The sequence below is a fragment of the Macaca mulatta genome, chromosome 2 (assembly GCF_049350105.2).
Source record: "Macaca mulatta isolate MMU2019108-1 chromosome 2, T2T-MMU8v2.0, whole genome shotgun sequence".
Taxonomy (NCBI): domain Eukaryota; kingdom Metazoa; phylum Chordata; class Mammalia; order Primates; family Cercopithecidae; genus Macaca; species Macaca mulatta.
In genome coordinates, this window is record NC_133407.1 from 198,292,421 (window position 1) to 198,436,599 (window position 144,179).

The window sequence follows — 144,179 nt, forward strand, 5'->3', positions numbered from 1 at the left end:
CAGTCTTAGATAGCTCCTTATAGCCATGCAAGAATGGACTAATATGTGTTCATTAAGGATATTCGCCTGTGGGTTTTTTATTTTTTTAATTTGTGTGTGTATGTGTGTGTGTGTGTGTGTGTGTCTTTGCCTGGTTTTGGTATCAGGATAATGCATGCCTCACAGAATGAGTTAAGGAGAGTTCTCTCCTCTTCAATTTTTCTTGGAATAGTTTCAGGAAGATTGGTATTAGTTCTCCTTTGAATATTTGGTAGAATTTGACTGTGAATCCATCTGGTCCTGGACTTTTCTTTGTTGGGATACTTTTTATTACTGATTCAATCTCACTACTCATTATAATCTGTTCAAGTTTTCTATTTCTTCATAATTTAATCTTAGGAGATTGAATGTTTCCAGGATTGTATCTATTTTCTCTAGGGTTTTTAGAGTATGAGCACATAATTGTTTATAATCGTACCTGATGGTATTTTTTATTTCTGTGGGATCAGTTATAATGTCTTATTTCTTTCATTTCTGATGTTGTTTATAGAGTCATTGCTCTTTGTTTTGGTTAGTCTAGCTACTGGTTTATCCATTTAGTTTATATTTTTGAAGAACCAACTTTTTGTTTCATTGATATTTTGCATTAATTTTTTAACCTTGTTTTATTTAGTTCTAGTCTAATTTTATTATTTCTTTTCTTCCACTAATGTTAGGTTTAGCTTGTTTTTGCCTTTCTAGCTCCTTGGGATGCACTGTTAGATTGTTCTTTTGTAATCCTTTTACTTTTTTGATGTAGTCAGTTATTATTATAAATTTCCATCTTGGCGTTGTTTCTGTTGTATTCCTCAGGTTTTGGTATGTGGTGTTTCAATTTTTATTAGTATCAAAACATTTAAAAAATATTCATCACTGACCTAATGGTCATTCAGGATCATGTTTTTTTTCCATTTATTTGTATAGTTTCCAACATTCCTCTTGGTATTGATTTCTAGTTTTATTCCATTGTGGTTTGAAAAGATACTTGATATAATTTCATTTTTTAAAAGTTTTTTGAGTTTTTTTTTGTACCTAACATATGGTCTATCCTGTAGAATGTTTTATGTGCTGAGGAAAATAATATATAGTCTTCATTTGTTTGGTAGAATCTTCCATAACTGTTAAGTCCATTTACTTTAAAGTCTAATTTAAATCTAATATTTGTTTGTTGATTTTCTGTCTAGATGATCTGCCTACTGCTGAGAATGGAATATTGAAGTCCCTTACTATTGTGGCACTGCAGTCTATTTCACTCATTAGATATGGGAATATTTACTTTATAAATCTGGGTGCTCCATTATTAGGTACGTATATACTTAGAATTACTATATCCTCTTGCTGGATTGACCCATTTGTCATTATATAATAAAGTTTTTGTTTTTCATTATTTTTGAGGTAAAGTCTTTTTTTTATCTAAACATAGCTACTGTGGCTCATTTTTGGTTGCTGTTTGTGTGAAACATCTTTTTGCATCTTTTTGCCTTTAGTCTGTGTATTTACTAGTAAGTAAATTTCTGAATTTCTTGTAAGCAGCATATAGTTTTATTGTGCTGTTTATTTAATCCAGCCATTCTGGATCTTTTAAGCAGATAACTTAATATATTTATATTCAAGGCTATTATTGATATGTGACGCTTTGTTGTCCTGTCATATTGTTAATTGTTTTCTGGTTGTTTTTATGTTCTTTATTCCTTCCCTTTTCTCCTATTGATTGCTGTAATAGTTTGTTGGGTAACTGAAGTGATATTAATTGAGTTCTTTATCTTCCTTTATTGTGTTATTGTTTTGCTAGTGAGTTTTATATTTTTGTATATTTTTATAATAGTAAATGCTGTCTTTTCATTCCCAGGTTTAGGACTCCCTTGAGGATTTCTCTTAGCTGTGGTATAGTGCAAATGAATTTTCTCCACATTTGCTTGGCTAGAAAATACTTAATTTTTTCTTTTATGAAGGAGAATTTTATAAAATAGTATTCTCGGCTGCCAGGGTTTTTTTTTCAATACTTTAAATATATTATTCCTTTCTCTTCTTGGCTGTAAAATTTCTGTTGAGAAGTTTGCTGTTAGTCTAATGGGGTTTCCTTTATAGGTGTCTGGATGTTTTTCTCTTGCTGTTATTAGAATTCATCCTATCTTTAGCTTTAGACAGTCTAAGAAAATGTGCTTTGGGGGAGACATTTTTGCATTACATCTTCCTAGAGATCACTGAGCTTGCTGTGTTTGAAAGTTAATTTCTTTTCTTTTTTTTTTTTTTTGCTAGACTTGGACTTTTTTTTTTTTTTTTTTTTTTTTTACTTTTTTGCTAAACTTTTCATCTATTTTGTTAAATAGAGTTTCTAATCCTTTCTTTGTCTCTTTGCACTCCAGGATGCTGACAATTTTAAATATTCAATCTTTTTGTTTTCTCACAAATGGCATTAAGACTTTGCTCACTCTTTTCTGTTCTTTTTCCCTTTATTCTATTCTGCCTGGATTATTTGAAAAGACCTGTCTTGAAGTTCTCAGATTTTTCCTTCTGTCAGATCTAGTCTATTGTTGATGGTTTCAAATAGATTCTGTATTTCTTTCAATGAATTCTTCATTTTCAGAATTTCTGTCTGGTTCCTTTTTTAAAAAAATCTCTTTGATAAATTTTTCAGTCATATCCTAAATTGTTTTTAAGAATTCTTTTGTATCTCATTGAGCTTCTTTAAATTCAGATTTTGAGCTCTTTATCTGGGATTTGAGAAATTTCTTTTTGATTAAGATCTATTAATGGAGAATTATTGCATTCCTTTGGAGATGTCATATTTCCTTGCTTTTTCATGTTTCCTGTGTCCTTATTTTAACGTGTGTGCATTTGCTTCTTTTATTTTTGAATTTACATTTGTACAAGAGGACTTTTTCCTGAAGATATATCTGTGGTGTCAGTTGTATAGGACACTTGGCTTCAGTTCTGGGTATATGCAGTTTTGTCATCTCTGTATGATATATTTATTTATAAATAGTGTCATTAATATTTGTAAAATCCTCAGTGTCTTAGGGCACAGTTATTAATGGAGATTGGGGTAAAGTTTTACTTGGGACAAGAATGTCAGGTGGGCCAGTCTTCTGGCCTCAGGGGTAGCAGTGGTGGGCTGAGTATGCCTGTCCTTGGGCCCCAGAAAGGTGTATGTTGGCTTTGTTCTTATTGGGTCCAGAGGGTCAGTTCTTGAGTCTCACCATGGCTTTCTTAGATGCTGGTGGTGGCAGCAGTGGCCCAGCAGGTGAACAGACTCTTGGGTCCCTGGGTAGATAGTGTGGTGTGGGCTATGGCAATAGCAGTGATGGGATGTCTCCCTGGATCCCAGTGGTACTGGCTGGTGTTGGTGGTGGGTGCAATACAGGGTTGACACCCACATCCCCAGACAAACTGCTCTCAGGCACTCCTGCTGTCTGTGGCAGCAGAGCTGCTGCACCACAGGATTCCACAGAAGCTCAGGCATGGAGGCCAAACCATATGTGGGGTTGCAGTTGACACTTCTATCCCAGACAGGTAGACCTCTGGTTCACCTGCCTCCAACCTCTGGCAGCTGCAGAAATACATATTCAAAGGGAGCGGACGGGTCCTGTTCTCTACACAAAAGTCTGAGCACAGAGGCTGCTCTGCCTGTGGAGGGGATTTCACTCTCTGCAAAACAAGCACTTTGGTTTCCTTCATCCCCAGGGCTACCTTTTAGTTGTGCTGCACCATCCTTTCCCCAGGGAGTGGTACTCCCTGTGGGCTAGAGTCCTGGAGACCCTGTAGCATCTTCGGGTCTAGTTAGCATTGTGCCACCCACTGCAGCTCTCCAGGCGGACACTGCAGCATGTTAATGGGAGCTCCCAGGATATAAAAATATGGGGGCTCTGGTTCCCAGGGCTAGCTGTAGTCCTCTGATGGCTATGCTCCCAAAATATTGCCCTGCTGCAGCCTCTCAGGTCTCAATGCGTGGATAATTGATCTGGTGTGAGTTATCTGTCTGGTGTGGTAAACTTGCAGTGTCTCCAAATCACCACCAACACCAGTGTCAGGGTTTGTGAGAGTAGAAGAGCTTCCGCATGGTTCGGACTGCAGTAGTATGAAGCTGATACATACATCACTGACGCCCTCTTGCTTACCCTTTTCGGGCAATACTGAGCCCCTTCAGCTCTCAGCCAATGTCAGTCAAGTTGGCTGCTAGCTTCCTTCTCCTTCTGCGCCTCAGGTGTTTCCCGTGAGTTCTCCATTGGACTCTGATGTCATTTCCCAGATAATTCATTTGAGGTATGATTACATGTTTATTATTTTTGTTATTCTTTCTGAAGAGGGTGGATATCTGATGTCTCTAGTTAGTCATCTTGAACCAGGATCCATATTTCTTATGTAGGATTCCATATTTCTTATGTACGATTCCATATTTCTTATGTACAATTACATATTTCTTATGTAAAATATTTAAACCAGAATTACATATTTTTTATGTAAAATATGTAAAAGTGCATTGTAATTTCCTTATTAAGTTTACAGCACTAATTTTTTTTTTGAGATGGAGTCTCGGTCTGTCACCCAGGTTGGAGTGTAGTGGCACAATCTCAGCTCACTGCAATCTCTGCCTCCTGGGTTCAAGTGATACTCCTGCCTTAGCCTCCTGAGTAGTTGGGACTACAGGCGTGTGCCACCACGCTTGGCTAATTTTTTGTATTTTTAGTAGAGACGGGGTGTCACCGTGTTAGCCAGGATGGTCTCCATCTCCTGACCTGGTGATCCACCTGCCTCGGCCTCCCAAAGTGCTGGAATTACAGGCGTGAGCCACCATGCCCGGCCAGCGCTAATTCTTTACGTTGAAGAATCTGATTTGTTATGAAGACAGGGTGCCATTTATTAAATGTGCTATTGAGAAATAATAATCAGGTCCCAAATGTATATATTCAAATATTTTGAAAGTATAATAAAATTTTATTTAAATCCTCAAAATGGTTTTATATCTTTGCATCAATTATTTGATGTTATAATGAAATAAATTATCTTAAGTTCCATAAGTCTGCTAACTTTTCGTATTTAAGAAAAGTTAATGCAAGCTGAGAATTCTTTCCCCAAACAAAAAACATAGAAAGATAAACATGTTGTTTCTGATAACTAATTTAATGTGACATATCTTATGATAAAATTGACTTAAGTAAATATTTAGTTTTTATTGTATTTAGCTAATGTTGCATAACTAGAAAATGCCTTTATAATCCAAGAATATCTTAGTGGATTCTAGGTAAGCAGAAACCTGAAAAGTTCACATTGCGTTCTGCAGCATTGTTCGTTTGTTTGCTTGTTTTAAGTTGTTCCCAGTAAATAAATAGAATGTTTAACTTTCGGAGCATACTAATGTCCTGTTACAACACATTTGGGATGAGATACCCACTATGGCTAAATTAAGAGCTGACCTAAACCTTTTCCCAAGGTTGAGGCTAACCGTTTGGGAAGAGTGATTTCACTGTGTAACATTTGCAGATCTAATTATCTCCTTATTCTAGCCAATGCCAGTGGTAAGAACCTCTACAAGAGCTATTTTTTCTTTCAGAGGCAGACTATAAAAGTTTTAGACTCATAAGGGCTGGTATTTCCTATCGTAAGGAAAACACTGAGAAAATTTGAATAATTCAAAGTGAATAGTTGAAGAACAAATTCTTCTTTTGCCTGAATTATAGCAACAGTTAATATAATAATAATTATAGGAGACAAATAAAATTCTTCAGTTTTTTTCCTAGCTACTTAGAGAATTTAGACAAAATTTATTTTCTGCAATTAAATTACTCAAACAGCATGTAGACCAAGATTTGTCTTCTATTATCCTAATTCAAAATATCTGTCACTAAGACAATTCAGTTTATTAGGGACAAAAGATCCTGATTTAACATTTAGACAACAACTGATTTGAGTTTAAACCTTGTTTGTCTAATATATCATTTGTTTATTTAATTTTCCACTCTTCTATATAAGAGCTTTCTGAAAGTTCTAGTTTCTATGAATAAAATATTTTAGGGAAAAGTAAGTATTTGCGTAAGGACCTACTTTCCGCCAGGCGCGGTGGCTCACACCTGTAATTCCAGCACTTTGGGGGGCTGAGGCGGGCGGATCACGAGGTCAGGAGATCGAGACCATCCTGGCTAACGCGGTGAAACCCCCTGTACTAAAAATACAAAAATTAGCCGGGCGTGTGGCGGCGCCTGTGGTCCCAGCTCCTCGGGAGGCTGAGGCAGGAGAATGGCGCGAACCCGGGGGGCGGAGCTTGCAGTGAGCCAAGATGGCGCCGCTCACTCCAGCCTGGGCCACAGAGCCAGACTCCGTCTCAAAAAAAAAAAAAAATGAACCTACTTTCTTCAGGCTGCTTTATGCAAAATGCTGCTGAGTACTGTGAAAAGCCTGTGAAGTACTCTGAGCTCTGCTACCTTTACTATTCAAATACATATTATTACATAGTGCAAATCAAGTGGTTTTTAGATCACAGACTGCATTTCAGGCTGAAGACTGAAGATGGAAAATGTAGTATTAGACACTTATGGGTAGAAGTGGTATTATTTAATTTTCTCTCCCTCCTCCAACTCTCCCTTTCCTCCAAGAGTCATACAAGTCCTTCTAGAACTATGTCTCTGTTATCTCCTTGATAATTATTTGCTTTTGCAATTATTTATTGATTATTTTGTTCTTCATCCATAGAACTTCAACAAATATATTCAGAATGATGGAATTATATTTAACTTCTGGCAGTTACCTCTTCCCCAGTACAATGTAAGCTCCATTATATAGGAGCTTTTTTTCCTTTTTTTTTTTTGACAGAGTCTCGCTCGGTCGCCCAGGCTGGAGTGCAGTGGCATGATCTCGGCTCACTGCAAGCTTATACAGGAGCTTTTAATAAAATTTGCTTCACTTTAAATTAGCTTAACAAATCATTAAGCATCTACTAGGTACCAGGTATTAAGGCATGCAGCATGTCTTTATAATCACAACAATGTGCTAGTATAGGAATTTTAAAAACCATTCACTAAATGAGTAAATTTAACTGCGGTCATTAATATAGCAAATATCTTTGTACTATATATTAAATATTTATATTAGCTAACATTAATGCCATTTAAAAATTACTGGATTTTTCAGTGTGGCGACGACAATGGTAAATTGAATTGGTCAAAATGTTTCAGCCCACAAGGTCACACTCTCGTCCCTTTCCCATTGTGAACTTACCCAAGTTAGCACTTCTTATCTCACATGGAAACAGGTGGGACACAGACTTTTATGGAGCCATAAAAATTTGAGTTGCTCCTCAAAGTTCCCCAGCATGTATGGATCCATGTGTATGGATCCATGTGTATGGCCTTTAGTCCTCCTTGGGGACAGGAAGACCTCAAATCCAACCCAAATATCATTCTCTTTGAAACAGCTAAATCCAAGTAAAACTGGAAGGAGGGAGGGAGAGGCTCTGCCCTCATAAGCAAGGCTCTGCATCAGCTTTGTTTTTATGGTTTTTATTTGCTGCTTACTCATTGCTCCATCAAATGAATATGTAACATTTGGTCCACCAAAAATCACTATATTAAATATTAACATCTTCATCACTGAGAGCATTTATTTTAACTTTGGGAGCTCAACATCCACAATCACGTTGCATTTTAGCTGGAGCTATGAAACATGCTGTACTATATCATAATAACATTTCCTTCTCCACCGGCCCAGGTAAGAATAAAATAAGAGACAAAGTAACCTTTGGGCAGCTGTTTCAATTCCACCTGTCCTCACTTAGCCTTAGACTTTTTATTAGAAGGTAGGGCAATGAGGGTTGCTTATTTCTCTACTTCCTCATATACAACGTGGACAAGAGCTTTGGTAGCAAAATCATAGGGGAATCTTATAAACTTGAATCACCCAGGAGGGCCTGTATCTTTCGTCACTAATAACAGACATCCATGTCTCTTAGCATTCTATCCTTATGGCTAGAATTTCCAAGATCTGTGATAGATTTGAGACATTAGTCTACTTAAAGGCTGGCAAGTCAGCCTGTTCCAATTTCATCAGTGCTGACAAAGGACATTAAACACCTGGTCAGAGTTAAAGGGGTTTATATGTCTTGGCAGAATAGGTAAAATGTGTATCTGCATACTTCTATAAGTTTTGCTTGTCCCCATGTCCATGCAGGTGACACAAAGATCTTAAAACACCTACTATGTTCTAGAAACACTGTGATGAGAATATACTTCTGTAATTAATGAGATTTAAAGACAAGCTACCCATGATTGTTTTAAGCTTAATTTTATATACATTTGTACTTTATCTGTGGAGTAAACGTTACACATTTTCATGAATTAATGCAGGTTTAATCATCATGTTAGTGTTTTGGCTGTTTCTGTATGTACTAAAAAATATTTATGATGTGGTTATAGAGAGGTGGTTCACTCTCACTGGCCCTAATTCACAATTGAAGTAATATTTTAGTGTGCAGAATGGAGCAACTAAAGAAAATGCATCTTTTTCAAAACCCATCATTAGTAAAGTTTAGTCCTGTCTGAGCTTGTTGCTGGTTATACTGTATTCTTCTCACACCTCTTATGTAGGATGAAATGAAAATATTGCCTCAGGTACAGAGAAATAAATGAGTGTAGGAAGAAAAAGTTCTTATTTTTATAAAATAAAATATTTACCATGGCACCTGTACGTTACATGGAATCTTGTCGCTAATAGGATCTATACATCTCCTTCAGCTCATAGGCACTAGAGTGATGAAATTTTTATGAATCATAGTATAATTGGATAATTCATCTTTTTGTCTTTGTGTGTATTATACAGACAAAAATGAACTCTTACTAATGCTTTAATGATTCTTTGGCAGATCCTGGGAAAATGCTTTGATTAAGTGAACTCTCAAATAATCATAACTGTGGCAAAGTTGCTACTAATATTGACCTTAGGAATCACGTATGTTTGCAGTAAATCTAACATAGGCTGCAGAACTGAAAACCAAATATAGCAAATATTCTATATATTAAAGATTATATATAATCAATTAACAATTGTTTTTGTTTTTAATATAAAAGTGATGGTAGATGTCTGCAAAATAAATTATAATCTGCCAAAATTAATTTAAAAACAGTACTGAAATGGTGATTAGGTTTCTATATCTTTGCATAATTGTATGACTACATTTTTGAGAAAAAATGGAACAATTTATACAGAAAACAATGAACATAAAATGTATAATAATTTTAATTAAAATTATTAACTAGGTTTTATATGTATAATTATGACATTTATTATAATTATGAGGAACACTTTTAAAATTGTCTATATTGAGGTGTACAACATGGTGTTTTGATATACATATATACACAGTAAAATAATTACTTCAGTCAAGTAAATTATGCTTTTCATCACCTTTCATAGTTACCTTTTTCTTTCCATGTATGTTTGTAGTAAGAGCTTCTAAAATCTACCATATTAGCAAAATTTAAGTGTATAACATAACCATAGTACTCATGCTGTTTGTTAGATATCTAGACATTCATTCTACATAACTAAAACTTTGTACTATTGTACTTCTCCCCATTTTTTTTTGCCCTTCTCTGTTCCTGGTACTCACCACTGACCATTTCTTTATCCATTCTTCTGTCAGTAAACACTTAAGTTGTTTTCATATCTTGGTTAACGTTTTTTTGTTTGTTTGGTTTGGGGAAGTTTTAAAGATAGGTTTATTATTTGAGGTTTTTTTTATCATTTATATGTTTATTTTTATTTCAATAGCTTTTGGGGTACAAGTGATTTTTGGTTACATAGATGAATTCTGTAGTGAAGAATTCTGAGATTTTAGTGCACCCATCACATGAGCAGTGTATGTTGTACCCACTATGTAATCTCCCTCCCTCCCAACCTCCCTCACCAAGTCCCCACAGTCGATTATATCATTCTGTATATCTTTGTGTCCCCATAGCTTAGCTCCCACTTATACACAGGAACATACAGTATTTGGTTTTCCATTCCTGGGTTACCTCACTTGGAATAATGGCTTCCAGCTTCATCCAAGTTGTTACGAAAGACATTATTTCATTTATTTCTATCGCTGAGTAGTATTTCATTTTATATATATATATATAAATATTAGTCGATAGGCGCTTAGGTTGATTTTCATATCTTTGCAATTGTGAAATGTGTTGCTATAAACGTGTGTGCACGTGTCTTTTTATATAATGACTTATTTTCCTTTGGATTGCTGGATCGTATGGTAGATCTACTTTTATTTCTTTAAGGAGCCTCCATACTGTTTCCATAGAGGTTGTACTGATTGACATTCCTACCAGCAGTGTAAAAGTGCTCCCTATTTATCACATTCTTGCCAATATCTATTGCTTTTTGACTTTTTTTTTTTTTTTTGAGACCGAGTCTTGCTCTGTCGCCCAGGCTGGAATGCAGTGGCCGGATCTCAGCTCACTGCAAGCTCCGCCTCCCGGGTTCCCGCCATTCTCCTGCCTCAACCTCCGAGTAGCTGGGACTACAGGCGCCCGCCACCGGCTAGTTTTTTGTATTTTTTTAGTAGAGATGGGGTTTCACCGTGTTAGCCAGGAAGGTCTCGATCTCTTGACCTCCTGATCCGCCCGTCTCGGCATCCCAAAGTGCTGGGATTACAGGCTTGAGCCACCGCGCCGGCCGGACTTTTTAATTATGGCCATTTGTGCGGGAGTAAAGTGGTATCTCATTGTGGTTTTAATTTGCATTTCCTTGATAATTTAGTGATGTGTAGCTTTTTTTTTTTTTTTTTATGTTTAGTGGCCAATTAAACATCTTCTTTTGAGAAATATCTATTCATGTCCTTTGCCCACTTTTGATGGAATTATTTGGTTTTCTCTTGCTGATTTGTTTGAGTTCCTTGTAGATTCTGAAAACTATTCTTGGTATGGTTTGACTGTGTCTTCACCCAAATCTTATCTTGAATTGTAGTACCTGTAATCCAGACTTGTGGTGGCAGGGACAGAGTAGGAGGTAATTGAATCATAGGGGCAGTTACCCCCATGATGCTGTTCTCAGGATAGTGAGTGAGTTCTCATGAGATCTGATGGTTTTATAAGGGGTATTTTCCTTTTTGCTAGTCTCTTCTCCTTCCTGCCATCATGTGAAGAAAGAGATGTTTGCTTCCCCTTCCACCATGATTGTAAGTTTCCTGAGTACTCTGAAGCCAGGTGTAACTGAGAGTCAATTAAACTTCTTTCCTTTATAAATTACTCAGTCTCAGGCAGTTCTTTAGGACAGTGTGAGAATGGATTAATACAAGTTTTTTGTTAGATGCATAGTGTGCAAATATTTTCTCACATTCTGTGGGTTGTCTGTTCATTTTGCTGATTATTTCTATTGCTCTGCAGAAGCCTTTTTGTTTAATTGGGTCACATTGATTTTTTTTTTGTTCTTGTTGCCTTTGTTTTTGGGGCCATAGACTTGAATTATTTGCCTATGCCAATGGCCAGAAGAGATTTTCCAGTGTTATCTTCCAGAATTTTTATGGTTTCAGGTCTTAGATTTAAGTATTTGATCCATCTTGAGTTGACTTGTGTATATGGTGAGAGATGAGAATCCAGTTTCATTCTTCTACGTGTGGTTTGGCAGTTTTCCCAGCACCATTTCTTGAATAGGATGTCCTTTCCCAATTTATGCTTCCGCATACTTTGTCAAAGATTAATTGGCTGTAATTATTTGACTTTATTTCTGGGTTCTCTGTCCTATTCCATTACTATAAATGCCGATTTTTGTACCAGCACCATGCTTTTTTGGTAACTATAGCCTTATAGTATAATTTGAAGCCTGGTAATGTGATGGCACCAGATGTGGGTTTTTTTTTTTTCTTCTTCTTTCTTAGTATTTCTTTCGCTGTTTGGGCTCTTTTTCAATTCCATATGAAATGTCACATTTTTTTTCTAGTTCTGTAAAACTTGAGGATAGTATTTCCATGGGAATTGCATTGAATCAGTAGTTTGCTTTGGGTGATATGGTCATTTTCACCAAACAGATTCTTCCTATACATAAGTATGACATATGTTTCCATTTGTTTGTGTCATCTGTGATTATTCCAGCAGTGTTTTGTAGTTTTCCTTGTAGAGATCATTCACCTCCTTGGTTAAGTGAATTTCTAGGTGACCTTTTTCTTTTTACAACTGTTGTAAAAGGGATTGAGTTATTGATTAGTAGCAGTGCCACTAATTTGTATACATTGGTTTTGTAACCTGTGGCTTTATTGAATTCTTTTATCAGATCTAGGGGGCTTTGGGATGAGTCTTCAGGGTTTTCTAGATATACACTCATAGCATTGGCACACAGTGATAATTTGATTTCCTCTTTTTCAGTTGGGATCTCCTTTATTTCTTTCTCTTGCCTGATTGCTCTGAATGGGACTTCCAGTACCATGTTGAATAGAAGTAGTGGAAGTGGACATCCTTGTCTTGTTCCAGTCCTCAGAGAATTTTATTTTTTTTACAAATTGTTCTATTTGTTTTCCTCAAAACAGTGTAGTCATAACAATAATGCAAGAGCATAGAAACCTAATCACCACTTTATTGATAACTCGTTTTTACTGTTCTTAAAATGTACTTTGGCAGATTGTAATTTATTTCGCAGACATCTACTACCAACTTTTATGTTAAAAACACAAAACCAATTGTTAATATGTATATTTAATATATGGAGGAGACAAATATTCAAACCATAGCATTCTGTCCTGGCTGACATACAAAATACATTAATTCCATCTCAATAGTCCCAAAAGTCTTAACCTATTTTAGCATCAACTCAAAAGTCCAAACTCCGAAGTCATATCTAAATCTAAAGCACAATTCATCCTATGGTAAATTTTCCTCTATGAGCCTGTGAAATCAAAATACATAAGATGCTTCCAAATTACAGTGATGGAGCAAGCATAGGATCATCATTGCCATTTGAAAAAGAAAACATAGACAAGAAAAAAAGAAGTAACTTGTCCCAGGTAAGTAAAAACCTCAACAGGAAGAACAACATTAAGTCTGAAGGCTCCAAAATAATTTTCCTTGACTGCATGTCCTATCTGCTAGACACAGTGAAGAAGGTGATGGCCCCCTAAGGCCTCAGGCATTCCTGTCGCTATGAGTTTGTTGAGCTCAGCTCACACAGCAGCTCTCACTAGTTGAAACCTCCTGCCAGAAGCTTTCCCAGGCTGCAGTTAAGCTGGTAACTCGAATTTCTGGGTTACTGGGGGCAGCTTTACTCCCGTAGCCCAAATGGCACAGAGAAATCTCTAATAGAGGTTTTGTGGTGGAGTCACCCCTGTGGCAAGTCTCTGCCTGGATACCCAGGCTGTCTGATATGTTCTTACAAATCTAGGTGGAGGCAGTCATGCTTCCACAGCTCTTACATTCTGCATGCCAGAGCAGCAGGTTGGGCCATGCTTTGCCCATTTGAGCTACATGTGGAGTGCCAGGCAGTGTAGTGCCAAAATTTGGAAAGCTGAGGCCACAGGTTTCCCTTAGGTCCCATGTGCACATTGTGCCTTTCACCAATAGCAATTCAGCACTCAAGGCAAAGGGCTCTAGAGTATAATGAGAGGGACAACCCTGAAGATCTCTAAAATGCTTTCAGGGTCTTTTTCTTATTGTGTTGATGAGTGGCAGCTGGTTTGCTTCTATACATACAAGCTTCCTTATCAAAGTTTCTCTTGCTCACCAACTCTTGGTATTCTCTCCCACACAGCGTTTTTTATTCTGTACATGGATGGCAGTGTTTCAAATTTTTACATTCTATTTCTATTTTAATTTTAAACTTCATCTTTGATATGGTTTGGCTCTGTGTCCGCACTCAAATCTCATGTCAAACTAATTCCCAGTGTTGAAGGAGTGGCCTGGTGGGAGGTCACTGGATCATGGGAAGGTGGATTTTCCCCTTCCTCTTCTTGTAATAGTGAGTGACTTCTCACAAGGTCTCGTTGTTTGAGAGTGTGTAGCATTCTTGCCTGCCCCCCCACCACCCCCACACCTCCTTGAACTATGTGAAGGCATGCTTTTTTTCCCCTTTGCCTTCCATTGTGATTGTAAGTTTCCTGAGACCCACTAGTCATGCTTCCTGTTAAGGCTGCAGAACCGTGGGTCAGTTAAACATCTTTTCTTCATAAATTTCAGTCTCAGGTAGTTCTTTATAGCAATGTGAAAATGAACTAATACAATCTTTAAATCACTTTTCTCTTCTCAAATTTTACTATATGCAAATAATTAGCCACAGTTTTTCAATGCTTTGCAGCTTAAAAATTTATTTTGTTAGATATCCTAGTTCATCACTCTTGAATTTTGTCTTCCATGAAGGCCTTAGGTGTGGACACAATTCCTTCATGTTATTGGCCGCTTTACAACAAGAATGGACTTTACTTAGTTTCCAATATGCTCCTCCTAATTTCTGTTGGAGACCACATCAGAATTGCCTTTATTCTCCATATTTGTACCAACTTTGGATCACAGACCACTAATCTCTAAGAAGTTTCCGGGTTTTCCAACAACTCTGCTCTTCTTCTTGCTTCTCATTGGAATATCTGTAACGCTCTGTTCATGACAATACAGAATTTTTCTAGCATTAACTTCAAAACTGCTCCAATCTTTATCCCTTAATTTGTTCCAAAGCCCCTTCCACAGTTTTAGATATTCATTATAGCAACACTGACATTTTTATTACCATTTTACTTTCCTACTCCATTTGTGCTGCTGTACTAGAATACCTGAGACTGAGTAACTCATAATGAACAAAATGTATTGGCTCAGTTTTGGAGGCAGGCAAGTCCAATATCTGGTTGCCAGCCTCTAGCAAGGGCCTACTTGCTGCATCATCCCATGACAAAATACAAAAGGGCAAGAGAGAGCAAGAGGGGACTGAACTCACCCTTTTATAATGACACCAATCCCACTGATGAGAGTGGAGCTTCCGTGTGGCCTAATCAATTCTTAAAGTTCCTACTTCATAATTCTAATACAATGCAATTAAATTTCAACATGAGTTTGGGAGGGGGCAAACATTCAAACTGGAACACATACCCAGAAGTGGGATTGCTGGATAGTATGATAAGCCTATTTTCTATCCTTTAAGGAATCTCCATACTGTTTTCATAATGACTGTACAATTTGCATTCTCACCAACACTGTGTGAGGGTTCCCTTTTTGCTAAATCATTGCCAACACTTGTTATCTTTTCTCTTTTTGGTAATAGCCATTCTAACACGTGTAAGATACTTATCTCATTGTGGTTATATTTTGCATTTCTCTGATGACTAGGAATGGTGAGCATTTTTTTGTATATCTGTTGATCATTGATATGTCTTTTTTTGAAAAATGTCTATTTTTTTGTCATTTTAAAATCAGGTTATCTGTTTACTTGTTTTTGAGTTGTTTGACTTTTTATATATTTTAGATATTAACCTCTTATCAGATGTATGATTTGCAAATACTTTCTCATTTTCCATAGGTTGTTTCTTTGTTCTGTTGATTGTGACTTTTGTTGTGATGAAGCTTTGTACTTTGATGTAAGATTATTTGTCTTTTTTTTTTTTTTGCTTATGTTGTCTGTGCTTTTGGGATCATATCTAAATTTCATTGACCAGACTAATGTCATAGAGTTTCCCCCCATGTTTTCTTCTAGTAAGTTTACACTTTTACGTGTTACTTCTAACTCTATAATTCACTCTAAGTTTATTTTTTGTATGTGTTGTGAGATAAGGGTCTAATTTTATTCTTGTGCACGTGGATATCCAGTTTTCTTAACATCATTTGCTAAATGCTGTCTTTTCTCCATTGCACTCTTGGCACTTTTGTTGAAAAATAGTTGACTGTTGTTATGGTTTGAATGTGTCCACAAAATTCATATGTCAGAAACTTAATCTCTAATATGACATTGTTTAGATGGGGCAACTTTTAAGAGGTGATTATTACCATTATTCTAGGAGTGGATTTACTATCGTGATAGTGGGTTTGCTATAAAGGTGAGTTTGGCCCTGTCTTGTTCTTTTGAGTGTCCTCTCTCAATATGTTGTGACTTCCACCATGGTATGATGGAGCAACAAGACTCTCACCAGATGTGGTCCTTTGATTATAAATTTTCCAGTCCTTAAATTTCTACTCATTATAAATTACCCAATATATAGTATTCTATTATAGCAGCCTAAAACACACTACGATATCCACAATTGTACAGGAACATTTCTGGGTTCTCTATTTTGTTTCATTGGTTCTCTATATCTGCTTTTATGCCAATAACGTGTGGTTTTGATTACTAGAGGTTTGTAATATATTTTAAAGTTAGGTAGTGTGATGCCTCTAGCATTGTTCTTTTTACTGTAGATTTATTTGGTTATTTGGTGTTCTCTGTGACTCCACACAAATTTTAGAATTTTTTTCTATTTCTATAAAAATGCATTGGAATTGTGACAAGGATTGCATTGTATGTGTGTCTGCATTTTTTTTAGTAGGACATTTTAACAATATCTCTTCTTCTAATCCATGAGCACTGAATATCTCCCCAAATATTTATGTCTTCTTCAAATTTTTTCATCAGTGTTTTATAATTTTCAGTGTACAGCTCTTTCAACTCCTTGGTTAAATTGATACCTAAGTATTTTATTTCATTTTTTTTTTTTTTTTTTTTTTTTTTTAGACAGAGTCTTGCTCTGTCACCCAGGCTGGAGTGCAGTAGCACGATCTTGGCTCACTGCAACCTCCGCCACCCAGGTTAGCTGAAGTGCAGTGGCAGGATCTCGGCTCACTGCAACCTCTGCCTCCAGAGTTCAAGCAATTCTCTACCTTAGTCTCCCAAATAGCTGGGGTTACAGGCATCCACCACCACATCCAGCTAATTTCTTTGTATTTTTAGTAGACATGGGGTTTTACCGTCGTGGCCAGCCTGGTCTTGAATTCCTGACCTCATGAGCCACCTGCCTCAGCCTCCCAAAGTGCAAGGATTACAGGTGTACACCACCGTGCCCGGCCTTTATTTTATCTTTGTAGCTATTTTAAGTAGGATGATTTCTTTATTTCTAATTCACATAGCTCTTTGCTGGTGTATAACAATGCTACTGATTTTTGTTTGTTGATTTTGGACCCTACAAGTTTACTGACCTCTTCTATTAGTTCTAACTGTTCTTTGGTGGAGTTTTTGGCATTTTCTATATGCAAGGGGATGTCATCTGAAGAAAAACAACCTTTTCCTTTTCAATTTGGTTGCTTTTTATTTGTTTTTATTCATGAATTGCTCTGCCCAGGATATCCATTACTATGTTGAATGGAAATGGTGAGAGTAGGCATCCTCATTCCCCCGGCCCCAATCTTCCCAGTATAGCTTTCAGCATTGCACATTTGAGTGCGATGTTAGCTGTGGGCTTGTCAGTTATGGAATTATTGTGTTTAGGTACATTCCTTTTATACCTAATTTGTTGAGAGTTTTATCACAAAAAGATGATGAATTTTGTCAAATTCTTTTGCTGCATCTATTAAGATGATCATATGGTTTTTGTCCTTCATTCTGTTAATGTGGTGTATCGCATTTTTAGATTTGCCTTTGTTAAGTCACCCTTGAATCCATGGGGTAAACCACACTTGATTTTGGTGCATGATTATTTTAATATGTCATTAAATTTAGTTTGCTAGTATTCTGTTGACAGTTTTTGCATCTGTGTTATCACAGGCATTGGCCTGTAACTTTCTGATCTCAGAGTGCCCCTAAGTTGACTTTGGTATCCGTAGGTAGTTCTGGCTTTGTAAAATGAATCTGCAAGTATTTTCTTTTCTTCCGTTTTGGAAGAGTTTGAGGTTTGAAATCAAAGATGCCATCAGGTCTTGGGAATCACTCTCATCTTAGATGGGAGAGTTTTCATTACTGATACTATCTCCTTATTCATTATTAGTCTTTTCAGACCTTCTCCTGTATGATTCAGTCTGGGTAGGTTGTAAATTTCTAGAAATTTATCAATTTCTTCTAGGTTATCCAATATATTGTCACACACTTGTTCATAGTAGTCTCCTACGATTTCTTTATTTCCGTGTAGGAGTTCTAATGTTTTTATTTTATTTGTGGTTTATTTGAGTCTTTTCTCTTTTGGGGGGTGAAGCTAAATTTCTTTGTTGTTTATCTTTCAAGAAACACCATTTTAGTTTTGCTGAGCTTTCTATTGTTTTCTTGTCTCTATTTCATCTATGTCTTCTCTGATCCTTATTATTTATTTCTTCTACTAACTTTAGGTTTAGGTTATTCTTTTTTAAAATTTCTTGAAATGTAATGTTAGGTTTTTTATTTGAGATCTTTCTTCTTATTTGATGTAAGCATTTATTACTACGAACTTCTCTCTTAGAATGAATTATGCTGCATCCCATAAGTTTTGGTATGTTGTATGTTCATTTTAATTTATCTCAAAATATTGTTGAAATTTCCCTTCAGTTTCTTCTTTGACCTATTGGTCATTTCACAGCATGTTGTTATTTTTTAAATTAAAAACCTGTTTCTTATTAAAAGAATTGTTTTGTGGCCTAACATAAGGTCTTTTTTGAAAAATGTTCCACGTGTGCTTAAGAAGAATGTGCATTCTGCTACTGTTGGATGAAAAGTTCTGTATGTATGTTAAATATATTTAAAGTGTAATTTATGTATAATGTTTCCTTATCAATTATCTGTGTGGAAGGTTCATACATCGCTAAAAGGGTAGTACTGAAGTCCCATTCTATTATTGTGTTATGGTCTATTTTCCCTTTGGTTCTATTAATATTTGCTATACATATTTAGGTGCTCAGATGCTTTGGGCATGTATTGGCAATTGCCATATTCTCTTGATCAATTGATTCCTTTATTGATACAGAATTATCTAATTTAATTTATAGCTTTTGACTTAAATTTTACTTTACATATTATACATATATTTGTTCCTGCTCTTTTTGGTTTACATTTGCATGGAATAGCATTTCTATCCTTTTATTTTGAATCTCCATGTATCCTTATAGGTGATGAGTCTCTAGCAGTTAACATATACTAGGATCTTTTAAAAAAATCCATTTATCTACTCTCTGATTGGAGAATTTACCCATTTATAGTCAAGATAATTATTGATAGATAAGAACTTATTAATGCATTTGTTATTTTCTTCCTGGTTATTTTGTAGATCCTTTATTCCTCTCTTGTTGTCTTCTTTTGAGATTAATTTTTGTCTAATGGAATTCTATGATTTTTACTTTTTATCTTTTGTGCATATACTATAGGTTTTTGCTTTGTGGTTACCATGAGGCACATAAAACATGTTATACTTAAAACAGGGGGCTTTACACCAATAACAACTTAACTTTCATTGCATGAAATAATCAACACTTTTACTCCATCCTTTTCTCCAACATTTTATGTTTTTGATGTCATAATTTTCATCTTTTTATATTTTGTATCTCTTAACAAATTATTGTACTTACTATTATTTTTAATAGTGTTGCCTTTTTACCTTCTCACTAAAGATATAAGTGATTTAACACCATCATGACAATATTAAATTATTCTAAATTTGACTTCTTACTTATTTTTACCAGTGAATTTTATACTTATTGATGAAAGTAACAATAGTCATACTTAACTGACAATAAAAATTAATAAAGTGCAGACAAAGAAAACTGTAGCTCTGTTAAATAGATTTTAAATGTCTATGTGATGCTAAATGAAGTAGAATATGTAACTACTTTTCTTACCCATGTTTGAGAAGTTGATAACTAAAATGATCTTCATTTATGGTATTACAATATATAATAATTTAGAATGGTCTCAAGAAGTCTCAACTAATATATTGATTGATTTTTCTTAACCCAACATAATTTTCTTTAGGGGAATATGCCGGTATTAGTTTAAAAATGAGGTGAGACTTATCTAGTAAATATTAAAATGAAAATAAATAAAATAGAGACTAGAAAAATAGTAGAAATATCAATGTGACTGAGTGTTGGAAAAATAATAAAATTTGTAAATCTGCTTTTTAGAATAACCAAGAAAATTGGAAAGTGGACTCAAATAAATAAAATTATAAATGAAACAGAGAGACACTATTATTATTACCACAGAAATTTTTTAAAATCGTGAGAGATTACTATAAACAATTATATACCAAGAAACCGGATAATTTAGAAGAAAAGGATAAATGTCTAGAAACATATAACCTGCCAAGAATGAATCATGAAGTAACAGAAAAATCTGTCAGACCAATAATGAGTAAGGATATTTAATCAGTAATCTAAAACTCCCCAAAAATGAGAAGCAAAGGACCACATCACTTCAAGGGTGAACTGTATCAAGCATTAAAAGAAGAATGGATGTGAATCTGTCTCAGTATCTTCCAAATAATTGAAAAGTGGGGAGCACTGTCAAACTCATTATACAAGGCCAGCATTACTCTTAAACCAAACTCGGGTAAGAAGACTACAAGAAAAGATAACATGGGGCAATGCCCGTCATGAACATAAAGGCAAAAATCCTCAATAAAATACTATCAAACCTAGTTCAACAGTGTATTGTGAAGATCAGATGCTACAATCAAGTGAGAGTTATTCCTGGTATGCAAGGTAGGTTTAACATGTACAGATCAATAAATGTAATACACTACACTGAGAGAATATAGGAGAGAAATCATGTGATTATCTCAATACATGTAGAAAAATGATTTGACATAATTCAACAATGTTTCATGATGAAAACTCCTAACAAATTAGATGTAGACTTAATGTAGGTCAACTCAATAAAAGCCATATGTGACGAGCCCACAGCCAATGTGATTCTCAGTGGTGAAATGATGAACGCTTTCTTTTAAAATTAGGAACAGGACAAGAGTGCTCACTCTCACCACTTCTGTTCTGCAAAGTGGTGAAAGTCTTAGCAAGAGCAATTAGTTAATAAAAAGACATAAAAGGTATCCAAATCAGATAAGTAAAATTGTCTCTGTCTGCAGACAATATGATTTTTTATATAGAAAACCCTAAACAGCCCTCCAAAAAACTGTTATAACTAAAAAAGAAATTTAGTAAAGGTTCAGAATACAAAATTAATATACAAAAATTAGTTGCATTTGTACACACTAACAATAAATTATCAGAAAAAAGAAAACAATTCCACTTATAATAGCATTACAAATAACAAAATAGTTAAGAATAAATTTAACCAAGAAAGTGAAAAATTTGCATACTAAAAACCGCCAAACACTGATAAAATAGCTAACCCCTGCAGTACCATGATGAAAGCCAGATTGAACATTTTCCTACAAGAGTGACCAGATATTTCACTCTAAGGGACAAAACATGAATTTTTCTGTGTATGTACGGGAGATAGACCATCAACCTCACTCCTCCCAAAAGTATGGAAAACATTTTTGGTTCTTAAAAATTGAGTGGAGAAGAGACTGAGTTCTCACATTAAATTTTTGGAACATAAATATGCCTTTCCTAGGGACAAATAAATGCCTGATGTCTCTGGCTTTTATGACCTAGAGATGTTTCCCATGTCTTCTTTTGAAAGGTAAATACTTAGGGAGATTGCTTTGCAGCCTATGGCACTTGGGGAGCTTTATCTAGGGAACTAAGTATAGGTTATAACCATTTGGCTTACTTGACGAGATAATTAATGAGATCAGGAGTTCGAGACCAGACTGGTCACCATGGCAAAATCCTATCTCTACTAAAAATACAAAGATTTCTGGGCGTGTTGGTGCATGCCTTTAGTCCCAGCTACTCAGGAGGCTGAGGTAGGAGAATTGCTTGAACCTGGAAGGTGGAGGTTGCAGTCAGCCAAGATCCTGCCACTGCACCCCAGCCTGGGCGACAGAGCAAGACTTCATCTCAAAAAATAAAAAAAAAAAAGCTTAATATATTTAACTCCATGACATTAATGCCACAAAGAGAAGGTGAGTTTCGAATTAAAACAAAGCAAAATATTATATGGTTTGGCTCTGTGTCCCCACCCAGATCTCGTCTTGAATTGTAATCCCCACATGTCAAGGGAGAGGCCCAGTGGGAGGTAACTGGATCATGGGGGCAGATTCCCCCATACTGTTCTTGGAATTGTGAGTGAGCTCTCATGAAAGCTGATGGTTTTATAAGGAACTCTTTCCACTTCACTTCCTCCTTGCTCTCCTGCCACTTTGTGAAGAAGGTGCCTCCTTCTCCTTCCACGATGATTGTAAGTTTCCTGAGGCCTCCCCAGCCATGAGGATCCTTGAGTCAATTAAATCTCTTTCCTTTATAAATTACCCAGTCTCAGGTAGTATCTTTACAGCTATGTGAGAACAAACTAATACAATCTGTGTTATACTTTTCTTTGCTCCTAACTAATTGCTTGTGCCTTTATCTGAAACACATGTCTCTGTATTAGTCTGTTTTCACACAGTTGATAAAGACATACCCAAGGCTGTGAAAAAAAAGAGGTTTAATGGACTTACAGGTCCACATGGCTGGGGAGGCCTCACAATCATGGTAGAAAGCAAGGAGGAACAAGTCACATCTTTTATTTTATTTTATTTATTTTGTTTTGTTTTGTTTTATTATATTTTATTTTTAAGTTCCAGGATACATGGGCAGGACATGCAGATTTGTTACATAGGTATACATATGCCATGGTGGTTTGTGGCACCTATCAACCTTTCATCTAGATTTTCAGCCCTGCATGAATTCGGTTTTTGTCCTAAGAGCAAGTCACATCTACATGGATGACTGCAGGCAAAAAGAGAACTTCTGCAGGGCAACTCCGCTTTACAGAAGCACCAGATCTCTTGAGACTTGTTCACTATTATGAGAACAGCACAGTAAAGACCTGCTCCCATGACTCAATTTCCTCCTACTGGGTCCCTCCCACAACACATGCAAAGTCAAGATGAGATTCTGATGGGGACACAGCCAAGCCATATCAGTCTCCTAGGCTACTGAATTTTTCAGTTTTCAAAGAAAAGCTATAAAGTTTTTATGTTTTCTGGAAAATTGGTGTTAAAACGAATTTGAAAATTTTTACTTACTGGACTTTCTTACTTTATAACCCATGACTGGACACTTCTTATAAGAGTTAAAAGAAAAATAGAAGTGGAAGTTAACAATATGGTAAAGTATATTATGATATCATAAAACAGTATATCATATTTTATTAAAAACGGGTAATAAATTAATATGCTATGATTGCAGCAATATTTGTATCATGTTAGAAATGTCAACATGAATTCATCATTTTTTTTTTCAGGGATAACCTTTTGTAACTCATTTCAGGTTGCATTTGCTTAGCTGTCACAAGAAACAACCTGAAATACAACCTTAACGCCAAGATTTCAGCCTCTAATTCTCTAATGCTATTCTTCACTAACAGGAATCAGGATTTTCAGTGGAATGACTGGTTCCATGTTTAGGACAAACAAACTCAAGGTGAGCCTTGTCATAAAGAGACTATTTTTTTCATAAGTGTTGAAGGTTGTATTAAGTAGGATCGGATAGAACTTTCAACTTACAGGGGAGCAAACTAGTGGCCAAGAGGGAGAAATTGAAGATTAAAACAAAATAAAAATCTTGCTTTTGAGTTAGGTGTAGTTGGTAATGTCAGGACAATGCTTTCTCTGACAACTGCCAGAGAACTGTTCAGAAGGAATATGACAATTGAAAGCTGTTATTTTTCCCTGTATCCATTTACTGGTCCTGGGTGTGGCTGCAGATGTGGGCACACACCAGGCCATGAGCTCCTGCTGGGCCAAAAGCTAAATCACAGAAACTTTAGTGGTGGCAAAGGTTGCTAAAGTAACAAGATTGGAGACTTGGGGGCCTTGAACATATGGCTTGTTTTCTGAATTCTGAGTAAGTTAAGTGGCCCACAGCTCACAGTACTTAGAAACGGAGGCCCATCCATCTAGGGTAAGGAAACAGAACAGAAGAGGCTGTAGAAGATGACAGTAAAGGAAGTGGTGAAGTGACACTGGGGATATACAGCTATTTTTTACATGTGAACACTTATCGTTTACAAGTGACTAGAGCTAGTCAAAGCTTGAGAAGTCAGGAATTGTGCTTAAAAAAAAATAAATAAATAACATATGCTAATGAGGGACAGGAAACCATGAGACATTTTGCTTTTCATACGGGGCGAAGGTGACATGTTGGAGTCTTTACAAACATATCTGTCATTTACCTCAAGGCATTTGTCAAAACTTGAAGCTGTGTGCAGTTAAATATTAAAAAGTGAGCTAAAAACTTCTAACAGGCAGAATTCAACACATCCTGTAATCTTGCAGTGATGAGGTGACAAAGATCCCTATTTAAAAGCCCCAGAAAGAAGCAACACCTTAGGAACAGCAGTAAGCCAGAAGTTTCCAGTCTTACCAAAATAGAACTCAGTCATAACTTATAACTAGATCTAAAGAGAGGAATTTCATAATGATAAAGAGTTTAATTCAAAAGGAAGATATCGGAATGCTAAACCTGTTTGTTATGTGAATATTATGTTATCTACAAAGTGTCAGAAAACCATAAAGGTATGAGACAGTCCCCAGTGGAGTATCCTAGGGCTTAAAATATTTAAGCAGAATGAGTAGTTAGAATGAAATGTCATGTATTTCTAAAGGATGGGCTAATGTGTTACAGTGTTTCAAATTTTGAGTCAGTTTTTGTTTTGGCAGCCAGAACAACAACAAAAAAGTAGGTGGTGAAGATAATCTTAAACAAGCAATTTAGAAGATGATAGTGAGAAAACAATTATATGGGTGACTATGTCTTTTATAAAATCAAATGTAAACACAACTACAAAATTAGTTTGGTAAATTAAGAAGTAAATGTTTATTGAGACTTCAGAGGAATAAGTTCAACCATGGGAAGGGCAGATGAGAGAGTTTGAAAGTGTAAAAAGAGTGGAAATTTCAGCTGTGGAGTTGTGGGATGTTCTTGATGGGAATGCTAGTTGGAACTGAAAGTGTGAACAAAGGAGTGTCATCGTGTCAGTGAGAAAGCCAGAACTGGGAAGCTAAAATAATGTTTGGGAGCAAAATATGGGGGAAGGATTGGGGTAGATACTCCAAATACATACAAGCCTGAAGTCAAGAAAGGAAATAGAATGAAAAGCAAGAAGAGGTAGCTACGATTCTGGAGTTGAGGGGAAACAAAGAATGAAGCACATTTTTGTTACACCTTAATAAGCAGTTATTTGAGGCAAGGGTAAGCAACTATAAGCTCATGAACAAGGAGATTGGTAACTGTCGAAGCCATGGTGAAAGTTTTCTAAGGTGACTGTTCATTGAGAAAATCAGCATGCTTATATATTCAAAGAATTATTGCACAGAGAATGTGAGTTGACATGGATACCTGAACATCAGAAAAGTTATTATGGCCCCCCTCTTACAATGGAGCTATATGATCGCCATTCTAACTGGCATGAGATGGTATCTCACTGTGGTTTTCATTTGCATTTCTCTAATGATTAGTGATGATGAGCTTTTTTTCATGTGCTTATTGGCTGCATAAATGTCTTCTTTTGAGAAGTGTCTGTTCATGTCCTTCGCCCATTTTTGATGGTGTTGTTTGTTTTCTCTTGTAAATTTTGTTAAGTTCTTTGTAGATTCTGGACATTAGCCTTTTGTCAGATGGACAGATTGCAAAAATTTTCTCCCATTCTGTAGGTTGCCTGTTCACTCTGATGATAGTTTCTTTTGCTGTGTAGAAGCTCTTTAGTTTAATTAGATCCCATTTGTAAATTTTGGCTTTTGTTTCCATTGCCTTTGGTGTTTTAGTCATGAAGTCTTTGCCCATACCTATGTTCTGAATGGTATTCTTCTAGGGTCAGCAAACAAACACAGGAACAGAAAACCAAACACTGCATGTTCTCACTCATAAGTGGGAGTTGAACAATGAGAACACATGGACACAAGGAGCGGAACATCACATACAGGGGCCTGTCAGGGGTTGGGAGGCTAGGGGAGGAATAGCATTAGGAAAAATGTCTAATGTAGATGACAGGTTGATGGGTGTAGCAAACCACCATGGCATGTGTATACCTATGTAACAAACCTGCATGTTCTGCACACGTATCCCAGAACTCAAAGTATAATAATAATAATAAAAGAATGGAGTTATATGGAGAATGGAAGACAAATGGGCCAATTGAGTCAGTGAATGCCCTATACTAGCCAAAGTCCAATGGGTCCAATCGTTCTCTGGGCCACTTTGGTGTATATTTACCAGTTCCTGAAAACGTAATTGGGGTTGACATATTGGTGCATGTACACAGACACACACACACACACACACACACACACACACACACACACACACACACACATATAATGGCCTGTATCATCGTATATGTATATTTATATATAAACACACACATTAATCTAATTTTACCAAGAAAAGTAGTAAGGCAAAGATAAGTTACATAATTTTGCATAGTTAATAAGTGACAGATCTGAGGTTTGAATGAAGTTGTCAGGTTTTGGTGTCTGCGTGGTTACCTCTTATGACGCTGCCTTTTCTAAGAAATGAAATGAAGTGGCTGCTTTGAGGTTCACCGAATTATGTAGTATGCATTGACCTTAAACCAGAAACATCCATTTCATCTCAATTCTAACATGTATTTTATAGCAAAATAAATACATAATATCACAAAGCAAGTCATTCTGCTTTATAAAATTGCAACAATTTTTTTCATCATTCAACATAGTCTGATTCTGGTAAGTTTATTGTGCTGCTGATTTGAGTGCTAACGGCCTCTTGAAGAAAATTAGCTTTTGCAAAATAGTAAGTTTTAAAGTAGTCACATTGCAAACCCTTCCAGCAGAAAGGAGTAAAACTTCTATTACACGTCTTTTGTAATTTTTCTTTGGATCTGTTCTTCTAGAAAAAGATAAAATTAAGCCAATCGTTTTGATTGCATTGGAGGTCACAGAAAAGATTCCTTTCCTTATGGGAAATGGTCTACAAAGACAGCACCCAATAGAATCCAATTAGATGGTTAGAAAGGTTGGACTGAGTTTGCATGGCTACCCCTGTACTTGCCACATTGCATCCCTGATGAAAGGAAACAATTGTATGGCTCGTTCAACATTACGCTCAAAACTGAAATAAGTAATCACCAGTTTGCACCATCTAGTCTGTCTAAGGCAAAACATTTTAGCTGAAGTCAAAAAAGGGAAAAAACCCTTTTCAAAGACTCCTATATAGCAGAAGGAATTGAGGACATCCCTTGCTCCCTTGATTTCCTACTTAAGATTGGAAAAGGAACTCCATTTGCTTTTTGGTTATCGCTTTTCTGCAATAGATTTTGAATAATGTAAATCAATTACCTCATTCCTGTTCACATCATTCAATTTTATTCCAGTCGTCCCCAACTGGTAAAGAGAAAAATATAACTTTTCCAAAGCCCTTCAGTGTTATGGGCTCATTTATTTATTTAATAAATATTAATTAACCAGTGATGATGTGTCAAGCATGACTAAACTCAGCATTAGAGATAAAAAACGGAATATAAATAGTACCAGTTCTATTGAACATCCAGGCCAGTAGGAGAGACAGAACTGTAAACAAATACAAACACATTGAAATAATGTGTATGAAATATATTAAAACAAAAAATTATATAAAAAGTAATTTAATAAGATTGCACAAAGATCAGAGGCAGCACAGAGGAGGAAATGATTATTTCTCTTTGTACTTTTTCTGCCATCTTCAAACTTTTGGAGTAGAAAGATAAAACATTTACAGACCTAAACGTTAAATATAAAATTAGTTTACTGCCAACCTCAAAAGTGTTGTACAAAGTAACTAGTAATATTATTGGCTAAATTTGAATATGGGTTGGTCATTATATTAATATTTTACTCTTTCCATCATTGTCACAAGGCTTAGTTTCACATTTTTAGTTATGCATTATATTCCAACAAATACATGATATATTATTTTGTCATACATTTTTAGAGAATGTACTTTTTTCTACAACTTCCAGTGACTTTTCAGGATTATTGTCTAACAATTTTATTACTTCCTGAATAAAACATTTGAAGTGTTGGAATTGTTCTATAAACTACTAAATTACCAAATGTTTAAGCAACATTGTCTGTAGATGCAATCTCTAGTTATGTTGGCTAAGAGGCCATCTATAAAGTGATTTTTTAAATCACTTATTGTCCAAAACTTGAATTCATATCATTTTATTTTATTTTATTATTTTATTTTTTGAGACAGAGTTACACTCTGTCACCCAGGCTAGAGTGCAATAGCGTAATCTCAGCTCACTGCAACCTCCACCTCCTGGGTTCAGGTGATTCTCCTGCTTCAGTCTCCTTAGTAGCTGGGACTACATGTGTGTGCCACCATGCCCAGCTAATTTTTGTATTGTTTAGTAGAGATGAGGTTTCACCATGTTGACCAGGCTAGTCTTGAACTCCTGACCTGAAGTGATCCACCTGCCTTGGCCTCCCTAAATGCTGGGACTACAGGCATAAGCCACCATGCCCAACCTGCTTTCATGTAATTTTACAACTAAGGTAGTTAAAAAAAAGAAAAAAAAAAAAAAAGAAGGAGAGGATGTAATAGACATCTATGTTGTGTTTACTCAATGTATTATTCCATTCTCATGCTGCTATGAAGAACTACCTGAAACTGGCTAATTTATGAAGAAAAGAAGCTTAACTGAGTCACAGTTCTGCAGGCTTAACAGGGAGCATGACTGAGAGGCCTCAGGAAACTTACAGTCATGGCAGAAGGTGTAGGGGAAACAAGCACATCTTCCCATGGCAGAGCAGGAGAGAGAGAAAGAAGGGGGAAGTGCCACACAGTTTTAAGCCATCAAATCTTGTGAGAACTCGCTCACTATCACAAGAACAGCAAGGGGTAAATCCACCAATACGATCCAGTCACCCTCACCAGTTCCCTCCCCTGATACATAAGGATTAAAATGTGACATAAGATTGAGTGGGGACACAGAGACACACCATAAATCTCAATATCATGTCCTTAGGGAATACCAATTGGGAAATAGCCACCCCCTTTCCTTTGAGGGAACTGCTGCTTCTTCACTACAACTTTATATTTCGGATTCATCCTTTTTCAGAAAATCCTGACTGGCCTGGCGTTGCCCATCATCGTGCTTCTGTTCTTCCGGCTGTCTAAAAGCATCCTGCTTTCAGCTCCGTCTCTTCACGTCACGGTATTTTGTATTAAGTTCCTCACTGTACTTCCACTTAACTTTTCTCCTTTCTGGTTCTCTACTTCACACATTATAATTTAAAATAGACAAAGAAAGAGACTTATCCTTGCTCACTTCTATCTAGCTAGGCTGAAAAAGTGACCTGGAAATTGTTAGTGACCAATAATTTTATACAATATTATTGAATGGATGAATCAGTACAAGAATAGAAAAGTGATAAAGACACAGTCAAATTCTTTCACCTAGAGTTTTACAAGCTCAGTTCACAGGGAAATCCCCTCTCTCAGGTCCTGGAGTTAGGACAACGTAGTCTCAGAGACACCAGTTTCCATGCCTCTAAGGAAAAATCCGAATGAATGAAGGTGACCCACTTTAAGAAGCAGAGATGAGATGGAAAAAGATGGTAAGAGTCTTTGCCAGGGAAAGCCCTGGTTTATACTCAGTGAGGCTCCCAGAAGAGCCCTGGTTCCTTCAAGATTTCCTTCAAATCTGAGTTACCTTGACACCCTTCCAATAAATGACGTTTCAGTAAAACCTACAGCTGAAAATCTAATTTCCATGCCCGACAATACAGGGTAGAAGAGGAAAACAGTTTGACCCATGGAGCAGCTCTAGACAGAAATACAAACTACTCTAATAAAACATAGTATTTTTCACTTTAGTAGCACTTTAATAAAATATAAGATTTTGCACTTAGGTAGCACTTTCCACTTACCAGCACTTTCACATAGAGCAGATCACCTGAGATTTGTAATACCTTTGTGAGGATTTCCAGGTATTTATAGCCCTATTATCCAGGAAAAAAAAGTAGTGATGTTTAGACAATATGTATTAATATTTTAATTATAATAAGATATAGGGTTTATTGAATGCTTGTAATATGCCAAAACTTGTACTGAGCACACTACGTCAATTATCTCCTTAATAAATATACATTTTATCAACATCCTTCTTTAAAATTCAAGCAAGTTGTGGCATAGACGAGCACTTGCTTTGCATTGCTGGGACGTTACTTTTGCTGAAACAGCATTCTGCAGGCATTTAGACCTGTCAGGCTGTTTCGTAATATAACTAGCATTTTATTTTTTACTTTTTATTTTTTTTAAAGACAAGGTCTTACCCTGTTGCCCAGGCTAGAATCAAGTGGCCTGATCAAAGCTCACTGTCTCCTTGAACTGCTGGGCTCAAGTGATTCCTCCACCTCAGTATCCTAAGTAGCTAGGTCTACAGGTACATGCTACTGTGACCAGCTAATTTGTAAATTTCTGGTAGAGGTGAAGTCTTGGTACGTTTTCCAGGATGATCCTGAACTTCTGGCCCCAAGCGATCTTCCCTCCTTGACCTCCAAGTGTTGGGATTACAGGAATGAACCACAGTGCCCAGCCTGACCAGCATTTTCTAATCTTGGTATTTCTTATACCTTTGGTGGTTTCCATCCACATTCCTCTGTGGAAAAATGTTCCCCATTTTATAATGTCCACTTAAAATTTGAATTTCTCTCTTTATGCGTATTCTCATCTTTCAGTGGAAATTAAATTCTTTAATACATTTATTTCTGATCTGATGACCCAACAAATCTTGATCTTGTTGTGAGAGAACTGTTCTCTGCTCAAATTACTTGTAAAATGTTGGGTTAGGAAAACTTTAATATACATTTCTTCTGACAAACCTTCCAGAGCCTTTTATATAACAATGTGTATGTCTCTGAGAAGAGAATATGCTTTCCATTGCCTTAAATTATTTAACTTTTTCCTGTCACCTCTTAACATCTCCAAGGATCCCTTATGGCAGAATACTGTTAGCAAGAAATAGCATTATTTGGCACTGTAAAGTTTAATTATGTTGCTACAATCCACAAATCTGTATTTCTTCCTTTACTTGATTGTTTATTCTTGAGGGCAAAAAGTGTAAACGTGCTTACTTTTAAGAGCTTGGGAAAGTTTTATAGAATATGGTAGTTACATTTTTTGTTCTCTTTTGTTTTTTAGAGAGGACAGGGTCTCACTTTGTCGCCCAGGCTGGAGTGCAGTGGTATGGTCTTGGCTCACTGCAAGCTCTGCCTCCTGGGCTCAGGTGATCCTTCCACTGTAGTTGTTTTTTTAAATGTTAGTTAAGCTTAATGTAATTTTTTTCCATACACTTATGGTTTTGCAGAAGATAAGAAGACTATTTTTATTAGTCAATATGTTATATTAAATACTTTTTATATACATGCCACATATCGTAACAATCTTATATTGTACCACAGAGATATTAAACATTACACTAAGCCTACCATTTTTACTTAAAATGTTAAATAATCAGTAGGATAGCTGGCTTCTTTTTTAAAATTGTTTAAATATAGGAGATATTCTTTGTTTTCTGGAATGTCGATTAATGTGGGATGATAGGTAGCTTCTTAAAGTATCTTCATTTCTTGATATCCTTACAAATATTTTATGGTTTATTCATTAAGAACATTTTCTCATTTACACAATAATATTCTTATTTCAATATTAAAAAAGACTGAACTAGAGAATTTTTCTAAATCCATAAGTAGCATAGAGGGAGATATAAGGTGTATAAGCAGATAAACTGAACGTAAAAAGATCTCAGAATTGTTTTTGTTTGCCAGATCTCTAGTTTGCAACTTTTTCTATCTTCTAAATCGTGGTTCTAACAGGAGATATTTTTGTTGTTGTTTTTTTTACATTTGTCAATGTTTAGAAACTTTCTTCTATTTTTTTAAACTGGGGAAGATGTGTATCCAGCAGTACTGGTACGTGTATCTAGTGCATAGAGGCCAGAGATGCTTTGCTCAAAATAGTATTCCCTATTGTGTATGACCCTTCTATTGGCTGTCTTCCTTCTCCATGTCACCACTTCATGGCTTTGTTGTGCTTCCGGAATCACTTCTCATATAAGCAAATTATGCCCATATTCTCCTCCTGGAGTTTCCTTTTGAAAAATTCAAACTAAGACATCTGTTTAATATTTGTAAACATCTTAAATGCACAGGACAGCCCCCCTGTTTCCGACCAAAGGACTTTTTTAGTTGAAAATGTCAGTACTGCCTGGGATAATAAATCAGGCTGTAAAAAATTGTGGCTTATCAATTATCATAAATATATGCATATACTAAAATAAATATTTTGCGTAATTTTTCCAATTTTTATTTTTGTTATTCTTGTTGTTCAGAAATGCTTTGAAAAATGATGTTCAACTTAATTTCAAGGTGACACATACATGGGATATTAGAGAAACTCAGTAATAGCAGCCATGGGAAATTTACCAAGAAGTTTTTTAAGCCCACGTTTGAGGAGCTCTCACACAGATCTCTTTTGAGACACTGAGAAAGACTGTAGCAGTGTGTTCATATGGTATTATTATTATTTTTATTTTACTATTGCAACAATAAGATTCTTGGCAGCAGTCAGTGGGGCCTGTTATCACACCTCTCCTGACTTCTCCTTTGTCATACTGACCTTCATGTTGGTGAGTATGAAATGACCATATTTGCCATCTTTTAAAATTTGTGATTTGTTGTGATTTATTTAATTAAATATTCAATCTGACACCTCGTGGAGAAGCTGTCACACCTTTCTAGTATCCTTCTCCGCCCTAAACTTACACTGGAGCTCGACTGGGGCTTTGCTGGATGGTTCTTGGAAATGTCTATGGCTTCCACCTAAGCGTTTCCCTTCCTTAGGGTTTTCTCTTGCTGCATGAATATACACCGCCCATGAACATATGCAAAGACAGAGAAGGCTGGAGATGCTGGGAAATTGTGACCCCCAGGAACAAGCCTCAGTGGTATACACTCCAGCGTTTGTCTCTTGACGTGGCATCCCGAGGTGCGGTCTAAAATGCCTTTCAGAGGGCCCCACAGCAAGAGTGAGCCCCAGTTGCTCAGAGTGGTACTCCCTATTGTGTGTGACCCTTCTGTTGGCTGTCTTCCTTCTCCATGTCACCACTTCATGATTTTGTTGTGCTTCTGGAATCACTTCTCATATGAGCAAATCGTGCTCATATTCTCCTCCTGGAATTTGCTTTTGGAAAACTCAAACGAAGACATCTGTTTAATATTTGCAAATTTGGACTTTTTTCACTAGAAGAGCCCTTATATTGTGTAACTTCTCAGTCCCATACAACCTGTAATTTTCGTTCAACGTGGACACTTATTTTGGGAAAAAAAAAAACCCTTAGCTAGCCTTGAAATCTCCTACCCACTCCAGGACAACAGGGTAAACGGTGGGATCACTGTTATACACTGACCTAATTTTCCTGAAAAAAAAAATAATGCTGGCTTTTAAAAATATAAAGAGACAACATGTCTAGAGAAAAACGTTTCGTTTTACATTAAGAAGAATACTTTAAAACTCTACCCCCATCTTTTCTCAGTAACAGAGCTTAAGCATTGAGGAAGTGAACTTTAATGTCATTTGGCCTGATTCATTCAAACACTATGCCGGGAAACCTTCTGTTAAATGAGAGAAGTTAGGTCAAGGAACCAAACAAAAGCAGTAAGTAAACATCAATTTGGTTTACATGCCCATAAAAAAGAGCAAGACTGCTGTAAAGGAAAGGAAGTCAGAATTGGATGGGGATGTCTTCAATGGCTCAAAGGACTGGTGATGGGATGTGTGAAGCCTTTCTTTTCTGGGTCAGCAGTCTGAATCCAGGCCGGGTGAGTAGAACCCAAAAAAGTCATTATTATTTCGCAGCTGATTTACACACTCTTTGGAATGAGCCTTGTCTCCCTCCAGGTTTGGAAGACTCGTGTCTGTAGCCAAGCCTTCCCCCTCATCCAGAGCAGTGACTGCCCCTGTTCTTCGAGCCTTGACAGAAAGGCCAGGGATTAAATGAACATTGAAACCGGACTGCACTCACTGTGGCCAGCTAAGGAGCGTCAGTGCACTGGCCATACAGGATTGATAGCAAAGTAGCGTTTTCTCTTTTCTGTTCTTGCACTGTATAGATTTAAGGGGAATTTCAGAATATCAGATGTCAGTTTGCTATTTGTCCAGGTCATTTAAAACATTTTGAAAAGAAAAGGATTTCAAAGGAGCTTATCAAAAGTTGCGTTTGGCATGGAGTTCCGCGTGACATGCTTCAACGTAAGAGTAAAATGCCGTGGCCAAGTTATAACTCCTGGATGCGTAAGTTCATCATCGCAGCACTCACAAAGCCCACACCGGAACAGTTTTCTTTCAGGCACTTAGGTGAAAGGTGAGCAATGTTTGATTTCCTTCTGCTTTCATGATAAGTAATAGAGTGGTCATTTTCTAACAGTAAATTAAGAAGTAACAAATGGATTTCAATTTTCACAATTTCACTCAGGGTATCTTTTGAAGTGTGTATTATTAGTTTGTACTAATGCAAAACTACCAGCTGAAACTAATCTTCCTAATGAGGTTCATTCGTCCTTTGACAAGGCAATAGTTTCCTCAAGAAAAACTTAACTAATAGTGTGGCCGGTACCTTATAATTAATTTTCTTCCCCAATCCTTGCAAGCATGAAAACAAACAGTAAATTTTTCATTTGTTCATCAGTTTCGCACAACTGTTTAGCAGAGATATGCTTGATTAATGGATTTAATTTGTTCCTTTCTTCTGTAGTCGGTTTTCATATTACCTCGGTTATCAGAGGATAGGACCATAATGTGGGCATTCTCATCGCGGTCCACTCCATCAGTGTCAGCGCTGGCTTCTAGCTCCGGGTCCGCATCTTTAACCTTTGTCGTCCTGCAGAATCTTTCATCAATCTGTGTTACAGTCACCTTGGGAAGAAAAGGCAGAAGCACTCAGTCAGCACTTACAGGTAGTAAAGTGTGTCATTATTTCTAACAAAATGCTGGCAGCCGTGCACCTTTCATTTCCAACCGAAATATGATTTGTGAGATCAGCAACCCAACTGTTAAAAGAGACAAATGGAAGGTACCGGTCTGGTCACTACAAGGCCCTCTGTAAAAACCAATACAAAATGCCTAATGCTTTCCTGCATGCTGAGCGCTTTAAATGACTGGGGCTAGTTTTGCAAATTGAATATTATTGTCAGATAATGAAAGTACCTATGTAGAGGTCAAATAGCATCATAAAGTATAATGGCAGTTTTCATAATACTGACCGTTTCATAGTAGGGCACAAATCTCCATGGTTCAAATCTGTAGTTCACTTGACTTTTCAGTGTGACATAAAAAGTCATAAACTCTGACTTGAGGGGTTTTCATTCTTCTTTTTAACTCAAGTGTAATGTAGACTTGTAGAAAAATGTAAATGCTTAAGAAATTTTAAAAGATGCCTTTCTTTAGTACGTTTTTGACTCTCACATAAAATGTAAAACTAAAACATATATTTAGATATTTTTATGCATAAAATGTATAATATTTGTGACAGGAGTTACCTTCTTGTATAGAAAGATAATGACCTAGAGTACAATGTTTACAGAAAACGTGTTCTAAATACACACTGTTCGTTTAAAGAAAATTTCAGTAATTTAGTTTGGATACTGAGTTCCATGACCTTTCTTTTTATATAATTGAGAATCTGTTAAAAATAGTTAAAATGGATTTTATTATTTGTCATAACATACTTGTCAGTATTATTCAATATTTCTATTATAGTATTATGTGCAAAAACTTGAAATTAATACTTCATTGAATATCTCTGGAACAATACATATAAAAATGATTTTTTGACATTTATTCCAGAGAATATTTTTTTAGCCTTCTTTGGAAGATAAAAATACAAGCCAAAATAATACGCCTGATATTTAAGAAAACTTTTCCAATTTATGTGTAACTGGGCTAGACTTGAACTGATGTACTGGCAAGATTTAGGTTCTACTACCAACTTTGTCATTTACTGTTTTTGAGTTATTGGACTAGTCCTTCATTTTTGTGACAATAATACCATATTCATAAACCTCTTATTTATGCAAATGTGAGGCTCTGTTACATTACTTCAAAATGGACCAACAATTTTAGTGCCTACCCACTGTGGACTAATTTTATCAGTATTCCTTATTTTGGCATGCAACGTTCTCAGCAATCTAACCATTCAGCCACCTATCCCACACGTACATTTCATATGTACAATATACTTACGAAACCCTCCAGTCATCCTGAACTTCTTACTAGTCTCTCTACTCCTTGTGTATGATTATGCCTCTGTCCCTGTGGTGTACCCTCTTCCTGGCTAGTGCCTTCTCACCCTCCCTCCCTACATCTCTGTTCAATAAACTTATACCTATCTTTATCGTTCAGATCATTTCCCCTTACATCCTGAAGTCTTTACAAGTTATCCTTGTTAGTATTAATTTCTTCCTTCTTTGTGGCCTCATAGTACACTGTTTTTCATTCTTCTAATGTACAAACCACAGTAGAATTAGAAAAATAGTTGGGGCATATATGTCTGTCTCTACATGAATTGTCAGGAGTACCTATTTTCCTTTTTCTTTTTCTTTTCTTTTCTTTTCTTTTTTTTTTTTGAGACAGTCTCCCTCTGTCAATCAGGTTGAAGTACAGTGGCTCCATCTCCGCTCACTGCAGCCTTGACCTCCTGGGCTCAAGGGATCCTTCCATCTCTCAGCCTCCCGAGTAGCTGGGACTACAGGCACATGCCACCACACCTGGCTAATTTTTTGTGTTTTTTGCAGAGGTAGGTGGGGTTTCACCTTATTGCCCCAGCTGGTCTCGACTCCTGGGCTCAAGCAATCCACCTGCCTTGGCCTGCCAAAGTGCTGGGAATACATGTGTGGGCCACCTTGCCCAGCCTAGACTACATGTTTTTCTAATTTCATTTTTGTCTTTGCCCTGTCCCATAGGCAGAACAAAAATGCTTGGACCAAACTAGAGCTCACTAAAAATACACTGAGTGCATAGATGAATAACTTGATCATAAATTGTAAATAATGTTTATTGCTTTCAAATTACAAAAACATTTTGCCAGGTATTAACATGAAAACTACTGTGAAAGGTATTCCACATAAAACATGAGGCAGCTCACCTCAGAATTTAGTTCACAATGTCTTACCCATTACATGCAATTTAATATGTTTAATTTTTGGAACTAAGATAAATCCTTCCTTAGGACATCTACATTTAAAAATAAACATGCTTCCAAAATGATAGTTTATTTAAGGAAAACACTATAGGTATAAAAGCTTGCTCTTATTTTATATTTTCACAGACAATATTTAAAGAAGTAGATTCATGAAGCAAAATATTACATAGCTTCATAAATTTACACACAGCCTTGAATTTCTTAAATTATTTTATTCCATAAACGTTCTTATTCTTTTTTTTTTTTTTTTTTTTGAGACTGAGTCTGGCTCTGTCGCCCAGGCTGGAGTGCAGTGGCCGGATCTCAGCTCACTGCAAGCTCCGCCTCCCGGGTTCCCGCCATTCTCCTGCCTCAGCCTCCGGAGTAGCTGGGACCACAGGCGCCCCCACCTCTCCCGGCTAGTTTTTTGTATTTTTTAGTAGAGACGGGGTTTCACCGTGTTCGCCAGGATGGTCTCCATCTCCTGACCTTGTGATCCGCCCGTCTCGGCCTCCCAAAGTGCTGGGATTACAGGCGTGAGCCACCGCGCCCGGCTAAACGTTCTTATTCTTATCCCTCAGGTGAATGCTGCCAGGATCCATCAATACATATTTTGAAAATTGTAAAATTGGTTCATGCTGCCCACATACAAGAGAGAAAGAGGAGGGAAACAATCAGCAAAGCAAGTTTTATATTAGTTTTAACTTAAGCTGCTGCTGCAGTTAGGAACTTTGATAACGGATAAGAAAAAGAACTTTAAGGAAAGTTATTAGTTATTGGAGAAAGTTTTTAATAAAAACTATTTGATTTAAATCACAGGTCTAGGAAGTTCCTCCCACTGTGGGTCTGCGCACATATAAGGGGAGACATCTCAGGTCTCTGTTATAATCTCAAGGATTGTTCTTTATCCCTGAGCAGTTAATGGAAACAAAAGAGGTTACAAAAATAAAGTCTAAATATGCTTGACTCAAGAAAACCTGAGGCTACCCTTTGAAATTTCCTGCCTCTCTGTTGTATCTGCATAGGCATCAACAGTGTTCTGACCATTCGTCCGAGGATTGTCTCATGCGGCCTCAGTCACCCGTATTTACTTTGTCCAAGAGTTACTGCTGACCATCTGTCAGCATTTCACCCTTTTCTATAGTCCCCTTCCAATTTACAGAAAAGATAACTACTTTTATTATTATCATTATTTAAAATTGTGTTTACTCAGCCTTAATGAAAACTATTAAAACAGTACAATGTGCAGTTTATATTAGAATCTGCTAGGCCAACTTGAGTTTAGATCAATCCACACTGCACTACGTTCCTGGTGTCTTCTGACACTGACACTCACTGTTCATCCTTCTTCGACAAGTCCTCTCAACAAAAGCAGACACAGATCTACCAAAGCAATGAAGACTGTGAGAGCACAACGTAGGATAAAATGAAACTGAATGAAAGGATACTCCAAGGCAAAATAAAGAAAAATGAAATCTGTTTCCAATATAGACAATCACTTGTGTTAAAATATAACATACTTGATTCATTCAAGCCACAATTTCTTAAATGTAATTGATTTATAAGTATGATTTAGACTGTCTATAGTAACAAGATCTGGCAAATAGTAACTTTTCATATTAGGGACTAAACATAATTTTTCTTAATTTTTATTTTATTCTCGACAGACATAATTGTTGTAATTATTTAGTAAAAGTTGAGTTTATAAAATGTTAAAACCATTGTTCTCATACAAATATAAAATATGCATATGTCAACTTTGAGCTCTGATTACTGAGGGAACCAGAAAGAGTCTAAAATTAGTAAAATAAAGATTTGAATCACAGAGATTTATATCCTCTACCACAGGGGTCCCTAACCCCTGGGCCGTGGACTGCACAACAGGAGGTGAAAAGTGTGGGTGAGTGAGCGAAGCTTCATCTGAATTTACAGCCGCTCCCCATCACTCATATTACCACCTGAGCTCTGCCTCCTGTCAGATCAGCAGTGGCATCAGATTCTCATAGGAGCACAAACCCTGTTGTGAACTGCACATGGGAGGGAGCTAGGTTGCACACAGCTTATGAAAATCTAATGCCTCATGATTTGTCTCTGTCTCCGATGGGACCTTCTGGTTATAGGAAAACAAGCTCAGGGTTCACACTAATTCTCATTATGGTGAGTTGTATCATTATTTCATTATATATTACAGTGTAATAATAATAGAAATAAAGTCCACAATAAATGTAACATGCTTGAATTATCCTGAAACCATCACCCCTGTCCCCTGTCTCTGGAAACATTGCCTTCTACAAAACTGGTGACTGGTGCCAAAAACATTGGGGACTGCTGCTCTACCAGTTGAAATGTATTTCCATCAGCATTGAATTTGAACGATTTCATTGCTCTGACCATGAAGAATGTGCGTAACTCTCAGTTTTCTGCAAGTTAACTTCTATTAATAGCTTAGTCAAGGACATTAAAAGGTACACACCCCAATAGCATCGGATGATCCCCAGAGTCTCTTAGGCAACAACTGGCATGCCACTGAAAGAAAACCCAGAAATCTCTTTTGCCCATGTCCAAGATTTTCTGTTTTTCCTATTTTTATATTCAAAAAATTTCCTCAATTGTTTTTGCATATTAAATTAATCACAGTGCTGTATTCACATTTCTATACAAATTTTAGATTATCTCATATTCTTTTTCTTTCTCCAAGCACATTTATCCTTATAGCTTCCTTTTCTTATTAGTCCATGCCAGAGTATTGCAATATCTTAGAAATGCACATATTCCTGCAAGAAAATGTGAAGAATTAAAAAAAAAAAATCACTCAATCTCAGAAATTTACCGTATATTGAGCCTTTCATGACCAAGAACAAATTTGAAAAGAATGACATTGTTTCATTCTCAAACTCTAGGCAGAGAGAGAGAGGCATAGTTGCAAAGACAGAGATGAAGGCATGGTGTAGGAGAACACAAATAATTTAGACCTCTGAATTCTCAAAGGATTTGTGCCCTCACTTTGGGAATCAGTTATATTATAGGTAGTTATCAAAGTCTTAAATGAAGACATATTAATGTGCAGTTTACACTACAGAATCTGAACATTTGTTTGATGTCTAGGTTTTAATGGATGAGAGTAAGAAATTTTTTTTTAAATCTAATTTTTCACATCTTAGAGACTATCCATGATTAATGCAATAGTAATTTGATTATTAAGCCTGGTATAAGAAAGGCAACACGTTTTAGGAGAAAAGAAAGTTTGTTTTATAGTGTGATTACTTGACTATAAATTCAGGTATGTCCTTGAGGCCATATTAGCATGGGAATGTGTTTGCCATATTACTGGTTGTCTGGAAACTGATGAAACAACAAAATCAGAGTAATAGTAGGGCTTTGTAAAACAGCCTTGGAGATACAGCTATGCTCATTTGCTAAGATATATAAATCTGGGACAGAACAGGAAATTTGTATGAGATAAACCATGGGTTGTTAGGCTTTCAGTTGTCACCTAAAACTAGTGTGGATGCTACTGACAATAGAGTGTACTTAAATCCTGCCTATATGTAAAATGGAATGGATTTAATGAGCTACAGAGAAGTCCAGTTCCTTTTCTGACTTTATTAAAAGTTTATAATTTGTAAGCTTTAGCAAATAGCAGAAATAAAGCATAAGTCTAATTGTAAGTAAATTACAAAGGAATATTAGGAGCCCCTTACTGCAGATTCTGACCCCCTGGTGTAAACTGAGTATTAGTATCTAGCTGTCTTATTTATTGGATATACCAACTGCTGTATGTATTTAAAATTTTGATCTATCATATTTCACAATCCAGTAACTGAAAGGGAGTAATGAGTGATAAGAAGTAAAAAGAAGAAAGGATGGTATAATAGACAGTCCAGAGATACTCTCCAAATCTTCTTATACATTATGGTCATTCAAAATGCTATTTATGTAAAATTTTCATTATCTTAGGGTGTGTGTAGATTTAGGAGATGTAGTACTTATTAGCACCATAATTAATAATCAATGGATATTTTCATATGATATAAAACATCCACATCTTCTTTAAAATTATGACAAATTTACCAGATATCTGAGTGACACTAGGGTATCTTCTGTTTAATTCCAGGATCTCTTTTGAAAACATTGATCATAATAAATAGGTATGTTATGTGAACATATATCACTGAAATTTTTATTGCTGTGTTACAATGTTGAACATAAGACATAACCCTCAAAGATGTAAGACAAAAACTTTGTGATTTTGTAAATAGAGAGTTTGCTACTATCTATTCTAAAAGGAGTGATTAAACAGTAAACAAAGGGTTAAACAAATGACACTGGCTTTGAGGATAAAGTATAATTCACAAATTAGTAAAGCTCATAAATGAACTTAACAATTAATCTTGAGAGCATCAAAAATGTCCCTGTTATTTCTGGGGAACAGGGGGAGTAACAGGCATTACCTCTAAATTGCTCTGTCAAAAAGATTAGTTGAAAAAATTTTGTTAATGCCAAAATTAATGAGAATTATTATTTGGCCCCAAAATTAACTCTCATAAATCTTGAGAAAGGCTTTTAATTTCTGTATTTTTATTTTATGGAGACAATCTCTCAATTACATTATTGTTGTTAATAAAGTAGCATAAATACACAGTAGCATAAAATGTGTTTGATCGATGCTAATTTTGAATGCTTATAAAGAAAACACGAGACAGTCACTAGAAAAATTGTGAAGAGCAAATAAATTGAATTATTCCTGACTCTGACTTCACAAATTCAAATGTTGCTGCTGCAAAGAAACTTTTTGTAGATTACTTAAGGTAATAAAGTAAATAGTTACGTTTTGGAGATGACAAATAAGAAGAGGATCTTTCTGCTAAAGAACAACAGCAACAATAATAGATTCAAAATGCTTTGCATTGAAAACAAATGAGAAATAAAGATGATATGATTTAAAGAAATGTGTTTTATACCCCACAACCTGTCCCAATCATCATAAAGACATTGATTTAAATAAAATTGTTCATATGAGAAAAACGGCTTTATGAAATATTAGTGGAAAACTATAATTTGAAATCGATACGTCAGAGAACATTATCCAAAATTTGTAAATAAGACAAGAAAAGTAGTACATTCTTCAATGTTATATGAATTGAAAAGCCACAAAAAATTGTCTAAGGAATGTATTTAAACTCACTATTTAATATTAATTAAGGGCTCTAGAAATAGTGAAGTTACTTGTGAACTTGTAGACATTTGTATGGTAGAATTGCAAAATAATTTCCATGCAGTGTAACAAATAAACCAGAGAATTATGACATTTTTGGATATCAACCAGTTTTTATCTAATATGGCAATCTTATCCTAACTTTGACCATAAATATCCTAGCTTCTGGGATGATCTTTGAACTGGTTGTAACATTTTACTACTTCTTTGACACATGTTTATTTGTATTTTCATCAGTCATAATTTTCTTTTAAAAATTTTGTTAATTATAATTTTATATATCAAATATATAACCAAATTAATAACTTAAATATCATAAGAAATATTAGCACCTCTCAAGTTTACCTACATAGGTTGACAAAAAATATTTGGATATTTTAACTGGAAAATTTAAGAAATCACCTACTATTGAGCAACCTGAAATATTAGTGGAAAACTAATATAGGAAATTTTACTTTTAAAAAAATAGAATAACTGATTAGCAACAGTGCTTTAGAAATAAAATTTTTAAAAATTGTCTAAACTGCTTTTTATTTTATTAGAATTACATGAATTTTCACATAATGACTTTCATGGATGCCCTTGGGGGGAAACTAATAAATATAAAAAGTACCTTAAAAGTTGGCAAAATAATAAGCTCAATATGAAATATTCGATGTGTGCAGAGTGTGGAAAGAATATTGTCCCTAGATTGAGGCCTACCATAAATACCAATACAACCTCAGGAAAGCAATTTGAAACTCTTAAAATAAATCTATAAAGTGAGGAGAATTGATTAAATTTACCTTGGAGGAAATTTCTAGAAATTGAATTGTTTTCCAGTTTATGATTTAACTATTTTATTTTCCACCTAAGATATCTAAGGATAGCTCAACGGAAGACAAAATTTTATCATTATATTGAACACTAACACTAAACAACTACACTATCACTAAAATCTGGGAGAAACTTTCACTAACAAGGCCAAAATGTACTCAAATAAATGCACCATGCTGACCCTCCAGATACACCATAATTAAGTTTGCTGGGCCTCTCCTGTAAATTTGAGGTATTTCCTGAGATTGTAAATTCGAATACCCGCCAGAAGCCGCAGACAACAGAAACATACAAATCAGACTTTATTCTCATTCATAGAGAAAGTTGGGCTTACATAGCAAGTGAGTACATGGCTTGTCTAAAGTAACTCAAAATGTAAACACAAGCAAAAACAAAAACAAAAAATTAGCTTAAAGGACTATGCAAACCCGATCAAACATATCTGTGAAGGGAAGAAAGTCCTGGTCTACACCACCAAGAAATGTGCCAGTTAACTGCTGAGAACCACCATCTATGAGCCACTGTTTGTTCTTCCACCTTTTTACACAACCATAACATTTTTCCCCATCACTTTTAGATAGTGGTTCCCAGAAATACTATACAGATCTGGGGCAGAAATGGACAGGTCTTGGAAGTTTACACAGGACATGCGGATTGAGTAGTACAGAGAATACATGTGGGGAAAATTGTGGGAAGCTCTTCCCTGGGTATTCTTGCTTATTATTCATATTCAATCTCCTTCTGTCTCTCTTTAATAGGATAAATTCAGAGTGTTTAAGATGACCAGAAAGTGGAAACGACGCATTCCTTAATCATCCAGCCACACAATGTTGAATGATTGCTGCTATTTTGAAATTGGGTGATGAGTTATACATGTCTACAAGTCTTCCAGGGTAATCACTTAAGGAGTACCTTCTGACATCAAAATATACACAGAGGAGAAACAAGGAATCCCTCCTTGTTTATAGATAAAAATATGACTAGAACTGGTATTTCTGGTTGAAGTATTAGTATATTGAAAATAAATAAAAGTGAGAACTCTTACAAGATTATTTATTAGAAAAGGAGAAAATAATGATTCAAGTTGGAGGAGAATAATCTCTTGAAAGGACTGGCTACAAGAAAAATTTGGAAAGCATTTACTTTGTGTAGTCAGATAGTATTAAGGCTTGGATTCACATAAGGGAGACAATAGAAGAGATGGAAGACAATTGAATTGGGGAAAGTGTTGGTAAAAAGAGATGGAAATAAAAATGAAGATAGATGAAATAAGGAAGAAAAAGAAAGCTACAAATGAATAGCATAATTATTATTTACCCTAGAAAAATTAAAACATAGAAATGTCATTAAAAGTCAAAAATGGAGAAAAATAAGAAGTGAAAGTGATAAAAAGATGATAGAGATGTAGGAAAGAGAACAGATGCAAAGTTCAAAATATTAGTTTTCCTGCAGAAGAAAGTTGAACAAACTCAATAATCAAATATATAATAAAAAGGCAGTTTTTAATTTTTTAATTATTGTTGTGAAAAAATGACAAATTATAAAAATAGAAGGGGATTTTCAATACAACATAGAATTAAGTGATCACATATAAAAACTATCTAGTGAAAATATGAATTTTGAGCATAAATAAAATATAAATCTGTTAGAATCAATGTTAAAAAAAGAGGTAATATGTAAAAAAAAGAAGGAAATAAGATAAAAAGTGATGAGGCTGGTTTCAGACCTAAACACATATTAGAAGCCAAAAAACAGCAGAAATGTCAGAGGTTTGAGTAGTATAACAATGTATTCCCAAGTATTCTATTCATCTGATCCTTTGCTTATGATGATAAAAGGTAAGCCTAGGTATCCAAAAACATATTCTACATCAGTCAGAGTCTCAGCAGGATGACATGTTTAGAAAGCCACACCTCTTAACTCCAAAGGTTGCCCACTTGATGTAAGGATTTAGTTTTTCTTGGGAAATATTTATTTAGAATTATGAAAAGGATATATAGTTATTTAGAAAGGGTGTAACTTATTTACTAGACTAGAACTTATAAGAGTGCACTTCAAATAGCACAGAATATTCTGGGATGAAAAGGGTCTCGGTTCATCAAGTATGAGGTATTTTGGATCCTTTTACAACACACTTTAAAAAATTTCTCCTATCATCTGGCAGATAACAGCAGAAATTCCTATCCTTTTTCAAACACAAAAACTAAATAGAAAGTAAAATCTAAAACAATGACAAGAAAATAAATTATTTCATAACTTGTCATATCTGCATGATAGGGTTATTAATTGAGACTTTTATGAGAAACAAAAATCTCCCTTCTCCCTTCTCTTGCACACTGCACCTTTTAATGTACAAATACATGACTACTAAATGGAAAAATTTCCATGATGAGATCATATTGATAAAAGTAATAAATGAAGATCTTCGGGCAATAAATCAAACACAGTTTAAATGCCAAAAGATTTTGAAGGAAATCAACATCATCAGGATACATGGCCGCATAATCAGAAACATGCCACAAAGAAAGTGTCAATTTCCTGGTCTCAAACAAGCATGACTATGAGATACACTCTTGTGGATAATAGGTCTGAGATATTAAGAACATTTGATGCTATATGGATGCTCCACTGCTACCATCCAGGTCCAAGCTGGCATAAGTTATGCTGACAAAACACAGCACAGAAAGAGATCTGGGTGTTGCACCAGAGAACACCTCAGCTGGCCCAGCTATGCTTCATCCATCTCCAGGGATGTGGTATACATTAATATTACAGAGTACAACGGAGTACAGTGCACACAGGCATGAAGTCAGTCGGTATTTATCACTTTCAGGTTCTACTGGCTAACAAGGAATCCAAATATTTTCCTAACTTAGAATAAGGCACTAGACAAAAAGATCTGTTATCCAGACATTTTGGAATCATCATACTAAAAGGTTCTCGGAGCAGCTACAAGTCCTGTTCTGCGACTCCCTTGGGTTCAGCTAGAAATAATAATTCAAAAAAAGACCAGAAACTTATAATTGATTGATTACTAAGGCATAGGAAATCCTACTCTATTAGTTAAAAATTATAATTTTGAAGACTATTTAATAATAGAAATATTTTCATGTTATAAATTTGTTTGAGAAAATATGTAATCCTACAGTTGTATGTATTATGTATTTTCTCTTCATGTGTTTCTAAATATTTTACTAGTTGCCCTTTTCATAAGTTGAGACATTTCTTGTAATAATTCATGCCTTTGCTTATTTTACACAATTGATAAACTAAGCATTTAAAAATTTTATAATAAACCACATAACATAAAATATGTGGTAATGAAAATTGAGCTCTCAGAATACATATTAAGCTTGGAGTCTACAATAGTATTGACCTATTTAATTAATTTAGTGAATTAAACACAACTACACAATTCAGTTAAGAATGAAAAGGCAGTCCTCTAGCTGTCTGATCATTTCATGTTCATGCTAACTAATTATTTCAGCCAACTTACATTAAATTGTCTTTGTAAAATAATCTGCTAAGGACCTTCAAAATTATAGTTCTAAATAGTTTATTAATTGATCCATACTTCTTAATAACCAAATATGCACAAAAGCAAATAGAAGAAAATAAGTGAATTGCTTAGTTTGCCACATCTTCATGTGAATTAGTAAAGCTCCGTGTTTGGTATAATTTGTGTGTAAATGATCTGTGGGTTTTAGTTAACTGCAGTTCGATATTGTTCAATTATACTTGAAATATAACACAGACTTTGCACCAATAACTATGTTGTATCCTAGTCATGATTAGTAATGTGTTCATTATATGCTAATCTGGGTAGAAAACATTTTGCAAATTGCTTTCAATTTAGAAGAAGCACATTCAATACATTTTAGGAGAAAAATGATATAATGAAAACAGAGAGCACCCAGGAGAAGTAAGGAAAATGGCAGATACTCTGCATTTTATTTCAAAAGGAATAGTTGAGGAGTATGAACTGTTTAACTTAGAATTAAGAAGACACAGAAGAAAATATAGCTGTACTCAAAACATACGACGAGCTGTCGAATGTAAGAAAGAGTATGCTTGCTCAGTATTGTGTTAAGATTAGACATTACATGAATGTTGGTTATGTTCAAGAGATCTATTGTACAACATGGTGACTATAGTTAATAACAGTGTACTCTTTCATGAAAATTGCTAAGAAAGTAGATTTTAAGTGTTATGACCACAAAAAGAAGTATGTAAAGTAATGCATGTGTTAATTAGCTTGATTTAGCCATTCTTGGTGTGTATCTAAATAACACTGTATACATATTTCAAAACATCATGTTGTACATTATAAATATATATAGTTTTTACCTGTCAATTAAAAATGAATAAGTCAGCAAAACCAGAACAAAACAAAGGCATATTTTAAATCAACATAGGCAAGAAGTTTATATGTTCTCTTCATCATTGTTGTGGTCTTCACTGTGAAGCTGGAAGCTCAAACTCACTGGATACATGAAATTTAAGTTAGTAATCTGCCTCTCCAAGATATAATGTATGAAATTATTACACTTGTTCAAGAGAAAGATGTTAAGATTCCTTTGGTTCTAGATTTTATGAGAATTTGTTGGTCATGTAAATAAGTACTACCTAATATATCTGAAGTGAAGCCTGAGTGATGGATTTTCACAATTAACTACTCTATTGTAGGATGTGAAGTCATATAAACTATTTCATAAGTTCTCAAAGAACCGTGCTAACAGAAATAATTAAAAGGAAGTATGATCAAGACCCTTACTGTCAAAGTCAGACAGAGTTCGATCTAATTTAATCCCCCCAAAATTTATAAAATCACTTACCAGCAAAGTCTTAGAATTGAGCTAGGTAGACTCAGGCATCACCACACTCAAGTGATCAAATCATATTTTTAGACACCTTCCTTTTTGGTACATTCGTCACCTCTCTCTTTTTCTCCATCTCTCACAGCAGTTATTTCATCTGTTGTGCTTCATTTTCTGCAAGTTCACGTCTGTGCTGAGACATATGTCCACAAGCATATCCAGGCACACCTAATTGTTAAACTTCCTGATCTTGGAAAGTATAAAGATCTACTTTCTCTTGCATTTAGGGGGATTCTAAAATAAGTATTTCCATTGACCCATTTATGTATTTGTTTATTTATTTTTAATTAATTATTTAATTAATAATAATATTATTATTATTATTGAGAGAGTTTCGTTCTTGTTGCCCAGGCTGGGGTGCAATGGCGCAATCTCAGCTCACTGCAACCGCCACTTCCCAGGTTCAAGCGATTTTCCTGCCTCAGCCTCCAAAGTAACTGGGATTACAGGCATGCGCCACCATGCCCAGCTAATTTTGTATTTTTAGTAGAGATGGGGTTTCTCCGTGTTGGTCAGGCTGGTCTCGAACTCCTGATTTCAGGTGATCTGCCCACCTCAGCATCCCAAAGTGTTGGGATTACAGGCGTGAGCCACTGCGCTTTTATTATATTTACTTTTGAATGTATTTCGGGAAACATCTCTGTTGTTCACAGACTGAGCCTACAACAAATCAATACTATTGTGGTGCTTGAGGCTTGGAAGAACTGAACAGAAAAATCACTTGAAGTGAGAAATAGTTCTGAAAATGATAACAAATATCTAGTACATATACAATTAGTAATTTAAAGTGCATTTCAGTCGGCTTACCCACACAAACCACTGCCCCTCTTGCTTAATTTTTCAGTCAATCTTTTTACCCCTAAACATATTACTAGACCCAAATTCTAGCTATGAAATGGTGATGGCATCTTTGTATAAATAGAAAACAATTTAATGGAATCCTGAGCTATTAACCAAGTGTGAAATCTTTATGTGCATTTGCTTTGTGGGGCTTTTAATATACATAGTTTGTCAATATATTTAGCCAATGATCATAAAGTAAATTAATATTCAGTTATTTTCTCATATAAAACACATTTTTTGAATACCAGTTACATGTCAGACAGTGTCACAGGAATAGATAAAACATGATTTCTAACCTGGCAGAATTAAATTATAATGAAAACCAATAACCAAATATGTTATTAGAATAAAATATAAACACACACGTGTGTATGTGTGTATGTACACCGATTTATTTTTAAAATGTTAGTAAGGCCTTCAGGGAGCCTAGCAAAGGAAGCTGGCAGTACTGACTGGAGGGTGTGGGGCACGTCTCCAAACTGGCCTTATCGGGTGTGGAGGAGTTATTCTGAGGGACAAATATAAGAGGCTCCACATAAAGGAAGTGACATGAAGCAAAGTGTGAAGGGTATGAGAAATGCCAAAGCTTTTGTCCAGACGGTAAAGCAATGTGGCAGTGGTATGGGCACGTGCACAAGAAGGCAGGAGGCAATCGGCGCTTATTAGTGTTTGGGGGAACTATGTAAACATTTGGGCTTTATTGCTTTTTTGTGAATGAACAGCGTTTTAATTTGCATAAATACCTCAAGAACAGAATGCCAAGACTTGCTTTTTCTGTGCATTTTTCACATTTTGAGATTATTTGTTTTTCTTTCTCATCCCAACTGCTAATAAACTGCTACTTTCTGCTTGAAACTTGCCTTTGTTAGGTGTAAAGGAAAATAATCACAGTAATAAAATCTAAGGTTTCATTTGTTTTTTTGTTTTTAATTAATAAAAAAAATTAATCTAGCTCTCTTTTTATCAGGTAGACTCCAGTAAAGAAATCTGAACCATTCCAGTTATTTTAACAGAGAACATTTAATAAGCAATTTTGTATAAATAGCTATTGGTAGAGTGAAATGCTAAATTAGAAATTGTATATAAAAATTATTAAGTAGAATTATTTAGTAATTCTATTGGGAAATTATTATACAAATAGAAATAACACAGAGGTAGTAACTACACAAAGTAGCCACCATTGTCAACACTTACAGACCAACAGGAACAGGTTAGGATAACCAGAATCTAGAAATACGGAGATTCTGCTCTCTGCAGCACCAGCTCCGACTTTCAAAACACATGCTGGGCGTGTATCTCTGATGTTGTTTCATGTTCTAAGAGTTTGGGATGCAAATGAGAAACGGTGGCCGAATGGTATTAGTAGCATCCACTTCTGTTATCAGGGTGAATGACTTTTGCTGAGGCAATGCAAAACACGAAGAAGCAAAAGTAACTTTGCCCTTCATGGACTGTCTGGTTTCCTTTAGTTTCTAATATCTGCAAAACATAACGAAGAATCCCCCAGCAAAGCAATGTGTGTTTGCAGAGTTCCAGCCACAGTACCCCAGAGTATAGAAGTGTGGGTTTGAAGCTGAGAGACACCCTAATGACTAGTTTACTCGCCAGCTGGTTGAATATTGATCGCAGTTTGCAGATAAAAGAGAAATTTCAGTCCATACAGGAGAGGAACTTTTGAAGCCTATTATATATAAGATAAACTAGAGATGACACTAGAGCTTCTACTAATTCTGTATTTTAGCTGTGTATGTTTACCTCCCTACTCATTATTCTTGTAGTGGCATTCACTTTAGATGGATGATATCAAGCTTACTTCAAGGAGCTTAGAGAATAGAGAAGGTAAAACTATAAAGTGCTAAAAATTTTACTGGAAAGACTTTCCCATTTAGTACGAATACTAAATTCACGGTTTTAACACTAAAGTAATACTATAAATGAAAAAGTAAAGAAAAAAACCACTCATCTATACTTGTATATAAGGAGTTTATAATTATTAGTTAAATATAAGCCTTAGAATCATTCTACTAACAATATATACAAATTTTATAATTATATAGTTAATATATCCTTAATTCTTATTTTTCCATAGAGAAATTCAGCACAAGAGGAATACAAACAATTGTAATATTGTAAAAAAACAAAATAAATTGAAAGCATAACTAAAACTGTGGCAAATTAGAATAGTTTCACATTTTCTATTAGTCATCAGATTTCTGAAGTTATACATAATGTAAAATGCATAAACATATGTAATCAGCGATATGATAACCAAGTATTAACTCCCATGAATAATCTATGGTCTAGAATTTTAGTAAAAATAATACATGCCTCAGAATCAGATTATATTAACACATCTCTGTGTGCATGTACTAATAACCCAACTTCCTGCTCCATTTCTCCCTTATTTGTGTAGTCATGGCATTTTGTGGCTCTGAGAGATGATAATAGTGTTTGAAATTATTTTGTGCATTTTTCTATTTCCTTTAATCTTGTTCATATGATTTGCTTTGGTCACTAGGATGGTGAGAAGCCATAACCAATGCATCCTGATTCAAAGATTATAGAGATACTGTGGATTTTCAACAGTTCTCTTGCTCCTGTGCACTCTATCACCAAAAAAAAAAAAAAAAAAAAAAGCCTCAGTTCAGTTGAAAACCTAGGAGGAAGAGACTTAAACCCTATCTATAGCTTAGAGTAGAGCTACAGCAATATATCTGGACCTGAAGATGCTGATAGGTGCTGGAAGTGAGAGACTGAACATACAAATGGACAACAGCCATATCACATATAAAAATAAAACTCTCCCCACAACCTGTATGTAGCAACCAGCCAAAGAAGCCAAGCTACAATCTTTGTAGCAATCAGCCCCCAACATCCAGGGCTTGATCAATAACTAACACTTTCTTTAATTTTTGCCCCCATTTCCAGCTTATGACCAACAAAAAGAAAGCAAATATGCTCCCCTAACCAACTATATATGATGCTCCATTTCTAGTTAGCCTGCCTCCAATTCCCTTGCCAACAGGCTCCAATCAAGGCATACCTGAGTGTTCCCCATTTTTTTGTTTGTTTGTTTGTTTTGTTTTGTTTTGAGATGGAATCTCGCTCTGTCGCCCAGGCTAGAGTGCAGTGGCGCGATCTCGGCTCACTGAAACCTCTAGGCCTCCTGGGTTAAAGCGATTCTCCTGCCTCAGCCTCCGGAGTAGCTGGGACTACAGGTGTGTGCCACCATGCCCAGCTAATTTTTTGTGTTTTTGGTAGAGACGGGGTTTCACTGTGTTAGCCAGGATCACCTCGATCTCCTGACCTCATGATCCACCTGCCTCGGCCTCCCAAACTGCTGGGATTATAGACGTGAGCCACGGGGCCCACCCATTTCCCCCTTTTTTATACTGTAAAGCTTTCCTATTCCTTTGCCTGTAAATTTCTGTAAATGCAGTTGATAGTGGCTGACTCTCTTGCTATAGCAAGCTCTGAATAAGTAGCATTTGTTTGTTCTCATTCAGGTGGTCTTTGTTTATATCCACATAAATGAGAAATAAACATACACCAGAAAGTTTTTGAGATTGTGTCTTTTCAGCATATATTAGGGAATGCTGACTATTATAGTAACAGCTGACTACAAAAGAGATTACCTAAAGGAGAGCAGGGAACATTTGGCCATAATGATTTTAGGTGATTTCACTGGACACATAGTTTTCATAAATCCGGTAATATTCTATTCCATGTCCCATTCAAGAGAAATAAATTTTCAGAGAGATTTTATAAGCCAAAATATTGCCATATCTTGCCAGACTTCTTCTAGTGTCATCCCCTCCACCTGTCTTCCATCTAACCATGAAACTAAAAGGCAAGGAAAAAATATCTAGGTGTCATTCATCGATTTTGTATTTGTTTTTGCCTCCCATCTGACCCCCCGACTATAGCAATGGTATTCAGCATTATATATAAACTTGTTAGACATGCAAATTCTCCATTCTACCTTGGACAGGCTTCTGAATCAGAAACTCTAGGGTGTAGTCCAGCAATACCTACTTTTACAAGACCACCTGGTGATTAAGAAACAGGCTAAAGTTAGAGAACTACTGAGTTATGTATACTATCAACCAAAAATCATTGTGCTTTAAGGTAGTAATTGCTAACTTCTTCAGAGAAATGTGGCTGGCTTCTATAGGAAAGATAAGGGAATAACAGCATATACTAATTTCCAGGTGATCCTTCATCTCCCAAAGTCTGCCTATGTATTTCTAATTAAAAACACGTTCTCTCAGTTGTTTTCAACTGGGGCACTATTGACATTTGACGTGTAGCATTTCTCTGTTGTATGTGACTACTTTTTGCAATGTGGTGGGATTAGAATATTTGGCTGCCATTTGTTAAATATCAGTAGCATTCTCTAGTCATTGTGCCATCTAAAAATCTTCCTCAGATACTTTCAGTACTCTGCACTTGTGTAGTGCTATAAAACACTGGTTGAGCTGAGACACAGGTCTTCTCCTGAGCTTGGATGAAAAATTATAGCATCAGATCTCCTTGTTTTTAGGGCTTACGACTCAAACTAGAACTAATTAATTGGATCTTCTGGGTTTAACACACTATTGCCGATTTCATCATCTCAACACTTCTGTTTGGGTGCCATGCACAATTATGAACTGCCATTTCTATTCTTCACAAATTGAAATCAATCATTTTTCTACACAAACTTCTACTTTACTCTGGCAGATTACTTACTGTCCGAATATACTCATCCTATTTTGACTCTGCTCATATCCTACTCTGTGTCTATGCTTATATTCTCAGTGCCAAGGGTGCCCTTTTCTGATCCTTCCCTGGTATTTAAATATTATGCATCCTTAAATATCTAACTTAACCTCCATGTTTACAATGGTAACTTGTCTAATTTTTCTTGCTCTCTCTTGTCTCCTGGTATTTGAACCTTGATAAAATCATTCTATGTACTACATAATGTTCAACTTTCTGACATATAATACCATCAGGGCACATATTTCAATAGATCTTTGTTACAGAAGCTTTCCATTTTAAATAAATCTGTATTTGTACAGCCACTATTCTGTTTAGAATATCTAGTTGGAGCACTATTACCATAATCAAGGAATATTTAATGGAAGATACAAATGAGAGGCCTTGACAAACTCATTTGTGAGAGAGAGGAGTAAGAAAATAATGGAAGATAAATCCAAAATATGGGTGACTTTGAGGATAGTGGTGCCTCTGTCAGTCGGGGTTCTCCAGAGAAAGAAAACCAGTAGGAGATAATATATATAACATATATTAAATATATATTAAATATATATGTATATATGATATGGCTTGTGTGTGTGTGTGTGTATGTAGAGACAGAGAGAAAGATTTAATATAAGAAATTGGGACCAAGTGTGGTGGCTCACACTGGCAATCCTAGAACTTTGGGAAGTCAAGGCAAGAGGATGAGTTAGACCCAGGAATTCAAGACCAGCCTCAGCAACATATTGGGACCCCATAACTACAAAAAATATTGAAAAAATTATGAACCATATATAGTGGTGCATGCCTGTGGTCCCAGCTACTCTGGAGGCTGAGGTGGGAGGATTTCTTGAGCTTGGGAGGTCAAGGCTACAGTGAGCCATGACTGCATCACTGCACTCCAGCCTACGTGACATAGCAAGACCCTGTCTTGAAAGAAAGAAAGAACATAAATAAATAAATAAGCTCATATTATTAAGCAGGTTGAGAAATCCCAAGAAGACATGCAGTAAGCAAGCTGGAGACCCAAGAGTGGTAGTGGTGGTATAATCCCAGTCTGAGTCTGAATTCCTGATAAGGAGGGATGATGGTGTAAGTTGCAGTCTAAGGGCAGGAGTCTGAAGTCCCAGCTCACGCAATAAGTCAGGTGACATTTCTTCCTACTCTATGAAGTTTCTCAATTGACTGGATGAGTCTCATGCACATTAGGGAGGATAATATGCTTTACTCATTTTAATTTAAATGTTAAGCTCATGCAGAAACACCCTCATGCACACATATGGAATAATGTTTGACCAAATATCCGGGCACTTTGTGATCCACACATGTAGACACATAAAATTAACCATCGCAGTGCCATTAACCAAAATAGTATATCTAGGAGAAATTGCAACCCTCCAAAAGAAAATAGTGAGCCAGCATGTTAATAAGAAATCCATGTAAAATTCCATGGTATGGAGTAAGAAATGTTAGCATTGGACTCGGGGATTAAAAATGGTGAAATGGAGCATAGATGAGAAATGTGGCAGTGGGCAGGCAAGACAGTTGACAAAACTTAGAGGGAGGAAATAGAAGAGTGACAAGCCATCACAGAATATGAAAACAAAACGGAAAATGATTCATTAAAAAGCCATAATACAGTAGATTCTCATTCATGTATTCCATATTTGCAAATTCACGTGCTCCCTAAAATTTATCTGTAACCCCAAAATTAATAGTTGTGACACTTTCATGATCATTCACGGACATGTGAAAGCAGCAAGAAATTTGAGTTGCCCACGTGCATGTTTCCAGCTTAGGCTGAAAGTGACCCTCACCTTCTTGTTTCAGTTCCCATACTGTAAACAAGAGTCCTTATGTGGTCTACTTGGTGACGCATTCTTCATGTTTTTGTGCTTTTGTTGGGGTGATTTCACGATTTATAATGGTTCTCAAGGTTAGTGCTTAAGTGTTGTGTAGTGTTCAGTGCATGGTGCCTAGGATGAGCCTTATGGAGAAAATATGTATTTTACATAAGCTTATTTAGGCCTGAGTAGTAGTGCTATTGACCTTGAATTAAATTTTAATGAATCAACAATGTATATTCACTAAGGCCTAATTAAAGAGGAACACATGAAACCAGGTTATATATTGGTCAATTGATGAAAATGTTATGACCAGAGACTTTCAGGAATCTAACTCTGTATTTCCCTTAAGAACATTGGTTCAGTATTTGCTAATTTGGTATTTGTGGTACCTTTATAAAACATCACTACCATGAATAAGGAGAACTGACTATATATGATATATTTGTTCACATGGGAATTTAGTAATTTTAATGTGAAGAGGGAATACTAATAAATTACATTGTAGCATTTCTCAAATATTTTTATGATAAAGTCATAGGGAATCTATTTTAACATGCACATTTATCTTGAATTTAAATGTTGCCACTGTTGGTTCATACCAACCCTATGATAGTTGCTTAACAATGATAGAATCATTGTCCCAAATCCTGCTTGTTCCTAGGAATGAAGGCTGATGCTCATGGAAATCCTGAATATTTGAAGATATTAACTTTAGTTTTAAATACTACTTTTCAGCTGGTTAGAGTTGAAGGGTAGCATATAATATATTCACTCATTCATTCCTCTATTTAGCAATCTGTTACTGGGCTTCTAGTAGGTGTCCAGAAACTTCTTTTGCCAAAAGTAAATGAAGGTTTTGTGGGATTCTCTTTGATTAAATAAATAAATAAAATAATTTTTTAAAAGGAGTATCTGGTACAGAGCCTTGGAAGAGCCTCTTGCATTGTAGAGACTGAAATTTAAACTTCATTAGGTTTTCCTCTGTGCCTTTAGTAAGATCAGCAAAGGGATCATAAAGTTTACACAAGTTTGGAGATTAATAGTGTTAAGTACAAGAAGATATGTTAAACAACAATGAAATAAGCCTAATCTATTATTTTCCTGGGGCTACTCTATTAAATTAACACAAACTGAGTGACTTACAACAAAAGAAATTTATTCTCTCATGGCTCAGCAAGCCAGAGTCTGTAATTCAGGTATAGCCAGGCTGGTTCCTTTTGGAGGCTCTGAGAGAGCCTCTTCCATTTCTCACTTGTGACTGATCATTTCCTGCAATCCTTGGCATTCCTCAGCTTGTAAAAGCATCACTCTAATCTCTGCCTTCATTGTCACATGGCCTTCATGTGACACACACCTCTATGTGTCTTTTCCTTTTCTCATAAGGACACAGTAACACAGTCATAGGATTTGGGACCCACCCCAATCAAGTATCATCTCATATTGACTACATCTGCAAAGACTCCGATATGGTTTGGCTGTATCTCTGCCTAAATGTCATCTAGAATTGTAGCTTTCATAATTCCCATGTGCCATGGGAGGAACCCTGTGGGAGGTAATTGAATCATGGGGGCAGGTCTATCCCGTGCTGTTCTTGTGATAGTGAATAAGTCTCACAAGATCTGATGGTTTTTATAAAGGGGATTCCCCCGCACACACTCTCTTGCCTGCAGCCATGTGAGATGAACTTTCCCCTCCTTTGCCTTCCACTGTGATTGTGAGGCCTTCCCAGCCATGTGGAACTGTGAGACCATTAAACCTCTTTTTGTTTATAAATTACCCAGTCTTGGGTATGTCTTTATTAGCGATGAGATCTGACTTATACAGGCAGTATTTCCAAATAAGGTCACATCCTGAGGTTCTGAATAGACATGAATTTGTCGGGGGGGGCGGGGAACTATTCAACTCATTATATTTAGTCACTAATGGGACTCTGGCAAAGCATCACGGGATAACACTCTTGACCTGGTGCAAGGCAAAAATGTGAAGATTAAGGATATGTTGTATTAGTAACTATTGATTCTATGCTGTGGCACCAGCTATATATAATACAGCTCACCCTTATTTGTCCTCTTTGTAGAATAGGAGGGGAGAATTGATTAGAATAATTTGGATTCAAGTACATCCAGCTTTCTATGTTATATTATATATATGATACAAGCCTTTTAAAATTCCATGAGTAAGTTAGCTATTACTTTGAAATGTAATATACAATTAATCATCTAAACTGATCCTGCATCAGTTTAAGGGGAATAGGAATTTTGACACACACTGTAGAGAATTTGAAGAAACCGTGGAAAATGGGTGCTACAGAACTGAGTCCCATTAAATATACATCAGAGTTTGAATTTATTTGAGTCTAAAAGTTCCAGCACTCTTCAAAACATTTTTGAAAATAAGTATCTCCATTAGAAAAAGAAAAGCATTATTTTGAAATTTTTTTTGATATTCAGCAATATTTAGCTGAACTTAGGTTCTGCTTTCAGAAATGACACACAATATAATGAAGCTACTTCAAATTTAAAATTGGGATGAATTGAACTTAGCACAGTAAGATGTAGATTTTCCACATGGCAGGTGATCACCTGTTAGTACCAAAAAGAACAGGGCAAGCTAATGACTGTTTCTGTGGAAGAAAATGACAGAGTGAGGTAATCACAGCCAGCTTCAGTCAGCTTGTGGGTGTATGTGTGTACTGTGTGTTTGACATTTTAGTATCTTTAAGGTCACATATATTTCCCAAAATTGTTTTTGAGAAGAACAATAATATCTGCATTACTTAGACATCTTAGTTAAAATATGTAAATGCATTTAAATTAGTTAAGACTTTATTTTAAATTGTTCTGAGAGCTGTTACAGTAGAATCAGAGCAAGAATCTTACATGAGATTTTGGAGATTTGCATTTCATTTTGGTGTAAACACATACAAAATTCGCTTTAGTGGCATGCTGTATTTCTTTCTTTTTTGTTATTTTCTCTTGTTCCTGTTGCAACTCCTAGACGGGGCTGCTTAAACTATTGTAATATGTTAAGTGGTTTTATTGAGTAGTAATGTGATTCCATTAACATGTCTCAGCATGAGAAAACCAGCAGTTCAGGACAAATGCTTCTGTTTGTAAACTATAATAAAACATATCTTAGAGGCTACAGCCTGACAAAGATTGCTACCTTTTATTCTGAATCACTCCCATCTTTATCAAGGAAAGGTGTCATTCTTTTCCCTCATAACAATCCAAAACCTCTGGCATTTATAAATCAAAGAGGTAAAAATGCCAGTGAAATGTATACAGTAAGTATTTGCATGATGTTTGGACCCAGGCGTTTTTATGAAAGTTTGCTGACTTGATAATATCTAGCTAAAAAAACAGTCAATGTCACCTTCTAAAGGCAGAACTCATTTTGTACAATGAACATAAGGAGAGACCACCATATACTTTTCTGCCTTTCCCTACCTCTTTAAATTAAAGCTTTGCTTTAAGGGATGCATACATTTACTGCAGTAAACCCGAATGATTCTACTTCTTTAGTGTAAAACTAATACTTCCCAGTTTTAAATTATGTTTAGATTTCCGGTTAAAATTTGAAAAATGGAAGCCTAAATAAAAGTAGGTGACAGATTCATGGCTATTCAGATACATACACACACACAGAAGTTAGGGGAACAAGTTTAAGTAGTATTCTTGATACTTTTTAAAAAGAGTGATTTAAGTAATAAACTTAAACAGGTTTTAAAAGGAATTCACAACAAATTTTAGATTAATTTGAGATTTAGGAGCTATGGAAAATTCAAAAAGAATTGCAGTGTCTGACAGCTGTAAACAGCATTGTTTTTCCTACCAATTTGCCAGAAAACCATTTGCTTGATGGGATGGTGGTTACCAGGTTGCTGGGCTATATGTAAGGTAGACTCCCTGCTACAAGAGAATGTAAAAAAAATATATATATGAGACCTTGTTCTACTTTAATTAATTACTAGGCACGATGAATGTGTAGACTAACATGGAAGTTATTATAAGAGTTAAAGCAAGGGGAAAGAAACACGAAAAGTGAGTCAACAGTGAAACACAGGTTTATTTTGGAGAATCAACCTGAGAGGGACTTCTGGCCTATTTTGGTCAGGAGCATTCTCTCTTAAAGACTAAGAGTATTTAAGGGTTCAGGGAGAGAGAAACTTCACAGGAATGCTTGGAATGTTTCTGTGTGGAGGAGAAGTTGATTGCGGGGCTGGAATGTCTCTGGTTGGAGGGGAGGTTATCTTGGGGCTGGCATGTTTCTGGTTGGGGAGGGGTTTATCTTAGGCTTGGAATGTTTCTGGTTGGAGATGTCATTTGTGGCTTATGGTTATGCTGACCTTAGATATTGTGCTGATGCCCTTTTGGATTTGGTGGTTTTTGATCAAGGGGAACTTTAAAATGACAGTGCTTGTCCAAGATGGCAATGCTCCTGCTCTTTCAATCTAGACCCTATAGTCATAAAAAAGGACGAAGGGTGGCGTGTTCTTTCTGGCTACATCCTGGTGACAAAGGAAGAGAGAGTTTTCTGGTCTCAGATTGACTATAGGAGTAATGCCATCTTTATATGCTTTTGGGTAGTTGTCTGTGAAATAGCCATGATCCTGTCAGTTAAAAATCTTTGAAAAGGGTTAATTAGGCAGGGTGAGAACATTCGTCCTGGGCATATTGTTAGGAGACAACCCAGGAATGGAATGACCCATGCTATGGTTTTGGTATTCCAAAACTACTTGAGGTTCCCAGCCTGTCAGAAAGTGACATTCTTTACTTACCACAGGTAGGAAACCCTGTAAAGAGACTGTGTACACAAAAATATGAGGCCAGTTTCCTAAGGGCTTTCTTGGCTTCAAAAGTTAAATTTCATTCCTTAAAGGAAAGCACACCATTCCAGTCAAAGCCTTGGTGAAAATAACCAGGTTTTCCAATTATGCCGTGTTACAAAATAAAACAGATTCTTTTTTTTTTTTTTTTTTTTTTTTGAGACAGAGTCTCGCTCTGTCACCCAGGCTGGAGTGCAGTGGCCGGATCTCAGCTCACTGCAAGCTCCGCCTCCCGGGTTCACGCCATTCTCCTGCCTCAGCCTCCTGAGTAGCTGGGACTACAGGCGCCTGCCACCTCGCCCGGCTAAGTTTTTGTATTTTTAGTAGAGACGGGGTTTCACTGTGTTAGCCAGGATGGTCTCGATCTCCTGACCTCGTGATCCGCCCGTCTCGGCCTCCCAAAGTGCTGGGATTACAGGCTTGAGCCACCTCGCCCGGCCAATAAAACAGATTCTTATTGCACTTATGCAAATAACTATATTGCCATAACTTAAGAATACTCACAGTTTCCAGAATTTGCAACATTTACAGAAACACAGGATGATACCCCTTCAACTTTAGCCAATATGTTTACACACATAATTTCCTTTACAATTAACCTTCCAAAACTTGCTTAAACCTTTATTTTTATTTTATTCAACTTAAAATATTTCTTTAACCTTTTAATCTAGGTAAAAATCCATATTGTCAATGCCTCCTTATAATCTTTTTACCAAAAGTATATGTCAATATATATGTTTTTCAATAGTCTTAAATACATATTACACTGTTAACTTTTAGCAACCTTTAGTTTGTCGGTAAGTTTGGGATTTTGATTATGTACTAGGTGTAGAGCCTAGGACCTCGACAGAAGTGCAAATAGGTCTGACTTATTCCTGCATTTAACTCCACGTGCCTTAGGTCTTACCTAGCTGCAAGCAAGCAAGCTGTATAGCTAAGAGTTATAGTGGCATTTTATAAAGCATTCAGGAGGCCTGGTCACTTTTAAATTGTACAGGCCGGATGCGGTGGCTCACACCTATAATCCTAGCACTTTGGGAGGCTGAAGCGGGCAGATCACGAGGTCAGGAGATCGAGACCATCCTGGCTAACATGGTGAAGCCCTGTCTTTACTAAAAATTTAAAAAATTAGCCAGGCGTGGTGGTGGCGCCTGTGGTCCCAGCTACTCGGGAGGCTGAGGCAGGAGAATGGCGTGAACCCGGGAGGCGGAGCTTGCAGTGAGCCGAGATCCCACCACTGCCCTCCAGCTTGGGCAGCAGAGCGAGACTCCATCTCAGAAAAAAAAAAAAAAAAAATTGTACAACATTTCTTGCATAAATTACCTTTTATAAAATTTTTGATGACTTACACAGATGATCTCTGATATGCCTTGACTTTCTGACTTGTAAACATCCCTCTCTTTAAGTAATCAGTTAATTTACTTTAGGACAAGAATTTAGTATATAAGATTCCTTTTTATATAAATTATCTTTACTTTAATATCAAAGATGATAACAGTCCTTTCCCAAAACAATCTTCCTTCATGTCTGTGGACTAGACTGCCTAAGGCCACAGGATTAGAAGTTGGGGTATTTCACTAAAGAGTTTAAAATGTAGTTATCTTTATTACACCAATATTAATATTTCATTTATTAAGAAAGTACACAAGCAAAGATTATTCTGTTTGGGCTGAGTTACGGTTTTGTAGTTTCTATGCCAAATTTTGACACCTTCTAGTATTTGGCAGAGATAAGCATGAAATTGCTTGATCAATAAATGCAAACAAAAATTTATGCTGGAAATTCCTAAGACATTTCTAATTTTACTGTACCAGTTTTAAAGTTTTAAAGATTAAAGTCACATGAGCTGGAAGGTCCCACAGCTTTTACTTTTCCCTTAAAAATATTTGATTTAAGCACTTATTTTTCTTAGGCCAATTAATTAGAGCTTTTCAATAGACATTGCACATATAACACATGTGTAGCCACACAGACAACCAGAAGAAGATCCAGTGGTCATAAGATATATATATATATATATATATATATATATATATATATATTTTTTTTTTTTTTTTTTTTTTTTTTTTTTTTTTTTGCTAATTTCTCAGTTGGATTATTGACCTTTGGGTGAGGCCCTTTAAGAGCAGGGTTAGGAAAACAGTTTCCAGGGCCTAATAAACAAGGATGGCTGTAAGGCAAAGACAGATTTCGAAAGGTACTTATTCACCTCTAATTCCACGGGTTCCATAAGGAAAACAGAATTTTTTTCCCAAAATGGGATTTGTGGTGCCTTTCTGTTCTCCCAAGGAGTCTCAGGCCACCAGAAGTCATTTTAGGGTTTTTCATACACCAAGAGTGGCAAGACAGAATGTAGAAAAGTAACTCAGTCAACTGGAAAAAAACCTTTTCCAGGAAAACAAGATTTATGAAAAGAAAAACATACAGGCCTTTTGAATATGCCCAAAGCTTGGATATTTATTTTAATTAAGCTGAGTGCTCTTTTTCATCAGGGGTAAGGGTGGAGGTTAGAATTATATAAATATCATGTCAAGTTAAATGAAAGGATTAGGTTATGTGCCGGAATTCCCAGTGCTAATGAGAGGGATTTTCAGAGAAAGATCCCAGGCGCTGTTTGATGTGCAACGAATCAGACTTGGAGGAAGGGCATGAACACAAGCGATGTCTTCAACCCTAACCACCTTCCAGAGAAGGAGAATGGCAAAGGTGGTTCGACTAGTTGGAGTAGTTTTTGTTTTTGAGACGGAGTTTCACTCTCATTGCCCAGGCTGGAGTGCAATGGCACGATCTCGGTGTGACTCGTGCCTCTCATCCCAGCACTTTGAAAGAACCACCAGGGCGGAGGGTTCTGGCAGGCAAGGAGCAGATGCAAGGGTATTAGAATATGGAGGGGGCTCGTGTGCAGGGTCAAAGGGGTTTTGGAGGAAGAGGTTTCGAAGGAAGGAGTTTTAGAGGAAGGAGAGACGGGGGGTGGTTTTCATTAAGAAGAAGGATTTCATGAGGGGTGCATGTTTGACACAGGGACAGCTGGGATCTAAGGTAGAAGAAAGTCTGAATATAGAGAACCTCTTGCCATTTGGCATTTCTGGTTATAAAGTTCTAAAGGTCCCTAAGAATTTCAAAGTCGGAAGTACCATTTTCGGGCTATTGGCTGTCATTATCTAATTTATATCGGGGCCAGGCCATAGTGCAATAAAAAAAACAAACACTTTGGCTTTATGCTTCCTGTAAGCCATTTAGGCAAGGTTGTGAAAAGTGGAGAAGACTAGGAATGTGGGATTGCTTGACACACATGTGGACTGGGGAGAAGAGGCCGAGTGTGTCTGTTTTTGTTCTCGGCATCCCCAAACAACAGACTCGGAATCCTCTTTCTAAAGAGGATGGTTAAGCTGAGAATAAATTGGGTGTAACCAATATTTCTTCTAGCTTAGTCCCACTGGTCCTCTGAAGACTTGAAGACTGGGATGGTAGACCTGACTTTCCTGTGTAGTGGGAGAAAGCCAGGGGAGGGCAGATCTCACCAGTCAGTAAGATAAGTGTCCCATGTTAGATGTTCCTGTAGGAATTGGCATAGGGCCTCTTGGACAGGAGCCACACGAGGGGGAGAGAGAGAGAGAGAGAGAGAGAGAGAGAGAGAGAGAGAAGGATGAGGGAGGAGGAGAGGACAAGGGCTACAGAGCAAAATACCCATGGGGGGTGGTCGGAGGTGCATTCCTGAGATCTGAGGGTTTTGTAGTCCACTGGGGAGTGCCCCAACCTGAGCCTTGCAGTCCCCTTCAGGTTAGTTGTCTTCCTCACATAAATTACTCAAAAAGTGAAGTGAGAGACAAGATGGGGTGGGTGGCCGGAGACTCTCAGGATCCAGTGGGATGAGTTGCCACTGCCCACTGCTTCCTGGATTGCAAGAGAGCTGCTATCCCCAAAACCCATCCTGGGTCTCGGCACCAAATGTAAAAGTTAAAGGAAGAGGAAAGAAACACGGAAAGTGGGTCAACAGTCAAAGACAGATTTATTTGAGAGAATAAATCTGAGAGGGGCTTCTGGCCTATTTTGGTCAGGAGCACTCTCTCTTACAGACTAAGAGTATTTAAGGGTTCACGGTGAGAGAAGTTATTACAAGAATGCTTGGAATGTTTCTGTGTGGAGGAGAAGTTGATTGTGGGGCTGGAATGTGTCTGGTTGGAGGGGAGGTTATCTTGGGGCTGGCATGCTTCTGGTTGGGGAGGGGTTTATCTTAGGCTTGGAATGTTTCTGGTTGGAGAGGTCATTTGTGGTTTATGGTCATGCTGCCCTTAGCCATTATGCTGATGCCCTTTGGATTTAGGTGGTTTTTGATCAAGGAGAACTTTAAAATGGCAGTGCTTGTCCAAGATAGTGATGCTCCTGCTCTGTCAGTTATGACTCAAAAGAGAAAACAAAATAATATTTGAATAGTAATTCTCAGGTAGGTGAAAGATGGCCAGGATGGACAAGTTCCCTCATATTCATAAAAGGCTTCAAATGTGGAGATTGATGTTTTCTTCAACCTGCTATCCGTTCACTTGTATTTGGGGGAGGAGATATTAAAATATGTGGTAAAACAAATATCTATGGCATACCTTAGTTTTTAATATTGGCTTGTCATTTACAAACCCCTCTCATTATTCTGGAAGTCTAAAAAATGTAGCTCATATATTACTTTCAATGTAGGAGTAGCACCAATTTTGGGAAGAGAAAGGAGAGTCTGCAGACAGTGGATATGGATCAAATAGAAAAATACAACAAGGTAATACAGCAGGTAACACTGTCTTCTCACAAAAAAAAAAAAAAATGAATGTAGAATTTAGGAAAAGATGGCATTTTATTTTCCATAAATATAAAAAGAGGCACTAATGAGACAAGGAAAGTTTCAGAAAAGACACAGCTAAAAATGTGTGTATTGAGAAAAAGTTTATAAAATCACTGAACATGGACTTTTAAGGTCAAAATAGAAAAGAAAATAGAGAGATGACCCATTAATTCAGATAAATTGTATATATATATATATATTTTTTTTGAGACGGAGTCTTGCTCTGTCGCCCAGGCTGGAGTGCAGTGGTGCGATCTTGGCTCACTGCAAGCTCCGCCTCCCGGGTTCACGCCATTCTCCTGCCTCAGCCTCCCGAGTAGCTGGGACTACAGGCGCCCACAACCGCGCCCGGCAAATTTTTTGTATTTTTAGTAGAGACGGGGTTTCACCGTGGTCTCGATCTCCTGACCTTGTGATCCGCCCGCCTCGGCCTCCCAAAGTGCTGGGATTACAGGCGTAAGCCACCGCGCCCGGCCGATAAATTGTATATTAAAGAATGATAGAGAAATGAAAACAGCACATCCAATGTTTTGCTGTGTCACTCTTGTCATGTAGAATAATTCAGATGAAAAGAGTAGACCAAAATTAAGGGTAATATAAGACAATCATTAGTGATTTCTAGCCATTTAATTAATTTCAACTCTTCATAGTCAAAAATATAACTTACAGAAATTGAAAATGCTGATTTAATTAAAGCAGTCAAATACTGATTAACTATCAGATTCATAAAGTTTAAAGGTCAAAATTTACTTTTTAAAAATTCTCTTTTCATATATAGAGAACTGAGGCATTGGCATGTTAGGTCCATGGACATTGACCAACATGCTGAGTAAGTCCAAATCCCAACTAGAATCCACATCTCCTGACCATCAGCTCACTATGATTGACATCATAAACCCTGACCACCTTTGTCCGGGGTTTTCCTTCCAAATTTTTCTGCTTTACAATATTATGAGAAACCATAGACTTATCTTAGCATCTATGATATCTCAGACTTGGACCAGGTGTTTTATGTACATGGGAACTAAGTCACATGAAATCTCTGAAATGTAAGTATTCTTAACTTCATTTTATAAGACAAGAAAATGAGGCTCATAGAGATTAAATTACTAGCCTAATATCACGTAGTCAATAGAGAGAGGAGTAGGATATATAGATAAAAATGCTATTCTGTTCATACTTCCTAATATTATGCCATCACTACTTTATTTGAAAAAGATAATTCTTCTCTCAGCATGTCAGCCAGCAGTGCGTGTGTAAATTTGCCTATCAGCTTGTTTTCTTTTTAAGGTGCATGGTAATCACTGATTTTCAAACTTTACTGTGGAAGTGAGTTTCTTGGGTGATCTTGTTAAAAATTCAGATTTTGATTCAGATGGGGCCTAAAATTCCGCAATTCTAATCTAAGTAATCCTGCTACTGCTGGTCTACAGATTATGCTTTAAGAAGCTAAATATTAGTAGTGCTATATAACACTGTGGCCCTGTGGACCCATAGCAACCTGGAAACTATTACTCTTCTGCAGTGAGATAAGAAACTTGTGCAAGAATGTAAATCAACACCTGTCTTCCTTCATGGAAAAAGTGATTAAGAAAAGAATGACAGGTGAATCAGACAGTTATTCTTTAGATTTGCATTCTGACATGAGCTCTTTTTCTCATGTGACACATTAGATGGGTAACAACCAATTCCCTCACAAGCTACTTGAGAAGCACATATGTTGTGTGTTGAGAGGGGATGAGAACTTTGAATGTGGAAGAGGAAGAATAAAATAAGTTTTGCTGAAAAACTGTGTTACCTGTGGAAATGGAAAAGCCCTGCAGTGCAGAGCTCACTAAGGTGTGAAGATATTCTTAGGGCATAGAGGAAAAAAAAAAAAGACTATGTTTGGACGTAAGATAGAATTTTGCTATTTAATAAATTTACCTTAGGCATAGAAGAGTGTTCTTCTCACACTATCTTAACAATGCTGCTTTTAGAATCTTAGAAATGGTGTTGTCCACAGTTCTCCAGTCTGACTATTCATTAGAACCAATCTTGAATGCTTTAAAAATGATTTCTGTGGAGACTATGATTCAATTAATTTGCATTTAATTGCTTGATCACTAGAACATTTTAAGCTCCTCAGGGATTTGTAATATGTAGCCAAGGTAAAAATATCTATGTTATGGATAATTAGGCCCCTGAAGAGTTACCTGTGAACCTAAGCATTATTTATAACATATTTCTAAGGAAATAATATTATCATCCAGTATGTGGTATCATCACATCTCTACAGAATACAGGAGGAACTAGACAGATGGCATTGGAGGAGCTAGAGAGGAGTAATTGCTAGGATACAACATGAATTCAGTGAGTACTACTTGGGCAAATTAGACTTTTTTTTTGGTAGTTGTTTCATTTAAGATAAATGAAATTTGCCTTGTAATAATACTGCTTTATCTTTCTCTTAACTCTTGATAAAATACTATTTCATGTATATTATTGTATGATGCATTCACAATTCTGAATATCAGACATCGATAGTGATTAATCTTATTAAAATTGAATTTCTGAGATTGTAAAGACTTATTTACTTTTACTTAGTTATGTCTATTGACATTATATTAAATCTACAAATCTTAGTTGCAGAAAATGACTGATAGTCTTCCATTACAAATTTTTGGGCAAGGTAAAAAGATGTGGGCTGGAATATAAAGACAATAGGTGGATCTGTAGATTATTAAATATATTTATTCAAAGTGTGTTGATGTCAACTTTGATAGAATTATTTAAAGAGAAGATCAGGATCTGCTCTGGGTCTACACTTTCAAATATTTATTATCCGTGATGTGATAAGATATAGAAGTTACGGTTGTCAAATACCCCAAGCTGAGATTGACAGCTAGAATTCCATGTACCAGAATCCGTAGTTTAAAATCCTGACAGACTGGAATAAGAGGTCAAATATAGCAAGACAAAATTTGTATGCAGATAAAATTCTGCTTAGGTTCAAATACACCAGGTGCGTTTAAAGAAAGCATATCAATGATCCTCAAGTATCTGAAGTGTTTTTGTAGAAGAGCGTTTTGACATCGTTTGCATGAATCTCCATGACAGAACCAGCAGAATGAACAAAAATCAAGGTAGTTTGTAGCAGAATCTGAGAAGAGTTTATAACAGCACAGGAACTAACATTTTCAGAAGCTTCACCCATAGAGAGGCTTGCTGCTCTGTCACCTTCTTCTACTTAGTCCTTATCGCTCTGCTGGGCAGAAGGGACAGTTAACTGAGATTATGGAGGTTAAGCTTTTGTAAAAAGTCACATATGGAACACGAGGTAGACTACAGATTGGAACTCATAACTGCCTGCGTGCATTTTGCAAGAAATCGTGATCAAAATAATACATTCTTAACAATGAGAATTATTTAAACACAAAGAGGGGATCATTTGTTAACAATGTTCCAGAGAAAAGTTTCTTAATTGGGCAACTGAAAAACTAATTTTAATCCTCCAATTTTTTTAATTGTTGGGATTTTCTGAAACTGTACTCCTTTTCTGGCAACTGCCTCCTTCACAATCACATGATTATCACGGGGATTACAAGTTAGTATCACAGCTGCTCCTTGCGTCATCAAAGGTAAGTTAGTAGGGTGACCACAGAATGGCTAGGCTTAGTCCTAGACTAGACAATGAATCCTTTGCATCAGGTTTTCAAACTAGAAGCTAGAGCATGTTATCATTCTTACAGATGATTCAAACTACAGAATCTAAACCTCAGGAACTGGTGAAAGCTCTGTTTTGTTTTGTTTTTTGGCTACATAGAGAAATTTTGTCTAGAGCTAGAGACACAGAAAGGAAGAGCCTCACGGCTTTCAGTAACCTGATTCTGTATTTTTTGAGTCTGAACTACATTCTAATCATTGGTTCACAACCAACATGAATTCAACCAGCTTAAGATGAGTTTGCCACTATTACAACTCAGTCCCAAGAGTCATTTTCTGCCAAGAATTCTAATAAATAAAGATTAAGATACAACAATGTAGTAAAACGTATTTAAAGATTAAGTCATTGCATATAAGAGCCACGATTTTTATGTAAATAATGTAAATAACAAACAGAGGATCTCTAACAGAAAATGGCATTTATTTGGGAATAGAGAAATGCAGTGGGAAAATGTGTGCCATAGTAAACTATGTGTGTATTCAGAGAGGTAAAGGAAGATAAAGATATTTAAAGGAAAAAATGAGGAAGACTATATCATTGTTTTGAAATAAGTATCCTTGGCTAAAAATATCAATAACAAGGATAACTCTAGTTTGATGTTGGTCTGACAGTTCTCGGGCAGATGTTTTTGCAGAGGTATTTTTGTGTAAGGTTGCAAATAGGCTTTGTGGAACGTTGTGGTTTTTGCAGTCTTCTGTGATAGTTTTTGTCATCAGGCCTGTAAGCATATAAATCCTTTCTTCAAGGCTTTTGGTGGCTCTACTTATCAAGATTTTTTAAAAAACAATATGGGCTCCATTTTCATTCTGACGACTTTCAGATATAATTTAGTACTATCAAGAAAATTGTTACTTCATAATATAAAGCTTGATATTCATGCTTGTCTAAATTTTTTATGTAAAAATGATTTTTGTGTTAACATTAGTATTTAATTTTCTTAATAAAGTTACCTTAGTAATAACGGCATAGAAATATTGGAAATCCATTACTAATATAACGTACATGCTTAACTCCGCGCGAGTATGTGTGTGTGTATAAAATAAGAATGCTAATTTTAGTTCCCTATACTACTCTACAAAATTAAATTTTCTATTAAAGATATAATTGCAACTGAAAGCATTTTAAATTAGAACATTTAATGCTATATTTCCAGTGTTTTACACTGGGGCCTCAACATTAACCTTGCAGTTAACATACTTAATTAGTTGTCTTATATAAAGCTTATTAAAAATGTAAGCTTTTAATCTAATCTCTGCTTCATTTTACTCTCAGCGTCTCATACCATACTCAGAATAGTGAATTAAATGGCAATAAAATCTTTTGCATTGTGTCTATAACCACTAACCTTTCAACAATGATTTCTAAACGGAACCATGTATCTGAGTGATCAATTATTTTATAAGAAGGCACTCTGATGGTTTCTGTTCAATAATCTTCTTGTAACCAACACTCTTTAATATATGTCTATACTGGTAGTTGGAATGCAAATATTATGCCAATAAATTTACACTTCCTATAATCTCTTTTTTTTCTAAAAACAAATGTTGTTATATCCTATTGGCTATTGATGCTTTATATATTGGTAGAAATGACTTTTACATGGATATTATATTAAAAACATAATAAAAGGTAATATATTATTGTAATTTTTATATATAAAGCACAAACCTTTTCCTGAATACAGAGAAAATTTGGAGAAATTTATCTTATGATTGTCTTTCACATACCTGAAAAATGTGAAAGTGATTTCCTCCAAGGCAAAGGCTGAAATGTATCTTTGTTATTTCTTACTTTCGGTAAAGTTGTGCAACAGCTGGTATTTTGAGAAAAGAAACAAAATGATGATCATAAACATAAGATGTCTTAAATATAAGTCTACATATGAATATATGTATAAACATATAGAAATCAAATTATGAATAAAATATTTTCTATTTTAAAAGGCTTTCTGAAAATAGGCCTTTAACAATTATTAGCAACAATTTTATTTTGGTAGTAGCACTACTTCTGGAGGGGTATATTTTTTCTGGTTCTTGCATTTCTGCTGGTATTGGGGACATGCAGCTGAGAATTGTCATGTCAATAACCATAATACAGTCTACATTAATCTGGTGGGTTTTTTTTTAAGAAAACTGAGTAGAATGATAATCAAATTTAAAGAATTTTAAAATGAGCACTTATAAAGTATAAAAGAGAAAATTGTTGAGAACACTCTTGATACTTCCAATTTTCAAGGTCTGGTTATATTCAATTTTGCTACAATTCTATGAACTATTCAGTGACTCTGAATATAATCTTTTTACATTCCTGTTTATTTATATCTATTTCTATATCTATGCATAAGTAAGCATGAATCTATTATTATGTCTTATCAACACCTTTTTAGTAGATAAAAATATTTGAAAAATATACTTTAAGTCCTGAAAGTAGTTAGTTTAGTGGTATCTTAATTGTAGGTTACATATATTGTTGGATATTTTAATACTGCATGTCAGTATGTGTGAATGATTTTACAATCACACATTCCTTCTAATATTAAAAGCTTGTGAATTTTCATGAAACTTTCTGGTGGTATGGAAAATATAAACACAATTCGTAGCATTTCAAATAGTTCTGTGGTGTCTTTTTACATTGGGAACTTGGAAGAATATTTTAATTATAATAATATTAATCCTATGTTTAAAATAATAAGATGGGGATTTATAACAAAAGGAACATAGACATTTATACCAATCTCTGCATATATAACTGTCTATATCTGGGGCTCTATTATATTGGACACAAACCAGTAGATTCAGATTAGTAAAAGTAAAATTATTGGTAAATCTACATTATATGATTATGACCAGAATTCAATTAAGATATCAGGAGAAAATAGGTTCACTATCATAATATCAAGCCATTTGACAAACTTTAAGTGATGTGAAATTTTGGAATTCCAGTTAGACCCATGGACAAGTCTATGACACTCAATACTCAATGCTACAATTCTGTGAATGATCCAGAATCATTAATGCTTAAAATTTGGAAAAAAAACGTATTTTTATGTTAAAATATCTGCTAACTGGACAGCTGGAAATCATTCAACTTTTGTATAGATTACATTTTATATCTTTGTCTTATAAATTTATATAATATGTAAAATGCGGCCAGGCATCGTGGCTCATGTCTGTAATCCCAGCATTTTGGGAGGCCAGGGCTGGTGGATCGCTTGGGCCAGGAGTTTGAGACAAGCTTGGGCAACATGACAAAACCCCGTCTCTGCTAAAAATACAACAGCAACAAAATTAGCTGGTGTGGTGGCTGAGGCACAATAATCACTTGAATGGGAGGCAGTTGCAGTGAGCTGAGCTAGCACCACTGCACTCCAGCCTGGGTGACAGAGTAAGACACTGACAAAACAAAACAAAAAAAACAAAAAAATCCTTAGATATAACATTGGATATACATTATATATACATTCTATATATTTACATACTAGCAAAATAAAATAAACTATGTATAATGCTATACAAATTATATCTATAAACTGTGTGCTGTGTCTAACTTTAAGCATTTTATATAAAGTGGGAGGAGCTGCCTAATATATCCCTAAACACAGTTATTGTAATCATATTTGAGACTTATTCCAATAAATATTTACTAAGGCTTTGCTGTATTAAAAATTGTTATTCTTTATGAAGGAAAAGGTAAGATTGTAATCTATTGTTATCAGCCTCAAAGATGCTTAAGACATAATTGGACAGAACTATAAAATAATATTTAAATAACAATGTATCCCATTTCAAAATCTTTTTTGTTCTTTTTTTATTCACCTTCTATAACACAAGACAATACTATCTTTTTGAATAATTCAATTTAAAATGCTAGGCTTAAAATTTGAATTAACTCCAACATGAGTTTATAAATTCAACATGGTTTCATTAGTAATAATAAAGAGAACATTTGTTTTGTTTTCTTGTTTTTAATTTTCTTTGGTTTTTGTAATGTTTTGGAGCTAAACATGTTAATTTCAGATTTATATGAACAAATAAGGACTAATCAGGAAGACTCTGAAAGAGAAGAAATGAAGACAAACTGTACCAAAAAAATCAAGAAAATAATCTCATTTTAAATAGCAACAAAAAATAGGGATAAATTTAAGTAATATAGTGAAAGATTTGTATACTGAAAACTATACATATTGATATATCATATGAAGCTGTACTACTGATGAAAGAAATTGAAAAAAGACACAAATGAATGGATATATATCCCATGTTCATGGATTGGAAAAATTATTTTTTAAATGTTCATACTTCCCAAAATAATACATAGATTCAATGCAATCCTATCAAAATTCTAAGCTTCTTTCACAGGAATAAAAATAAAAATTCAAAATATTTATTGAACAAAAAGACACTAACTAGCCAAAGCAATTCTGAGCAAGAACATGGTGGAAGGCGTCACATTTCCTAAATTGTATTATAAAGCTAATCAAAAATACATAGTAATCAAAACAGCTTGTACTGCCATACACTCACATAGAGCAATAGAAGAGAAGAGAGAGCCTAGACATAAACCATGCTTATCAATTAGTCAACTAGTCTTTGCCAAGAGCACAAAGAATATATACTAGGGAAAGAACAGTCACTTCAATAAATGGTATTAGAAGAACTGAGTATCGATAAAGAAAAAAATTAAAGTGGACCTTCATCATATATCATACTCAAAAATAAAATCAACATGAATTGTAGACTTAATTGTAAGCCCTAAAACCTTAAAACTCCTAGAAGGAAATATATGAAAAAGTTTTGACATTGGTTTTGGCAATTACCTTTTGGCTATGACTCCAAAAGCACACGCCAAAAAATGCAAAAATCGATTAACTGGGAGTACACCAAACTAAAAGGCTTCTGCACAGAAAAAGAAAAAACATGATGAAATGACAACCTATGGATTGACAGAAAATATTTGCAAGCCATATATCTGATAAGAGGTTAATATTAAAAATATATAAGGAACACATACACACTCAGAGGCAATAAAAAAAAATAACCTGGGTTTAAAATAGACATGAATAGTAGACATTTTCTCAAAGAAGAAATACAAATGGCCAAGAGGTATATGAAAAATGCTCAACATTCTAATCATCAGTAGTTTTCATTAAATAAAAACTACAGTGGGGTATCACTTTACACCTGTTAGGATGGCCATTATAAAAATACAAAAGATAATGAGTTTTGGTAAGAATATGGAGAAAAGGGAATACTAGTATACTGATTTGGGGAATGCAAATTAATATAGCCATTAGGGAAACAGTGTGGAGTTTCCTCACTGTTAAAAATAGAACTACCCTATGACCCAGGAATGTCACTTCTGGCTTTATATCCAAAAAATTTGAAATCAGTGTGTCAAGGAAATAGATGCACTTCTACGTTCATGGATGCATATTTTTCAATAGCCAATGTATGGCAACAATCTAAGTACCTGGTAAATAGATGGAGAAAGAAATTGTGAAATATTACTCAGCCCTTATAAAGAAGCCAATTCTACCATCTGAAACTTGAGTGAAACTGGAGGACATTATATCAAGTGAAATAAGCCAGACAGAGAAAGAAAAATACTGTCTAATCTCACCTATATCTGGAATCTAAAAAAGTCAAATGTATAGAAGCAGAAAGTAGAATGGTAGTTAACAATGGTGTGGGGATGGAGAGATGTTAGTTAAAGTGTACAAAGTTTCAGTTAGGTAGAATGAGTAAGTTCTAGAGATTTAATGTATAGCATAATGACTATAGTTAATAATGTTATATTATGTACTTGAAATTTACTAAAAGAGTAGATCTTAAATGTTTTCACCACAAGCACAAGATCAATATGTAAGAGGATGGATACGGGTTAATGAGCTTGGCTGTTGTAATAATATCACTACATATAATACAGCATGTCACCATTATATCTACAATGCTGTACACCTTAAATATATACACATTTTAATAAAAACGGTAGAAATTAATATTATAAAGCCAAATGAACGAAAGAGAAGGCCAAAAATTGAGGGAAAACTGAATAATAATCTTGAAAAAAATAAAATTACATTTGTAAGTCAAAAGGACACATTTTAAATGAAGAAAAAAAGTAGAAAATAAAATAATAAAAATAAAAACGATGGGAGAATGTCTTCATAGTATTGAAATAGAAAGTCTTGTCTAATAATATTAAAATTCTGAAGATATATATGAAAATATTGATAATCATGACTTCATAAAAGTCAAGAACTTCTACGTGTTACTTCACACCATGCACCTATTCAAAAGAGAAAACACGAAACTTGAAATTAAAAGGTGTTTGTATCTCATACTTTGTTAAAGAGATAATATCTAATTACATGAAGAGTTTCTAGAAGTCAATGAGAAAAGGTTCAAAACTCTTATTACAAATGAGCAAAACTATAGAATATTCAGTCACAGATAAATGTAGCTGTTCTTTAAACAGATGAAGAAATGTTCAACCTCACTTCTAATAAGATAAAATTACATTTAAAATTACACCAAGCCACTCTCTTCCCAAATACATAATATATTGACTCAAAGCCCATAGTGAGATCACATAATACATTGGTGAGGCTGTGAGGAAACAGGAAGTTTTATATATTTCCATTTGCATATTAAATTTATACCATCTCTCTGTAGAAAATATTACAATATCTTTCACAATTATAAATGTGTATAACATTTTAATCTGCATGTCTACTTGTGCTTGCTCTCCTGGGAAATGACTTCTATAGGTTTCCATTAAAGTAGTCTTTAAATATTAAATTATTTGTAATATGCTATTAAGAAGGCACTGGTTAAATAATTATGGATTCCCATAAAGTGGAGAATATGCTTCTGTACAAAATAATGAGAAATGTATATATTAGTATTTGTACACTACTATTAAATGAAGAAAGTGAGGTACAGAAGTGTGTGATTGTATGCTACTTTATATGTAATAAGGGGAATAGATTTTACATCCTTTGTCACATGTAGATATAGACAAAATCAAAAAATAGAGGCAGAAAAATAATTAACTTTTTGTATGTTTAGGTAGATGTGGATATTAAGTAGAGGTGGGGTTCAGGATAGATTTTTCACTAAGTATAATGATGATTTAATATAAATATATGTAATATGTAATATATACATGTACATTTTATATGTGCATATATAGAGAGATACGACACACACATATACACACCACAAAACCCACAAATATATGATGTTTAAATGCAGAAACCCCTGAAAGATAAGATTTGAAATTTTACCTGGTCATATGAAAATGATTCTTTCACTCTTTGTTGGAATAATTATCTCTAACACAAAGGAAATATCCATGTAGCCAATCTAGCATTCTCTGCCATAGTGACTGAGAATTTAGCTTTGCTGTCTCCATGTTCTTGATATGATGCCAATGTTTTGACAGTGGGTTTGGTAATGAAAAGATTGCCGTGGGCTTGAACCCTGGATGTGTGTATATGGCAGGACATTATGGACTCATTCCAGGCGCACTGGGGAAAAATCCATCTGCACAATAGGAAACACAGACTGAGACATCTATATTTGCACATGCTGAATCGCCCCAGATTTTTCCCAATATTTCAGTATGTTTTGTATATTTCCTCAGTCATTAAGGAACATGTTTGAGCTAGGCTTTTAAAGTTTGTTGAAACAAAGGGCACAGAGCCCTTGATAAGTATTTATTTCTACAATAAACTACAACCTTTTTCAATCATAAGAAACCAGCACTCTCTATTTTTGCTTCAATATGGAAAATTGTGTATATTCATTATATGAGAAATTTGTGAAAGACGCCCCAAATTACAGTGTCATAGAATGCAGCCACAATGACGTATTTGACACTGAGAGAATAGCAATGCCAAGTTCTTATAGAAATGCCCCTTGAGCAATATACAATACTTGATAGCGCGCTCAGCACACTATATAATTTTCTTTTGTGACATATTTTGCATAAAGAAAATTTTCTATTACAGTAGATGCTCTTCAGTGATTGCTGTTATAACAATAATACCTCCTATAATGGGCTATTTTATAATCCATGACACTATTTTATTCATATTATCTCATTTGTTCCTTGCTGAGGTTAATAGCATTTTTAAGAAGACGAAATTAACTTAAGGAATGTCTGTGGCTTGACCAAAGCCAAATATGAAATAAATATAGATATAGAGACTTGAACCTAGATTTTCAGACATCTAATTCTGCACCCTTTTATATTTTGTTAGGTCTTCAAAAAATGACACGTTCCAAAATGCTCTAAATTTTTCACTAGATACAGGGTGTCTCACGAGGGTACCATACACCTTAAATTTTAATCACTGATGTTACTCTGCAAGGGCGTCTTTGAAACTTGTTATATTTGGGAATGAGGGTGTTATCATTATTATTTTCTGGTGAAAGGAACTTTACTCCTGCCCTACAATTGCCTGTGCCTTTAAGTACCTTCAAACACCAAAGGCCCTGAATCCATACCATCATAAAGTAGGCTGCTAATTTGAATATCGCTTAGGAACTCTGAATACCCTCCTCATCATCCACCTCAATTATAGCCAAGTGAAAAAGACAGGAAAGTGCCTCTCAGGCACTAGAACCAGAGAAGGCATCAGGCGAGAGTTCCTGTGATGCCTGCACAGCTGTATTGGGTAAAAGCTATGTACTAATAATTTCTGCATATGTCTTCTAAATATTTTTTTAATTCATGTCTGCCTTTGTGTATTCTTTATTACTGAAGACAGAGGACTTGTCCATTAGCTTTAGCTCAGTGGACTATGAGATGTCATCTGCTGTCCCAGTAGAGAGGTAAACAGAAGGCAAACGTCCTGGAATTTGAGCTTGTTTGGTAATTGGGTGAAATTCGGAATCTTATAATGTGTTAGAATCAGTATCAGTATACCCCTTTACAGCTTCATTGCCAGAAGTGTGGACTGTGAACGGATTAATTATATAGACACAGAAACTTATATTATTGGGATATGGAAGTGTCCTCAAACACACACTCTCTCTCTCTCTCTCTCTCTCTCATATGCATTTTCCAGAATACTTTGTAAATAGTTATGAAAATATGGCCATTTTCTGCCCAAGGAGATTTAAAGAAGAATTGGTTGAAGTTTCCAGAAAATTATTTTCTTCCCTCCTTCACTTTTCCTGTATCCTGCTGGAACCCTAAAAGACTTCTTGACCATGTGTCTACTTTGAATACAAGCCAGACACTACAGTGGAAGGAGAGAGAAGAATTGTATGTCCCTGCTAACAAAGTTACCGTAGCAGCTCAGCTCCCTCTGGACATGCCTATCTTGTTTCAGTTTTTAGCTCATTAGCTACAGACTCACTAGACTGCCATATTCCCCTTGCTACTCTCGGATTTCCAGAGCTCAGGATAAAAATGTATCTGCAGGAAAAAAAGTTAAACGAGTGTAAGAATATTCAGTGACTTAAGGGAGGAAGAGCAAGAAGCTCCTACAGAGACAGGTGCATAGGTAGTCTATTTTAAACTCATGACCTCTGTGGTCTGAACCCCTAGGTTTGTGACTTAGCTTCACCTATTATTATCTGGATGACACTAAGTTATTTATACTCTTCTTGTCTCAGTTTCTCCACATGTAATTTTGATATAATAATCATACCAACTTCAATTGTTGTTGTGAAAAATAGGTAAAGTCATATCTTTAAAGTAATTACAATGGCTTCTGACATAAAATTAATATTCAACAAATATTGATAGTTATAAATATTACTAATAGTTAACAGAATAGGCAGAAGAGAATTTCAATGAAAAGAAAACTCTCAAAGATACATAATTTAAAAGCAAAAAAATAATCTTTCTGGAACTGAAAAGTAAAAACTCATCATCAGGGACAGAAGTAGGATATAAGATGAGCAAGAGGAAGATATTTCTCACAGAAGAGGGCAACATGTGAGACAGCAGAAAGAGTTTACCAATATGATAAATAAGCGAATAATAATGACTACTTTGTGGGATGTTTGTTATAAGATTTTAACAAAATAATACATATAAAGTGGTTATCATATTACTTTGCAATTAATAACCTCTCATTAAACATTATTTATTCATTGGCTAGATAAAGGCTTCAGTTTTAAAATTGCTAATAGTTTCTAAATTCACAGCCATATTAATTGAGGGAAAAGACATGGATATTAATATTTCTTGATTAAATCAGAAATGTATATCTATAATGGGCAAAATTTTAATAACTTCTAAAATAGAAAAAAAAATTGCACTGTTGTGACTAGCATTTCTAGCCCCAGAAAATTTTTTCCTTTCCTTTAGCAGCAGTTCAAATGGAAGAAAACCATCCAAGAATAGACTAGAGTCTGGAAATGTTCAAAAAAAGAAAAGTGAAGCAAGATATTTTCTATCTGATATTAACATTTTCTATAATATTACTGCTAAAAATGTGCATTATTTACAATGAAATTATTTTTTAAAAATCATTAAAAATAACTAAATTATACAGTTATAAACCAAGGCATTTATCTAAGCAATATATGGCAAAGATGGTTTTTCAAATTTGTGGAAAATGATGGTGATTTTAGTAATTTTTTTTTTAGCATAATTTGCCATTCATTTGAAAGTTAAAAAAAATGAAGGAGGGAGGTCCTTATAGAATAAATGAATATTTATGTTTTAAAAAACAAACAAACATTTGAAAATTACTTTAAAATAATCATTTACACTCTGAAAGAATACTTTGTTAGGCAAGGGTCATGAGTCAAAGTCATGGGTGAAGGATATTTGGTACATGAAAAAAATTACATAAAATTTCACCATAAGCACAGTCTAAGGAAAAAAATGGAGAAATGGTTTACAAGATATGTATTAGAGATTATTATTCCTAATAGTCAACTAATTCAAATAGAATAGGCAAATAGCCCCTATGTGGGAGATTGGGCATCCTTCTTTGGGAAAATGCTTGCCTAATAGACGGATTTCAATTTGGCATAGTCCAGGGAAATAGCCTGGTGCCTGTACCATCACACCAAGACGAGGCCTATCTCTCTATGCTTCCCATACAGTTCCCAGGGCTTTATGGAGCTTACTAGTGCCTCAATACCAAACAAAGAATGGTGGTCAAGTCAACAGGCATTCCAATAAATTTTTCTACATAAATGACAGATAACAAAAGAGATAACTTGAGAAAATTCAAGATTAGTGCGGAATTTTAATGGAACTATTAGATTCAAGGTCTGCAAAATCTAAGAGAAGATATTGCATCTATAAAAAATGCTGTTAAAGAAAAACTTTTTAAAAAATGCACAGTTTTGGAAATTGCACAGCTGATTACAAACACTGAAGGGTTAGAAGATAAAAAATGAAAGTAATAGTTTGGAATATAGAACTAAAATGTAGACAAATGGGAAAGAAGAGAAAAAATAGACAGTACTACAATAAATCAAATATTCAATTAATAGGAGCTTCTGAAAATACTACAGAGAAAAGCTGTTAGGAGATTATCAAAGAAAAATATATAATAGTTCCTCCCTTAACCACGAGAAATACATTCTAAGATTCCCTATAGTTGCCTAAAACCAAGAACATTATAGAACACAATTGTCGTCAATCAGAACTCATTTCTATTTATGTCTTTCACCTAAAAATTGAATGTCTTTTTCATCATAAGTAAACACTTAACCATGCACTGTGGTCATAACTTTTACAGTTTGAGGTGTGACAGTAACACTAGGATGAATTCTTTTTTCCTTCTTCATAATTTCACAAATATATTTGTTCTCTTCACTTAACAACCTATGACTGTTCAAATATAAGCCAGGTACTAAATTATCTAAGAGATAATCGCTAAGTGATTATTTCTAATCACTGAACAATCTATGATTTTTTTTTTCTTTTAGTCAAGAACTTTTATTTTTTCACTTAAAGAAAGCACTTTAAGACTTCTCTTTGGCATACGTGAATGATCAGCGTCATTACTCTCGTGTTTTGGGGTCGTGATTAAGTAAAATGAAGGCTTCTTGAACATAAACGTTGAGGGATACTGTGACGGTTGATCTGATAATCTAGAGAGCTAAACAAGTGACTAACAGTTTGGTCTGTATACAGCGTGGCTACACTGGACAAGGGATGACTGACATCCTGAACAGGAAATTTAAAACTTACAAATCATTTATTTTTGGAAATTTTCAGTTAGTATTTTCAGACTTCGGTTGACCTCAGGAAACTGAAACCATCAAAAGCATAACCACAGATAATAGGGGACTACTGCATAAGAAAATGCATTAAAACTGAAAAGCATGAATTTTCAGACTGAAAAATTTCAGACTGTTTCTAACTCGGTAAATTAAAATAAACAAAATGAATAAAAACATCAACCTCAAAGTTTACCCTTATTAAATTTCAACAACTAGGAGACTGAAAGAATATCCTAAAAAACAGCAAAAGTGAGAAAGAGAAAATCTTTCCGACATAAATCTTACTTACCCTGTTAATTTTTATCATTTGTTAGGTAAGTAAATTTACAGTTACATACAGTCTCAGATTTTTATGTTTATTTGTTGGATTGTCTGTTATTTAACATTATCCCTTCCACTTCACATTCTCCTATACATCTTGTGGGATAAAATTGTGAATGAGATTTTCTAGACCTTCTTGCCAGTAAAATTTGAGTTAGATGCTGCCTTTGATGTACTATTATGGGAGCAGTGGGCAGATGCGAGGACAGCGAGAACAAAGTTTGCAGTGGATTCTGTGCTAATTGCTCCAAATCACTCATTTTGGTTCTTTAAGCAACAAACTCCTTATACCTCAGTTCTCCTGGAATCCGCAAACTGATTTTACCTTGAAGTTTGCTCTTCCAGCTTTGGCGTGTTTGGAATCTAGATTGCTTTGTTTTCCTGATGACGCCCTCTGTAACACATATCCCATGCAAACATTCCTAGGAAGATTAAATGAAGAAGAGAGGAAGAGAAGGAGGAAGGAAGGAAGGGAGGGAGGGAGGGAGGGAGGGAAAAAATAAGGAAGTTTATTTATTTATTTATTTATTTATTTATTTATTTATTTATTTATTGGAGATGCAGTCTCGCTCTGTCACCCAGGCTGGAGTGCAGTGGCACAATCTCGGCTCACAGCAACCTCCGTCTCCAAGGTTTAACCAATTCTCTTGCCTCAGCCTCCTGAGTAGCTGGGACTACAGGCACACACCGCCATGCCCGGCTAATTTTTTGTATTTTTAGTAGAGACGGAGTTTCACCGTGTTACCCAGGCTGGTCTAGAACTCCTGAGCTCATGCAGTCCACCTACTTCGGCCTTCCAAAGTGCTAGGATTACAGGAGTGAGCCACCACGCCCAGCCAAAATAAGGTAATTTTAAATATCAAAGGTAGAGAGGTTGCTCAATAAAGGAAATACAATCATAAAAATATTTAAATTTTTCTGTGAATAATATGTAGTCATAAGGATGAACCATGGATATTATTTTAACCTAAAATTCTTTGTGTGTACATATGTGTGTGTGTGTATATATATATAGTGTGTAATAAGAAAAGGAAAAGGAATATAAATTAGATAATTTCTCATCTTGCAAAATTGGAAGACAATAAACAGTGTTCGTTATTGAAAAACCAAAAAATAGTATTAAAAACATTTTAATGCAGAAGTAAATATTTGAAGAACTATCTAAATAAATAACAACTCTAAATACTTCCTTGTCATTTTCCATCACCTAATCACCATTAACATATAATTTATTAATTAGTTGAAGCTTTTTTGTTTGTTTCCTTTTTGGTAGAGTTCCCTCCCTTGAATGTTTTGTTTCTGAAAGCAGAAAAGTTAGCTGTTTTATTCTTTGCTGTATTTCATATCCATGTACTAAGAATAGCACCTGGCATTCCATAAGTATTTGGTGAATAAATGAATGCCTGAAAAGGTAAAAGTGGTTGCCTATGGGGAATGTGAGTCAAAGTGTGGCTTAGGCCAAATACGGCTTCTTTTCATTATAAGGCAAGTAATATGTTTGAAATTTAAAATTATGTATGTATATGTTTATAATACAATTGTAAATATATTTTGAAAAGATTGTTTACCTATGAAATGTCCAGCTAACTGAAAAAAAAAAAAACAGGTTATGAAGCAGTGTGTAATTTACCAGAAAATAAACGTAATAGCCTCAAAATCTCTGCATATGTACATAAAGGACATAGGAAAAGTGTAGCAGAGTGCACACTCAACGGTTAATATTGATCACTCCCAAGAGATGGAGCTGGACTGTGGTAAAGATAACTTAAAAATTTTTGTGTTTGTATGCATATCTCTACTGCTTAATTTTTTGCAAATTTCATGAGTCACTCTTTTAATTATATAAATGCAACATTCAATTGTGTTTCTAAAAATATTTTTCTTTACGATCCCTGGAATGATGACATAACTTTTGTTACTTCATGTCTTTGTAAAAGTCTTTAATTTATTCCAGACTTCTCCCTGATTTCAGAATTAAATAGAGCATGCGATCAAATAATTAGCACATAGAGGTGTTTCTAATGACCTTTCTGTAAGCGAGTGATGAGTTCTGAATAAAAATAACGTCTGGGGATACATGTTTGGGGAGCTGGTGATGGCAGTAGCAGGAAGCAGATGCAAGTTATTCAATATACTTAATCTAATGCAACTGCTTGAGAGACTTTCGTGATTGTATGAGTTTCAGAACAACAACAAAACACTTCAGGAATGTTCATTTCATCATACCTGCAATGTTTCATGGAGACAGAAACAAAGACAGCACAGAAGCAAGTGTCTTGCTTATGTGTGTTGAAAAATGTTGCCATGATGCGCTTCACTGCCATGTAGATCAGCTTGTAAGATTTGGAGTATTTGAAGTGTTACATTAAAATAGGAAATGTTAGTTGTTCTGATAGGGTTTAATCAAATTATTTCCTTGAAGGTGCCTTTTTTTATTATTAAGAATGAACATGTTGACGTAAGGTGTGATAGGAGTACGGAGCAGTGTTTCTGTTTGTGCTGGCAGTGCATTATGTTCCCATCATGTTTTCAAACTTCATTTACGGATAAGCATTGTGAGTAATTGTAACATGAAGTGGTAATCTACTGATGATATATGAGAATAGAGAAACAAATTAAAAACATCATTCAATTGAAATTTTAAACTGTATAGTGGTAGAGGGCTGTATTTCCAAATGCACAAAGAATTCTCACTTGAAAAAAAATTGCACTCAAGTCATTGTATGAAATTTTATCTTTAATAAATGTTAAGTATTTCTACTGGTAGTAGATTAACATATCATTGAAGATAACATATTTTAAATTTTTATACAAAAGCTTTATTAGCCTGTAAAAAAGATAGTTTATGTTTCTAATTTACGTGATGCTTTAGAATATTATATTTTATATAGTATTTGGCTAAAAACCAAATATGATAGTTATAGTATATTTTAGTGCTCTTCTTGCTCACATAGTATAAGGCAAAAAACTCATAAAAAGTTTAATTGGATGTAAACATTCAATTAATTTTGCATGCAAAGAAATTTTAAAATATTAACATTAGGTAAGTAGAGAGATTTTTTAAAAGAATGTAATAACTGCAGGTTATATAGTTTAGTGACACCTAAACCTGGTTTATCATTGTACACTTTTAGAGAATTTCCCAGGCTCATACTAGCCTATAATGTTTGATTCTTTACATTTGGGCTGAGAAACCTGATTTTTTAAAAATAGCTTCTAGGGTGACTTTAATTATGATAATTTTTTTTTTTTGCTACATTTTGGGTAGAGGTTAGCTTTCCTCATGTATAAATGAGAAACTGAAGACCTAGAGAATTAAGACAAATGTTTGATGGGAGATTAGAGACTTGTTTGATAGTTTGCTATGTGCATAGCATCGTGGTCACTGTGTTTTCCAGTGGTGAAGAGTAGTCACACATTTTGAGGAAGTATAATATGAAAACAATAAAAATGAACATATACATCACAGAATATTGACCTGGAGAGAAAACTCAATATATTTATTTTAGCAATGATGGGAAACTTTTACCCTTAATATAAAGGAAGTTCTCAAGCATATGAGCTCTTCCTTTACCTAATGAATTGCCGACATTACCTTGATATAAAACGGGAGATGAATATCAATAAAACAGTAAGTAAATTTTAATCTTTCTGAGTTTCCTTAGGATTTTTATTTACTATTTCAGACAGCTTCTAATGATATCACTAACTTTATAATTCCCCAACTCCTTGTTGCTTAGTGCAATTTCTACTGAGAGGAAGTTTAAAAACAGATCGCATGGAAGCTGAATATTCTCTAAACATTTACACCTAGAATGGTAGAATTACATGATGATTTTATCATTAGTTACTTAATTAACCAATCACATGTAGATATGTGAGATTTTGTCGAAAAACGTAAAAAACAATCACTCCACAAAAAAAGAAAATTATTTAGCTTGATTGAACAAAAAGCTGTGGTCTTGGGCAATTTATTTAATCTCTAATTCTCCATTTTCTCATATGTAAAATGGAATTATAGTAAAAAAATAACTTACAGGTTTGCTGTGAGGAATGGTAGACATGGAATTCCAGGCCTCAGATTTCCTTTATTAAAACGTGCCGTAAGGAACAGCAGACAGGATGATATCTCCAGCCGTCACCTTCTGAACGTATCACTGCATTTGTAATGAACTGTGCTTGACCAGAATGCTTCCAGCCAATGACTTACCACGACGGCAGGTCTAGTGCCCTGCCATCCCTGCAATATTCAGCACTTCACTTACTGACATCTTTGGCTCATGGACTCCCTATTTGACTCACTGAATCTTTCTTAGAACTGTGCTTCAATCTGCAACTCTTCCTGTCCAACTATTCTTCCTTTCCTCTCTCCTTCCACAGATGTCATATTTACTTTGCAGTCTGTAGGCTCTCCTTGCATACTTCTGCTTCTTCACCTTTATCCTACACAGGTATGAAAATAATTTAACATTCATAAGTATATTCAGAATATTGCCTGTACATAGTAAACACTATACAACTGTTTCTTATTAAAAAAAGGTTTTGAATTATACCATGAAAAAATTATATTATATATATTTGCAATAGATAAACGCAACAGAGAAATAAAAACTGTTCTTGAACATGTCAAAAAGGTTATTACTGGCCATTTTACTATCAATATTATTTTGACAATTGAGTTTCCAAGCTTTTGGCATAAAGAGTTAAGTGGTAAATGTATTTATTCTAACAAGCAGTTATATAATGGCTACTTTAACTTTGTACAAAACCTTTTGCCTAGTGTTGAGAAAAGGAACCTGTGGAGCAAATAAAACATTCTAACCTCAGAGCTTCCCAAGAACTGTATTTAATGGCTCTGGTTTATTTAACTTCTTAGAGCATTAATTGAGAATTTAACAGTTCATATTAGGCATTGTGCTGTGGTAAGCAACTATCAATGTGACAAAACTTTGAACTTTGAACAATTTTCTTTCAATTTAGGTAGGGGAAAGGAGGGAGAGATGCATAGAGCTAAACAGATAGAGAAGAATAAGTAACAATTAATACAAATCAGAACATACAACTGCTTGTAATCAAAGGAATGCAACGTGATTTATAAAAGAATATTTGTCCTTAAAATTGTATTAAAAATAACATGATCTCTCCCAAATGATTTTCAGCAATTTACATAATTTTAAAAATTTCATCAACACTTGCTCTGCAAATTCTATAAAACATTTGTATTTATTGAATTTTCTTATGCAAAGCTTGCATACAAAAAAATCCAGTTTCTCTCTAATTCATTTCAAAGATTTTCTTATTGCTCATTTAGAATTTGATCAACATAGGTAAGTGGGTGAATCACAAGACACTTCATGCTCTGGTGGTGAAGCGGTAAAATTAGATTTGAGTCCTGAAACTTCCATTTAATAAACTTTGTGGTCACATGACTTTTCCAAGTCTAGCCTTTTTATTGTTAAATAATAATATATATTTTAAGTGTTAATAATTAAAAACTTTAAAAAATTACCAAGAAATGTTACCCATGTTAGTTTTCTTTATGTACATTCCTTTCTATGCATTTTGTCCTCCTCTATGCCCCTATGATAAAATTGGTGGTTAATCCATCTAAATCTGCTTCTAGCCTAAAACACTCTTGGGTTACAGTAATTAATCTTGTGTTGGTTTTTAGGCTCATTATTCAAACTGATGAGGCCTTTAGCAAAGTTAAAAATAGAGAATTGTGCTGAATAGGAAGGAAATGAAGGATTTGGACCAATTTCTTGTTTTGCAGGTCTTTCTTTGTAGTCTCATTGGTCTTTAATGCTCTCCTCATTGCTCTCTGAAGCCTTACCTGCCCACGGAGAGTGGGGAACCCAATCAAGTCATTGCAAGGTGACTCCAGCTGGAGTGTCTTTCTACTATGTCACCATCTCTAGTGATCTACCAAGAGCTAGAGCTTGAGGAAGCAATTGAAAATAGTATGTGTCTACTAGATATATACACACAACCACTTCACTGATCTTCTGCAAGGAGCAAAAGCATACAGAAAATTCAACAGAAGAAGAAAAAGGAAAAACAATGGCAAGTTGTTTCACAGTAAGCAGGTACACACAAACCTAACACCAAAAGCCAGGGGAGCTCGGAGCTCCCCAGAAGAGGCTGAAAAATCTGGTTTCTTAGGAAGAAAAATATTTAATAGGGACTTTATAAACAGAAGCAATAGCTTTGGCATCTTCAAGACAGTAGCTCCTCACACTTGCCCTCCAGAAAGTATCCTGTATACAACACACTTTTAGGATAAAATATGTGCAGCTGGTCATGTCTCAGACTTTCTTACTGAAACTTGTGACCACTGGGAGTTTAGATAAGCACCTTCTTGAGGGGTTAGTTGTGTTCCATTGATTTAAGACCTAGCGCAGAACACCTTGGTATGCAGGGGTCAAACATTGGTCAACATCGTGGTTTTGCTTGAAAATGTTGTCACTCTTGCCATGCAACAGGCTTTTTCCCTACACAAGCATACCTCATTTTCTTGCGATTTGCTTTATTGGGCTTCACAGATATAGTGTTTTACACAAATGGAAGGTGTGTGGCAACTCTGCATTGAGCAAGTCTCTGGATGCCATTTTTCTAATGGCTTGTTCTCACTTCTTATCATTTTGTCTCACTTTGATAATTATTATAAAATACTAAACTTTTTAATTATTATCATATCTGTTATGGTAACCCACATTCAGTGATCTCTGTTGCTAATATTATAATTGGACACCACAAGCCAAACCCATCTTAGACTGCAGTCTTTGTCCATAAATGTTGTATGTGTTCTGACTGTTCCACCAACTGGCTTTTCCTCATCTCCCATTTTCTCCTCAGGCCTACCTATTCTCTGAGACATAAGAATATTGAAATTAGGCCAACTAATAAGCCTACAATGGCCTCTTACAAATGAAAGGACATTTAGCACATCTCTCACCTTAAATTAAAAACTAGAAATGATTAAGCTTAGTGAGGATGGCACGTTGAGATGTTGAAAGCCAAAATAGGCTAAAAGCTAGGCTCCTTGTGGCAAGCAGTTAGCCAAGTTGTAAATGCAAAGAAAAAATGATTAAAAATATTTACTCCTGTAAACACATAAAATAGGAATGCTAATCAGACTTATTGCTGATATGGATAAGTTTTCAGGAATGTGGATAGAAGATCAACCCAGTCACAACATTCCCTTAAGCCAAGCCTAATCCAGAGCAAGGCCCTAACTCTCTTCAATTCTATGAAGACTGAGAGGTAAAGAAGCTGAAGAATAAAAGTTGGAAAGTAGCAGACGTTGGTTCATGAGATTTAAGGAAAGAAGTTATCTTCATAACATTAAGGTGTAAAGTGAAGCAGCAAGTGATTATGTAGAAGCTGTAGCAAGTTAGCTAAAAGACAGAGCTAAGATGATTGAACGTGGCTGCACTAAATAACTGATTAATGTTTTATACGATCATGTGGGGAAAAGATGTCATCTAGGACTTTCATAGCTGGAGAGGAGAAGTCAGTGCCTGGCTTTACAGTTTCAAAAGATAATCTGACTGATTCTCTTGTCAGGGGCTAATATAGCTGGTGACTTTAAGTTGAAGTCAGTGTTCATTACCAATCTGAAAATCTTGGGGCCCCTGAAAATTATGCCAAAATCTATTTTGCTTGTGCTCTATCAATGAAAAAACAAAACCTAGATGTCAGCACATACATTTACAGCATGGTTTACTGAATATTTTAGCCATGTTTTGAGACCTAATGCTCAGAAAAAAATGTTCCTTTCAAAATACTACTAAGCATTGACAATGCATCTGTTCACCCAAGAGCTCTGATGAAGACATACAAAGAGATTAATGTTATATTTATGCTTCCTATCACAACATCCATTCTGCGGCCCATGGATCAAGGAGTCATTTTTATTTTCAAGTCTTATTAAGAAGTGCATTTCATAAGGCCATAGCTGCCGTAGATAGTAATCCTCTGATGTATCTGTGCAAAATAAATTTAAAAACTTCTGGAAAGGATTTACCTTCCTAGATGTCATAAGAACATTTGTGATTCAGGGGAGAAAATCAAAACATCAACACAACAGGAGTTTGGAAGAAGTTTATTTCAACTCTCATGAGTGACTTTGGGGTGTTCAAGACGTCATTGGGGGAAGTAACTGCAGATGTAGTAGAAATAGCAGGAGAACTGTAATTAGAAATGAAGCCTAAAAATATGACTGAATTGCTGTAACCTCATGAAAAAACTTCGATGAATGAGGACTAGCTACTTATGGAGGAGGAAAGAACATCGTCTTTTGAGATAGGATCTACTACTGGTGAAGATGCTATGGACATTGTTGAAATGATGAAGGATTTAGAATATTATATAAACTTAGTTCATTAAGCAGGGGAAAGGTTTGAGAGGATTGATTTCAACTTTGGAAAAAAATTCTACTGTGGGTATAATGCTGTCCAACAGCACTGCATTCTACAAAGAAAACTTTCATGAAAGGAAGATTAAATTGATGCAGTAAATTTCATTGCTGTCTTATTTTAAAAGTTGCCATAGCAATCCTGACCTTCTGCAACCACGACCCCAATCTATACAAACTCCGGTAACAGATCACCTTTACCACATCGGTTAACAGCAGTATTCTATGGCACTCTTGCTACATGACCCACTCGAGTTGGATTTGGCTCTTTGTGTTCCTTAGGACAATGGAAAGTGAATGAATATAATATACACCAAGCACAACCCAATACCTACAAACCATGTGCTTGCATGGATGTTCTTGACCTCTTGCAATTTTGGCCTCCATTATGAGAAAAGTTGCTCTAGAAAGCTGCTGCTTTAAGTATGAAGATAAAGCCAAACTGAATGTGACCTGCAATCTGGAGATAAGTGTAGTGAGCACAGGAGATAGCAATTGAACAACTGCCATGAATCTACCAGTCACATCATTTTTTTATGAGTAAAATACAATAAGTTATATTCCTCTAAGATATTGAGTTAAGATCTAATTTCATTGCAGCAAAAATTTGTATTAAAGCTCATCTCAGCCCACTTCTCCTGATTTCATGTGCTCAAACAAAAATTGCTTACTTTCTGTATCCCTAAAAAACTAAGATCCATTCTATCAGTTTGTAACCTTTTTTCTTTGATCATTAATGAGTACTTCTTTCTCTATATCAAATAACATGTTCACATAAAGACTTGTAAACAAATGTTTATAATAGCCTTAGTAGCAATGACCAGATGCTGGAAAGCCTCAAGTGTCTGTAAATAGATGAATGAATAAGAAAATTCTTAGGTACACATACAATGAAATACTACTTAATAAAGACATTGATTTATACCACATGGCTAAATTTCAAAATAATAACAATGAATGAAAATGCCACATAAAAAGTGTACATACTCTATGATTCCATTTATATGAAATTGTAGAAATGCAAACTGTAGTTACTGAAAGCAGGTCAGTTATTGCCTAAGGTAGTGTGGAGAGAATGAGATTGATTGCAAGCGGACAAAAATAAACTTTTCAGGTTGATTGAAATGTTGATTCTCATGAATTTGATCAGAGTTTCATGGGCATATCCATGTGTCGGAACACATGAAATACATTTTAAATATTTGCAGTTTGTTTTAAATCAATTATATATCAATAAAAATGTAAAATCTAATGCAGATTTTATGTTCTATCCCATAGATATATATCTCTGTTCATTCCAAAAGAAAATAATATTTTAAATTACATAGTAAAATTATTTGACTTATCCACCTAAAAATTATTTAACTTATCCTCCAACCAAAAGTGTAAAGTATTCCTTGCATTTAAATAAGTGAAGATAATTGTATTCTCCTTTTGCCTGTAAATCTATTATAAACATGGTTTGTGTTCAAGAAAACAAATATTCAATTGCACAAAAGTGAATAAAATAAAGAATAAATGTCTTACATTGTAGTCCCTTTTCATGCCCACTGCTCACAAGTAAATTCTTTGTAGAATTTCTATTTGTTAATATTAGCATGTATTACCTTCAAAGCTTTTAATATATTATTCCATATTCTACATTATAGATAATATTTCTTCATTATAATGTTATATTGTATCATATGGTATTATATGTAATTATATAAAATTATATTATTATAATCTCTAACTTTATATTTAATTTATTTAAGTTTTATTTGTTATATCCCCACAGTGTATGCTGAGAGTTTTCCTTACCAAGTTGGTTAACTATGGCTACATAGCAAATCACTCCGATTGCTTGCTCGTAGGTCTGTAATGAGTTGGCAGATCAGCAGGGGTGAAGGGAAAGGGATGGATGAGGGGTGAGGAGGTGCTGACTATCTCCAAGTGTTCTTAATCTAATGTCTGGCATTTAGCTAGCTTTGGGCTAGGGCAACAGTGGTTCTAGGCTGCTGGGTAGCTGGTCCACAGTGGTACTCGGCTGTTGGGTAGCGAGTTTAGCAGACTACCTTGGGATTATCCACATTATCAGGGTTTTGGAGTGGCAAGAAAGCAAGTTCCAAAAGCATGCCTTTTTCAAGTCTTATCTTGTTATGAATTCACTATTTTCTCATAGATCAAATGGCACAGGTCAAAGCCCAGAGTCAGTGTGGAGGATACTACCCAAAAGGTGGATGCAGATCGGTGGGAACAAATCAGAAGCCACAACTACAACAATCGATTTCTCTCTGCCTTCTGACTCCAGTTATGTACTTCTAAATCTGACTCAGAGAGGCACAGCTTAGATTCCCATTCAGGAACATGTTCCTTGTTTAGCTGGTGGGAGTCTGGTTAATTTCTTATATCTAGTGATTAATTCCTTCCGTTCCCATGCTTTTTAGTTGAGGTCGCATTCTTTTTGGAGTGGCCCAAATCACTGACTAAGACTAGGGTAAGAAGCCTAACTATTTCTGTCTACCACGAGACTTTATCAATGGGCAGTCTTTGCTCAGGAGCTCACTGCTGAACTGGCTTGTTCATACCTCATGATTCTAAAGAGTCGATTTTCTAGTGTAAACTGGTCCAGATGATTTGCTCACATATCTGTAAGCAGTTTCCAAGTCAGTTTGGGCCAGTTGGTCCTGGAGGGCCCCACTCTAATATCTTGCAGTTGATAACCTGTCACCTGGGGCCACAGCAACTCCTGGGACTAGGTGTGTCTCTCTCATCACCAGAAAGTAGAATATTACCAACACCTAGAAGTCCCCTCAACCGTCTTCTATTCAGTATCTCCCATGGGAAAACACCTTCTTGATTTCTAACACAATAGATTAACAAAGTAGTACAAAATTAACTTTGAAAGATAAGTTCAGGAGATGTTTGGAGAGATAATAATATAAACCAATTAGGTTTTCAATAATTTGACAAAAAAAAAAAAAGAATGTGAAAGGAAAACTGACATAAAGGGCAAGTTGAACTTGAAAAGGGAAAAAATCATGCATATTTCTATTTATTCTCACTGGGAGGAATATAATGTCAAATGACCAAATTGCTTTTGAAAAAGTGGTCCATAGGTTAGGTTATGTTATAAATAAGTGTGGTTTCATTTTCACAATGCCATTTATTTCTTCAGGGTAGCAAAAAACAAGGACAATTTTTAGCAAAACTAATAATGCTTAAGGAACAAATCCTTCCTGTTCAAGCTGTTAGGGGATACAGATGGCGTGGTGCAGATAAACACAATTTTAACCTTGCATGTTTCAAGGTTTTATCGACTATTATAGTCATCTATGCTGTGGGGGAGTTCATTCTCTGGGAGTGTAATAGCAAAGATTTGCCTCCCTAATATTCTGGTCCATCTAATAGAGAAATTAGAGCCACCATTAGTCTGGAAAGAGCTTTGCAGAGTGAGTCATTTAATGTCTAAAAGCTGATAAAGCCTTTTACCCAGATGGATGATGGGTATGCTTGTTGGCTGGCTTTCTAAAGTATGACTGATTAAACTGAGACATTTACTGAGTGCTTTTCTTTCTATTTTAAATCTCAGCAGAAAGGTCTTGCTCATGGATGGGCTATAAACTTAGTGATTCTGGCTACACATAGAGAATGGGCCAGGCTCAGGGCATCTTTCTGTGTGATGTTGGTTCACTATCTAACTGGTCCTGTGCAGCACTGGGTTACTTCCCTGAAACTACCTTCGTTTGTTAAGATAGTTTAGCAAAATATATTAATTGAATTTAATTCATAACACTGAGCTATACATCTCTGTCATTGTTCTTGCTACTGAGAGACAATTAGACACAAGTTCTTCAATGGAGACTGTTTAGCTGCCTTTGGTGAGGATGACTTTCTAATGTTGGAAGGGATAGGAACAGGGCTCACAAAGTGACCTGTCCAAACTGAAGTTCCCACTGTGCAGTTTGGAAATAGTACTGGCTGCTGCCTCACTCCTTTCACATTCAGTATTTACCTGCTCATCCCCAAACACCCTATGTTAATGCTCCTTTCTTATTTTGTACTTTTGTGCTTCTTCCACTAGACTATACTTTTCCTTGAGGGTAGAGGCTCATTATGGGGGTTGTTGGGTGAATGTAAAAGCATGGGTAAAATGACTTGTAGTAGGTGTTAAAAAATTATTGTCTCCATTGTATTACATTTCCAAAATATAAATATTTACTAGTTATCCTCTGGATGAAAAGCATATATTTTTTCTTTTTTTAATTTCAAATATTTGATTTCCAGAGTTATTCCTGTGACTCATCAAGCAAGAGGAGCCCTAGACAAAATTATTGTAATTAAATCATCAGTATTTTATATGTAAAGCATTGTTCTAAATGGTATGAATACGGACATATTTTCGTCGGTAAACTTGTTCTCCAAAAATCTGTTTCCCTTTGATTTCCCAACCAAAGAAAGACACATAATTACCAATTTCTCAGATACCTCATAACATTATGGAAGGCTGGTTAGGATAGTATTAATAGTTCAAAATAGGCAAGCTGAAGGTGGTTTAAAATAGGCGATCTGAAAGTGGTTAAGAATCGGCAATCTGAAGTTAGACTGAGTTTGAATCCCTGTACCAATATGGATTAGGTTCAAACCTTGGACAATAATATTCTTGTCCATAAACAAATATTATTATGATTATTAAATGATAGGCATATCACACAAATTAAATGAGTTAATTTGTAACTTAGCTAGAATTGTGCTTGACGTATACTAAACCCTAAAATGGTAAGTTTTTGAATACTTCCTAATGTTATATAGGGTTACATGATTGCATTAATCTGTTTCTGGCCAGAGACTGGGTCCTCATTCTTCTTATCAAATATACTTATTCTACTCTTTCTTTGGCAAAAAAAAAAACTGCTCTTGTTTCCTCCACTCCAAAAAATAAGTTCAGTTAATATGCACATATGTTTAAACAGACTTTTTGTGAATAAATCTATTTATGAGAATTCACACAAAAGCAAGTCAATGTAAAATTGATTTTAGGTCATATGGGAATTTTTTGTTGTTGTTTTGTTTTTTTTTTTGAGACAGAGTCTTGCTCTGTGGCCCAGGCTGGAGTGAGCGGTGCCATCTTGGCTCACTTGCAAGCTCCGCCCCCCGGGTTCCCGCCATTCTCCTGCCTCAGCCTCCCGAGGAGCTGGGACCACAGGTGCCGCCACCGTGCCCGGCTAATTTTTTGTATTTTTAGTAGAGACGGGGTTTCACCGTGTTAGCCAGGATGGTCTCCATCTCCTGACCTCGTGATCCGCCCACCTCAGCCTCCCAAAGTGCTGGGATTACAGGCATGAGCCACTGCGCCCGACTGGGAATTTTAATAGCACTCGAATTTCACCATGTGCTTTTTTTCTTAGCAATTGGCAGGGAAGAAACCAAACAAGGTATTTGTATACAAGCTCTCCTTTACCCAGTTTAAATTCCATGTTCTTTAAATGGTTTGATTGGATTCCATTACTAATAAGTGTGAATGTTTATCACAGGTTTGAAAACTAGTCTTTACCTCCCACAGTATAAAAAATTACAATCACAGAAGGAATACTTGATTGTCATCCATAACTTGCTTTCAGATCACTGCCATTTTCAGCTAAAAAGAAAGAGGAGAAAAAGCAGGGCAAGGGGGCAAGGGGCTTTGTCAATAAGGAGTGAGTGAGGAAGTTGCACACAACACTGTCACTCATTCTTCTTGAGATCCAACAGAGTTATAAAACTGCATTTCAGGGTTACAGAGTCTGGGAATGCAGTTGCCATCTTGGTAACTACATCCCAGACTTAACCGGGGTTGAAATGATAACTAGAATCTATTATTTTTTTAAGAAAATAAAGAAAAAATTTAAAAGAAGAAGATAGGTAGCTAAACATTTATCATAAATATTTAGATTTACTTACTTGTAATGAGATTAAATTGTGTATTTGCTATTATTAAGATCTAAAACATATCCTGTTCTTGGTGATACACACATGTTGACACCTCTTCTAGTGAGCTTTACGTGCCTTTAGAGAAAGGCATGTTACTAGTACTTCCTCACTTGCCAATCAGATGACCTAGGTTTTGATTCCTTTTTGGCCTCTGTGAAGCAACAGGCATGTCATTTAATCTTGGTGCACTTCAGTTTCCACCTTAATAGAAAGAGGCTGGATCAGATTATTGCAATAACACATATTAGGCTTAAAGTTATATGATTCTAAACCTTGTCTCTCTGCAGGTATACAGTTGTAGATAGTTTGACATTATTTTAAAATTCAGCTAAAGCTTTGGATATTTCAAGATATCTAGTTATTTATTAACATATATTACAGATAAATGTAACTATTATTTTTTCTGTTTTGTCTAGAGAAAACAAATGCCACAGTAATCTGTGATGGCCTATATATTCATATCAACTAAATTTTAAAACTTTTTTATTAGTAATTTCATTGAAAATGTAGATCAAACTATGAAGCTTAAGAGAAAAAAAAGCATGTTCTTTCACTGTAGCATTATCATTGTCATTATTTTTTCATGCTTTTTTTGGCCTCGTACTCTATAGACTGTTTACCATATTAAATTAGAAATCATAAATATGAGTATTTCAAATATTATTTCTTATAGTTATCTTCCTTTGTATTTCCCTTATTGCCTTATTGGGTTAGACTTTTACGCTGACCTGCAAATATTTCTGTTCAAATAGTTGAAATATATTAATGAGTTATGGTGTATGTTTTAGTTTTCAATGCCTTTTAATTTCAGATGGAATTTAACATATAAGCAACCACCATAAGCAAATCTATTAATTTATAAATACATACATATTCATATATAAATATATATATTTATATTTATATATTTATTATATTTATATATAAATATTTCCTTATGTTTTACAATAATGTATAAAACTATATTTTTTCTCTAAAATATTAATAAAACAAACTGAATAATCAACATTTGTTTTCTCAAGGAATATTTGTTATTTTAACAGAAATATAATTTACAATTCTGGGTTGTTTATTACCTCTGTGGAATGTGTTTGATTTTTCATAAATATATAGTATTTATATACATGAGCATTAATAAAATGTGTTTCATTTTGCAAAAGCACCTTGAGTATGTGTTGTCAACTTTTTTAAGGTGAGGCATCAGATCATGAAATTTCAGTTATCATCTAATCATAAATTCATCTTAGAGAAAACATGTAGTGAATGCTCGATTAAACATGGCTTCATAACTGATCTCTCATAGGAGTGTATAACGTACTTCTAATTCTTTCTAAATATAATATTTATTTCAAAAAATTATTCATTAATAGCTCTAGAGAACATATCCTTTCTTTAGCAAAATATCATGACTGAAATAATATTACAAATAAAAAGTTTATAGCACATGTGTTGATTTTCCTTTCTGCCACTTACTTTACACTTTAGCACATGAAATCATTAAAGCATCATTTACATTTCCCAATTCAAATGCAAATTGTATGCTGGACATATGGTATGATAGCAAATTTGGCAGTCAGTACAGAAAACGAGTGTTATGGATTTCAACTTAAATGCCTTTATGGGGAAGGTCAAATGATATGTAGGGTTTCTCAAGATGAGTGGATAGTTCTGATTAGTAAAATCTCATCAAGGATGCTTCTAGAGGAAAAAAAACCTAAAGGTCATATAAATGTGGTCTTCTCTCTTCGTAAAATTGGAAACCATTTCCTCGTATTTAAAACGTAAATAGTTGTGCATTTTTACTGTCATTCTTAAATTTAAAACTACATTTAGCAAGCTAAAAGAAATTTTATAAGTTTGTGTTCAAGAAATACATTTCCTATGTTAACAAATTGAAAGGTAGGTAGATATTTGAAGTAATTTTGAATAAATTAGCTTTAAAGTAAATAATGACCAAATGGTACCTTTTATGTACTAAATCATATTGTGTTTTTTGAGCTGAAAAATCAGCAAGAGTCAAACTGAATATTTTGTAAATGACAATTTGGTATAATCTTTTTCATTTCATATAAGATAATACATCATAGCTCTTTAAACTATTTTAAAACTCTGTCTAGAAATTTAACACAATCCTATGAAGTATAATTTAAAAATTTTAAAGCTAAATAAATATTTTAATGGTTTCAAAGATGATTCATTTAAAATAGCAATTGTAGTATTAAGAGGTCGGCAGTTATGTAGACACAATTTCTCATGATCTAGAAAAAGCGAACTTTTGTGTCAGTCTTTATGAGTCCTTCTGTGGTCTGTGCTGATATAGACGTTTGAGACAAACATGTTTAAATAGATGAGCTGGTTAAACAACACTTTATATACTTCAACTTTGTAGAAATGAGTACACAGGTAATTCACGTCTGTGTCTGACAAAGATTTGTTGTAATAGAGCCCCCAAAGTCTACCTTTTCCTAGCACATTGCTGTGCCCCTCCTTTCTTACAGTTGACTTATTGAATTGCCACCTATTAGAGGTTGAATTCTTTTATCTCAAAATTCATGTATTTAAGTTCTAACCGCCAGCACATCAGGATGTGAACTTACCTAGAAATACATGCAGATGCAATTAGCTGAGTTAAGATGGGATCACTAGGGTTGGGCCCTAATTCAGCGTGACTGATCTCCTCCTAAAAGGGAAATTGGGACACAGAGATAGTCATGTATACAAGGAAGATGATATGAAGAGACATAGGAAGAAAATGGCCATCTACAAACCAAGGAGAAAGACCTAGAAAAGTTCCTTCCCTACACCCTTAAAAGAAACCAATCCTGCTGACACCTCCATAACTATGAGACAATGTATTTCTGTCTTTTGAGCTACCCAATCTGTGGTATTTTAATACTGGAGCCCTAGCAAACTGTGTTTATGTAACTTTCAGATCAGGCAAGCTCAATTCACTATTTAAATTGTTTCCACCATTTAGTATATGCATTTTCCTCAATGGAACCTAATCAGTTTCAACTCTATCCTCTATTTCCACTTACTGGGCTAATCCATTTGTCTTTTCTCTAATCCTCTTCAGCCTAATTTCTTAGTGTTTGAAACAGATTCTTAATAACTCAGATTTTTATGTAAATTATTTTGTGGAAATTTCATTGTGCCTTTAGATCCATCTGCATCTATTTAAATGAAGAATTTAAAGTCAAATAAAATTTATTCATTATTATTGGCCAAATATTTACTGGCTAGAAGGCAGAACACCCATCCTAGTTTGTCTAAAACTATGTAGTTTCTGAGGACATAGGACTTTCAGTGGTAGTACCAGGAAAGTCTCCAGGACCCAGGGAAATTTGGCACCCTACATCTTCATAAGTATGAAAAGACAGAGAGAGAAACTTGAAAAGATGAATGTTTCTGAGAGTGTGGTCTCATTGAGATCGTGAGACAAAGTCAGAACCTCAAGTGGCCAATACCTTTGGGAGAACGTGAGGAGCAATGGTATGAAAATTGAACTTCCTAGAGGCTAGTATTCCCCTCAAGAAACGTATTTAGCTGTGCTAAATGGGAAAATATCACACACAGGGGTCTGTTGAGGGGTCAGGGGAGCTGGGGAAGGGATGGCATTAGGAGAAATACCTAATGTAGATGACGGTTGATGGGTGCAGCAGACCACCATGGCATGTGTGTACCTCTGTAACAAACCTGCACGTTCTGCACAGGTACCCCAGAACTTAAAGTATAATAATAATAATAAAAGTTAAACAAAAAGTGTTGTGAAAATTAGAGTGGGATTTTTGCTTTCTTTATGTTGAGCAGACAAAAATTAGAGTTCAGGTCCTATCAGTGGAATAGACCCAAAAGAGTGTGCTAAGTAGTCATCCGGAAACACTGCAGTAATGCCCCTTGTAGAAGGAATAAAGTAACCACATTACCAAAACTGCAAACTAACTGATCAGACCCCTCTTTAACTGGTAAAAAAGGTGAAAGCTCTTGGGAAAACATAACACCACCTACAAATGTTTTGAACACAACATATGTGATCTGATTTATGGTTTTTAGGCATGTCAAGAGACAGAATTTTTAACAAGTTATTTGATTAATCTGCCAGAAGACAAAAATGAGAGAAAAGATCGGGAAAAAGAAACTTAAAAATGAAAAGTTAAATATATAAAACATATAGTAAAAGGGAATATAAGTTTTAATATAATTAATACAAATATACTGCTTCCCTAAAAGGAAAATTTCAGATTACACACACACACACACACACACACAGATGCACACACACACAAACAAATCATGCATATGCTGCTTTAAGAAGACACACTTTAAAAATGGCACAGAAGTAATGACAGTCATGGATAGAAACAGTAATAAAATGAAAATATAAATTAAACAAAATTTGATTTGGCTATCCAGATGTTATATAGGAATAGTTTAAGGCAAGAAGCATTGCCATAGATGTAAATAAAATAAACATTTTTTAAAGTATACCTCAGGTTATTGAGAGCTATCTCCTTGGATTGGGAATGACATAAGGATGCCCACTATCACCATTTCTGCTCAACATGCTACCAGAAGTTCTGGCTAATGAACTAAACCAAGAAAAATAACATATATAAGGCTTAAAAATGAAGAAGTATAATTGTCATGATCAGAAGGTAATTATTAAGTATCAATTTTTAGTATTTTATTTATTTTTAATTAACAGAAGTTTTATATATATATATATTTCCTGCACAACAGGTTGTTTAAAATATGTATACATTATTAAATGACTAGTTTGAGCAAATTAACATATGTATTATCTCATATATGTATCATTTTTTGTAGTGAGAATGCTTAAAATCTACTTTCTTAGCAATTTTCAAGAATACATTATTGTTGACACAGTCACCATATCATACATCAATTGAACTTATTCCTCCTTATCTAACTGAAATTGTGCATCCTTTGGCCAACATCTCCCCAACACCTCCTGGTCTTTCCAGACCCTGGAAACTACCATCTACCCTGCTTCTATGAGTTCGACTCTTAGATTCCACATACAGAGGTAATGCAGTAGTTGTCTTTCTGTGCCTGGCTTATTTCACTTAACATAATGTACCCCAGGTTCATCCTTATCATCAAAAATATAAGATTTCCTTCTTTTTAAAGGCTTTTCCATTATGTATATATAACATGTTTGCTTTATCCATTCATCTATGCATGGACACATAGGTTGCATATATATATTGGCTGAAGGGGTGGCCTGCCCCTCCACACCCATGGGTGTTTCTCGTTAGGTGGAACGAGAGACTTGAGAAAAGACAGAAGACACAGAGACAAAGTATAGAGAAAGAAAAAGTGGGCCCAGGGGACCAGCGCTCAGCTTACAGAGGACCCACGCTGGCACTGGTCTCTGAGTTCCCTTAGTATTTATTGATTATTATCTTTACCATCTTAAAGATAAGGGAGTGGCAGGACAATAGGATCATTGTAGGGAGGAAATCAGCAGTAAGACATATGAACAAAAATCTCTGTGACATGAATAAGTTTAAAGGAAAATGCTGTGCCTTGAGATGCATATGCAAACATCTCCATAAACCTTTTAGCAGCATTGTTTCAGCCTATCACATGGGGAGAAACCTTGGACAATACCTAGCTTTCCTAGGCAGAGGTCCCTGCGACCTTTGGCCATGTACGTGTCCCTGGGTAATTGAAATTAAGAGAATGGTGATGACTTTTAACCAGCAAGCTGCCTTCAGGCACTTGTTTAACAAAGACACATCCTGCACAGCCCCAAATCCATTAAACCTTGAGTCACCACAGCACATGTCTCTTGCAAGGACAAGGTTGGGGGGTAGGGTCACAGATTAACAGCATCTCAAATACAGAACAAAATGGAGTCTCTTATGTCTACTTCTTTCTATATAGACACAGTAACAGGCTGATCTCTTTCTTTTCCCCACAATTGGCTATTGTGAATAGTACTACAATAAAAATGGTATGTAGATATATGTTTTTCATATGACTTCATTTCCTTTGGATATGTACCTAGCAATGGAATTACTAAATTGTAAGATTATTCTATTTTTAATTTTATGAAAGAAGCCCTATGTTTTTCACAATGACTGTACTAATTTACATTTTCAACAACAATGTGCAAGGGTTCCCTTTTTCTTGCCAACATTTATCTTTTGTGTATTTGATCATAGCTATTCTAACAGGTGGTGAGGTGATAAACTGTGGTTTTAATTTGCATTTCCCTGAAAATTAGTGCTATTGAGCATTTTTTTCATATACATTTTAGCCATTTGAATGTCTTTTGTTGAGAAATATCTCTTCAGATTCTTTGACTATTTTCAAGTTCTTTGTTTTCTTACTATTGAGTTGTTGGAGTACCTTATATATTTTGGGTGCGAACTCCTTAAAAGATAAATTTTTGCTAATGTTTTCTCCCATTCCATAGGTTATCTCTTTTTTTATTGACTGTTTCTTTGGCTGGGCAGAAGCTTTTAGTTTGATGTAATTCCATTAATCTAATTAAGCTTTGGTAACTAAGTCCTTTTTTATTAGAAGGAATTCAAACAAAAAGTCTGTATCAAGTAAGTTTCCTTGGAATTCCCATGAAACTCATTTGGTTCCATCTCATAGGAAAGCTCTGGAGAGTATGGAAGACACATCAGACATAATGAGTCAAAGATAACTGGAGTATTTTTATACCCAATCCAATCAGCCTTTGGGAGGAGCTGCCCCTAATGCACTTGATTTCACACACTGTGGGTCTCCTTATACCCATTTATAATGAGCTCTGGCAGCCTGAGGGCCATTCTCTAAGAAGGAGTCGCAGGAAGTGACATCATTTTAAGAACTGATGTGCATTAAAAAGATAAAAGCGGTTGCATAGGGAGTGCTGCTGACAAAAATGACTTTTCTTAAATTTATTTCAGTATGTTCAAATTTATTTGATAATGTTTTTATTCATGTAGAGTTCATGCATTTTGGGGGCATTAGGATTATTATTTTGCATAATATATAATTTTAAAACTACTATTTTTGCTAAAATATACATAGTTAATTTATGTTTGTATATTTGCCTTCTTTCTACCAAATCTGATAAATTTATTTATTCAAATAGATTACCTATGCAGGATTTTGGATTTATAAATAACTCATCTGCATTGAGTAACAAATCTGTGATGGGAAAAAAAAATTCAGATAATTATGATAGGAAAATGCTATCCCAAATTGCTATGACTTTATAAAGAAGTGCCCTGCTTTCATCCTCTATTTCCTCTTTATTTTTCACTCCCTGTTAGGTGGCCAGACTGTCTATAAACAGCCCCACCTGCCCTCTTCCCTCAGACATCTAACATTCGTTTCATGTCTTAGACTTTCTGTGCCCCACCTTAAAGTCAGCATTAAAATATAGCTTTCAGGGGTGAATTATCTGAGGAAAAAATCAGGCAGATTCATGGATTACCCTTTTACAAATTTCCTGTAAAGTCACCATCTTAATCCTAGGGAATAATACAAATGGTGGAAATTTCTGTTTCTTGTGTAGGATATGGAGGAAAAAACTAGGTTGAGGAGACATTTTTTAGTCTTTTTTTTTTTTTTTTTTTTTTTACATCAAAACAGCTTTATTGTTGATATGGACATTTTTCACATTTTTCATGATCTGGATAGAAGATCAAACTAACACAATGTTCCCTTAAACCAAAATCAAATCCAGAGGAAGATTCTAACTCTCTTCAATTCTACAAAGGCCAAAAGAAGTCAGGAAGCTACAGTAGAAAAGTCTGAAGCTTCCAGGGCTTGGTTTGTGTGTTTTAGTGAAAGAAGCCATCTTCATCATGTAAAAGTGCAAGGTGGAGCAGCAAGTCCTCAACCAGAAAAAAGATGATGTCTCATCGAAGGCTCAGATGATTATTAGTATTTTTTAGCAATACAAAATAGCTAGTGAGGAAAAGTCAATGCCAGGTTTAAAACTTCCAAGGACAAGGCTCACTCTCTTCTGAGGGGCTAATCCAATGTTGACTTTAAGGTGAAGCCAATGCTCATGTATTATTATGAAAATCTTAAGGCCCTTGCAAATTACTAAAACTACTCTGAGTGTGTTCTGCAAATGCAACAAGAAATCTGAATGACAGACAGCATGTCTGTTTACAGTGTGCTTTAAAAATATTTTAAGCCCACTGTTGAGACATACTACTCAAAAAAAAAAAAAAGGTTTCTTTCATTTCATTCGTTGATCATTGACATTGCACCTGGTCACTTGAAAGCTCTGAGGAAGACGTACAAAGAGATTGATGTTGTTTTCATGCCTGCTACCATCCATTGTTATTCCTTTGCTCCCAGCCAGATAATATAAAACCTGTAGGTTCTTGTCTAACAATGTGTATGTTATATCAAACAGAGCATTTTTCTGACTAAAATTTGGCATAGAAGTTACTATCAGTCACTTTATTGGAGAGTTTTGAACATTTTTCTCTGATGCCAAGATTTTAGAACAATATGAAAAAAAATCTGAAACCTCATAAGCTTACATACGTAGGATTTGAAAAATAGCTCTTTTCAGTTGGTACCTATGAGTGAGCATCATGCAACACATGGCAATAAGAGGCTCTGTTGAAATCCTAAGAATGTTGACACAAAAGTGAATGCTGGTGAGGCTGAAGTCTGCTGTCATTACCGGTTATATGATATCCTCATTGATCTTTGTACTTTCTCACTCGATCTTAAATATCTTAACTCTACCTTGACATTTCCCAATAAGAAAACATATAAGATGTAAACAGTTTACTAAGTTTTACTGTTCCTTAGGTGTACTTTTACAGTAAAATGAAAGATTGACTTTTTAAATAAATTATTTAAACTATTGCCACTTACAGGTAATTCTCCATGTCTTCAAAAAAAAATTTGTTATGGTTTTTTAAGTCTAATCTCTAGAAGTGAAGAATAAAAACTTAAATAGTGCATTTACTATGCAATTATGTGTTTCATTAGTATTCAATAGAAAGAGTAAATAGAAAAATTTAAAATAGATGCTATTCCAATGTGTGCAACTGCAAAGGCAGATAACTTTTTGTAACTGCAACATTTCATAATACAAATTAATTACTTTTAGCATTACAAATAATTTTTCTGCAAGAAAAAGGTGTCTTGCTTATGAAGAGAGTTTATTACTCCATGAGTAATAAAAAAAGCCTGTCTAGAAAAAGAGGAAACAACAAAGGAAAGTCTAAATTTCTTTAGAATCAAAAGGAATACAGAGAAAAAGAGAAGAATAAAAGAAGATGCAAGAGATGAAGGGATGAGGCTCTCTTTGGCATAAGAACAAGATAGTAAAAAGTTCACAGTGTCAGGATGGCTGAGTTTGCTTAATAGATAGATATGCTTATTATTTAAATTTGAGTTGCTAGTTTTTTTATGATGTCATCATTTTACTAAGCCTTCTGTGAAGTCAGCTATATTCAGAGAAACCTTGAGTGATAATGTGTTTGTATGCATGTGGATGTGTGTAAGAGGTTTCAGCCAGTTTTATTATTACTTTAATGAAAATAATGACCGTAGTTGACACACGAGTGTTTGACTAACTCCTTCACCAATTTACTTGCTTTTTTCACATCCATTCATGCTTTATGGATGCTAATTCCCTTAAAATTATCAAAGCAAATTTAAACATGTAAACAAGTGAGACTTTTCATATATGTGATTAAATTTACTTATTAGACCAATTTCCTCTGAATATACTTTGAAATGGCATCTAGACGTTTGTAGGTATTAGAGTATGGATTTCATTATTATATCAGTTAAGGTATCTCTAGAGACTATAACAAATAAACCTTGAAATCTCAGTCATTAAAGCAATGGAAATTTACTTCTTGCTTACATTGGTGCAATCACTGAGTGTGATTGGTGTGGTAATGATGGGCCTGACTGTATTGTTTCATATAGTCAGCCAGAACCCCAGGCTGATGAAAGGATCTGGCATCCTCAATGTTTAACTCCAAAGGTGATCAATAACCATCTGGCTCAAGTAGAAAAAAGAAAATAATCTGTGAAAGTTTCTTGTAGGTTAGGCCTGAAAAAGTATTACATTGCATTCACTCATTTTTATTGATTAGAACACAGTCAAAGTCTACATCTAACGGTGAGAAGGCAAACAAATTTAGCCTAGTTTGTGTTAAGAAGAAACAGAAAATATAGTATCAAGATAGCCCTTGACAGCTGTAGTCTGCCTTGTGATTTCCAAACCACTGCTTCACTTCTTTCAAATGGAAAAATGTGCTCTTTCCCTAAAATAGAATGTTCAGTTCTCCAAAAGCTCACTATTATTTGTGGTAGGAGTAGAGCTAGGATAATTTTATATAATGTTCACATGATAAGGCTTTTTTAAAAAGGTATAACCAAGGCAGCTCATCAAAGGAGACATACAGATGGCAAATAAGCATATGAAAAAATATGGTCAACCTCATATGTCATTAGGGAATTACAAATCAAAAAACAACAGGAAAACATCACTACACACATATTAGAAAAGCTAAAGTACACAATGTTGACAGTGTTGGTGAGGATATGGAGCAGTAGGAACTCTCAATGATTGCTAGTTGGGAGTCAAAATGTTACAGCCACTTTGCAAGGCAGTTTGCAGTTTCTTATAAAGGTAAACGGAGGCTTACCATATGATTCACCAATGATACTCCTGGGTATTTCCCCAAGGAATTGAAAGCTTAGACTCACACAAAAACCTGCACGGGAATGTTTATAGGAGCTTTCTTTATAATTGCTAAAATTGGAAGTTAGCAGTTTTTCAGTAGGTGAGTGGGTAAACAAACTGTTGTGCATTCATGAAAGTGGATATTGTTTTGTTATTTATATATATATATATATATATATATATATAAAAATAAAAGAACTATCCAGCCTACAAAAACCATGAAAAACATGAAAAGTATTCTGCATAATACTTTAATGGTGGATACATGACATGCATTTGCCAAAACCCACAGAACTGTACAACAAAGCATGAACCCTAATGTAAACTATGGACTTTAATTAATAATAACTGTATCAATATTGTTTCAACAACTGTAACAAACATATCACACTAATGCAAAATGTTAATAGGGGAAACTGTGTGGTGAGAGACGGGGTATATGGGAATTATCTACTATCAGGGCAATTTTTCTGCAAAACTATAACTGCTTTAAACTAATGATAAAATATTATGTGAAAATAATAAAATCTATTAAAATTTTACAAGTACCCAAGGCTACCAGACTTCCTGACCATTTACTCAAAGACATTTCAAAACCTCCTTGAGAAGAAAGAGGTAAAAACCAAGGTAGGATATGGGAGGCAACTACAGAGAACTCATAGTGGAGTTTGAAACAAGAAGACTTCCAGTTATGCCATGTGAAAAAATCTTTCTGGAAAATAAATAAAAACACGGAAAATCCATTCACAATGGCTTCAGAGGACATCCCCTCATTCTTTCATAAGTCACCTGCTGTCCTAAATAGTTCCTGTAAAAAGTGAGGCAGCAAAGCCCACACTTTAAATAAAACTTCCACCACACTCAAACCCTGTACCGTCTTATCTGTCACTCATCTTTGACAATAAAAATCACAAAGGAGTTATACAAGCAAAACACCATTAAACAAACCAAACTACTCCCAAGCCAAATGGACATCCTCTGAATTTCCAACTCAGGGATATTTCTGTGGGAATAAAAATCACTTGTTAACCTCATAGGAAATCAGCTTGGCATAAACAGGTGACATTCTTTAGAGTCCTAGAATTTTATAGGAAATGGGACTATTGATTAAATAAACCTAGATATTTACCCTCAATTATTTTCAGTGAGCTTTTAATCCAAAGACTTAGTTCTAGGTTTGTAGAAATCTGTATTTGAGCAACAGAAAATGAATCCACCAACAAATACGTGGCACATGAATGAAATTATGTGTTTATGAAGTAAGTACCCCAGTTGCTTAGGTAAAGCATCATAGTGTACTTTTATTCTACACAGATAACTAGAATACATGTGAAAAACAGAGACATTGTTGAATTTATCCTGTCACATATTTTTGGTTCCACACACTCATGACTTGGAAAGTTAATGTTGAGAAAGCTCAAAGACAAAAGAAAACATAAGACATATAACACCGACAATATAAAATGTGCATCAATTCACATTTTTCATCTAGTCTTTATTTTTTCTAAATAATCCGAAAGATTTGATTTTCAGAGACTTATGTACCAAGGAGATTCATATATACAATGAATAAATTATAAAGGTAGATTGTTAAGAAATAAATAATAAAAACATGAATTTATGTATTGTGTGATATGTGTTCATTTATTCTTTCTAAAGTAAGTGCTGATCTATCTGTGGGTCAGAGTGTGTCACAAATTTGTTTATATATGCCTTCTCCAAATATACATAATTAGTAGATTTCTGATGAATTAGATGAGGATCAACAGTAAGTATTGATTGTGGAACACATACCTAAAATAAATGACTAAGATATTTAAAATTTCAGAAGCCAATATTTCCAGGATGTTAGTAGTTGAGAAGAGTTAAGAAAAGAAGAGACTGTGGATATACAATTAAAATTGAGATTTTACAAAAGAAAGAAATCAAGTTCATCTTTTATAATCATTGTTATCAATATTATTGTCTGATAACAATATTAGGAGAGATCCTACTTGCTTTTCTCATTATTGTCTTGTTGAAAATTTTAAAGAGCCTTATATCTAGAGGTCAGTGGAGGATTCAGAGTACATTTACACTGTGATGTTACTTATCTTTTAACAAACATTCCAAATTTCAAATATTCGAATGAGTGTTTCTTCTAAAAATGCATTCAAATGATGTTGCTATTTCCAGAGATGTATATTTTGAATTGCCTTCCAAATCTCTTACTCATTCTTTTGAACATTATACATGGTGGCAAATAATTATGACTTAAGGGTAGATTTTAAATTAGGTAAAAACCGGATGCTGTTTTAAACATAAAGAATAAGATGGGTTATCAAATTGGATAGCACAATTTGTGATCAAGAAATAAAATGTGAATATATAGTTACAAGACTTTTTTTCTTCATTACCTTCTTAAATTGATTCCAAAAGCAGATTTTTTTTTTAAATTCCAAATATGGCAGCATAGCTAGGTAAAAATTTGGTCACCCAAGACAGTCATATCGAAGTACAGGACTCATTTGTGGTGTTTTTCTTTTAAATTCAAAAGTTCTCATCTAGAGCCAGCGTCGACATTTTATACATATGAGAATGTTAATTTCCATTCTTAAAGAACATGTTCATTGTAGATTTACCTAAGGATGAATTTAGTTTAGAAGATTTAAAAAACATAAAATAATAAATGAGTGAGACATAACCTTATAATGCTTATTTAAATACCCATTAATTCAGTAAATGGATAATTATTAAATGCCTAATTATTGGGCAATATCTTATGTCCATAGTACATATTTAAAAATAAAAATATGCTGATAATATTTGTGGCCTTAATGGTGCTTACACTCCAGTGAAAAAAAGCCAAAAAATATATATTCTATAATAAAGGACTAAAAAAAGGAACAGTTAAAAAAAAAACAAACAAAAGATGAAGATGGCAAAAGGTAGATGGAAATTTTAAATAAATGGTCAGTGTAGACTTCAGTGACAAGAAGACATGTGGAAAGAACACAGGAAGACTTGGATGAGGTAAGAGCCCACACAAATATCTTTTGGAAGTACATTCAAGGCAGAAGAGACAGCCAAACTCAAATAGGCTCCTCTGACCTGCTCCTAGAGCTGGAGCATGTCTTTCTTGTCAGAGAACATAGCAAGGAGGTTGCTATAGCTATAGATGAGTGCATAATTGGAGAACAATATACTATGAAGATAATTGGCTTCTAACTTATGTAAAGCCAGTGGAGAAAAGCTAAGTAATACAGGGACAAGAGCCTATGGTATATGCAAAAAAATGGTTACAATGACTGAAATTTAAGCTGGAAAAGGAGAGGAGAGCGGTATTGAAGAGAAGACTGACAAATCCAAAATCAGAGATCTCAGTGGAGTGTAAAGATTGTTGGAACCAGGTGTGACATGGTTTGGCTGTGTCCCCACCCAAATCTCATCTTGAATTGTAACTCCAACAATTCCCATGTGTTGTTGGAAGAACCCTGCGGGAGGTGATTGAATTATGGGAAAGGTCTTTCCTGCACTGTACTCATGATAGTGAATGAGTCTCACAAGATCTGATAGTTTTAAAAATGGGAGTTTCCCTGCACAACCTCTCTCTTTGGCTGCTGCCATCCATGTACAATGTGACTTGCTCCTCCTTGCCTTCCACCATGATTATGAGGCCTCCCCAGCCATGTGGAAATGTAAATCCATTAATCCTCTTTCTTTTGTAAATTGCCCAGTCCCCAGTATGTCTTTATCAGCAGTGTGAAACAGACTAATACAAGGTGTTAAAGAGTTGGCTTGAAAGATAAAAGTTGGTGGTTGTTGAAATGCATGGAATTAAAATTTTGAAGGACTGTAGTTATTGGTAATGAGAAGTTCTAGAGTATGAACCTAGGGAAGAATAACTGAAAAAGGGTGCAGGGTAAGATAAGATAAGAAAATGAATTAAGGAGGTAAGGTGTGGAAGGTATCTGTGTATTTATTTTAATCACAAATAAATAAGATAGAGTGTCAGGAGCTTAAGTAATTGAGAAATGACAGTAGGTTCACAGATCTCGGCCACTATGTGGGAAAGCTGGAACAAAATATTTGGAATTGAGAGATTTTAGGGAGATGGAAAGGAAACTGAATTAAGAACAAGCAGGACTGTTGTATGGAGGATGTAGAAGGAAGGAAAAAAAGCTGCTGTGGCTCTAGAGAAAAGCAGAAAAAGCAGTGTCTGGGGAGAAGCAGATTTCTATTTGAGCAGAAAAGTGAAAGGAAGAATGGTAATGAGTTAGACCAAATGTACTGGTTCCACCTACACAACCAAAACAAAACATTTTTTAAAGTAATTGGATAATCAGAAATGTCTTCCCTATAAGCTTATAAGGGGAATTTAAGAATAAGTTTAATTATTTTCTTTTATTGAGACAGCAACTCACTCTAGTGCCCAGGCTGGAGTGCAGTGGTGTGATCATGGCTCACTACAGCCTCAACCTCCCAGGCTCAAGCGATCCTCCCACCTCAGCCTCCAGAGTAGCTGAGACCACAGACATACACCACATAGCTAATACTTTTTCAATTTTTTTGTAGATATGGGGTCTCAATATGTTACTCAGGCTGGTCTCAAACTCCTGGGGTCAAGAGATCCTCCTGCCTCAGCCTCCCAAAGTGTTGGGATTACAAATTTGAGCCACTACACCAGGCCTAAGTGTAAGATTCTTGAACAATTATCACATACTGTCTTGAAGTCAGTTTTGCAGAATGATATTGCAAATCTACATATGGTCTTAATTGTTAATCCAATTACCTTTGCCTTACTGTGAAATTCAAATTAATCAGGCAATTTATAAAATATTGATTCAATTTTTGAGACCACATTTTAAGATGAAATTTGACCAAAAAAAAGAGTACTTAAGAGCCAAAGGGACTCATTTGGTTAGTTACAGTCTATACCGCATATATGGAAGGTTGAAGAAATCCAATTTATTTAGAAGGACAAAGAAAATGTAAAGATATCAAAGTTATCAAAATATTTATTTAAATAACCATGTAAAATCAGAGCCAACTCCTTTCATGTTTTTCAAGGATACAGGAATAGAATCAGTGATTGAAAATTGTAAGAAAAGGGTTATTAGCTCATAATATTTGGTAAAATTATAATAATTACAGCTGTTCAGCAAAGGTAGCGGCTGCTTCAGGAGATATTAAATGAAATATTTGTCATATGAGGCATTTACTTAAAGCTTATTTGTAAATGATATAAAAAAGGAATTTCTGTAATTCACAAAAGTTTGAATAAATGATGGATTTTAAATATTCAGATGATTAGTGTTATTTATTCAATACCCTATATGTAACTATCTTTATAGCTTCTTCTGGATGTATATTATTGGAAAAGGAAGGTAGGTTTATAGATTATTCTTGAGTCATGCAACATTTTTATATTTGTTGCCATCATTCAAAGGCATATATTTGGCCAAATATATTTTAATCCAGTATTTTTCCTCTCAGGAGATTTACCTTTGATAGTTCTCTAGATAGCTCTGGCTTCTTTATTTTTGCACATTAATTTTCTATGACAAAAAAGTCAAATTTTGAAGTTAACGTTAAAACTTGCATCTGGGGCTACAGATTGATTTTCTATCTGCTTTTATTTGTCGAACTTGCTGTAGATATTAACTATTGCCTAGAGGACTGATATATTCTATCAATATATTCTGCTTCCCCATCAATATCTAGAGCATTGATATATTCTGTCAGTGCCCTAGAGCATACAGCATTGATAGTTCATAGGGTTAGGAATTTTATTCTGTGTCAAATCAGAGAATCAAATCTAGTCTCAACTAGAATTAAATCATTAAAGTGCATCAAATAGTGTTGAAAGTAAAAAATGAAAGCAACAATGAGAAAATACATTATAAAAGACATTTTGAATTTTGCTACAAATTGCAGAACTTAAAATTCTGTGACTTGACATTTTTTACAACAACAAACATATTAATGTTATGTCATCATGGGATTCTCAGAGATAATATTTGCAGGGCAGTAGAAGTGCTAAAGCAGAAAGAAGAGGCTCTTAATGGAGAAGTACAACTTATGGAGTAAGCAGATGATGAGATTAAGTCAGGGCTTGAAAGAAACGTAGTAGTTAATATGCTCCCAAGTTGAAAGGGTTTTGAAAGTATAAGTTTTACTGCTAAGTCTGGAAAACCAAAAGTAGCTTTACTTCCTCTAATTGCACAGATATTAACAGAATGAATCATAAGCCATTTCAGGTTAAGCTCATTCACTTTGAGAAAGGCACACATCTGTGTTCTGTGGGTGTTGTGGCCTAGACTATTATAGGAAAGCCTATTGCACACACAGAAACATAGCAATAAATGACATAGTGGTGTAGTGAATTCAGAAATTTGCATATCCTGGGAAACTTTAGTCCCCCAGATTAGTGTCATTTTGTAAATGAGAAAAGTTCAAACTTTAAGGCAAGGTCTAAGACTTCATGTCTTTTGTGAAGCTGCTTAATAATTTGTTGTCATATTTGATACTTTGATGTCATAAACAATGTAATCTCATTAACATACCCAGAAACAACATTGGAAACTTCTACTCTTTACAACTTTTAAATTTAAAACATTTTAATAATTGATGTGCACAACTTTTGAATCCAAAAAAAATGTGTGACTACACCTATAAGACAGATGACATTTGTCTGATATTAGCAGATGACATAGATGTAGATCAAAACTTCTAACTCAATGCTGAAACTTGCCTTTGAAAAAGGGGAAATATCAGTTTGTAAGAAGTTTATTTATTTTTAAAGATGTTTCTAGAAGATTGTTCATTTTATGATCTTCTTAGATACTAGATATAAGATGTACCAATGTAAATTCCTGAAATATCTGTATAGACCTGGTCTTGTTTTCAGCAATGATGAACATGCTCTGTCATAAGTCTGACCTCGTCTTTTCTTGATGGCTCCCAAAATGGATAAATATTAGGGAACTTTTTATTTTAATATGAGATAGTAAGACAGGTAGGAAGTACGCATGGCATGCAAGTAACACAGCAAATTGCTACATTGCTGTAGAGGAGAAACCATCTTTCCTGTGCTTTGATCCTTCATAATAATTTCAGTTTCCTGATTAGTTTAGTCCAATGCCTATCTTTGATATTATTGTTATTTGTTCTTTTTTTTATTTCATCTCTTTATTCTTGTCTGTTTTTGTTGGCCTAGCATTTCATTTGGTTTCCATACACGATTTGCTGTCTCCTGAAATATAGTTCATTAATATTTATTTTATAATCTCATATTGTTTCCACATGATTCAGTTTTACACTCAATGAATCTGGGAACACTTCTTTAAGTAAATGACTTCTCACAAACACTATTGCCTGTTAATGTCAAAGAACAATCAAGACATACCACATTCTGGGCCATAAAGCATACCCTAACACATTTTTAAAAATAGAAATCTTACAATGTTTATTTTTAGACCACAGAGGAATTAAACTAGAAATCAGTAACAGAAAGACAACCGGAAAATCTTAAACTGCTTGAAGATAAAACAATGCACTACCATATAACACATAAGTCAAAGAAACTAAAAGATAAAGTGAAAAAGAAAATCTCTGCCGGGCGCGGTGGCTCACGCCTGTAATCCTAGCACTTTGGGAGGCCGAGACGGGCAGATTACGAGGTCAGGAGATGGAGACCATCCTGGCTAACACGGTGAAACCCCGTCTCTACTAAAAATACAAAGTATTAGCCGTCTGTGGTAGCGCGCGTCTGTGGTCCCAGCTACTGGGGAGGCTGAGGCAGGGGAATCGTTTGAACCCGGGAGGCGGAGAGATTGGAGTGAGCCCAGATCACACCACTGTACTCCAGTCTGGGCGACAGACGGAGACTCGGGGGGGCCGGGCGGCGGGGAAGAAAGAAAGAAAGAAGAAAATTTCAAGAGAAACTAAAAGTATATGTTTTTAATTAAAGGAAAATGAAAACAACATAACAAATTTGTGGTGTGCAGCAAAAACAGTGCTTAGAGAGAAATTTATAGAGAAAGAAGAGAGATCTACAATCAGTAATCTAAGTTTCTATTTAGGAAAGTAGAAAAAAGAAGAGCAAGTTAAATCCAAAGTAAGCAGACAACTAGAAAAATAAAAATGAGGGCCTGAGTCAATGACATTAAAATCAGGAAATCAATAGAGAAAAACCAATGAAACACAAAGCTGGCTCTTTGAAAGGATAGATAAAATTAATAAACCATTATCAATGTTCAGGCTAAGAAAAAAGAGGTTTCAAATTACTATTATCAGAAATAAAACAGATGACATTACGACAGATGTCCTAGTCACTGAAAGGATACTAAAAAATATTATGGGCTGGACACAGTGGCTCAGGCCTGTGATCCCAGCACTTTGGGAGGCCGAAGTGGGAGGGTCACGGGAGATCAAGACCATCCTGGCCAACATGGTGAAACCCTGTCTCTACTAAAAATACAAAAACAAAAACAAAAACAAAACAAAACAAAACAAGCCATGCATGATGGCGGGCACCTGTAGTCCCAGCTACTCATGAGGCTGAGGCAGGAGAAGCTCTTGAATCCGGGAGGCGGAGCTTGCAGTGAGCCGAGATCGCGCCACTGTACACCAGACTGGGGGCAACAAGAGCAACACTCCATGTCAAAAAAAAAAAAAAAAAAAAAAATATATATATATATATATATATATATATGTGTGTATGTGTGTGTGTGTGTGTGTGTATATATTATATACACGCATATATATTACATATGTGTATATATTATATATACACATACATGTGTGTATATTATATATACACACACATATAATAAATATGCGTGTGTATATTATACACACACATGCATATTATATATTATATATACACACACATATACTATATATATATATATGGAACACTCTATACCCACAAATTTAACAACCTAGATGACATGGATAATTTTTTTTTTTTTTGAGACGGAGTCTCTCTCCGTCTCCCAGGCTGGAGTGCAGTGGTGTGATCTGGGCTCACTGCAACCTCCGCCAAGCTATTCCTGACCTCAGGCAATCCACCGGCCTCGGCTTCCCAAAGTGCTGGGATTACAGGCGTGAGACACTGTGCCCGGCCAGATGAATTTTTTGAAATACACAAACTTTCTTTGAAATCTGGTAAGAGAACAGATTTTAAGTGTCCTCACCCCCCGCCCCCCCCCCACACACACTACACATGGTGATGATTGCATTAATTTGATTGTGATAATCATTACACAAGCTATACATACATCAAATTATCACATTGTACACTATACATATATATACACACACACACACACACAATTTTTACTTGTTGATTAAACGTTTTTAGTTTAAAAATCATATTATTAGGTGGTAGTTTGTTGACATTTATCCTGCTTGGCGTTCTCTGAGCTTCTTGCATCTGTGTGGTGGTGTCTACACTAATTTGAAGGAAATTCTCAGTCATTATTACTTTTAAATATATGTTCTTTCCCTTTCCCTCTCTATTTTCTGCTATTCTCAAGCCTTTTGTAGTTGTCCCACAGTTCTTGGTCATCCGTCTTGTTTTGGTCGGTCTCTGTTTTCTTTGCTTTTTCAGTACTGGAGGTTTTTACTGAGATGTCCTCAAGCTCGGAGATTTCTTCCTCAGCTGCGTCTAATCTACAAACAAACTCATGAAAGACATCATTTTTTTTTTTATTTTACAGTGTGTTTAACCTCTATGTTTTGTTGTTATTGTTGTTTTTAAGATTTATATTTATCTGCTTACATTACGCATCTGTTCTTGCATGCTTTCAGCCTATTAATTGTAGTTGTTTTAAATTCTGATAATTCCAATGTCTTTGCCATGTCTGGTTCTGCTGCTTGCTCTATTTCTTCAAACTGTGGGATTTTTTGTTTGTTTGTTTGTTTGTCTGTTTTGCCTTTTGTTATGTTTTGTGACATTTTTCTTGATAGTTGAACATGATGCACTTGTGTAATAAAGTACCGTAAATAGGCCTTTTGTAAGGTGGTAGTGAGGTTTACAGGAAGGGAAAGCATCCTATTGTCCTATGATGAGGTCTCCAGCATTTAGTGAACCTATACCTCTAGACTGCAAACTTCACAAATGTGTCTCAGTCACGCTCACCTCCCTTGGGTGGGAGAGGATGGTTAGCTTACTGCAGTTGAGTATTTTCCTTCCTTCAGGTTATTTAGGCTCTGATAATACCCCAGCAGCTTAGGCTCTGGATAACAAGAACAGAATGCTCTAGTGTGTTTTAAAATGGCTCTTTTCCCACTCCCCCTGCTGAAAGCATGAGGGTATTTCTCTTTGGAATGTACTGTTAGAACCTGTTGGTAAGGTTCATATGTATTGTTGGTGTTTCACATGTTGAATATAATTTCCATTTAAAACTATTTTTAAAAACTTTTAAAAATGAAAAAAACTATTCATTGATTTGGCATTGAACAAAAAAAGTAATTGAGAATGAAAACAGTCATGGAACATAATAGTAGGGTGCCCATTTTATGAGTGAAACAAGTCAACTACAAAGTGGTTTATAACTCCTAAAAAAAAATAAAAGTGGTTGAAGCCTTGTATATTTTTTATTAAGATAAAATTGAATGCATAGGCAATTTCGAATCTTTTAGAACAGAAGAATGACATTTGAAGGCTAAGGAGATAAAAACACCTATACTATTGAAATATTTTAAAATGTTAGCATCATTGCTTATTTGTTCTTTCATAGTAGAACATAATCTTGTCTAACAAATGGAGAGCTTTGTTACCCAGGGTTCCCAGGTTTTTTGGAGCACACTGTAAAAAAGTATCCGCTAGTAATTGTTGCACCTGAGTTTTTATTGTTTCAAAAAGTTCTGGAAAGCAGCCCATCCCTGGCAAAACAAAAACCAGTTGGATCCAGAGATGCCTAAGTTGAAGATGAACTTTGTTGAACTCTCTGCATTACCATAGACATTTTCTATGCACGTGATATACGAAGAGCATGATTGATGACTGTGCCTGCTTTGCCTTTACTTCTTTTCATACAATCACTCAGCTAAGCCACAGAATCAAAGCCACATTTTTATCTTTGTTCAAAGAGCCACTGTTTTGGCTATCCCTGGTGGTTTCCTTACCTGTTGCAAGTAGTACAATCCCTTGTTAAATTATCCTTGGATGTGGTCATTGGACTGTCACCTGCCAAGCAACTGAACCTACCTGTTGTGTAGGTAACAAATTCCAGAAACACGGATGGACTCATGTCCCAGCCCTAACTCCTCGAAGTTTCCCAATAGGCAAAGCAGTGGGCAATAGCAGCTCACCCGGGCTAACTTGCTCACACTGCCTGAGAAGGTTGAGCACAATTCTCGAGGATCCTTTTACCTGTGAGGGTTCACAGACCCTGATCCACTAGTTCCTGTATGGCCCTGAGTTTCCCATTCCCTTGCTAGGGAGAAACTCATTGGCAAGACCCATAGCCACTAGCCACTTGGCCTGCATCAACCAAGACCAGTTAGAAGTAGGGGTTCCAAGACCTCATGAAGCTGACTTCCTGGCCCTTTTCATGAAGGCCTCAGATGATATTTTAGCACAAATCAACCCTGGGACTGCTGGCCATCACTGGGACCTAACCTGAAAGAGTCAAAGTGGCTGTCCGGACCTTTCATTCAGCGTTCCTTCAAGATGGTAAGTGGTCTTGGCCCCATGGGTTGACTAATAGAGTGAATTAGATAGAGTTGACTAACAGAGTAACTAACAGAGTGAGTTCTCTGGATCTAGCAACAGGATCCCTGGATTAACTGCAGCACACCTGTAGTTTTGGTTTCTGGTTTTGGATGGTTTGTGCCTTGGAGTATTGAGAGACACCCCCATTGTGTGTATTTCAATAATTCAGACCAGCAAATGGCAATGGCCACCCCCTGGTCTGAATTATTGAAATATGTGTCCATTGAGGTGGTTAGCAATCAGGATCCAGCTAGCCAACAGGGAGATAAGCAATTAATTTTTCCAAGAAGGTAGGTTTATGGCCCTTAGATTGGGGCGCATATCCCAAAGTTGTAAGTGACCTAGGGATGACTGAAAGCCCTTGACCTTGACAGACCAGCCACTTAGCTAGGCTTGGAAATTGTTAACTTAGTAGGAAAAGCATATAGCTATCATATACCTGAACCACCTGGGTGCATTCTTCTTATGTACTAGTTTTTAAAAAGGGGCAGCTACCTCGTCTAATGCCGAGAAGTTACTGGGCAGCATGGGCAGAGAAGTCTGCCCACCAGGTTTCCCTTGTACTTTTGTCCTTTTGTTTATGGTTTGTTCTAAACATCAGATATGTTTGTTACTTTTCGAGAAAAAAAGTTGAAAAAGTCAATCATCACACTTCTGTGTAACTGCTCACCCTTTGTTTAAACCCACTGGGAGTTGGGAGCAGACCCTGAATTTGAGGAAGAGATCATGGAATGTGGGGAATGGAACATCAATGCTAGAGAAAAACCTATTAGGGTGTGTCCTCCAGCACTGGAAAATCTCTGGACATCCCCCAGACTAAGGAGAAGATGATTCGCTTCTGCAATACAACCTGGCCTGCAACTATATGAATAGGCTTCAGCTGCTATAACAAAGAACCACAGACTCAGTGGTTCTGTTGAAGAACTGACTCTGTGGTTGTGATAGCAGCTGGCCACAATATGCCTTAGGCAGACCAGAACAATGGCCAGGGAGCAGATTGCTTAATTGCCTTAGTATTCTGCAGTTAGATTTTTTCCTGGAAGTGGAAAGAGAAATAGGATGAGATGCCCTATCGAATATTTTGTTTCTTTACCAGAACAAGGCCCTATGGATAAAGTTAAGACTTTGCGCTCTCAAGGCGGAACCACCTGGACCTCTGACTGCACCACTAGAGAAAGTCCTTCCAGTCCTAGAAAGCCTTCAGATGAGAAAGACCTTCTTCACCCCATGAAATTCAACACTGGGGAGGATGGAGAGAGGGAGTCTGCCATCCCAAACGCCCTGGTTCTCCGTCCTTACAAGGGAAGTCTCCTCCCCCATATTCACCCGACTTGGAAAGTAAACTCCAGTTGACGTGTCATGGGCCTCCTCCCTCTTCCAACATCTATCCTGCTTTCCCAGATAGTACAACCTGGAGGCAGAGCTCTTACAAGCCAGGAGGCATGTAAGGCTGGATGAGAATAGGAGTTTGAACTGAGTGCATGTTCCTTTTACCATCCCTGACCTCTATAATCGGAAAGCTCTTACCCAAGGCCTAAGCTGACCTGGAGGAATCTGTTTCTCTTCCAAGAAGCATATTTTTCATACACGACCCTACCTGGGCTGATATTCAGACCCTGATGACTACTCTCTTAACTGCTGAGGAGAAATTCACAGTTTTGGCTAAGGATAAGTATGAGGCTGACAAGCAGCATGCTAACCAGCCTGATAACAGCATTAAATGGCTGGCAGAGCCATCGGCCCCAAGTGCAGAACCCAACAGGGACCCCAGTACTAGAATAGAGTAAAAAAAGAAATTGAACGTTACCATATCATGTGGTTGAGAAGAAGGAAAGAAACCATTGAACATTCTGTTAATTGGAGTAAACTAAGGGAGGTTCAACAACTCCTTTGACAGAAGAAGAGGACTAATGGGGTTCCATGGGCTCCCAAATGGCTCCTCCCTATTTCTCCACGGGAGCCTTGTTTTCCCTTACAAGAAGGTGTGCAGCCAATCGAATTTCTGTTTGAAAGCAGAGTCACATTCTCTGTGTTGACCACCAGGAAGGGTGCTCTCTCAAAAACAATGATGCAATCTTAAAGAGATACTACTCAGTTTCTCTTTTACCTGTGAAGTTGGTTCACAGGCCCGGATCCACTAGTTCCTGTATGGCCCTGAGTTTCCCATCCCCTTGCCAGGAAGAAACTTGTTGGCAAAACACATAGCCACTGGCCACTTGGCCTGCCTCGACCAAGACTAGTTAGAAGTAGGGGTTCCAAGACCTCATGGAGCTGACTTCCTGGCTCTTCTTCATGAAGACCTCAGATGATATTTTAGCACAAATAACCCTGAAATATGGTCACAGGAAAAAATAGGAGGGCTGTCACTGAAGAAACTGTACAGGTATTGTTAAAACTAAACAGCCCAACACTAAGGTTAAGACAGTATCCCCCCATTCTGAAGCACTACAGAGAATACGGCCTGTGTTAGAAAGCCTCTTATGCCAAGAGCTGATCAGGACTTGTCAGTCCCCATAAAATACTCATATCCTGCCTATTAAGAAACCAAGATCAGGAAAGTATAGGTTTGTGCAGGACCTCTGAGTGATCACCAGAGCTGCTCGAAACATTCGCTCCACAGTGTCTAACCCCCAGAGACTGCTAGCCAGACTCCCAGGGGACAACAAATATTTCACTGTGCTGGATCTCAAACCTGCCTTCTTCTGTGTTCCTCTAAGCCCTGACTCTCAGGAATTATTTGCCTTTGAATGGGAAGAACGTAGGATCCATCAGAGACAGCAGTATTGTTGGATGGTCCTTTCCCAGGGCCTCAAAGAACTCCCCAACCATTTTGTGGGGGTATCCTAAGCCAAGATTTGCAGGACTTGCAGACAGGGCAGAGCAATTTCCTCCAATGTGCAGATGATATCCTCATGCCCCTCTAAGGAGGACTCTGATAAAAACGCCATTCTGGTCCTGAACTTTCTAACAGAGAAGACGTATAAATTGTCAAAAAAAAAAAAAAAAGAAAAGAAAAGAAAAAAAAGGAGGCCCGAATGTCGAAGGCAATGGTCCAGTTGTCCAATATTTAGGACATGCTCTTTCTCAGGGGCAGCTCAGGCTTCTCCAGGACCAGAAATTGGCTGTTTGTATCTGGCCTCTCCTAGAAACTATAAGAAGTTGCATGGATTTGGGGGCAGGGCAGGATTTTTCTGCATATAGATCCCAAATTTTGGCCTCATAGCAAAACAATTTTGTGACAAGCTCTGAGGGTCCAACACCAAAGATTTCAAATGGAAGAGGCGTTGTAATCAGGCCTTCTGGAAGCTGTAATAGCTGCTTTGGAAACTCCAGCTCTAGCTTTGCCTTACTAAGCCTTTTGATCTCTAAATCCATGAAAGGCAGGGAGAAGCTCTTAAGAGTAGTGACCCAGATGCTAAGACTCATGAAAAGGGTGGTGACCTACTTCTCTGAACAACTTGATGGTATTGCAAGTGGCAGTGGTTGCCACTGGTACACTTACCCAGGAAGCTGAGACGTTTGCAATGGGCCAAGATTTGACAATTCAAGTCCCCCACCAACTGAAAAGTAAGTGTTTTGGAAGTCAAGGAGGCATCACTGGTTAACAAGCACAGAATGCTACAGTATTGGGCCCTGCTGGTGTACACCCCCAACATCCGCTGCATGTATGTCAAATCCTAAGCCCTGTTAACCTAATGCCCATTACCAAGGCTACCCTAATCCATGACTGCTCCATCATCATAGAGGAAATATATATCAGTAGAAAATATTTGCAGAGCAACCCTCTTCCTATTTTGGAAGACATATGGCTTGTAGATGGCAGTCAGTTCAAGGAAGGATGCCAAAGAAGGGCAGAATGCACAGTTGTGTCCCTACACAAAACTATCACGCCTAAGAGCCTCCCTGAAGGGACTTAAGTCCAAGAGGCTGAGGTAATTGCCTTAACCACAGCCCTAGCACTAGGAAAGGACAAGGCCTTGACTTGTTTACATAGACACAAAATATGCATTCTTTGTGGTCCATGTCTCTGTTGCATTCTGGAAGACAAGGGGACTTCTCAATGCCACTAATCAAGAAATCAAATATGCAATAGAAATATTGGCAATGCTGCAGGTAATGGAAATGCCCAGACAGATTGCTGTAGTCCATTGCTGGGGTCATGAGATGGGGACTCTGAAATATTAATGGGGAACAACCTGGCAGATTCTGTGACTAAAAGAGCTGTAAGAAGAGGGGAGGTCCTCCAAATGTCCTTGCTTTCTTCAGTACATCTTTACAAATATAAACTGAAGTGTCCCCTGGGGAATTGCAGGAAGCCACACAAGAGGATAGCATCGAGTTCCCTCTCAGTGGGGTAGGCCCTAAGCAAGAGAGGCAAGATATGAGTGCCCAAGAATCTGAGGTGGGCTATTGTAAAACACTCAGCTGACTCCTCAGGCTATATATGGTTTCTCATAAAGAGAACCCCAAGGAAACAATGACAAAGTGATGGTATATAGTCAGAAAAACAAAGCCCAAACCAGTCCTCCCATACCTCCTTTCGCTAAAGTGACACAATTCAGGAAAACTGCCCAAGGAAGACTGGCACGTTGATTTCGCTCGTAGGCCTATGGTAACTGGAGGATTTCAATAGCCCTTGATACTTGTTAATATTCTTACCGATTGGATAGAGGCTTTTCTCTGCTGGACCAAAGTGGCAGGAAAAGTCATAAAGGCTTTACTTAAAAACACGATCCCTCCATTCAATCTTCTAGGTCCATCCAGAAGGATAATGGTTCCTTATTTACTTCTAACTTAGTGGCAAAAACTTCCAATGTCTTGGGCATACAATGGAAGTTGCATGCTGCCTGGAGACCACAATTCTCAGGGAAGATTTAAAGGGCTAATAGAATTCTCAAGGGTACTTTAGCCAGATTATGTCACGAAGCCAGAGAGAATTGGTTGAAGCTCTTACAAGTAGCTTTGGCCTATATACAAGCAGTACCTAGAGGCAAAGTGGGACTTAGCGCTTTGAAATATTATATGAAAGGCCTTATCTGGGCCTGACCAGCTGCCTTTCTTGCCAAGACAAGGATATAGAAAGAGACACAAAAGCATATCACTCATTCAGGTTTCATGGTAGCTTCTCTCAAGCCTTTTGGCAACCTAAACTTGACAGTCCCCTCCAAGGTAAAACTTCACTCATACAACACAGGGGACTGGGTATAGTTCAAGACCTGGAAGACAATGTTCCCCCAGAACCAACTCAGCCCCGCAAGGATAGGGCCCTACCTAACTCTTCTAACTACAAATTATTCCCTTAAACTCCAGGGAATAACTCCTGGGATCCGTCACTCCAGAGTGAACAAAGCCCAGGAGCTCCCGGAGAAAGCCTCTCCAGCATACGCTTGTGAACCTGCCATAGACCTCAAATTGGCTTTCAGAATAAAAAGCTCCGATAAGTAAAATGTTTCCTTGTCATTCTTTTGACATAGTAGGCATCTTTCTTGTCCTTAGGAATCTTCATGCTTATTATCCTTTTATATTCTGTTGAGATTCTTAGTTGGTAATTAATCTCTCCATACAACATTTTAGAATGAACCCTCTCTCTCCCTTATGCTGGTTGGCCATTTTAGACCCTTGGCTTCTCAGCCAGTGGTCTCTGGGAAGCCAATGCTTAGTAAACTTCTCCCATGTTATACCCACTGGGAATAACCTGTCCAGTGCTGAATATGCCATAGGCATCTCCAGACTCCTATGAGGTGGCATGTTACTTATCTTTGAGGGGAGACATTAACCTCAGGGTGGCAAAGTGGAGATCCCAAATCCCTCCTGTACCCACTGTGATCTGAATGGGTCCTTCCTGGCCTACACATTGTGTGGAACTCACCCCTAAGGGCTGTGTCACCAGGAGAATAGGCCTTGCTGATTTAAAGAGTTCAGGAAAAGGGGGAAAGTGTCAACCATGTTATGGAGAGGAATTTGTTATGTACTTTTTCAACTTTAACCTCACTAGCCCTTGCACTCTAAACACCAACCATTAGTGTTTTCTCACAGAGGTCTGTGGGGACATAATAGACCGTAACACTGGTTATCATAATGTAAACTTTGGCAAGGAATAAATTAATTCCTTGGATATTGGAAACTATGATTTCCCACCCTCAAAGCTGACGGAAGAGCTTCAAATGGACAAGTAAATCTTAGCCTGACTTATGGAGAATCCTTATTCTCCTCATGTGATGGGACCACCTGTACCCCTTGGGGCCTCCAATTGCTTGGTTGTTAAACTTCATCATTCCCACGAGGGTGTGTGCACCTCCAGGATACGTTTTCATCTGTGGCTCACCCCACTACCAGCTCCCTAGCTATAAATCCCCTGTGGTTCTTTCCTCTCCGCTACTTGCAGTGGCTCACCTCCGTGTTGACAATGGAATACAGCTAGGACAATGTACTGTGGGCCTTCTGGGACCCATCAGATAACATTTCATAATGTGAACACCCACTATAACAGACCACAAAGGGTTATTGCACTAATTCTGGTTTCCCCTTGCTGGAATTTTGCCTGAGGTCACCCTAAGAAATTTAACCCGAACACTTGAGAATCTGGAAGCTAAAATGAGGGAGAATCTCCAAAATATGCATGTTTCTTTAAATACATTAGCTAATGTAGTACTGGATAATCGACTGGACTTAGACTTTTTACTAACAGAACAAGGAGGGAGACGTGCAGTTGCCAATATCTTCTATTGCATCTGGTACATGCCTTTGGGGAAACAGAGGTTAATATAAAGGAAATGTTTAAACAAGCAGAATAGCTTTATTCCTTCAAAAGTGTAGCTCAACCAACCAAGTTTAGAATGCACTCTCACTTCACTCGGTTTCTTTCTCTGCTGGGGCCCTTAGTGGCCATTGTTCTCAGGTTACTTTTCCGTCTCTGTACATTTAAATGGATAGTAAACTTTGTTTCCTCCAAACTCCAACAGTTCCATCTTCCGCTTGTATTATTAATACAATACTAGCTCCTTCAAGCAATTTTAGATGACCCAAAAACTTATGTGAACTCAGCAGCTGGAGAGTTTCACTCCTTTAACTGTAGAAGACACAATATGAAGTAGATACAGAAGAATAAGCCCCATCTCTAACCCCTCAAGAATCAGGAGTGGAATGTTTCAGGGAGGTCTGCAACCAAGGGCCCCCCATATTTTCAGATGCACACTCTGAAAAAGTAACCATTAGTAACAGTCGGACCTTGAGGTTTTGTTGCATCCAAAACTTACAGGAAGAAGCCCAGCCCTGGCAAACAAAAATGTGTTGGCCTAAATTGGAGGCAAACTTTGATGAACTCTCTGCATTACCATTTTCTGTATTAGTCTGTTCACATTCCTATAAAGGACTACCTGAGACTGGGTAGTTTACAAAGAAAGGAGGTTTAATTGACTCACAGTTCCACAGGCTACATAGGAGACATGGCTGGGGAGTCCTAAGGAAACTTACAATCATGGTGGAAGGCAAAGGGGAAGCAAGCACTTCTTCACATGGCAGCAGGAGACAGAGAGAGACAGAGAGAGAGAGAGAGAAAGAGAGAGAGAACTCCAAGGGAGAAGTGCCACACACTTTCAAATAACCAGATCTCATGAGAACTCACCCACAATCATGAGTAAGTGGAAAATCTGCCCTGATGATCCAATCACCTCCCACTATGCCCTCCTCCAACACAGAATTACAATTTGACATGAGATTTGGGTGGGGCACAGAGCCAAACGATATCACTCACTAACATCCATCCCTAGGGAGGAGCTTATTCACTATTTTCTATATATGTGATGTATGAAGAAGCATGATCCATGACGGTGCCTGTGCTGCCTTTACCTGACCTTTACGTACAATGACTCAGCTGAACAACACAATAAATGCCTCACTTTCATCTTTGTTTGAAGAGACATTGCTTTGGGAATTGTCCCTGGTTTTCTTACTTTTGATAAGTAATAGAATCCTCTTCTTTAAACCTCCCTGGTTGTAGTCATTGGGCTGTTACCTGCCAGCAATGGAACCCACTCATATGTGAGTAACAGTTTAGATTTGGTAAAATAATATGGTTAAAACTTATGAAGCATCCACTCTATGCTAAACAATTTATGTCATTATTTATTGTTTCAGAATGTATTTAAGGCAGGTGTAAACAAGATATTTAATTTTAGTGCCATAGCTTAAAATAAGTCTTACCCTTTTTATAGTTATGCAGAAAAGGATTCCATGAACAAAATTATATAAAAAGTATATATTGTAACCAGCAATTGAATCCAAGCCTCTTGGCACAGAAATCTATATAATGTCTACCATATGCCATTACTTCATTGAAAAAAATCGTACAGTACATTTCTTTAGCTTTATTTAATGTTAATATATTATATGCTATTCTATGATTAAAAATGTAATATTTAATTGAAGATACTTTTAAAGATATACAGATACACAAATGCAGTCAAGCATACAATTTATACACTATCATACACACATGATTCTTTAATATTATTTAATATTTCCCAAAATAAAATATAGTTCACTATTTGTCGTGTCATTGCATTTGGTCTTTCTCATTTCTTCACTGATCTGCTTTTATAATAACCGACTATTGCTAATTTCATTAATCAATGTAGTAAATTTAATAATTTCAAAATTTCCAAAAAGCCAGGTCCATGATTAAGGGGTTGTTGAAATTCTCCAAAGTGATGTTTTTCTTTAATTATGTCACTGGATTCTGGAAATGTTGGGCTATTTTCTAAGGACACTAAAGTGGATCTGATTTGGGTTTAGAAATGGAGTACTCACATTTGATTAGATAACAGTGCCACTCAGATAACTAGAAGGTTTTGCAGATTCAGCCTTCTTATGAAAGAAAACTGATTTTCATAACTTTTTATTTCTGATTAGAGCCTACTAGAAATCCCTGAGGACTTCCATCTGAAATGTGCAAACAAATTCCATGAAAACTCTATGGTTACAGTACTCTCAAGGTAATTACATTTCTTGTATGTAACCCACTTCTCTTTCACTCAAAGTGATGGCGTCATTTTCACTGAGTGTGTACTGGAAAAGCTCATTTAAGGTCAAGGAGTTTGTACCGGTTTATGGCTAGCATAAGAGTTTAGTGCTGGGCTTTCAATACGGAGTCTCTGGTATTAAAGCAACCTCACCCCAAATAAATACCATTAAATATATTTTGTTGGGTTCTAATTTTATGGTTCCATGATTTAAAAATATACAGATTACATTTTAAAAATGAGTTCAGGATTCTAAATAAACTAAACTTTGTAGAAGAAAGAACTGCTTTCTTAAACTGTAGAGATGGAAGAACTGATTAGGTATGCGCAAACTGGAATTTGTTCTAATGGTTTATCTTTGTTGCTAACAATTTTTGCTTGTGTATATTTCCACCTGTTAAATTACTCTATAATTTACTGTTTCCTGCTATTTGACAAGAAAACATTACAATCACAATAAAAAGTAATTTAAGGCTATTACCAATCAATGAAATATGTCCCAGTCTAAAATGAGATTGAAATAATTTATGGGGATTTTACAGTCAAATTAGAATGAAGATTATTCCACAGGGGGAAATCAACTTCTGCAAAACTGCAAGCATCATATATTTCCTAATATGTTCTCACAGCTGAAACAATGTCATTATTGGAAGACAGCACAAGAAACTCAGTGCAATCAGAAGAGTCTTACAAATAAATGCTGGCAAAAAGAGGGTATTTTTGGACCCATAACTCAGTAATGGATTTGAAGTTAATGCAAGATGAAGTTAATGCAACATTAAACCTAGGAGGCACATCAGGTTTAATACTGTTGAATGATTCACCATAAGTATGGTTTGTTGACTGACATTTTTATACCCTTAACCTTAGGAAACCTTCCTAATAACATTTAGCAATTTAGCAATAGTATATCAGCCCTCACCACTGCCCATCAATACACAAAACAGAAATGCCCTAAAACACAAGCATTTTATTTCAGTGTTGAAAAGCAATTACATTCAGTTTCTCTTTTCCTGGCAAATGAAACCTTGGATTTGAAGGCTTTATGAGCAATGACAAGATTTCATTGTATTTACTCCTATTTTATACTGAGAGTTCATGCAATGAATTTTACTTATTTCTAAACCAACTCACATTCATCAAAAATGTGACATTTGGAAAATACAAAAATTTAAAGAAAACACATACTTAGGAGCTACTGAACTCAACACAAATGATTGGAGAATGAACAAATCCAGTATAGCATTCTTTTGTTTCCCTAATAAACAAACATAAAATACTCAGTTATTCTATACTCAGCTTCTCCTTTACCTCTCCTCCTGCTCTCAATTCTCAAAATTTATCTGCCTGATAGTTAGTCAATCATCCTATTGATAATAAAGAGTTGAATTATCCAAATAATATAGACAAATGGAAAATCAAACTGTCATGGGTGTAGTAAGAAAGATGTTAACTAACTTTTCGTTTAATATGGATTGACTAAATTCACTAACTTATTCAACTTAAAGCCAGACTCTGCTTTCGATGAGGTTAAAAAACAAAAAAGGAACATAAGAAAAGTGCTAGAATTTATTTACTGTATTTATTGACAAAAGGAGCAATAGGTCTTCTGATGAGAGTAGACATTATATCAAGCATAAAATTATTTAGGCAGTTATTTTTAAACTAATTTTAATTTCCTTGAGGAAATAATGTAACTTGATTTTTTCCATTTAAGCTTTAATGAAATAAAACTATGTCTCCAAAATATTAGAATTAGAATTAAATCCAAATGCATATAAAGTATGTTGCTTTATATTCTTTTAAGTTATCCAGGATCCTTCTCTTATCTAAAATTGTAAAAAATATATGATCCCCTGGAAAAGTAAACATTACTTTTACATTTAATTTGTTCTTTAAAATAGGAGACATTTGTTATGCAGATAAAATGTAGTAGACAGAAATACAAATAAATTGTAGCTTGTTTAGTATATAATTAATATTCCTAGAGTATTCAAAATTTATTTGTTAAATTAATACCTATAATTGCCACATTCACTCATTTCTTACTGTTTTGTTTTTAAAACACCAGCATCCTTATCCTGATAAAAACATGCAAAAATATGAGCTTTTCTCTCTTTAAAAAAGTGGCATATTTGATAGTAATAATAACATATCATTTGTGATTCATAATATATGTAAAAGTAAAACATATGAAAATAATATCTCGTAGGAATGGAAGGATTTAAGTAGGTGCACACTTTTGTAGGGTTCTTTAAAACTGAAGTTGAATAATATTATTTCAAAATACACTGAATAAGGTAAAAATACATACAACAATCCCTAGAGTAAGCACTAAATAAATAAGCAAATATTTATGCAAAAAGATTATAAAATAAAATGAAATATTAAAAATATTTTATTAATGTGGAATAATGTTGGAAAGATAGAACAAGAACATAGAAAACAAATGACAGATGGTAAGATGGTTGATTTAAATCCATCTTAATAGTAACATAAAATATAAATACATTAAACATTTTAAATAAAAGCAGAGATGGTATGGCTGGATAAAAAGCAAGGCCAATCTAAGTGATTATTACAAGAGAAAGACTTTAAATATAAAGCTGCAAGTAGGATAAAATGAAAAATATGAAAAATAATCCATGCAAACAGTATTCACAGGAATGATTCTTTATAGATGTCAGATAAAATAGATTACAAGACAAGAAGTATAGAGAAAAAGAAAATCATTTTACAATAATACGAGAGTGAATTCATAGACAAATATAGTCATCCTTAATATTTACCCATTTACAACAGAGGTTCAGGTCCACAGAAAATGAACAAAACTAAAGGGAGAAATACAAGTAAAATTTAAGATTTAAACACATCTCCTAATAATTAGGATAAGAAAACAAAATGGGATAAGAACATAGAAATTCTGACATTATTCACCAACCTGACTTAATTGACACTTATACAATACTATACCCAACCAATGCAGAATATTCTTTGTTTTTCTAATATACATGAAAGGTTAATAAGATGACAATATGTGAGAACCTAAAATAAGTTGGAATACATCTTCAAGGATTTGAATAATATGGACTATGTTCCCTGAGCACAACTGAATCAAATTCCATAATGTGCTTATTTCACATTGCATGCCTGTCAAAATATCTCTTGCACCTCATAAACATATGCACCTACTATGTACCCACACAATTTTTTAAAAACAATAACAAAATTGAAAAATAAATAAACAAATTAGAAGTCAGTGCAAAAAGGTATCTAAAGTATCCCAAATATGTGAGCATAAAGCTAAACAATTCTAAATAAATGTTAGAACAAATACAAAAGAACAAGGCACATTAGAAAATAAGTAAAATTGAATGATAATGAAAACACAGTGTAGCAAAACTTGTGAGATGCATAAACACACAGTGTTTATCAAAAAATGTGTATTTCAACATTAAGCGTGATAAGTTAAAATGCTCATAAGGGAAAATAAGCACCCAAAATTTTACTTTAAAATACTGGGAAAGGAAGAGCAAACTAAACTAAATAAGTACAAGGGAGGAAATAAAATATGAATGGAAATCAGTAACTTGTATAAATAATATACAAAAATCATAAAGCTAAAACTAAGTCCTTTGAAAATTAATAAAATTAATATATCTCCAGCAAGCCCTATTGAAAAGAGAGAAAGGCTAGAGCGCATTTATTGGACATTAGAAGCAGCTCACCATGACCTTTTTGTCTAGGACAGGCTGCCTACCTACTGCAGATCCCAGATCAATGAATGGAGAAGACTTCACTTTAAGTTCATGATTTAATTAATGCCTCGGACCAGTATTTTAACTGCTAAGTCTGTGTTCATGATTTAAATTGATGCTAGAACTTTGACTTGCCCCCAAATTACTAAAGAAAACATGGAATTTTTCCAAGCTATCACCATGAATAAAGAGTAACTACTGTATGAGCAGGTTGAAAGAGGCAATGAGGAAGACAAAAGATGATTATTTTACAATGTAACCCATGAGTCCTGCAAATATCAGCCTTATGAAAGAGTTCCAAGTAACAGCATTATTTAGAATGAATTTCATGTACAACAGGAATATTGACTTTTCTATACAGAAAACTTTTTGGTTGAAAACAGGCTCTGTTATAACATAGTTAACCCTTGGGAATTTTTGAGTTGCCAACAATTGCTTTGTGAACAGTCCACAAACAGAAATACAGAATTTCTGGGGAAAGTATGATTTTTATTAAGAAAAATTGGTTGCAAAAATGTGGTCCAAAGACCAGCATAAAATTGGAGGAATTATTCTCAACTGGAATTCAGTTAGTCATTAGAGCTCCCTTTCTGTGATATCCCACTGGTTTATGCTTGAGTCTTTAAGACCTGTAATTAACAAGTGAGTAAAAGCTCAAACATCTCCACAGGACTGTGGGGGCACAAAGCAGCCGTGGTATTGGTACCAGCAACCTCTGCAGCAATGGAAAGCGTTGCCAGCTGCTTTGACAGCAAGGTGAATCAATGCCTCGAGGCAGACGTCTTCACCCTCCCCCACATTAAGCATTGTCCATCTCAGAGTTTGGCAGGTGCTCATAAATTGCCCAGAAAGGATTAACTGAACCTACAAGAGATATATGGGGAAGGATTTTAAGCGGTAAGCATGCCACCTGGATATCAGTAGAAGTCGTCCAATGGGCATGGGTGAAATGTGTTTTGAAAAATCTCAGACTTCTATGGGAGACATTTGAGACCAAGCTAAAATTACAACCTAACAGAACAGCTTGAGCCAGATGAATGTTTCTTATTAATACGATTGAATCTTTGTTTTTACTTTCTTGGTGTTTGTGTTTTCGCTCCCTTAGTGACTAGACAATGACTACAGACACGGAATCTTCTCTTTTCTAGTCCCAAGGATGTAACTGCCCAGTTATCTTTAAAGAACTCTCCCCATCCATAATCTAGTCCCTTACTAAATAATGTTTTCAGGGCACTGGAGATACTTTTCTAAGAAATAGTGCTACCCTAGAGTTTTATTCATTTTAATTAGCATTTAATGCACCTTACTATAGGTCTAGCATTGCTAACATAAACAATTCTAACAACTCGTATGTTATTTTTTAAAGTTTTTTTCCAATAAAAATAAAACTTTACTAAAGACAATCTAAAGTATTTGAATAAAAAAATATTTCAAATGTTTTCAACAGTATCATCGCAGTTAAAAAACTCATTCTTATAAAATTAGAGTCTGAGCGATCTCACACTGAAGACTTATATCTAACACATGAGGAAAAACAGGGTGAGGATTTAGAGGTAGAGCGATCTAATGCAGATCCTAAGCCAGCGCATCATACTTACGCATACATTGCTACATTATAATTATGGTCCCTGTTTTCCATTTAGGTCATCATGCACATGTTGGATATGTTTGCTACATAGTTTTAGGACATTTAAAACATCTTTATAATAATTTTAATGATTTTGTATATTAAAGTTTTCAGATTGGCAATTTGTCAAGGAAATAGAGTGAATGCAAATATACTTGAAACATTCTCAAGAGTGGATTATTCAATTATTTTATGACATATGTTAATATCTGTCCCCTCTACCTCCCTATTTAAAAGGAATATAATAGAGTAGCTTAGAATAAAATTGTTTCTGATATTTTAAACTCACCTTATATGAGTTATGCAGAAATTAAGTAGCATATTTATTTCAAACATTGGGCCCTTCTAAGAATACAGGAGTGAGGTACTAGACTAACATGTTTCACAAAGTAACATAGTGCCTCAGCACTTAAGGAAGAAAAAGATGATGTGTTCACCTGAAGTCCAAAGATCCTTGTTTCTGGACTTTGTATTATCTTTCAGTCATAAACTTTTGAAATAAGCGCCCCCTTTAAACTAAAAATAAAGAGAGCGGAATGTGTGAAATTCATATGGCTACAAGAGAGGCTTTGCTGTGTGTGAGTTCTGAATACTTTTCAACATACAAGTATCTCACTCTTTCACCTTTCTTTTTGTCTTACACAAAATGTCTGCTTGGAGTACCCCTTTAATTTTATGCATCATTTCTAGGGCAGTTCCAAAGCAAATGTTTCTGCTTTACCATTGTTCTCAGAAGTATTTCTGTCCTTAGGATATGCTGCTTATTTGATTCATGAGATTTGTTATCTCCCTCAGTGATTGCTAGAGTGATCTAATATAGGTCAGGTACTTCTGTCTCCCCTTAGGCTAACTCAACTGTAGAAGTATGGATTCTTCATACTTCTCTGATCATAGCACTGATTCCTGAACAAAAGCCTTTATTAATATTTATGTCTTATGCAGAGAAACACCTTTTTTTTTTTAAAGACGATAGAGTGTTGTAGTGAATAGTCATTATCCATCTAGGCAATAATTCACATTCCTCACCTCTGAAGTTTGAGTAAAGACAAGTTTGCCTAGCAGATGCAATGTTAGCCTGGAGGAGTATATTGACTTTAGGCATTCTGTCAGCTTCTGTGTAAAACTGAAGCAATTCCTCCTCAAGTAAATCCTATTTAAACACTGAACTGTAATTATATATGATTTACTAATTTAAACTTGAGGTTCATATCAAGAGGATTAGTTTTGTTTGCAGTTCAAAAACGTACAAGCATGCTGAAGGCTGCGTGCTGGATATTTTTCCTAATGGGAAATTGTAGATGTTTTCATTTATGAATTCTTCCTATAAATTTAACATTTTAAGGAAATACATGATTAGTTTTGCAAACATCCTAATCAATTGGTAACTATGGTATTATAGATCAAAAAATGTGTAATTGAATGACAAAGGACACGATTTCTAGAAACTGCTCCCTCAATAATTAGCCATCTACCGTGGAATAGGTCACTTCCTCTCCTTGGGCTTTGTTTTTCTCGTCTATAAATAGAACAGTAAGTTTGGATGCTATTTCTTTTTTCTGATCTAAAGCTCTTTGATGAATAGGTATCCCGAGCAACTAATTTATTAACAGAAATTAAATCTTCATCCTCAATGTAACCTGCAATCCTACACATGTACCCTCTGTGCCCGTGTGAATATGAGCGTGGATCTAAGGCATAACCCAGATAATTATGAATACATAGACAAGCCAGTTCAAACTAGTATGAGCACAGATCTAAGGCATAACCCAGATAGTTAGGAATACATAGACAAGCCAGTTCAAACCAGTATGAGCACGGATCTAAGGCATAACCCAGATAGTTAGGAATACATAGACAAGCCAGTTCAAACTAGTATGAGCATGGATCTAAGGCATAACCCAGATAGTTAGGAATACATAGACAAGCCAGTTCAAACTCGTATGAGCACGGATCTAAGGCATAACCCAGATAGTTAGGAATACATAGACAAGCCAGTTCAAACTAGTATGAGCACGGATCTAAGGCATAACCCAGAGAGCTATGAATACATAGACAAGCCAGTTCAAACCAGTATGAGCACGGATCTAAGGCATAACCCAGAGAGTTATGAATACATAGACAAGCCAGTTCAAACTAGTATGAGCACGGATCTAAGGCATAACCCAGATAGTTAGGAATACATAGACAAGCCAGTTCAAACTCGTATGGACAAAAAAGAGAGTGGGTGACTTGCAAAATGCTAGTTGGATCCGTAAAGATAATACACATAGAATAAAAAATTGGCCTCCTCTTCTGTGTTTAGCCACACAGCCATTCTGTCAGCTAAGCTTATTATATTTGGGTGGGAGAAGCATTTATGTGAACCTTTAAAATGGTGATGAGTTAAACTTTATGAATTCATTATTTTTTTATTCTAGATCTCCTAAACCGTGAAATGATAGAAAATATTTGTGGCAGCTGCAGAAGAAGGCTAGCATAAGACACAGGGAAGAGCTTGGGACGGCAGAAGTCTTTAGAGGTAAGGAATTTGTGGCTTTCTGGAGAAGCAAAGAAGACCTGGGATGAAAGAGTTCACCCTGAATTCCCTAAGGTGAATGGAGGTTCGTGTCTCTGGTGTTTGGGCTCCTACCTTTAGAGAAGTCATTTCAAATGTCAATTTAAAATACTAATGGAAAGCCAGTGACAAGGAATATAAATGTTAAAATCAAAGGAAAAAAACCTTATTGAGGAAAGTTGATCTTTTTAACAAATGCATTTTTCAATAAACTTTATTGTAAAAGTTGAAGACATGTGTCTATGTGGAAATGAATTACATCTCAACTGTGACTCATGATGTGGCATCTCACACATCATGGTGATATATCCAGGTTGCAGGTTTTCTGAAAGTGCATCAGTTGAAATCATGACATAAAAGCAATCTCTAACAAAAGTCACAGTAAGTCTGTCTCTATTTCTAAAATAGTAACTTGTAAGGTTTAAAGAGTTTGTCCTTTCCCATAATTCTTTGTGAAGTAATATAAAAAGATTGGCAATCTAAAGAAAAAAGTTAATAAAAATGCATAAGCATTAAATACCTACAGAGAACAGATATTCTTAACTTAAAGCTATGAGTGAGATTTTAAGGAATCTCTGGGCTGTGTGAAAGAAAATCCAAGTCACACATCATGCTTACCCAAATATTTACATGTAATTAAAAGATTGAATGAAAATGAATGTTGAGTCTAATCTGAAAATATGCATTTTTTTACCTATTACTATGTTTATGTGCATTTATATATATAGTACAAATTCTAGGGTTACTAATTATATAGAGAAACAAAATATATTTATCTGATTAATCCCTTTGACCCATGGCCAAAAAAATTGAGAGTGAAAATAGACTTTTAAGCCCATCCTTCCTACTCTCCCTTCTAATTAGGTTGATCTCTTTACATATGTGTACAGAAGAGTGTGTGTGTGTGTGTGTGTGTGTGTGTGTGTGTGTGTGTGTGTGTGTACAAATGTATATCCAGAATTTGGCCACTTCTCCTCACTGTCTTTCTTTGTACTAACAGTCTAAGCCATGATCATCTCTCTCTAAGACTATTGCAGTAACTTCCTGCATCTGGTATTAATATTATTCCATGGAGAATATGCACCTCACAGAGAGATTCTCTTAAGTTATCATTTAGGTCATATGACTCCTCTTCTCAAATTCTCCAATGTCTTCTCACTTCACTCATAATAATGCCCATGAACTTAGATTTTTGCAGTCTTATAATCATCCCTGCAACTATACTGTGGACTTCATATAGTTATCTTTTCTTACTCATTCAGATACACGGAGCTGCGCTGGCATACTGGCTATCATTTCATCACATGAGGCCTACTTCTGCCCCAGAGACTATGAACTTAAATTTCAACCTTCCTGAAATGTTCTTTCTCCAAATATCCAAATCCCTTATTCCTTCTTTTCTTTTAGGTCTCTGCTCCAGTCTCCTCTTATCCCAAAAGACTGTTCATCCTGTTTAAAAAGACATCTACCTCTCTGTCATACTGACTTATTTTGCTTTGTAATATTGGACTCCACCCATCATATCATTATATACTTTGTATTTATTTATTTATATCAAAAGCAAGTACCATATCCTTTGTTCTGTGCTGATGACTGTTTGTACACTCAGCATTATCAGTAGTGAGGTTACCTTTGGTTACGGGGAGCTCAAGCTCTTGAACCAATGTGCAGATTTTATCCCTTTTACAATTTAGATTGTTTTTAAGGAATCATCACACAGACAATAGGAAGTGTGTGAAGTAACGATCCCTTCAAGTAAAGATACACTAGCCTACCTGGCTTATTGCTAAGTGCTTCCTGTGTAGTGAGTAATGTTTGCTGGGCATTAATATAAAACACAAAACATACACATGTTTTGCTTGCTCTTGTAAATCCATCCATATTCCTATTCTCTGATCTCATTTTGTCAAACCTTCCAAGGACCCTGATCAAACATTGAGTCATTTGTCCCTTCCAAGGCATTTATATATATATATATATATATATTTTTTACCTCAGGTGACTCCTCCCTGTATGTAAGACAAAACAACCAAGTGTACCACTTAGAATTCAGAATATCCTGAGTAGAGTTGTAGTCCCACAGGAATCCATTTTCAGGTCCATCAGTGAGCTACTGTGTCCCAGCCTATCCAAGATAAGTGTGACATGGATCTTTTTAAACACTGTCATATAGAACTTCTGACTTTCACAGCATTCCTTGAATTACACCTCATTAAACTGAATGTGCATTTTTTTCTTTTTTATAACTTCTAAAATAAGAGAAATTAACACATTAGCAATAGTTAACAAAGTTATCAAAACAGTAAAGTAAAGCAAACACAACATTGTTCAAAAGCACAATCCAAGGATATCCTTTTACCTGTGCTTTGTTCCAACCCACTATAGATGAGGCTCTTAATGGTTGTGCCAGGAGTTATCACAATTTCTCTCCTTACCAGTAGGGGAATCTTTATTATTCTCTAATCAGTGAGTGAGTAGTTCTAGAATCCTCAGGGTCTGCTTTCTAGAGTTACTCCTATTAATGATTATTCTGTGGTAAGCAGGTCTATGCAAACTTACCCCCAAATGCCAAAAGTTTTGAGGTGAAGAAAGAGGGTCAAAAATCCAGTTTCTCAGAAAGAAGCATTCAAGATACTTAGCAACAGAAGTCATGTCTGTGGTGAGATGAGATGATAGACCCCCCATCATTATCCGCTGGACCCAGGATTTACATGCTATAGAGAAATTGCCTAGGGTAAGATTTATGACAAGTGAGTATTTATAATAATATCAAGGTTGTTTTGACCTAAGGCAGCATTTGCAGTAAGTAAGTGAAAGTGAAAATCTTAGAAAAATTTGCTGAACTGGGGTTAATCAGAAGTCAACATAGCAGGTTTGCATCCAAGATGGAGTTACTTTAGCCTCCACAATAGTCCCTCAGCTTATGTTCCCTGAATGCACAGTGTGAAACAAAATCTTACGTTAAATTAGTTTATTAGATTATAGGAGCTGGAGAAGAGAGAACATGAGATGAGGAAGAAGAAAAAGCCTGTACAAGGGATAATTATTGCGATGCTCAATATGAGAGGCTTGTTTCAGCAGGGATCTTTGGCGAAGCGCACAGAATACCATCAACAGCTATTTACTTTCCCATCAGCTGTTATTTGTTTCATTACTGAGGAAGGCCCCTGAATGATCACTTCCCTGTCTTTTGGAGGCAGTCTTGCCATTTCAGGTGGCCACTGTGTAGGAAGAGTCCCAGCGCTAAAAATGAAGCGGAGATATACACAGGAAGCAATTTCCTGTCACCTTGAAGTACATTCTGGCCTGCGAAGTCTGCGTGGCACCACCCCCTGAAGGTGTGAATGGAGTAATAAAGAAGAAAAGTTGATGTGAATTAGGCCTCTGACACTTCTGTTACCCTCGGGTTCAAAAACCAACTGTTAAGCAATTTGGTCAAAAGTTTCGTTAGGTGCTAAAATCAGGCACATAGGTGTAGTCACTAGAATTTACACCCCTTCTTTCATAAAACACCTCCAGAAAGCACATCCTGTCTCTAAATGTTTTATAATTCATTTTATATAATTGCAGTAATATTTTAATGGTGATGATAGAAAACACAAGGGAGAAGATTTAAACAAAAAATCTTCAAATTAAAGAAAAGGAAGACTCTCAGGTGTTAGCTTGATCATGAATAGCAATTTCCAGATACTCAATTCCATAGATAGATGCTATGACTGGAATCTGTCCAACCAAAAGCATGTGCTGGAAATTTAATCCTCAATGCAACAGTATTGGGAGTAGGGCTTGACAAGAGATCTTGGATTAATGCTGGTTACGAAAGGGCTTGAGGCCAGACGCAGTGGCTCACACCTGTAATCCCAGCACTTTGGGAGGCCAAGGCAGGCAGATCACCAGAGGTCGGGAGTTCGAGACCAGCCTGACCAATATGGAGAAACCCTGTCTCTACTAAAAAAAAACAAAAAACAAAAAACAAAAACACACACACACAAAATTAGCCAGGTGTGGTGCATGCCTGTAATCCCAACTACTCAGGAGGCTGAGGCAGGAGAATCACTTCAACCCAGGAGAGGGAGGTTGAGGGGAGCTGAGATCGCTCCATTACACTCTAGCCTGGGCAGTTCAATCTCTTGCTCTTTCTTTGCTTTCTATCATAAGATGACACAGCAAAAAGACATCCACCAGGTGTCTAATCCTTCATCTTGGACTTCCCAGCCTCCAGTACGAGAAGCCAATGAATTATGCTAATTATAAATTACCCAGGCTCAGGTATTTTGTTATAGCAGCACAAAATGGACTAAGGCAGTAGAGTTTTCTGAAATTGACAAGACTGAATATCAATATATCAGCCCTTGATTTCCATCTCTCCTTTCACAGTTGTATTTCTCCCATTTTTCAGACAAAAGATGTGTTGTTTCAGGTATGAGACTCTCTAAGGGACAAAACAAAGGCACAGTTAGGGAATGCACTGCCCCTGAAGCTAAGAACCACTGAAGTAAAACATGAGAGATTTAACAAGACATTCCAAGGGAAATGGTACTTTATTATTGATTTATCTATTTTTCTGTTTTAAAATTAAAATTAGGAAGTGAGAACATTTTCATATAGATACTTATTAACCAATTTTTTAAATTTAAAAATAAAGTTAGGTTGTTCTCAAAGGAATTATTTCTAATTTGTTTGATTAGTTTTGTGATATGGCTGGGTATTTCCAACTCAGTTATATAGCAAATACTTTCCAGAAATGAAGTGAAATAAATCTTTAAGATATAATGAATATATATTTAATAAAATGTATTTCTCATATAATACATTGGGATATGTATTAGCCAGAGTTCTCCAGAGAGAAAGAACCAATAGGATAGATGTATATATAAAAGGGAGTTTGTTAGGGGGAATTGGCTTACGCGATTACAAAGCAAAATACCATGATAGCCATCTACAAGTTGGGGAAGGAAAGAAGCCAGTAAATTGACAGTATAACATACAGTCTGCTGTCTGAAGGCCCAAGATACCCCAGGAAGCTGCTACTGCCAGTTCTAGGGTCCAAAAGCTGAAGAACTTTGATATGGTTTGGCTCCTTGTTCCCACCCAAATCTCATCTCGAATTGAAATCCCCATGTATCAGAGGAGGGTCCTGGTGGGAGGTGATTGGATCATGGGGATGGTTTCCCCCATGCAATTCTTCTAATAGTGGGTGATTTCTCATGAGATCTGATGGTTTAGAAGTGTGTGGCAGTTCCCCAGCTCACTCTCTTTCTCTCCTGCCACCATGTAAGACATGTCTTGCTTCCCCTTCACCTTCCACCATGACTAAATTTTCTGAGGCTGCCCCAGCCACGTGGAACTGTGAGTCAGTTAAACCTCTTTTCTCTGTCAATTACCCAGTCTCGGGTAGTTCTTTATAGCAGTGTGAAAATGTATTAATACAAACCTGGTGTCTGATGTCCAAGAGTGGGAGGAGCAGAAGCAAGCATTGGCCACGGAGAAAAAGAAAGATATCCAGAAGCGTCAGCAAGCAAAACTTTTCCCACTTCTTCTGCCTGCTTTGTTCTAGCCATGCTGGCAGCCAATTGGATGGTTCCCACCCACTTTGGGGGTGGGTCTTCCTCTCCCAGTCCACCAACTGAAATGTCAATCTCTTCTGGCAACAGCCTCACAAGCACATCCAGAAACAATATTTTACCATCCATTCAGGCACCCCTCAATCCAGTCAAGTTGACACCTAATATTAACCATCCCTGTGTATAGGCCTTGAAACTATCCAAAATTATGTTAAAATTGTATATTTTAATATTTAAAAATGTTAACACTAGATCATTTTATAAAGGTAGTAAGAGAGTAAACATGTTCGGTATAAAGTTAGAAGAGGATTGTTAATTTTTGCATTTGCATTTATTAGAATAGTAACAGAAAATATTCTAGTAATACTGATGGGAATATCTTCCACATTACTAGGCATGGGCTGAAATAAAATGTATTCAAGTATTAAATAGTTAAACAGGTAGTCAATTTATGGTAAATGGTTGCTTGATTTCTGCAATAACTCAGGAAAAATGGCCATGGACCAAAGCAAACAATTTATTGATTGTAAATGTTACCATTCCTCCATTAGGGAGCAGCTGGTTTCGCCTAGGTGTATGTCCTCATCAGTGGCTTTGCTAATGCATTACACCATTGTTAACAATTTTAACTGAATGCTTAAGTGGTAGTTGAAGCCTTTGCTTAATTTATTTGTTTCATTGTATAGTGTCTATACGAAATAACCACAACAAAAACTTTCTTCTTTCATTTTTGCTCCTTTTCCAATACCTTTCATGGTTATGGAACTCTAAAGTTTTCTGGGTGAGTTTTATCCATGTGTTTGAAAATGAAGTTGCTGAAGCAATATGGTCTATATAATTAATCATTTTAACTTTATTAAGATTTTAATATACAAGATCTCTCCTTCTCTCTTGCTAAGATATAAAAAAAGATAAAGTTATATAACTTTAAAGTTATTGATCCAGATTTTGAATTAAAACATATGTAATTTTTTCTTTTTGTGAAATTATAAAAAAAAAAAAACTTGCCAAATAGCACAGGCCTTGGCACATGGTAAGAGTTATATTAAAGAAAGTCATTTCAAATATTATTGATTAATATTCCACTAAACATCTCCCTCCATCTCTTTAAAGATTTTAGAAGTACAAAGGAGTATGTATATGTTTTCTGAAAAAAAAGTACGTTTAATAATAATTTAATTATTAGCTCTTTGAGGAATTGCCATACTGCTTTCTGCAATGATTGAACTAATTTACACTTCAACCAACAGTGCATAAGTGTTCCATTTTCTCCACAACCTCGCCAGCATCTGTTATTTTTTGACTTTTTAATGATAGCTATTCTAACTGGTGTGAGGTGGTATCTTATTGTGGTTTTGATTTGCATTTCTCTAATGATCAGTGATGATGAGCTTTTCTTCATATGCTTGTTGGCCACATGTGTGTTTTCACTTGAGAAGTATCTGTTTATTTCTTTTGCCTACTTTTTTTATGGGGTTGTTTTTCACCTGCCAACTTGTTTAAGTTCCTTATAGATGTTGGGTATTAGAACTTTGTCAGTTGCATAGTTTGCAAATATATTCTCCCATTCTGTAGGCAGTCTGTTTACTATGTTAATAGTTTATTTTGCTGTACAGAAATTCTTAAGTTTAGTTAGATTCTACCTGTTAATTTTTGCTTTTGTTGTGATTGGTTTTGGTGTTTTGTCATGGAATATTTGCCTGTTACTGTCTCCAGGATGGTGGTATTGCCAAGGTTGTCTTCCAGGGTTTTTAGAGTTTTGGATTTGACGTTTAAGACTTTAATCCATCTTGAGTTGATTTTTGTGTGTGTGTATGGTGTAGGAAAGGGGTCCAGCTTTAATCTTCTGCATATGGCTGGCCAGTTATCCCAGTACCATTTATTGAATAGGAAGTCTTATCTCCATTGCTTGTTTTTGTCAGCTTTGTTGAAGATCAGATAGTCATAGATGTGTGGCTTTATTTCTGGACTCTCTGTTCTTTTCCATTCATCTGTATGTCTGTTTTGACGTAACAGTGTAATACTGTTTTGGTTACTGTAGCCTTGGTGTATAGTTTGAAGTTATGTAGCATGGTGCTTACATCACTGTTCTTTTTGCTTTGGATTATCTTGGCTATTCCAGCTGTTTTTTTGGTTCCATATGTATTTTAAAATAGTTTTTTTTCTAGTTCTTTGAAGAATGTTGTTGGTAGTTTAATAGGAATAGAACTGAATCTGTACACTGCTTTGGGTAGAATAGTCATTTTAATAATATTGATTATTTCTATCCATGAGCATGGGATGTTTTTCCATTTCTTTGTGTCTGCTTTGATTTCTTTGAACAGTTTTGTAATTCTCATGGTAAAGATCTTTCACCTCCCTGGTTAGCCGTATTCCTAGTTATTTTATTCTTACTGTGGCAATTGTAAATGCGGTTCATTTGTGATTTGGCTGTTCGTGTATAGAGGTGCTTGTGATCTTTTTACATTAATTTTGTATCCTGCAACTTTGCTGAAGTTGTTTATCAGCTGGAGGAGCATTTAGGCTGAGACTATGGAGTTTCCTAGATATGGAATTATGTCATCTGCAGACAGAGATAGTTTGACTTACTCTGTTCCTATTTGGATGGCCTTTATTTCTTTCTCTTGCCTGATTGCCCTGGCTAGGACTTCCAATACTATGTTGAATAGAAGTGGTGAGAGAGGGCATCCTTGTCTGGTGCCAGTTTTCAAGGGGAAAGATTCCAACTTTTGCCCATTTAGTATAATGTTGGCTGTGGATGTGTCATAGATAACTCTTATTATTTTGAGTTATGTTCCTTCAAAACCTAGTCTGTTGTTATGAATTACATTTATTGATTTTCATAAGTTGAACCAACCTGGCATCCTGAGGTTGAAGCCCACTTGATCATGGTGGATTAGCTTTCTGATGTGTGACTGAATTCAGTTTGCAAGCATTTTGTTGAGGATTTTTGCACTGATGTTCATCAAAGATATTGACCTGAAGTTTTCTTTTTTGTGTGTCTTTGCCAGGTTTTGTTATCAAAACAATGCTGACCTAATTGAATAAGTTGGGGAGAACTTAAAATGTGGGCCTCCTCCTCCTATTTTTGGAATAGTTTCTGTAGGACTGTTACCAGCTCTTTTTTGCACATCTGGTAGAATTTTACTGTGAATCTGTCAGGTGCCAGGCTTTTTCTGGTTGGTAGACTAATTATTAACTGATTCAGTTTTGAAGCTTATTAGTTGTCTGTTCTGGGAATCAATTTCTTCCTGACTCAGTCTTGGAAGTGTGTTTGTGTCCAGGAATTTATCTATCTCTTCTAGGTTTTCTGATTTCTGTGTCGAGGTGTTTGTAGTAGTTTCTGATGGTTGTTTTTATTTCAGTGTGATCAGTAGTAACATTCCCTGCAACAATTTCTAATTGTGTATATTTGGACCTCCTCTCTTTTCTTCTTTATTAGTCTAGCTAGT

At 35.7% G+C, this 144,179-nt stretch overlaps 1 long non-coding RNA gene across 2 annotated transcripts; it reads left to right on the top strand.

Annotated features, from left to right (window-relative positions):
- The first annotated feature begins 22,900 nt into the window (after positions 1 to 22,900).
- LOC106995953 (uncharacterized) lies at positions 22,901 to 49,843 on the top strand. Of its 2 annotated transcripts, XR_013414603.1 has the most exons (6): positions 22,901 to 23,114; positions 23,374 to 23,429; positions 29,089 to 34,392; positions 34,783 to 34,984; positions 41,321 to 41,354; positions 43,996 to 49,843. It is a non-coding gene; the product is annotated as an uncharacterized LOC106995953 (long non-coding RNA). The 2 variants fall into 2 exon arrangements; XR_013414602.1 differs by lacking the exon at positions 41,321 to 41,354.
- Positions 49,844 to 144,179: the final 94,336 nt, after the last annotated feature.